Source organism: Artibeus jamaicensis, unplaced genomic scaffold (assembly GCF_021234435.1).
Source record: "Artibeus jamaicensis isolate MK-2021 breed Jamaican fruit bat unplaced genomic scaffold, CSHL_Jam_final scaffold_537, whole genome shotgun sequence".
Taxonomy (NCBI): Eukaryota; Metazoa; Chordata; class Mammalia; order Chiroptera; family Phyllostomidae; genus Artibeus; species Artibeus jamaicensis.
The window spans coordinates 16,741,166-16,855,185 of record NW_026522047.1 but is presented as its reverse complement, the minus strand read 5'-3'; the positions used below and the strand labels follow the sequence as shown (position 1 = coordinate 16,855,185).

Below are 114,020 nucleotides of genomic sequence, written 5' to 3'. Positions count from 1 at the left end.
GCAGAAGCTGGAGTCTGGAAGATAGATGATAGATAGATAGATAGATAGATAGATAGATAGATAGATAGATAGATAGATAGATAGATAGATAGATAGATAGATAGATAGAGATAGATGATAGATAGATGCCTGCCACCCATTGTAAAGATAGGTCACACCCATTGAGATTGGTATTTTTTTACTTTATTTTTCAAGGGCAGTTTGCATTCACTATTATTTTGTACTAGTTTCAGGCGTGCAGCGTACTGGCTGGACAGCCCTACCCTTTACAAAGTGTCCCCCTGACGTTCCCAGCACCCACCTGGCACCTCACCTAGTCATCACAGTGTTACTGACTGTATTCCGTGCTGTCCTGGGCACCCCCGTGACTTCTGTAACTGCCCATCTGCATTTCCTAATCCCTTCACCTCTTGCACCCGGACCCCCCAACCCCACCCCCTTCTGGCAAACATCAGCCTGTGCTGCGTGTCTGTGAGTCTGTTTCTATTTTGTTTGTTCATTTGTATTGTTCTTTAACTTGCATATATAAGTGAAATCACATGGTGTTTGTCCTTGTCTGACTGATTTTTTTCACTTAGTATAATAATACCCTCTGGGTCCTTCTTTTTTTATGGCTGAGTGGATATGGTTCAAATTTTAAAGTCTTTTACTGTAATATGGGGATTAGCTTCAGAGACATTTCTTAGTGGTGTTACATTTAATGCCTTACTTATGCTGAAGTAGAATTATATATCCTATAAAGGTTAAATTGGCTTTTCTTGTCTCCTTCCTCCCAAAAGGACCTATACTAATTGAAGTTTCTAAATATATTTAGGCAAGTGCAGGGGTGGTGTAGGAAAATTGGTAGGGACGTGAGTTAATGGCTTTTACTAGATACGATTGTGTTATTAATACATGGTGACTGGCGATGGTAGAAGCTGCTGTGTATTTAGGCAGACACCCAGGGCAGAGCGGCTGCCAGGACACCCAGTTAGATATCAGACACCTCCCGAAGCAGATAGGAGCTCTCCCTGTTCCAACAGGAGGGGAGATAATTACAGGACTGAAGGAAATCCTTGCCTGCAAAGGGCTGAGTGAGAATTCAGAATGTGGAATCACACAGAAAGACAACAGCTGAGACACTGTGGCGAAGACACACAGGGGCTGAGATTTTCTGGTGGGTGTCCTTTCCACGGAGTACGGCCAGTGTGTGTGTGAAAAAGTGAGAACTGGAGAAGAGTGTGAGTCCTGGGGGTTCAGCAGCACCCCAAGACAACTGCCAGGCGTCCGTCCGGGTCTGGGGTCAGGCATGGCAAACATCCAAGGTAGAGTAACCCAGGATAGAGCCAGGAACGCAGAGATTATTGTAATACTGGAGATCACAAGGCTAAGAGATGTCCTGATGAGCAGCTGGCCTGTAAACTAGAGGTGGCTTAGGGGAAGGATGTAAATTTTTAAAAAATCAACATTTATAAGCACCTGAAAAGCACAATCAGTTAGTAGGATGAAACTTGCAATGTAGTTAACGTCAAGATTCTTCAGTCCAGAAGCCACAGATAGGACTCTTGTTGGAAGCATCAGGGTAAATGGGTAAGATTTATGTTCTATTAACATTTGCTAGCCCTGGCTAGTGTAGCTCAGTGGATTGAGCGCGGGCCTGCGAATCAAAGGGTCGAGGTTTGATTCCCAGTCAGGGCACATGCCTGGGTTGCAGGCCAGTTCCCAGCAGGGGCCAGTTCCCAGCAGGGGGTGCACGAGAAGCAACCATACATTGATATTTCTCTCCTTCTCTCCTTTCCTTCCCTTCTAAAGATAAATAAATAAATTTTAAAAAACCATTTGCTATGCTGCACACTGGACACCGTTTGTTCATTTTGTTTTGTTTTGCCAGAACTCCTTGCATTTTTCTTTACTGTTGCATAATGCCTAGCACGGTTGTGGGATTCTTGCTGGGTTTCCAACCATCTCCCACACACCAAAGATCTCTCTACCACCTCCGTTTAGTGGAAGTTCACCAGGTCTGTGTTTGTGATGCTCTCTGTCACCACCATCGCAGCCCCCCCACTACTGATGCGTACCGTGTGCCTGGCTCTGTGCCGAGTGTTTAGTGAGCATCACACCGTCACACAGCGTGAGAGCGTGATTATATTCCCCCACTTTAGAGAATGAGACTAAAGCTCAGACCTAAACTCACGTGTGTCAGTGACCCAGCTAGTGAGTGGTGAAGCCAGCGTAAAAAGCAAGTCTGGATAACACGTACCCAGACTTGGAACTGTCACGGCTGCGTGGCATGAAAATATGGTGGCGAAGACGCGCATCGCTGGTCTCCATGGACCTAAGACCAAGAGAAAGAAGAACATTTTCTCTCTCATGTTCTCACAAGGTGAGTCTAGTCCCAAAGGGTCACAGCCACTCAATTTCAAGTTTTTCTTTTCTATAACTTTCCCATTTAAAACTTATTCTATGTTTAGGGACCAAGGGAGCCATGTTACTCTTATTTCTTTTTGGATCAAGGAGGGGGAATTTATAAATTGCTAGATTTTTTACAAAGTACTCCTTAAAGAAGCCACTGCCAAACTTTTAACTGTAACAGGCCCCTGGCTTTTAACTGTGACGCTACGGTGAGAACGAAACGAAACGGACTCCGGCCTCGCAGCTGCTGCCACCGAGCTCTCAGATCCGTTCAGGTTTGCAGTCCCAGCGCTTGGAAACTGCGAACCTGAGGGTTCCCTACAGCACCCTCTTCAGGGACAACTGCCTTAAAACCCACTGAAAATTATAAAACTGTACCTGTTACACAGTCAGCAGACTCAATTAAAAATGGACTTCTCAGTAATCTGCATATTATTTGTGCAATCCCCGATTCTCCCCGAACAAGAAATGTATTTGTAACAAAGGAACCAATTAACATTGTGGCCCACAGTCCACCTCCTGTGTTGGGGAAGCATCCTAGTAATAAAATGTAAATGTGGTGCAACAATCTGGAAAGCACTTGGCAAATTATTTCTTTTTAGTAGGTCCCTCTAGAGTAAGAAAACGCTGTAGACCCAATGCAGGCAGTAAATGAAACCATTCTGTTAAGAGCTGCCTACTGTCGCTCAATGACTCAGCTGGTATTGCACCAACCCAGAAAATACCCAAATGTCCCCAGAGCTGGCAGTGGGCAAGCAGCCTCTCAGCAATTTGCTCTTCTTCACCTGCTGCTAGAATCCCACGTGTCTGGGGAGAGGCATCTGCCCTCACATCTGAAAGCAGCTGGGATGGCCACATTCTTGTCCTGCTATCCTCTCTGGGACCGTCTCACTGCCTGCCATCCATTCCCCCTGCTGGGTGTGTACCTAGTATGGACATTATTTTTTTCAAATTTAATTTTCCAATTACAGTTAACACTCAACATTACTAGGTTCAGGTGTCCAGTGTAGTAATTAGGCATTTATATCATTTACAGATGGATCCACCAGGAACTCTGGTACCCACCTGGCACCACACACAGTTATGATGTTTCTGAGTGTATTGCCTATGCTGTACTTATTCCCGTGGCTGTTTTACAACGGTCAGCATGGACATTAGTACAGACACAGTGGGATCTGGGAAAGCTCCCAGTCCATAACCTGAAATGTGAGAGAGAAAACTCTCGGGAGCCTTGGCATTCGGTCCAGGTTGTTCACCAACCTCATTCCCTTTGCCCGCACCTGGTTCTCTTTCCTGAGTTCCTACATTATTTAACTAGATCACAAACGCTAAGTACTGAGCCAGAGAAGGCTTCAGAACCCCTCCCCAGGCCCAGGCATGGAGAACCTTGAAAAGACACAGATGGTGGACGATCAACGCCTGTGAAAAGCACAGAGCTCTGGCAGGACACCAGCCTCTGCCAAGTGCTGGGAGAACAAGTCCCTCCCCTTTCCAATGGCTCCTTTCCTGCTTGCAGGGTGGGTGGAGACTCACTCCTCTCTGGCTTCCTTTTCCATGTGTCTTCCTTTTCAGAGCATGTTCAGTTCATGGTTCTTGACGGTCTGTTTCTTCCCCACTGTGCCTCTGGTCAGCCCTTGCCCTAATTCCACTGCAACCTGTCAGTGCCTTCTGCATCACCCCAAGTGACTTCAGTGCCCATGCCACTAGACCATATCATTCGTTCATTCATTCATTCCTTACGGAGTGCCTGCTATGAGTTAAGCTCTATCTGGTGATGGAATGACGAGCAAAACCACAACTCCTCTCCACCTATGCCTTGGTTCCTTCACACTCTCTCCTCCAGTGAATGCCCGTCACACCTTTATACCATATCAGCACCCTTCGTGGAGGGCCTTGCTTCAGGACTTGTTTTCTTTGAGAATCCAGAATTTCTGTGAGCGAAGAAATAAGAGCAAGCTGGGTCCATTCACACCAATGTGCTCCTCACTCTCCTCTCAGCTTCCCTGCAGCTCCCGTTTGGCTTCTTGTCCCTAGTTTGCATCTTAGCCTGGACCACACAGACCTTCGTTCCAGTGACAGTCATTAGCCCCTATAATTCCCCCAGGACTGTGTTGTCAATCCCCAACTCCAGGAATTTCATATCCCTTTTCTCTGATCCTATCCCGAAATTCCAGAGCCTTCATCAAGCCACATAGACTGGATCTGCTGGAGGCCACATCACCCAACCGTAGTCAGGTGACTGATGCTCTCCAGAGCCAGAGCTCATTGCCAGGTGACTCCTGTCTTCACAGCAATGACTTTGGCCTTTTCATTGTCCGTCAGCCCAGCCTCAGTTCCCAGCCCCCATCAGTGGATGACGTCAGCACGCAGGCATGCATCCTCTTACGGGTGTGCTGCAGCCCTTGGTTCTGACCGCGCCTCCCTTCCATTCACTCCTCTCCAGCAACCAGAGGCCATGGCCCTGCTCTTCTCCTCCTCCCAATAAACTTTTCTAGATTCGAGCACTCATTGCCTGTACTTTGTCAGTCTGGACTCTCTAACCCTCACAATGTGGCACTATATACCACTCCCCCAATCTTCTGAGGCCACCAAAGACGTGCTAAGGACCAAGTGTAAACTTTTTTTAAGTTCTCCTCCTTCCCAATCCTCTGCTGGTCACCTGGTGCATCAAGCCCTCCTTGTCGAAACTCTCCCCTTGGTTCTACGACTCTCCTACTTTGTCAGCTCTTTGCCCCTTATCTGTGTGCTTCCCTGTCAGTTCTCTCCGGGACCCTGGAGTGTTCAATCCCTGGGTGATTGAAACCATTTCCTTGAGACATTTAGGACCCCAAATCCTCGGGGGGTCGGGGAGAATTCCATTCCTAATATACAAAAGATCTTCAATGACCTGGCCCCTTCCTACCTGTCCCCTTTCATATACCATCCCGGTTGCTCTACACTCCAGTACATGGTGTTACTGCCCCCAAATGTGCCAGGCTCGCCCCTGTTCTGCTGGGAGCACATCCCCCTTCCCATCCTTGCCTATAAAATTCCCAGTCAGCACAGAGCACTTAGTTCTCAGGCACCATCTCCTCTGAAAAGTCCTCTGACCCTTCTGGTCCAGTTCTGGGTCCCTGCCACGCCCTTGCCGACTCAGCGGCACACCACCGACTCTCCTCCTTGGGGTGCTGGCTCCTTAAGGGCAGGTCTGAGGATCTCGCAGCAGCTGGTACGGGATTGGTGCCAACAACTGCCTAACAAACGGAGCTAAGACAAGGAACCTTTAGACCTGAATTTCCTACAGCATGCTGCATGGGGATCTCTATGCTGAGAGACCTTAATTTCTTCTTTCTGTTTTTCTTGGACTTGAAACACCTTTAGTAATCATGTATTGTTTTGATTAAAAGAAAGTTATCTATAGAAAAGATCTATACATGGTAATCTCATGAGATAGAATTTATTGCCTCTGGTTTTACAGATGAAGAAACAGGTGCAGAAAAGTTAAGAAACGTGCTGTAGATTCGATACTACAAACTCAACGAGGTGAGTCTGCAGCAGCTTCGGAACCTTCCATTTCCAATCATCCTGTCATCTGAGGAGCTGATACTACATCTACTGTGAAATAAATAGTAGCTCACGTTGCTTTGTTTCACTGGAACTAGCTTGTTGTTGCTAGTAATCCAAACACATAGTTGCTTTGACTTTTTCATTCTGTTAGTTGAAAACTTCCAAGAGACTTAATACAGCCTCCTATGGCTGATGACAGTGGTCTTCAGGGAGATTTTACCGAATACAGATAACTGCCCCTGAGCATAGAGGGCTGATCTATGCACCATGCTGCCTGCTCCTAGGGCCCCAATCCAGTAGGTTCCAATCTACTGGATGCTCTTGGGGTTGAATCCAGTACATCTCCAAGCTACCAGCATTCACTCCTACACACAATTGGCATAACTGTTCCATCAGGCAAAAGGCAGCTAGCTGTTCACTAGGAAAAGGGTGAGGAATCCTGCCCTGAGCTCTTTATTTGTAGACAATTTCCAGTGACGCCTCATTGCTGAAGTCCAATTGTTTTAATTTACTGATCTTTTACTGTATCTCCCCAATGATGGTCATCAAACCAGATCGCCTGTCCCAGAAAGGACTTAGCAGGTAAGTGGGAAAACGGAGTACGGGGAAGGGTTCAGTAAGAGGAGCCCCTATACTTACATGGCAGTTAGGTCTCCACGGTACTGTCACACATACTTCTCTTCCAGTATGTCCTCACCTCGACCTTGTGGTGAGAACACAGCATCATCTGTTTCACAGAGGCAGAACCAGAGGTTCCCAGAAGCTGAGTGACCCACCAAAGACACGCACGAATCTGTGTTATGACGGAGGTCTTCTTCTGCACCTTTTTTCCATTTGCAGCAAGGTGTTTCCGGAGACAGCAAGCTGCAGCAAACATTCCTGCTGAGTCACAGTTTGGAGAATAAGAGGGGCTGGCAATAATTGTGGGAACGAGGCACAAAAAGGTAAAGGAGAAAGAGTGGCATCTAGTTGGCCAAAGAAAAATCTTAAGTCTCCTCAAATCTTCATCCTTTGTGAGCAAACTTTGTTTAGGGGAGCAGGACAGGGGATGGGAGAAGGTCCCAGGCTGGTAGATCGCAAAAGTATAGTAAGTCCTCACTTAATGCCAGTGAATCCTGTGACTTCAAGCAAAACAGTACGAAAACCAATTTTACCTGATTCATTGTACCAAGTTAACTGATGTAAACAGGGGTTAAGTTCCCATAGCATCACATCGATACTACAACAAAGTGAAGTTGAACAAAACGATGTTTGAGGACCTGCGGCAATCATCTCGTCTCAGTGCAGCTGTAGTTCCCATCCCTCCCCCCAATTCCAGACCCCTCACCGTCACCTTTGCATCTCAGTGAAGTGTGGGAACCGGGGGTGCTTTTGGTTGACTGAATGGCGCCCACTAATAATCGCTGCTGCTGCAATTCCTCACAGAAGAGGGTTCCTACATCTAGACCAGGAATTCCGGGTTATGTTAGTTTGCGTATCTTTAATTTTTAAAGTTCCACGTGTCCTTTCTTTTCTGATTCAAAGGGACGCTGCTTTCTTCGTGATTCAGTATCCCTGTCTGTGTTGGTAGCTTAGTTTTTTACATTTGGCAAATATTTAACAAAAGTCCTTCAAAAGAGGAGTGAGTCTTATAGGTCATAAAGTCTAGGGTGTAAAGAAAGGAAAGAACACATTTTTAATCAAAGTAAGCAATAATGAGAGGTTTATTTAAAATTTCCAGTAGAGAAAACCCACTAGTTTTGGAATAAAAGTACTCAATGTACGGGAGCGTAAGTGAATATAAAAGATTAGCAGAAGAAAAATAAAACCAAACATAGTACAAAAAATTTAAAAAGTCTGAAATGGACTTAAACAGGGATTGTTCTTTAAATCCTCCAAATATTTAACAGAGTTACTAAGTTTGGCAAACAATTCACTTAAAAATTAAAGCCTATTTCTGTACTGTAAACTCCATAAAAACTGCTTATTAAATTCAAGCGCTCCATACAATTGGTATTGAAACGTTTCTGCAGTCAATTTCAGAAAAGCAGGAATTATCCATTTGCTCTCACAGTTATATGAATTAACCAGCTGCATAACTGCTTTTGGGAGCGAATGAAACAGAAGATGCAAAAAAAAAAAAAAAAAGTAGGATAAAAATCTCTAAAAAAAAATTGAAACACAGCAAAATTCAGGCGTCAGTTTGTTTCTCTGAAGCAACAAACTGAATTTTTACAGTATATTCTACATCTGCAGCTGTCATTTCCCTGGCCCCCACCCTCTCCAATGCTCCTAAATCCGCTAGTCTAATCCATTCTTAACCTCCAAATATTCTGTACATATATATTCAGCAAAGAGCATATGCCTAACATTATTCTGACAGCAGTATGGTCAGCATATAATTTTAGAAAGATTACTATGTATATCATCAAGATTAACCTTTACTTAAAAAAACAAACAAAAACCATTGCTAAACAAATAGTTTAAAAATATTATGAAAACCCATTAAAGAAGACTTTAAACCTGATAAAAACACACTTCAGAAAGACTATTAATGCTAAACTTCTGCCAAACGATGACCTTAAAGTGCCAAACACAAAAGACTCTCTTAGGACCGGATTTCCAACAGATAATTTGTCCCTGGCTTGGCCATCTCTCCTTTAACTATACACAAAGTCCTGCTAAAAGTATTCATTTTAGGTGATTTTTACAACAGAATGTTACAATGTAAACTAAACAGATTCTTGATATCAACAGTATGTTACCAAGGTTTTTTTTTTTGTTTTTTGTTTTTAAATCTCTGAATCCAACAGTTGGTCACAGAAGTCAAGTATGATCAAGGCTCCTTTGTCAGTTCTCAATCGTGTCTGACTCATCCACCCTTCAAGTACATGCAAGGCTCAATAGTTTTCAAGAGGCAGAAGCCTCAGGCCGCTTAAGACACAGATGAAATAGGATTATGAGGCGAACCCATCTGAGTGAGAACTTTATCCAGCCACTGGAGGGGGCCGTGCAGATGGATCTCGATCCAGCAGGGGGTGCTAGTAACATCTTGGCGGTGGTACTCGGCTCCCCAACCCTAGAAACGACAGGTTGGAGGTCATTGAACTTGCTTAACTCAGTGGGTAAACTTATTAAGTAAGAACAGTTCACATAATCGAAGATGTGGATGCTTTCCACAAGACAAATGCTAGGGCACACAAACACACACTCAGTTTGCTGGGCGCTTTCAGGGAATGGGTGTGTCCATGGTTGGGGCCCAGCCATGGATGCTGGATTAGCAAACCTTGGACTTGGGGAATGAAAGGTTGAAAATACACTATAAGGATGTTTTAATAGGCAGTTTTTAACTTTCGTTTTCATTCCCATTATGTTACTTATAGTACTGTGATAGATACTATTAAATTCTCATTTTATCATCAAGAAAATGAGGGAAAAGGTACGTGAGACAAACGAACATTCCGTGTCTCCCCTACTCAGCCTCTGAGAGTCCTCTTATCCACACAGAGCTCTTGAGCTTTCAATCTCTAAACAAAACTGGCAGGGGCACGTGCACATCCAAAAGCCGCTATGGACACCTAATCGCTGCCTTGAATCAACAGATCCCATTTTTCTTTCGTACAAGAACAGAGCTTGCCAGACGGCTTCAGGGTTACTGAATCAGGACGCAAAGGTTGCGGAGAAGAAAGTCGCTATGCAAGGAGGTAATTTTGCTGCTGCCAAGACGAATGGCTCGCTGGCGTGGTGGGCACAGGAACGTGAAGTCCTGAGAAGACCTTGCTTCACGGGGCACAGCAGAGCCGACGGGGCTCCATTTCTTGGAAGGTGGGGCCAGGTCTTGCTGATCTTCAATCCCAAACATCCAACCCAGTGACTGGGACAAAACAGAAGCTCTGGAGGAACACCTGTTCACCTGAACTGACGTGGATTTTTCAGATATGGGGAGTTTACCATGCAAATAACTTACAAAAGATATATTTTATGTTGAAGTCTAAAAGTGATCATCTTAAAAATAGTACAAGACTGGCTATTAATATGAGTAAAATGTTCTGTTAGCATTTCCTCAAGATGCCAAGTGTGAGAGGCGAGGTCTGCAGTCCTTACGGAAACAAAGAACAAAGTTGCATAAGTGTTTGTTGCTAATGTACAGCAAGCAGCCGCCCTTGATCACGTCAGCAGCAGTTTTAATACCAGATTTGTTTCTCCTCACTCTCCAAATCCAGCTTCTCGGCTATGTCCATCACATCGTACACAACTCTCCATTCCCGCACCGGCCACAGCGTAATTCAAGGCCAGAAGCATCTTGAAGCTAGAAACTTTAGGTGCTTTTTCTTCTTCACACTGATTCTCTGGAATAGTGCTCAAAATATTTGCTGAATGAATCAAATCTAATATATTCTTAACGCATAGCCTCACATCATAAACACTTTTAGTGTAAAGGTTATTTTCATGTGCAGAGGAGTAAATAATTTTAAATGTGTAAAAGTAAAATAATTAAAATTGATTGGGTAATTGACAGGAAACAAGTTTGAGGAGAAAGCTGAGCGAGCAAGAGAGTCATCAATTCTTCTAGCATGGTCCTTCAGTAGTGACAGACTCATCAAGGGACCTTAGGAATGACTGCCATGACTCTCGACTCCATCTGTCTGCTCTCAAGATGAGGAACACGAGGATCAGGGGGAAAAAAACCAATCCCTGGGCCGTAACCACACGGCTGAGACAGCGGCCTGAACCCGACTGGGTCTCCTCCTCTCCAGAGGGATTCTTTCCTCCACGGCAATAAAACCAGCAAACACAGAACACTGCTGGCTAGTTGCTATCCTCATTTTAAAATTCATTTTAGCCAAAACACGAAATCAGAAATTAAACCTAAGTGTTAATAATGGATGACAGAAAGGTCTTTGTAGTTGTATCAGTACGAAACATATAGGTAAACTTCTTCGAGAGGCAAAAACTTCCTTTAATACTAAAAAAAGCACCAGACTCAGCAATAAAGAGCTGTAGAATTACGTTTCGGGAAAAACGACACTAAGAGAACGCGCTGAGAATCTGCTAGTAACATTCAAAGAAGAAGCGGGGGGAAAAGATGTTCCGGGAAGGGTATCTGTGATCTGGAGGATGACTCACAAAGTCGGGCTCCCGAACCGCCCTCTGTAATAAATACGTTACAAAACAGGTTTCCCAACAAGCTAGGTGAGCTTCTGAGGAGAGCACATGAAAGGTGGTTGCATGCCTCACCCAAATATGTAATTAATTCTGCTTCTCAAGGAAACAGAGGGTAAAAATGTATCTTTGAGAACACAGTGACAAGTCAGCCAAGTCACCAGAACAAGCTACTGGCCCATGAAATCCAATCGGATGTTTTAAACTTTTTAAACATTTCAATGGCATCATAAACATTTTTATTTCTCGTAAAAGAGGAGGCAGCAAAGAGATCAATTACTGTGAGTGATGCCTTTGACTTCCCCCCTCCTTAAACCCTGCAAGACGGTTTTAGAGCTAAGGCATCTATTTATCTTTGGGTAGAGGCCTTACTCGCTTTTGAATTATAAGGAAATCATAGGGTTTACTGGAATCACTAAAAAAACTGACCAATTGAAAATGAACCCGTGTGATAAACTTTTATTTTTACAAAAAGATTACTTGCTTATTGTTGAAACTAAAGCAAGAGCTGTTATCATCATGAAAGCGCTAAAAACACGGAATGGAAAGAAAAGAGAGGGAGAGGTGTCTGTTGAACTGATCTCATGAGAGAGCCGGGCCTCTGAACTGCGTATATTAAGTCTGTAATGCACTGTAATGATGTCAGAACAGCTGAGAGAGTGCTATCCAAACGAGAAGTGTTATGAAAGCCTGGTAGTACTGACACCTTGCACTCACATTTATACGTGCCAGTGACCCAGTAAGCCCTCACTCAGTGGTCTGTGACTTTAAGTGAAATGACACATAACGAGACCAATCTCATCACAGGGTAACTGATATAAACAAGAGTTAAGTTTCTGTGGTATTACGTCACTGTCATAACAAAATGACGTTGAATGAAATGACATGATTCAAGGACCTGCTGTATTCTCCTCATAAATGCCTAGATAAGAAGTACAAGTTTACTTCTGTGGACTCATACCAAGAGGATACAGATCTCTACACTGGGACAAGACACAGCACAGGTGTGTCAAACCCCAACCAGAGGAACAAGAACTCACTCACCTTCACAAAGCTCATGCGTATGGTACACATTTTTGTGAGCTCATAGACGGTCTCGAAGCCATGGTTCACAGACTGAGCCAGTAACTGGGCAAACTCCTGGTTGTTAAAAATTTTCAAACTACACCCACTGGGGATCTTGCAAACGGTAGTGGGGTGAAATCCGTGATGGTAGTTGCAGTTCCGACTCTGCACAAAGATGCTGCTGTCGCTGAGGCATTCAGCATACACCTCCCCTCCGACGTAATACAGATGCACTCCTGCGGGCAGACGCAGCACAGACTTAGTCATCCCGTGGCTTACAGCTGCTTCGCTATGTGAATTTGCATGGACTGAAACTCCGGCTAATTAGATCGGCAGACTGTCTCCAAGTCTTGCACAACTGACGGAATCTTAGTTAACTGTATTAGTTAAAATAGGGTCCACATGTCAACGGGCGTGTCTAGGTTTCTAGGAAATAATATGACAAAGTCTCCTAAAAATCAGTAATGAAGTGCAGCAATATCACTCTGGTGAGTGTTTAATGCCCTTTTGGCCATGGATTAAAAAGCATATTCCCATTTTATAGTACAGCGCAATAAACCTGGACCCTGTTATGGGATGGATCCTGTACCCACTTATCACATAGCTTGCTTGCATTTATTTTGCAGCTAAGCTGTTTGAAAACTTTTAGGGTGGGAGAAGGGAGGATCGAGAGATGTAGAAGGACTAGGAAGCCACAGGTGGAGGAAGTATTGCTGAGAGCTGCAAGATGTAAGGTCCAGGAGGAAAAAAAAACCCTAGAAAAATAACTCATACTGTGCGGAATCTGATCTCACTGAACTACCATCTGCTCCAAGCGTTTTCCTGTGAGGGCCAGACTGCTAGGAGTATAGGAAATTGATCTTACCCCAGCCTTTGAAAAAAGGAGGGGGGGGACCATTCTGACAAAGCCCCATACCATTTAGGGAGATTGCTTTATTACAGGCCACCCAGCAAAGAGTCCCATCCCATTTGGCTTTAAATGATCTGTCTACCTTGCAGGTAACTCTTGCGTGGTTTATTCAACACTGAGAACTACTGTCTCGCACAAAATACTGCATGTTGTGTTTTTGTGCACATACAATGGCTGAGACTCTCTGTAACAAGCTGCCACCGCAGCTAAAGCTCCTTTTTCTGTCTGATGTAGAGAAAAAAATTTAACAGTGCATACTGAGTTTTTTCTTTTTTTTCCTAATTATAAAAATGAGAAATTTCCATTTTAAAAAGAGAATGTAGAAAGTACAGCAAAATATAAAGCAGAAAGTATTTCCATTTCTTCAGTGACCTCCAGGCAATAACTGCTGACACGGTGACACGCTGCCCTAGGTTCTGAGTCTCATTAAACTTCCTTTGCAAACATTTCAAATATCGACCTGACTGCATGGATACAGCCGTTTCGTGAACGAGCCTCCCCCTACCAGACCACTGTGTTCACACTTGTTTTCAGCTACTCTAACAATGCCATGATAAATTGGATCATTTTTGATAATATCCTTAGGAGAGATTCCTGGAAGTTAAATCACTGGATCGAACACTTTGATTCGCTTTGCCAAATGACTTTCCAGAATGCTTGTATCAATTTACACGCCCCTCACGAGTAGTCTGGGTGCCCTTCTCGTATCACCCAGGCCAGTACTGAGACTGAGTTCAAAACAAAAACCAAAACTTCCCTAATTAAGAGCTGAAAAACAGTATTGTTTAAATTTGCACGTGCGGTTGGCATGATGATTTCATGTGTTTACTAGCCATCTGTGTTTCTCTTATGAATTCACTGTTCGTATCACTTACCTATTTGTGGCACCGGGGTTCTAATCGTTTTACTTTTTATGAATTGCACATATAATTTATTTGTTTCCCCACTAGTCCTTTGTCTTTTGCTTTTGTTTCTGTGTTTTTATAACCTCCTGAAGTTTGAAGTATTACTCTTGGGATCTTTCCTGTTGCTTTATATGCTTAGACAGTTTCTACCTCTCTGATCAAATGTTTTCGTCTAGCTTTTCGCTAGCTTGCCTTTAACTGAAAATGCAACTCATTCATCTAGTTGCATACGTGGAGTGAGGTCGGGGCTTTTCTCTGCAGCCTCACCCCAAAGCCGGCTTCATAGCTGCAGGACCATTAGAAGATACTCTACTGATCTGTTATGCTTCACTTAACACACATTAAATTTTAAAATACAGTATAGTCTGAGTTTAATTTATTCCACTGTTTTGTCTACATACTGATTTAACTGTAGCTGCACAATATTTTGGGAACCCTAACATCAAATACACTTTCTTTACTCTTGCGTTGAAAAAAATTAGCTATTCTCACTTGCTTATAATATTCAGAATGCATTTTTCAACTTTCAAAAAACATGTGATTCTGACATAGATTGTTTTAAGCTACAAATTAAATTAGGAAGGAGGAATACCCTCAAAATGTGCTTATGATATTAGGCCTTCTCGTTAAGGAACACAGACTGCCTTTTTATTCACTCAGATTTTCTTTCTCTTGCAGTAAAACTTGGTTTTCTTAACACAAATCTCATATACTGCTGATCCAAAAATTTTATGTCTTCTGTTGCTATTGGGAATGTAATTTTCCCTTCGAGTGTGTTTTCTAACTGGTAGATTGAAAGAAACTGACATATAATCTCTACAACTAGAACACAGGAGGCTTCTAGATAAACCGCCACATCGTCTGAGTCGACACAGCGCCCTTAAGTACCACGGCCACGGGTGGAGGAGGAAAGGGGCATGTGAACTTCTGGTGCACATGGGCATTAGTTAAAGCTTTCTGGAATGTAATCTAGCAAAATGGATCAAGAGTTTATGACCTACTGACTTCACTTCAAGAATCTATCTCCCTCCCCCCCAAAAAAATCTATCCCAAGAGTATTAGGAACCAATTAATGAACCCTATCATCTGCAAATAATGATCATTTTGGCTTATTTCCATTATCCGTAATTCTACAATACAATAGTCAAGGCATCTGGAACAATTTTAAATAACAGCATTCTCAGGATTCTTCTCTTCTGCCCAATTTTCAATAGAAATGTCCCAGAGTACAATGGCTTTTTATTACTTTGGGGTAACGGCCAACTTTAGAGCTTAATCAAAGATATGTCCCTCTGCTCCAAATGTAGGCAAAACTGTGTTTATAATTTCAGGGATTTACAGCCCAGAAAGAGATATTTGTATGTTATAAACCTAAGTTCTAGCATTTCATCATTAAATGTGTAGCTCGGATGTTTTTTTCCTTTTTTAAAAATTTTATTTATTTTTAGAGAGAGGGGAATGGAGGGAGAAAGAAAGTTAGAGAAACATCAATGTGTGGCTGCCTCTCACCTGGCCCCGACTGGGAACCTGGCCTGCAACCCAGGCATGTGCCCTGACCGGGAATCAAACTAGCGACCCTTTGGTTTGCAGCCCGCACTCAATCCACTGGGCTACACCAGCCAGGGCAGATGTTTCTTTCTTAATCACATTAAAGAACTATCTATCAATTCCTGCTTTAAGAGCTGTTTGTTTGTTTTTGAGGATTAAATGTTAAAATTTATCTCCAGTGTGTTTTAAGCATCTATTAAATAACCTTTTAATTTGGTCCACTCTTCCAAATGTCATAGGTCATTTTTATAAAGATTTTACTTATTTATTTTTAGAGAGAAGTCAAGGGAGGAAGAAAGAGAGAGAAACATCGATGTGATAAGTGCCCGGACGGGGGACCAAACACGCAACCCAGGCATATGCCCAGGCTGGGAATTGAACCGGCAACCTTTTGCATCTGGAGCTATGTGACATCCATCTGTCTGTCCCTGGTGATCTCCTAGTCAAGATGCTGTCCAATTCCTCCCCTGTATAATCACTGATCTTCATTCTCCCTTGAAACTAACAGGCTATTTGTGAAGAAACACTTCAAGACCATGCACAGATCCTGATTCTCATTTTAAAAATTCTGCAGGATGATGCCCAACCAACTGAGCCACACCAGTTGGGGCCATGGTTTGTTTTTAAAAAAACTTTTACCCTGTAGGCAATTTCAAACTTACAGAAATAGAAAAACAGATCAAGGAACAACCATATAACCATTGTCCAGATTCATCTATGGTGACAATTCACTCCACATGCTTGCTACTCACACCTCCCCCCCTCTATTCTTCTACACACACAACACACATGAGCTTGTATTCAAATACTCTAATGCAGGATTGTTTTACATATATAAATACACACACTCATATATACACACACACACAGAGCAGGGCACCAGTAGGTTTACAGTTGTGAGTTCGTGATACACAGCTTATTCTGCTATTCTTATTTCTTAATTAATGTACTATTGATGTGTGTGACAACTGTAAACCATGCCCCACTCTGTATGTATATATGCATACATATATGTAAAATTTCTTTCTGAAGAGTCGATTTCATCATGGCCCTTTATCCCTCAAAGCTTCCGTGTGCAGGTCCTAAGAACAGGGTATTCTCTCACATGGGCACAGCGCACAACAATGCCAGTTCAGCTCACATCAGTATAATCATTTAAAAACCTGCTGCTCATATTCCGGTTTTGTATGTTGGCCCCAATAATGGCTTTGTAATATTTTCCCCTGCCTGGTACAGGATCACATCTAGGGTCAGGTTATATGACACAGAGCTGTCATCTCTCTCTAAACTCTTCTAATTTGGAACATTCTCACACCTTTGGTTTTTGACACTGACAATTTTGGGAGAAGACAGTCTCTCCTCACCCTTTTAAATAAAACACTCCTTCTTTTGGATTTGTCTGAAGTTTCCTGATTATGAGATGCAGCTCTGTGCTCACAGCTGGAATCTTCCACAGGTGATGTTATTTCCTTGGTGGGGCATCGCATGTGGAGCCATGTGACATCCATCTGTCTGTCCCTGGTGATGACAATTCCAATCTCCTAGTCAAGATGCTGTCCAATTCCTCCCCTGTATAATCACTGATCTTCATTCTCCCTTGAAACTAACAGGCTGTTTGTGAAGAAACACTTTAAGACCAGGCACAGATCCCGATTCTCATTTTAAAAATTCTCTCTATATTTAACATCCATGGATGATTGGCCATCCCTGATGGCCACGAAATGATGAGTTCCCCACTCCAGCACTCACTCTGCGTTTGCCCACCAGCCTTCCCCACTCATGCATCTATCTATTCATTATTAGCGTGGACTTCTGAATTATTACTGGTTTTCAGTGGTTTAAAATCATTATGGTACTTATTTTGGCACTCAGATTACCCTAGAGGTGGCCAGTGAAAGTCCCTCCCTCCACTCTGGCTCCTGTGACACGCGCCCATCATGTGCATGAGCATTTTGTTACTCTCTGACAAAGTGTTCCAGGCTCCTCTTGTGCCCACCTGACCCAGCCTGGGGGTCAGCCCCTTCTCCAAGGAGCCCTGGTCCTCTTAGGAGGAAATGGTGTTCCAGATGATGGCCCGGGCACCAGATGTGTTATTGCTTCTGGGTGTCTCTGCCTCTTGGCCCTCTCGGCAGACAGATCACAAACTATCTGCATGTCTATCTAGGCACACATGCATTTACATAACATACACATACACACATTTAAATCAATTTCACACTGACACTTCCACAAGGTGTATTTCTTTGCCCTCTTTCACACTTGCGTGTCTCTTATTTCACACTGAAAACCTAGGTTTCAAAAAAAGTCATAGATTGATTATTAATCTGATAATAGAATCTAGAAGTTTCAGAACTGTTTCATGCATACAGCTACTAATAATTAATTCTACTAAAAACAGTTCAGGGTTTATTTATAATCACTCTACCCAGACTAAGGATATATAGCTAAGTACTATATTTGCAAGTAGTTCTGGATTAGTTTATTCTTTTTCTTTTCCCTTCGGTGAGTTATGGTATTCACTCGAAATACATTAGGTTTACTTAATCTAATTTGCTTTTAGTTTTAGGTTGTAAGTAACTTTTAACAGCAATCCTATCCCGCAGCTAGACCGGTGCTCTGAAATAGCAAAGCACCATTTCTGTTAATTGCTACTAAACATTACGTGTTGGTAGCCCACAAAACACACTAACTGGGAGGTGACCTTCCTGATGATACAAATTGGAGAAGCATTTATAAACTGTAGTGCGTGCGTATGATCTGGCGATACTACACTGGTTCGCCACAGGAAAGACAGACAGTTCTGGGGGAATAGGGACGCGACGCACAGACAGAAGAGGTTCAAGCGAGAACTCACCTTTCCCAATATGCCGCCTAGTGTTTTCAATAGTGGAATTCCGATTCACATTGGAGAGCAGCCCAAGGCAGAAACGGTTCTTATTGTTGGAGGGGTCGGTGAAACCGTCCACCAGCACGCTCGTGGAGGAGGCGTGGAACGCTTCGCCCACGCGGTTATTGAGCTCATAGTAGACAATAGAGCACCAGTGTTTTGGCTCCTCGTAAGCAACCGCCTGCACATCTGTAGGAGAGAACAGCTTAGAGTCAACCGTGGTTATGCCCCGGGCACTCAGAAACCAAACTGTCAGGTTGGCTCTCGGTCGGGAACGGAGCTGTGGCCAGGTGGCGGCTGTTTTAATGCACAGAGTCACTCTGGGATGTCTAAAGCAGGTACTACTCCCTCCGTGTGGCATCCTTTCGCTGGAAAGCCATTTTCTTTAATGGCTGTCAGGTACCCGAGATGCCAGCCAGGTGAGCATACCCACGGCGTTTGCGGAACACTCACAAGGTGCCCTTAACGGGCCAAGATGGAAAGGACTCCCATTACAGAGCCTGGCTCACCATCTAAAGAAGTGCACAGGCGGTCAGCGAAAGAAACAACCAGGGGAAAAGAACAACAGCGGGCAGGAAATGTGCCAAAGGCGCTGGCATGGCAAGCAATGCCTCTCAACAAAGCCTTGGTTTGCCTGAGCTCTTTCAAAGCAACAAAAATCAGTTTCTAATTATTGATAAGAAGTGACTTCGCTTCACGTGAGGTTGCCAATAACCATCAGAGCTCCAGCTCGGCCCCGGCCCTCCAACTGAGGAAGAAGTCCTGCCAGCTGGCCGGCGCTTGCGGAATGAATCATATCTCTCCCGTCCAGATCCCGGGCTGACTTCCTCACAGTTGCTCCCAGTCATGCACAGCAGGTGTGCTCCATCTCCCCATTCCCAGAACGGGCCTGCCGTGGAAATTACCCAGCGTCACTGACAGGATGCAGCTTGTTAGGTCAAATCTCTTAAGACTAACAAATCTCCAAACAGAACGTGGTTCTAAATATTTGGAGCTAAAAGGTTCTAAAGATAAGTTCCTTCTGTAGTGAAACCTCTCATACCGTTAGAGAGTCCAGGAGTACAAACCGTATATAGCCAGTATGCCAACACATTAATGATCTCAGGTTTACGAAGTCTTGAGTGTACAGTCATTTAAAAAGGAAAAAAAAAAGAAAATCCGCATTGGAGGCATGAATCACAACTTTTAAGGGAAAAGTACTTCTATAGCGTTAACACCAACCTCCATAACTATTAACCTGCACTTTTACTTTACAATTCGGTACAGAAAATAAGGATAACGATCACTCATATGTGGGATATAAAACTGACAGCAACAAATGAATGAACGAGACAAACAGATAAAGACTCACAGACACAGACGACACAGTGTGGTGGTGACCAGAGGGAAGGGGGGGTGGGAGGTAGTGAAGGGCAGAAGGGGTCAAAGAGGGGGTGGCGGAGGAGGACTGGACTTCCGGCACACGGTACAACATGCAGACCACGTACCCACAGAAAGATACACTTGAACATACATAATCTAACTCACCAAGGTCACCCCAATAAATGTAATAAAAAATATGAAAAAAAAGAAAACCACACAAATATAAAGCTGCTTTATATACCTAAGCAGAAGAGCCAAAATGCATGCCATCTTCCCTGTTGCTAAGTGACCACCCCTCATCAATTTGCTGTATAAAGAAGAACAAAATTTTAGTGATTTATAAGTGCCAAATCTTAAAGAAGACTGCAACATTAACAGAAGGCTTTTTATCAGCTATCAGGTTGTTCAAAATATTAATCATCCAGGTCTGAGGCTGACGCTCTTTATTTCTACAAGGTTTTGTAAGCCATGTAATCTCTACTCCAAGTAGTCAACTGTACTCTAGTACTGCAACAGCAGCCACAGGCAATTGCAGTGAATGAACACAGGGTGTTCCAATAAAGCTTTATTTATAATGAACAGCCTGAACAGACCTGTAGGCTATAGTCTGCTGACCCCTGCTCTAGGAAAACCACCAAAAACAAAACAGCAACAACAAAAAAGCCAGCATTCCTTCCTCAGGAAAACATTAACTGTAAACTTATTCTAACGCGAAAAAATTTTAAAGCTATTTAAAGAAAAAGTTTTAAAACCATTTCAAGGTCGATTTCCTGAAATCATACATTTTAGGCTGAAGAATAGCAGCATGAGGTCCATGTGCTCCTAGGTGTCTATATGCCTTGCCCATTTCTTTCCCGCTCTCTTGTTCCCCAAACAAAAGTCCCAAAGATGCGTGAGACAGGAGTTATATTCTCCAACCAGACTCTGTTGGCTCATAATTATACGTTTGAGAGGATGTTCTAGAGATCATCAGAGCCAACAGAAAAGACAGGAAAAATTTTAACAGATTAAAAAGGTGTACACTACAGTTCACTACACTGAACAGCTAAGAAAGGTTCTTTGAGTTCATCATCCAGTTTTAACAACTTCAAAAGCACAAGCAAGTCTGACAAAGTCCGAGGCATCCCCAATTTTAATTAAGAAACTGACGAGAATGCAGTAGGCCGTACCTAGTGATCAAACTGTATCTTAACTTCAAATCACATAAAATTTACACAAATTCAAAGATCCCGGCCATGTACTGAGGGCGCACGGTGAAGCACTGTCCCTCCAGGAGAGGTTGGCTGGGAGTTTTAGTCACGACTTCTCGCCGGTGCACAGTGACTTTCCCAGCACCTAGTTACCTGAGCGCCCTGTGTGCTCAAGCGCCCTGAACTTGGCCCTGCAGTACTACCAAGGAGTGTGTAGAGCTGCACACAGACCCACTCTTGACTACAGAGAGGAAAGAGACATTCGCTTCTGCTTCAAGTTCTCCCGGGTTAAAAACAGGAAAGACGAAAGCCTCCCTTCCATTGGTAGCAAGGTCAGAAACAAATGAAAACAGCAAGAAAGAAACTAATGCTATTAGTTTGTAGCTAAACAGAGAGAGGGCTAGAAAACAGATGGGGTTCAGGAATCCTTGCCCTAACTACAAAAACCTTCTGGGAAAGGTTCTTTTTACACATAACAAAAGCGTCGTTGTACGAACTTTTAATTTTGGAAATCACCAGTGGAAACTCCTCTTCAGGACGGTCACACACTCACTGTTTCTCAATCCCCTCTACCCTTCGCGGAAAAATATCCTTTTGTCACCAATCAAAACGACCGAGTGCTGAAGCACCATGACATCAGGCCTTCATGAGTGAAATCAGTGAGTGTGTGTTTTGTATCAAAAAACTGTTTCTACGGAGCTTCTCTTAATGCGCCGTCTTTTCAAAGGCTAATGAGATTTTGTGAGAGAAAGATTTTGTGAACAGATACACCTGAGACTCAGAAAAGGCAGTGGGCGGCGGCCCCTCTCACCTCCCCTGCTGATCTCCGAGGGCAGCGCAGGTGCCATCATGCTCGTGTCCATTGGCTGCGAGCCGTCCTGGGTCAGGGCGTCTTCAGGAGGCAGGTAGGCAGGCGGGGGCGTATCAGCTACAAAGGAAAAAAAACAATTATTGTATCCTTAATGAACACACACGCTTTGAACATACATATTCTCTACTGTGCTGAAATTCTTGGGAGATTAAAAGTTGCCATTTCAACCTCCGCGTCTGAAGATTGGATGCTCCAGGCGCTGGACTCGCTGTGCGCTTTCTGAAAATTACTCCTCTCTCGTGAATTTCGGTAACAATTCAGGGAGAGGAAAGGCGCTCCGGGCCAGCTCCAGAAGCTGTCTGCCTCCCCAGGTCACACTGCTGTCGGACAACCAGACAAGCACTCAAACCACCTCTGACCCGGCCCCGTGGGCAGGCCCTCGGCATCTCCCCAGGTCCTATGAAAACTGCACAGGCCTCTTAACCAAAGGGGCTGCAGGGTGCCTTACACGGACCCTCTGGGCTCTTAGGGACCACCAGTGAGTCTCCTTCCGGTCGCCTTACTGCCTTGAACTGTCCATTTCCTGAGACTTCGGGCAATCTGTTAAGGCCACCTTCTCTACCTTCTCCCTACCCACTTGACGTATCACTAGTTTTAAAATCCCTGGTAGCAGAATAGTAAGACACAAATCAGTTTAACACAGTTGCATCTTCTAAATTTCAGAATTTACATATATTTTTCTCCTGGAAGGTCATAGCCAGAGGACAAATAAGAGGCAAACAGCATTGATTTCTGAAACAAAGAACATAACGCAGGTCTTCTGTTTTCTTACATAAAATAAAGGGCGTGGGCTTGCCAAAAACGAGCTCTTCACTGGCCAGTGTGAGCCCAGGCAGCGCTTAGAACGGAGCAGGGAGCCAAGCTTGACCTTGGGGAGGAAGCTCGATTAACTCACGTAAGTGCTCCAACCTCCAAGGCAGCTACCGGTGCAAAGAGCTAGTACAGCTCCACGCACAGCGACTTCTGAGGCTGACGCTTCATCTGAATCACACAACCCACTGACCTCCCACCCAGCTGTTCCCCAGCAAGGGCTCGGAGCACAAAGACAGGACTGTGGGGACCTTCTCTGGATGCCTTTTTCACCCCTTCCCCAGCTTCCTTTAATTCAGCTTCTTCCCTGCAGCTGGAACAATGACGTGGCTTTCCTTCTAGCCGGGAATGAAGACACAGAGCCGCCTCCTCTGGCCAAATTCAATACATTTTGGCAAACACGCTGGTGAAGATGTCACAGGCATCCTGTGGCATCAGCACCCCTGAGAGGGACCAGGGAATGATGGGTGGCAACCCCTATCCCCCAAGGACCCCCTGCCACCGGCAACTCTCTCCTCTCCTAATCCCCCTGCTTGGCCCAGGCCGTAATCCCGCCGAGGAGGAAGCGTAAAATCAAGCAATAACCTTCCATATTTTCCCTCCTGGACCTGCCCTGGGTTTGCCACTGCTCAGAAGACCTCTGAAACCATGTCCTCCCCACTAGCCTGCACATCAAACCCACAAGTTTGGGAGGGTGTGGACAGGGGTGGGTAGGACATCAGCAGATGATATTCACTTAATCTTTAATCAGTCTCCCACCCTCATCCTAAAAAACAAACAAAATGATACAAAGTAACCAGGCTTAAAAGAAAAGGAAACGATAGATATAAAAATATAAGGTAGCAGTATCAAATGGGGGCCACTTTCCAGTTTTTGAGGCCCTATGAGCACTGCTGCAGAATTCGAATTGACTTAAAAAGCACTTCAGCGGCCAATAAGCTGCTTGGCTGCTCATTTACAAAGGTGAAGTATATAGATGTCAAGTACACCTTTATTCAGAGTGTGTTTCTGGAGGTCTACTGGCAAGAAATTTGGTACTAATCAATTCTGTTCTCTGAGGCGCTTGCTTATTGACCTATTAACTTAAAAAACAAAATGTCCTAATTAATCATTTATTCTGATAAATATTACACCATCCGTTAAGTCTAAAAAAGGAGTATAATTGTTTTCTGTCTTTGCTAAGTTAAACAAGCAGATGGTTTCCAGTACTCCTGTTGCAATCCCTTTGTTGTTAAAGTATATGTTTCTTGGGATTACGTCACCGTTTACACGAATTTAATTAAGTAGGGGACTGGGATCCCTCAGGAAATATCTTTTCTGAGGTTGCACTTATAGCAGGTTTTTTTCCCTGTGTATGAAATGATGTTGATGCAGCCTGTGTTTCTCCTAAAACAAATGTGTGCAACATACTCTTTTTCTCTTTCTCTCTTTTATCAAGAGCAAAGGCTGTAAGAACGATGCCACTCCCAGAAGGATGCAGCTGTTTCCAAACCCTTCAAAATGAAACATAAAAACTCATTCAAGCATCTGTGCCTGACAAGTAAAACGTGATACATACTTATTACTTGGCTACAAGGTCTCCTTTCCCCCCACAGCCGAGTCCTGAGACCTGGCCCACAGCGCCCTGTACCAAAGCGGAAAGGCGCTCCCCATCCAGGCCCGGTGACACTGGCCCGCAGAACATCATCCTGCATTTCAACAGACCTGGCATTTGAAAAGGGCTTCCCGGGTCTGAGCTGGTCGGAGAGTGCGGGTAGGTGCCGCTGCTGCTGCCGGGGGAGTTCGGGTAGCTGCTGCTGGGGGAGTGAGGGAACGGGTGGCTGTTGGGCTGCTGGAAGGAGTCCGGGAAGGTGGCGTTGAGCGGCATGTGGGGCTCATTTTGCCCCAGGTTGCGGAACTGAGCTAGGAGGCTGTGCTGCGGGTTATATTCACTGTGTCTTGGAACAAGCACTGGAGGAAGAACTGGAAAAGAGAAAAAGACAAAAGTGAGAATGATGAAAATCTATAATCAACGCCACAGTAAAGCTGAAACATATTCTGTAAGTAACAAGTTCTCCGATCCCTGCTCTACAGCCAACTCGAAAGCACCATTCAAATGAAAAGCTGCTTTTCCCTCAGGAACGGATGCCGTGGGAAACACGGTCTCTTTAGAACCTCAGGTGACCTGGGCCCGAGAGGAACAGCACCAACACAGCCCGGGGAGAGTCTGCAAAGCACATCTGTTAGGCTGAGATGTTATGGCTCCTCTAGTCTTAATTTCTTCATTTACTAGAAACCAAAGCACAATTAAGGACATACATCGTCACTGACAAGTCCACTGTACATCCCTGGCTAAGATTTTACATTTCAGAGTTAATAATACTTATTGAATGATAATGAATTTTCCACCATAAACGTTTTAAATAGACACAACCCACTTTAAACCAAAAGGAAGCACAGTGAATAAAGTTGAGAGGGTAGATACAGCGAACAGTATAAAATCCAATGCCAGTGCAGGCGGCGAATCAGACAAAACAGGATGTGTCATGGGACAGACTTTATGCCGTGTGCTAGCAGTCACACAGTCACGGGAGCTTCACAGCAGGGACAATTCTAAGACACGCACGGTTAGGCCACTCGCTGCTATGGGGACAGCGGAGCGCACCTGCACAGACCCTCAGGGGACAGCCACCTCTACAACCGCACGGGCTGTGCTTCCCCCGGCTGGTGGCACGGTGAGCCCGCCCGCCCCAGAGTCAGCACCAACACGTGAGCCACATGTCCCTGCGATGCTAAGGCTGCTGGCACATGACTAGGTGACAGGAACCTGTTATCTCCATTACAATGTCACGGGACCCTGACCAAAAAGCTGTTCGGTGGTGTGTGACTATACCTTATGAACATCCTTCCTCGAAGGACCTTAATGTATTTACCCACTTTCCAGGATCTCTACCGCTATCTGAATAGGTTTAAAAAAAAAAGGAATAGGTCGTACAATCCACATTTTGCCAAGTGAATACTTAAGGCCAAACATGTTTATTCACAGCAGTGAAGAAGGAGGGAAAACAACTCAAGCCATTCCTAAAAGCTCTACATGTTAGGAACCTAAGGAGTTAATGATTAGCACGGTCAGGAACCTCCAGAGGCAAAGCCACTGCCAATGCAATGAGAATCGAGGGGAGGGCTGGCTCTGGGAGCCCTCGCTGGGGTTAGGTCCCGCCCCTCCTGCCAGGGTCCCCAGGTGGCCTCCCCAAGACCAAGGGCCCTTAGGATCCCTCCTGCTCTTACGGCCTTGGCCAGAAAGACTCAAACAACCCATATGGTCAACTGCACGGGAAGAGGGAGGAAGAGATTTAAAATCTGTTATTGCTGCTGGGAGTTAGGATTCAGAATTTATTTTCCCCATGAAACGATATTCAGTGGCATTAGGAATTAAGGAGATTTTTTTAGCACTTTCCAGGGAATTCATCCACAGCTTCTAACATTTCTACAGGAAAAGGTGCTCTTACCACTTGGATCATCACTTATTCTTGAGCTGAAAAATGTTGAAGTAAAAAATAGGTTTTTGAAGATACTAAACTTTCTCATATGCTATAACTGAAATTTTACATAATCCTGTAGCAGTATGACTTCCCTACTATCTGACTCTGTAGAAATAAATCTTTTTAGTATGATAAATAAATGCATTTTCTTGTTAGCACAGTGATGGAATCTGCCCAAACCAAGTCATCAAAAGAACAACTGCTCCTTCTACTTTTCAAGAGCCACCTGAAACGTAAACTGCTTCGTTTGCTGAACCAAAAAAATCCCGAAAGGCATAAAGCCGCCCCTGAGGCCACCAGAAACCTATACTCCAAACAAACTCATGCTATGAAACAGTTCAATGCCTTTAAATTACTTCTGCAATCAAACATTCTCCTTTTCTTTTGGCTGCGGTGGTTACCACTTTCCAATTTGCCTTTTTTGGTCATCTAGCTACACAGCCTGAAGGCTGATTGGTATCTTCAAAAGGGGGCAAATATCGGCCTCTGTACCCCTGCCCCCAAAGACAGCACCACACAGCAATTTAAATCAATCCCCCATCTTAACCCTTTAGAAGAACCCTGACTGTCCAACACACACACACACACACACACACACACACACACACACCCTCTCTCCCCTCACCATATCCCATTTTTAGCAGCTCCACGGCAGCAGGCGGCTGGCACCTGAGCTGGTGACTCTGCCGTGCCCCTACAGTGACTCTGCCATGTGGCGTATAGGGTCTGGTTCTCGGGCACCTTGGTGGACACTTCAGGCGAGGTCAACCACTTTAGCCAATGACCTGGGAGAAGGGAGCCCACCAGCCACAACTACTCAGCTCTGATTATCGAGATGAGTTTGCCACTGCTGACACAGGTACAGGTGCCTTTGAATAAACTTTGGAATGTATTGAGGTATCACACATGTGCACTAAGGTGCACGCATCTCTGTTTAAATGGGGTCATCTAGACGCGTGCCTGGCTTCTCCGTTCCACAGCATGTCTGTGAGGCTCACCAGGGTTGAGGAGCATCTTCCTACACGTGCACGTTACAACGCACTCGGGCTCTCACTAACCTCCTCGGAGGAGAAGCGATTCATTCTTTCCAGCTTATCCTTCCTGCTGCTTCTTGAAAAAACACACGCTTCCTTATTTCATTTTCATTATTTAAACACACACACACACACACACACACACAGAGTCTCTCTTTTCCTTTGGCTTTTCTCACTCTACCCTAGAATTAACGGCACTTTAGTTTATACAGATCTTCTTCATGTGTTTTTACAGCTAATGGCACCATAGTTTATTCAACCAATCTTTCATGTCTGGGCATTCAGGCAGTTCACAATATTTTACCATCACCCATAACACTGCAATGAGTAACCCAGTCATATAAACTGTTCTGTTAAAGGCGTATTTCCAGGATAAATTCCTAGAAGTGGAAGAAGGACTGGGTGATAAAGGGGAAACCCAGGTATGGTCATCTTGTCACTGCCGAGCATCCCTCACTCAGGCTGTACCACTTTGTGTTGCCACCAGCAACCTCTGAGAGTGACTCGCCTGCAGCTTCCAGAACAGACTATTTTGTCAAGCTGTTGATACTTGGGGGCACTCTGATAGGCAAGTAATGGTATTTTGGTGCAATTTTAATTTACATTTATCTTAATATGGTGAAAGTGAGTTGTCTTTTCATGTATTTTGGAGGACATTTTAATGTCTTTGTTGCGCGTGTGTGTGAGCTGTCTGCTTGTGTCTTCTGCCCGTTTTTGGTCTTTCCATTTTTCACTTAAAAATGTACATTAGAGATATTAATCTATGCTATATTAGTATGTTACAAATATTTTATCACAATCTGTCTTGAGTCTGCTTATTGCAATAGTTTATGTTTTGGTTGTCAAATTTATCAGTATTTTCTTTTATTGTGAAGGGATTTTGATTCGTAGAAAGCTTTCTCCTACACCCAGATCATAAGCAGGAATTCAACCCAGCTATTATTCTTGGGGGTGCATATAAAGTTTCTCATTTTCTTTAGATGTCGGATCCATTTGGACTTCACTTTTATTTATAGCAGGAGGCCTGGATCTAATTTCATCTTTTTTCAAATGCTTCGACAGTTGCCCCAACACCATTAAAAAAGCCCAGCTTTGTCCCAGTGATCGGGGACACCACCTTTCTCATAAAGTTCCATACGTGTTAGGTTCTATTTTTAGACATTCCATTCCATTCTATTCTAGCCTGTGCCCCAGAAGCACTCTGCTTTAATTATAGAAGCCTTATAGAATGTTTTAATCTCATAGGCCTTCCTCTTCAATGCTGCATGGCTTGTTTCTCCATATGAACTTCACCTATCACCCTGTCTACATCCAGGAAAAAAGGTATTACTAGCACTCTAACAGGGACATTACATTTATACACAGACTTAGTGAGAATTTAATACCTTGATTATGTTGAGGTGTCCTACTCAAGAACTAGGGAGGGCTGCTGAAGTTGGCTTTTGCGTATTTCAGGAGCAGCCTTGGTTATGGGCTGTATGAGTTTGCTGGGGCTGCCATAACAAAATACCACCTCTGGGGGCGTCGACCACAGATGTGCATTTACTCTTAAGGTCTGGAGGCTGAAATTCCAAGGTCAAGGTTTCTCCAGAGGCCTCTTCTCTTGGCTTCCAGATGACCACTTTCTTGCTGTGTCCTCACATACCTTTCCCCCAGTGTCTCTCTGCATGTCTTAGTCCCCTAGTCGTGTGAGGACACCAGTCAGACTGAGTTAGGGCACACAATGGCCTGCTGTCATCTTTTAAAGTCCTTGTCTCCAAACACAGTCACATTCTGAGGTTCTTATGACTGGGGCTTCAATATATCAAATTTTGAGGGGGGAGTCACACACTATTCGATCTATGATACTGCATAAAGGTTTAAAGTTTCTTGTTAAATTTATCCTTAAATATTTTATCTTTTCTGTTGCTATTTTAAATGGGATTTTCTCTTCCATTATCTAACTGGTAGTAATAGATTTTACATATATATCTATATATATAATGATTATTGATATTCCTCCGCTATTTTTATATTCTACTACCTGGGTGACTTCTTCCGTCATCTGAGTTAGAGTTATCATTGATTCATTATAGAGTTCTCCAGGTAAGTGATCACATAGCCAACAAACAGATATAGTTTTAACTTCCCCTTTCAATTATTTCCTCCTGTTTGACTGCACTGGTTAACAGTGCCAATATAACGCTGAAAAGCAGTGAGAGTTGACTGCCTTGACTTACTCTTAACCGTGGCGAGAATGCTGCCACTGCTGCCCCGTGACCAAGCTAATCTGAGGACTGAGGGTGTGTGTGTGTGTGTGTGTGTGTGTGTGTGTGTATCCAGTTGTATGAGTGTCACTACTCAGCAACTAGCAGGGATGAAATATTGATTCACACAATGTGAATGAAGCTGAAAGTAATACGCTGAGAGAAGGCTGGAGAAGAGTGCAAGTGTACGGTTTCCTGCACACACAGACCCACGCAGACCCACGCACGGTAAAAGGAAGCAGGTCAGCAGTTGCCGGGGGATGGGGCTGCGGCCAGAGGGGAGACTGTGGCGGTGTGCGAGCGAGCTTTGGTCGGGGATGAGTGGGTTCACTGTCTTGGTTACGGTGATGTTTTCAGAGGGGTACATCAAAACTAGCCACATGGGACATTTGAAATAGGTACAGTTCACTCTATGCCAATTGTTCCTCAATAAAATGATCAAAAACAAATGTAAAGGGGCCATTTTAAATGGCCCCTTTACCAACTTTTTAAAACAGCTAAAAGTTTCTATTATCTATTCCTTTTCCAATCCCATCTCCAAGGTTTGGAAACCACTACTCTGAGCTCTCAACGGCACATTCATTCCCATGTAAAAGGGTCTTGTCCTACTGCCTCCACTCTGGGGGCTCTAAAATGCTCCCCCGCTCAGACCCCCCTCCCAGGAAAGGGGTTCCAGCCCAGCACCACCACAGGCGCGTCCGCACTTGCGGTGAACTCCGCTGGCAGTGAAGAGCTGCGGACAGCCTCAGGCTGAAGCAGCGATGACATTAAGAAACACAATGTTTGGTAGGAACCGTCAGAAGTTAATAGGCAACAGCAAGATGCACAATCTTTCTGAGAGATGTTTCCCCAGTGTTTCTCAACATCTTCCACCAAAGCAAGTGCAAACTAACTTAAAATTATTGTAAACAACTTATAATCGAGGAAGAGTGACATGCCAGGAAGACGCTCCGTGTTACCTTGGCTTTGGGCGCATGGTGCGGCCCAGTGCATTGGGGTGGTTCTCTATTTCCTCGGTGTCGCCATTCTAACAAGTTATTTAGAATAACTTGTTAGAAAACTCCAGTAAAAAAAGGTGGCTGGTTACAGCAAGGAGGGAGGGAGGTATCAAACTAAACTCTAGAACTAGGATTTATGTGGAAGCAAGGGAACGCATACCAAGTTGTGATTTTAGCTGATCACTGTATTCCACAAACTCCCATCAACGCGACGACCAGCAGGAATATTCACTATAAGCCTGGAACCATGCTTAACACACTACACCACTTTGCAAGTAAGAGTGTGGAGGGGTCACCTGCCTCAAGACACAGAGAAAGTATCCGGAGTTGGGAAGGCAAGGCACACGACTGGACTGCACACTCCACTACCTCGAAGACCCCGAGTCTCTAGGAATGTTAGATGACGCTCCGTGTCGCTTGCTGCAGAGATGGGTGAGCAGAACAAATCCCAGAATGTCTCTGGACAAATAGCAGGAAAGGCCCCTCAAGTGACAGAAGAAAACTCTAGTTAAGTTCAGTTATAAGAAGTATCTAACTCCCTGATCATGCATAATGAATGAATCACGATCCAAACTGATTTGTGTCGTTTGACTTGTAACTTGTGAGCAGGCTGTCAACGCGCCCCGGCTTGCCCGGGACAGTCCCAAGGTGTACCTGTTGTCTGACGGAATTATGAATAGGTGGCCCCTGTCACGCTCAACAATGTCCTGGTTTGAACAATTAGTTATGTGGTGGTCCCAACAATGAATAGTAACCAACGAATCTCAGAGGAGGAAAGAGATGGGTCTGAGGCAGCTGCTGGCTGCAGAAGGAGGCGTCCGCGGGGCAGAGACACACGGAAGCCAGCAGGGCTCAGCCCACCCGTGCAAGCTGCTCTAAGATACTCACAAGAGCGGGGCTCCCTCACCTGCACGGGGCCCTACGGGGCCGAGCTGCTGCTCTCTTCTAGGGCACTTCTCTCCACCCCCAGTTCTTGTCCCTTTCACATCAGCAATATTTCAGGTAAGAGATAAATAAGATACCTGTTTTCTATTGGTGGACAAGGAGAGAACAAACGTCCAGACCAGGTATCCATTTTTAAACACACCTAGGTCCAATTCTTATTTCTTAGGGTGAGGGCTGGGCGGGGGGGGCATCATCACTCAGCTCAGAGAACGAGGATTTGGGTACCACAGGGTGGCAGCCAGCTGTTTTCCAATACATCTGTGTCGACAAACACAGGCAAAGGGCCTGCCCGGTACAGCATAGGGGATACAGTTAATGATATTGTAAAAACTATTAAAAAGAAAAGAACAAGGATGTGCAAACTCTAGGCCTGACTCAGGTCAGAAATAGGGAGGGAGAGAGGGTGAGGAACATCCTCCTCTTCACCCTTTATTTCCACGTTTCAGGCTTGTTTCTCTTTTACAGAAGCAGAACCACGGGAGAGGCCCTCCTGGGGCCCGTGTGCTTCAGTGAGCTGGAGGGGATCCTCCCACTTGGCCGCGTGGGAGATCAACTACGGCTTTCAGGGCCGCTCCTGCCGGCTCATCTGAGCGAAAAGAATCTGCTTTGAGAGAGGAGGCCAAACTGGAAACCCTTCCTTTACACCCAGACATTTCTTTTTGATTCGAATCACTTAAACCTCAGACTGCGCACGCGCCCCTGTGTTCTAGGACTTCTATCTCTGGTAAAAACCCTAGACTAGCTCCCCACCGCCTCCTCAGATGTTATTCTGCCAAAAAGAAAAGTCTTCCCCGGGGATTTCACCGCACCTCCCTCCCGTCACTTGGAAAACCTCGCACTGCTGTACATCTTTAAAAGGAGGAAAAGTGTTCTTCCCTTCCTTTTCTGACCTCTCAGGAGGAGAAAAAAAGGCAGATTTCTGCCTTTTCTCAGTGAGGCACCCCAGCTTTTCAAAGTATTTATGCATCTCTTTTGGTTAAAAGAAATAAAATCCCTCTCTGGTTAGGAAAAAAACGAAGTAAGTTTCGGGAGATACTTTCGATTCCAGAAGCAAGTGTCAGGACACATTTGTGATTCTGCAGCAGGACTCGGCTTCTCTGCGTTGCCAGGGCTCGACGGGGGGAATGAAAGAGCGACGATGGGCACTGGACAGCGGGGCTGGGCCCCTCCAGGTCGGGAGCTTTTGCAAGATTTGGAAAAACTGCTTGAAATTCAATGGCCGCGTTGCTAGTGGTAAAGTCATCTCATAGCCAGACTGAGGCTCACAAGTCCCCCCAACCTGGGTTGTGACCCACCAGTGTTTGTGGAAAAGCTTTTTTTTTTTTTTTTAAACACAGAAGAGAGTTCCATAGCCAAGTTGACAGGCCCCTGCCTGTGTTTGTTGACACAGACATCATGGGAAAAAGCTAGTGGTTCATGAATGCTTTTTCATTCTGAAGACTCGGAAAAGGCATTCAGGTAAGGGAGAAGTCAAGACCCACCCCGAGTCCCGGCCCTGGCTGTAATAAAAACTACTTTTGTGACTTTGAGCAAATCACAACTTCTCAAGAGTCTCAATTTCCTCACACAAGAAACCAAGGGACTCCAGGGGGCCCTCCTGCTCCCAAGTGTACAGGTCTCCTGACTGACAATGAGACTGCCTTGTCGCCACGCACATGCATGTGCAGCTTCACTGCGCACCAAGTTCAGTGCCAGGTTTCTCTCCACTGCGTCTCAGGGCTCATCGCCGAGGTCACCCAAGAGTGGGAAGGTGGCCCAGGGCTAATCGAGAATGGCCGAGAGCCAGTCCAGCTGCAGCCGTCCTCCTGCGCAGACAGGCTGAGGGGGGAGGGGCGGCCCGGTTGCCACAGCAGCTGTGCCCAGTGCGGTACCTGTACTAGCCAGATGGTCCTGGATCGTGTGTGTCCAGGGACCTGAAGAGAAACGTTCCAAGTAGAAAGTGGTGGAGAAGACAAGACCACTGAAGAATGAATAGTACAGGCATTTATGAAATAAAATTCCTATCTCAGGACATGTCAGAAAAACTTTATACTACAAAGGAGTCTCAGAACCTTCAGTGGAGGTTAAATTAAAAACTGTACAGATACATGACCCCAAAATTCACCAGTGATGTCACTTCATCTTTTTGTCAGCTTACTGGTGGGGAGGCGATGGTGGGGAGGGTCTGAAAGGCTATCGGCTAACGTTCCCTGAGCAGTCCGCGTCCACCCACGGACACTGACCACGGGGCAAGCTCCGCAAGGGCACCCTGGTGCAGAGGCCGGCGGGACAGCCACCATCCGGACCCCTGTGGAGTTCACCACAGACGCCTGGATGCTCTTGACGATGAGGACGCAGACTCGGCCCAGCTCAGTAACACGTCCCAGGTTACACAGCGGCTACACTGTGGGCCAGGGTCTGAATCAAGGTCATAACCACCAGACTACACTGCTCAGTATTACAAAGCTGGAAAAGGCTGTGGAAACTGTTTTTAAAGTTCTTTTCCATTTTTTTGTTGTTTTATTTTGGGGGGGTGGGTATATTGTTTAGAGTTAAGATAGTTTTACCTAAAGGTAGCAACTCTGCAGTATTTTTTCCTAGGGACATATCACTCTTCGGCACAAAGACATTAACAGAAGGCAAGTATGAGACCACAATTTGAATATAAGCAGAGACATGGATTGAATTCAGTAACAGTATCCTGAAGCTTTAAAAAAGCCGTTACATTTCCTTAAAGAGAGCCTAAGTCGAACTCGACTTCCGAGAACCCAACTTCCTAGATCATTCCAGGCCAGAGACTCCCTTCGGGACAGCACAGATGATGTCCTGGAAACAGCTCCTGCCCACAAGCTCAAGGGCACCCTCGGTGCTCCAGCTGCGACCCCACCATCTCGTCCAATTCCTGCACCAGCCGCTCACCCACTGCACCCCCCGCCCTCCCAGGCTTCCTGGAGATTCCATCTGCCAGTTTCATTCATACTCTGCACCCTTTGCTCACGTGGCCACGTTCCCAACGAATTCTTCGACCCCTCACTTCTAACTAGTAAAACTGAAATAATAGTACTTTTCTCAGATTTTTAAACTTAACCCTTATACAGTGCTCACATGTGCCTGGTGCTGTAGCAAATTTTAACTGATTTAATCATCCTAAAGTCTAACCTACGCACTGTAGTTACCTGTGCTTCATGCTTCGTGTCCTCTCCTTTCCTGAGCCTTCCCCGTCTTCCGACCCACCTCCAGGAGAGACGGGCTCCTCGTTTCCGTGCGCTCGACAGGGCACTGGGCAGACTCCCCGCAGAGCATCTGCAACGTTTTACTGCCGATCTGACTTCGCCCCAGCCAAACCTTAGCCCCCCAACAGTAGGACTGAGCTTTCGTTCCTCTGTTATCACCCAGTATCAGGCATATCATAGGTCCTCAATAAATGTTTTTTCCATTAGTATCTATTTGTGAATATATGACTATTCTCGGACTATTGTTCTACAAGCTGATCAATATAGTCTTTTTCAAAACACAGTGCGCAGACTCGCTGCACCTGAATTAGCAAGATACCTGTGTAAAAAGGGAAACTGCTGTACCTCAGCCCGGACACGGCAGCTCAGAACTCTCCGGCGTCGGAGTGAGAAGGATGTAGGGTTCCCACGTTCGCTGGTAACTCAGTGATGGGCTTCTTGACCTATGTATCTCTAACTAGCCATGGAACTTGAACTTCAATTTTCTCACCTTAAGTCAAATTTCTAGTGATCTTCCCTGTCACTGAAGCACTGTCATGACCCCACTTGGTAACCGTGGGTGTCGAGGTATAGAGAGGAAGTGCCCTCCTGCTATTATGGAACCAGTGGAGGCAGGACTCGAACCCAGGCAGTCTGCTGCACTGACCTAGGTGCTTAACTGACCACTGGGCTATGGCGTCTCTCTCAGTGGTGCCCAGTTTCCTGGGCTACGGTGAGCACAGGGAGAGAGTTCCTAACGCTGGCGGGCAGGCCCGGGGTGCCTCACCACCCGTCGGACACCACTGAGACGGGAAATGGCCACCCCCAGGGGTGGCACCAGGCGGCACGGCCTTACTTCCAACTGCAGCTGCATGGAAGCAGTTCCCATTCTGAGTCCAAAAATATATGCCATGTATTAAATAGACACGAGTTATCGATCATGAAATAAAGCCAACACAAAAACTGGAAGCACAGGTGTGGACCTCTCAATTTGCCAGTATCGGCCCAAAATTCCTGTGTTTCGGGGCACCTGCTCTGCTACTGGAATCTGTGGAGACCCTCCCCCTTGGTCAAAGAGGAAAAACTGACCAAGGGTGGGAGGGGCTGCTTATTCGGGAAGCGGCACAGTGCATGGTTAGGCTCCTGGCTTTTGAAATTGGACTTGAGTTTGAACTCTGGCTCTCCAGTTACAAATTGCGCAACAGCTTAGCTGCATCTCGGTGGTCTTGCAAGTGCTCCTCCCTGCCCCAGCTGCACTCAGGACTAAATAGGACACATGGAAGGCGGTAAGCACAGTGCCCCGCACACGGTAAGCATACAAAGTTGCTGTTTTATTTTGTATCATTACTCTTGTTTTTGTTGTAGCTATCCTTAGTTTTCTCATGATTTCTATAGTGAAGACTTACTAAGCACTACAAATTTTGTTTTTATCTAAAGATGTGCATGGAAGTGACATTTCTCGTTTTACTGTTTGGGCCACATTATGCTTCAAGAATGCATAAAGTCTTTTCACGTGCATTGCTTAATTTAATCCCTCCCACCACTCTGGACAGGAGATGCGTTTACCCCCATGTCACAGGTTGGCAAACACAAACCCAAGGAGGACCAGAAATTGGCCGAAGGTCAAAGATATCAAAAGCCAAAGTTTTAACCCTGGCCCTCTGCTCTGAGATTCTCTCTGGCCCTGTTTTAACCTTACAACTAGAGAGAAATAGATATCTCTTTTAAATGATTTTATTTGTCCTGAATTTCCTAAAAACTCCCCATTTACCAGCTGGCAGCCAGCATTCCACTGTGAGCAAGATCGCCGCCCCCACCAATTATTCATCATCAGCATGGACTCTTGTTGTGACCCCACAATGGTTTGTAATTCATTTCTGTTCTTATTTTGATTGGATCATCTGAGTGAGCCAGGGGCAGCCCCTTCAAGCTGATGCCTGTGTCCTTAACAACAAACATGCTTCTGCCAGTTTTCATTTAAAAAAAAAACCAACTCATTTTAAAATTAGTTTTTCTTTTTCCTGTTTAAAAGTTACAGGTTATCCATTTCAAAAGCATGTACCCACAACTGCTTCCTAACTTGGTCTTCCTTTAAATACCTGTCCGTTGTACTAGTATACTCTGGATAAACTTACTTAGATGCTCAAAGAAAGATACAGTCACAGAAAAAAAAAACACAACACTGCTAAACCTGCTGCCCAGCCAGTTAGATACAATTTGGGGAAATTACAGGGAAACATACACGAGAAAACCAGACCAGGAAATCCCACTTGGTTGTCACATACTTGTTTACTTTTTATTTACAAGCAGCTGCCCAAATACCATTTATAAAAATCATAGACTCTCCTCCTGCCTGAGCGTGACTGAAGATTCCAGACAGAAGCAGGCAGGTGGCCAGGTGACGGTGGTGTGACCGCATACGCCAGACCACTGGTTAGACAAGAAGTGGGTTTTTCGTGTGAAAGAGTGAAGAACTAAGACCAGCAGCACCTCCCGGAGAGCTGTCTCAGAGCTGAGGCGGTAATGTGGGAGCATGCACACCTGAGCGTCCATTGGAAGGTCTGCGAGGATTCCAGAGCAAAAAATGACAAATCAGAGAACTGCAGGGAAAAACTGCCTGATGGTCCTCTGTTGACCTAGATCTTTTGATTTAAACATAGTCCAGGTTTCTTTCCGGACTCTGGCTCTTTTATCAGGGAAGTCACTTCTGGTTGCATAACCCACATCAGCTGCAGCAGTTTATGGGAAGCAGGTCTGCACTCGAGCGGCACGGGCAGGCTCCAGTGCTGAAGGTCACGGGCATGGAGAAAGCCTGCCCAGGGCACTGATCGAAGTGCAGTGGGTGAGACGCAGGCAAGGGCTCGTCTCCCCATCTCACACCTGGGGCGGGGGGCGGGGCAGACTACTGCTGACCCAGGGGACGCCCCGGCAGACCAAACGCAGGGAACACAGGCATCTGCAACTTTTCAAACTACCCCTCAAACCAGTTTCTAGGAACTACACTATCTCCCAGCCAAGCTGGCAAATTAATAAAATGTGGGCTTTTTAGTTCTCCCAGGCTTCAGGCCCTTTGAGACGGTTAGCACACCCACCTCTTTAAAATAAATATCCTTTCTTCTCTATCTCCTTCCCAAACTAATCTAGTTTTCCCAAGTATCAGGGTAGAGAGCTGATGATTCGGCTAATTCATGATCGTTAGACACGATGCTGAGTCTTTCAAGAGATCGTATGCATCCTGAAGTGGAAAAAGACACGAGGCTGACATACATTTCAAGGCAAAAAAAAATCTCATTTTCTGTGTGAGCCGTTCTAGTACCAGGGAGGCTGGAAGTGAAACCGAGGTAAAGCAGGCCTGCGATCATCACGTACATCCACGCTTCCTTCCATGTCTCTCCCTTTTGCAAGTGTCCGCCAAGAACAGAGGGCGTTGTGGACACGGGGCCAGTCCCCCGTGACTCCACTCCCAGCCCACGGAAACACTCCCAGACATTCAAGAAGTCACTCTCTGAGGGTGATCTGCCTGTGGGCAAGAAGAGTCCAAAAAGCACAACTCACAGGTCTCAGGATTATGGCACCCAAAGCCAGTCCTGGAGTTATCAGCCAGGTTTTCTCTTTACTTTCTTTCACACAAGTGCAAGCAGTGTGTATATGTTACTTCTTTCATTTATTATGACATATATTTTTCTATGGTTTTGAACACTGTTCTTTCTTACCAGCCATGCTTTTTCATGTTCTGTCTGTAACATGAGCTGGGTAGGGTTCCTTCGGCCCTACAAACTAGCCGTGCTAGATGGCAGAGTGCTCAACCTGAAATAAACCAGGGAGATCTGAAAACAGCGACTCTCACCCACCTAATGTTGTAGAGACAGGCGGGAAAAGAAGGAAGTAGTGGACGATGGTCAGGAAAGCAATACTTTGTATAATCTAGAGCGCAGTCTTCAGATTTCAAATTGGAGATTTAGCAACCAAAAAATTTGACCCTGATTGTTGAATTTATAAAATGGACAATTACAAATCATGTAATTGTCTAGATGTCTGCTTTCATGTATGTAGTTTACGTTAAAGTAACATGGAGTAAATGCTAAAACCTTCCACGTGTTCATCAATTAAGCAGTGCCCTATTTAATGCGCTATAAAATCAGAATCGACTTCACATTCCACCTCCAATTTAAAAATATGAATCCACTAAAAAAAGCTGGATATAAATCCTACTTGTGATTGTATCACTTCACCTGCTCTAGCCTTACTGTAAGTGACAATGATAAAATGATCACACCCAAGCCAAACACCAGTCACAGCGTCTAGGAGGGAAGTTCATCGTCTGAACTCCATGTCCACTTGGCTGCGTGTCGAGCTTGGGCAGAAGCACAAGCAGTTACTAACTGCTTTTTCAAGACAGAACTTCCACAGGGACAGAGACTGGAGCCGGAGGGATAGTGCAGGCTGACCGCACAGGCTGGGACGTCTCCCTGCCCCGAGGCATCTGTCCAGAGGAGGCCTCCGCTACGTGGCTTCCCCCTCGGCTCTTCCCCACCACCCGCCTGGAAGGGACCCAGGCCTAGACTTATACCTCTTGGAGCTTTTAAAATATTCTTCCTTTATTCAATGTTCTATGTCGGTACACACCCCACACCAAAAGTATCAGCAAACCCTCCGGACTAGCACTAGAAACCGTGCTGCCTCTGTCCATGGCAGTGTGTCTGCACCACAGTAAATTCGTGTGGCGTTTACATGTGCGCCCGTGTCTCTCAGTCTGGACCTTCCACTTTAATCTGCTTGCCCTCATCTACTCTATTAGTAACAGTTCCTACTGTATCATGTGTCTTCTTATAAACCGAGTTACATCCTCGTACAGTGAAACAGACACGTATTCTCTGCACCGCCACGTGGAATGGACCACAACGCGAGATGTGTGGGCGCCGAGTGAGCTTTCCTGTGGCCACTCTCATGCAGGCGTCTAAGTAAGACCGAGCCACGTGCCCGTCCACACTTCTGTGCATCGATGTGACTAAGCTGAAGGACGCCCCGACAGCTGGTAAGTGTCACTCCTGGGTGTGTTTGTGAGGGCTCTGGATCGGTAGGCTGAGTCTGGAGGTTGCCCTCACTAACGCAGGAGGCATGACGCGACCTGCCGGGAGCCTCACAGAACAAAAAGTCAGAAGTGGGGCAGGTTCGCTTTTTGCTTTGAGCTGAGACGTCTATCTTCTCCTACCCTTGGCCATGGATGCCTGGGACTTACGCCACCAGCTTTCCTGATTCTCCAGCCTGCAGACAGCAGGCAGTGAGGCGCCTCCTCTGATATCTTTGTCTGTCTGTCTGCCTGCCTGCCTGTCTGCCTGACTATCTGGATCTGTACCTGCATGTCTGTCTATATCCTGTTGATTCTGTTCCTCTGGGGAACCCTGACCAAATACGCATGTCGTAATACCGTATTTTAACTTTTATGGTTAAAATTGTTGCTAACTGAGCCCGAATCTTCAAAACACTCGCAGTGATCGTATTGTGGCCTATGCTTTACAACGGGAGGTATCAGACTCCTCAACACTGCTCCTGTGATGAACTTACAATAGAAGTCAGCACCTCCCCCACCTCTACCCTCCAAAGAGATACACTAACACAACTTACGAAAGCGGGAATGAGGCCTCCGTGTCTGTCACCACTCTAGTAAAAATGTTCACAATATAAAGAAATCCATCTTTTAAAGATACTGCCCCGGCTGGTAGAGCTTTGTGGATTGAATGCAAGCCTGTGAACCAAAGGGTCGCAGGTTCAATTCCCAGTCAGGGCACATGCCTGGGTTGCAGGCCAGGTCCCCAGTGGGGTGCAAGAGAGGCAGCCACACATTGATGTTTCTCTCCCTCTTTCTCCTTCCCTTCCCCTTTCTCTAAAAAAAAAAGTAAAATAAAAATAGATTTAAAAGATACTGATCTTTGCTTCTGAAAGATACTAATTTATTTTTGAAAAACATTGTTATGATCCTTGATTAAGTTGTGATCCTTGAGCATACATCTTGTTGCTCGTCTGTGTGACAAAGTGAGACGTGCACAGAGAGAGGCCTTCTGCTGCGCATCGGGGCACCACGGCTGCTGGAAGAACCTCTCGGGCGTGACTGCTGGAGTCCTGGGCCAAACCAGCTTTTTCCCAAATCAGCATTTTTTACATTGAGGTCATTGCAGATCCACGCACAGCTGTAAGAAATCACACAGAGGGGTGCTGCCTACTACCCCTTCCCCAGTTTCTTCCAACGGTAACATCTTGCAAAACTACAGAATGACATCAAGAGCAGAATCTCGACATTGATTACAATGTCAAGACCGGAAATTTCCATCAGCCCGAGGATCTCTTCTGTTGCCTTAGAGCCACACCCACTCTCCGCCTCGGCTCCTGGCAGCCCCCAATTCCCTCTCCAGTTCTATAATTGGAAGACTTTCTTTTTAAGGTAGTCTCGTCAATTCATCAAGTGATGTGCGTTACACGGTGACTGAGGCAGCCAGAGTCAGAAACTCAAACTCAGTCAACAGGTGACAGGATTTTAGGTGCATTTTGTTCTTAAGCAGCTGGGAGCCATTATGCCGAAAATGAAAGCACCTGGAAGCTAACTGCAGGGTGTTACTTTAAAGATCAAAACCGAAATCTCAGAATTTCAAGCTCAGGTTCAATGTGGCCTTTCAAGTTGATTAAGTTCAAAGTCCAGAAGATAATTCTCAAGTCCCATGTGAAAAATAAAAAAAATTTTTTTAAAGCCCAGCCAAATGACAGGAAGTCTCCGCGAAGGCATTTTAATAGCACCAGACAGCAACTGAACGGCCGTCTCCAGACCACGGTCAGATGACCAACTCTACCACCGTCAGCATTTCCTTCGGTGAAGAAAACTGACTTTTAACCCAACCACTAATAAGTAGCCTGATTCTAAAGGCTACTGCTAAAAGTCCGAGCAAACGGTCACCTGTTACAGGATCAGTGGGGTCACAGTTATCAGAAGCTGTACAGACTTTCTCTTTCCTGTCAACTGTCCACACATTTGCCAAAAGAGAAATTCTTCCCATCACGAACCTAAGTAATTTGAGGCCTCCCTTAACGGGGATCCGCTCTGAGAAATGTATCAGGAGGCAGTTTCGTCGCCGTGTGAACAGAGGGAACCTACACAGACCCAGATCCATGACAGCCCACGACACTCCCAGGCCGCGTGGTGTAGCCTGTCGCTGGAAGTCTATTACTGTTACTGCAAAGAACCGGATAGATCAGGCGTGTAGAAACTAGAAATGTCTAAGTAACATATCAAATGACTCCACAGCAGATCATAATTCGTTCACATCCTCTACAGAGTCTGTCACAGCAAAATTTCAGTGACGATGACAGAAGGTGCAGCTCTCGGGGACAGAGGGATACAAGTCACGGCAGCTGCCCTCAAGCTGCATGTCCCTCAAGCGGGTGGACAGCAACCCCGAGCTGCTTTCCTGTGCTAATTTTCTTCCCTTGCAAAAAAAAAAAAAAATCACAGCTGAATTTGCCTCAAGAGATGCACAGAACCAATGGGAAACATAAAAAGTAAATTTAGAAAGAGAACAACTTATTAAAATTCCAGGTATTAGTGCCACTGGGATAACTTCATCCCCCTCTTCCTACAGAACTCAAGTTAAGGAGAGAGGATTAAGTTGTCAGAGTTCGTGAAACAGTCAAGGCCGACAAACATATGTTTTCCCCCTTATATTTAAAAGTCACAACTGAGCCCAGGCTGCTGTGGCTCACTGGATTGAGCGCAGCAAGGAAAGGGTCGCAGGTTCAATTCCCAATCAGGGCACAGGCCTGGGTTGTGCCGGCCAGGTCCCCAGTTGGGAGGGCATGGAAGGCAACCACCTACTGATGTTTCTCTCCTCTCCCGCTCTCCCTCCCTTCCCCTCTCTCTAAAAATTAAATAAACAGCATCTTCAAAATAAAATAAAATAAAAGTCACAACTGAAAACACAGAACAGGAATTACTTGGGTATTTCCAACATCGTGAACCTGCTACATTCACAGCTGCGCAAGAAGACTCACTCACCGGGGCTTTCGACCCTCTTGTAGTGGTAGGGGTTGATGCACACCTCTTTCTGCTTGGAGCCGAAGGGGAACTCGCAGCACTCCAGCGGCTTCAGTTCGTGGTGGCTCTGGAGGTCGGGCCAGCGCCACACGCGGCAGTAAATGACGTGAGGCAGTCCCTTCCGGTGGGACACCTGCAGCCTGCCGTCCAGGGAGCGGGGGATGGTCACACAGTTACTGGGCTGCCCCGGGCAGCTCAAGGCCTTTTCCAGTTCCTCCATGGCCCCTTTCTTCTTCTTCAGCTTCTTCACCAGGGCGTCGACCGCCTTCTCTGCCCACTTTTCTTCTTCGTCGCCCTGTTTCCACCCAAGGAGTCTCTTCACGGCTGGACTGGTGAAGGAGAACAGACTTGTCACATTCATGGTGGCAGCGCTGCTGACACACACACTCCTTCCTGGCTTATGGTAAAAGGAAGGCAGCTCCAAATGCAAAAGGACCAGCGAAGGGCTTTTCCTTTATTCACAGAAGATTCTCTTTAGCTTTTAGTCTCAAGATGCTGCAAAGTACAAATGACCATTCCCAGTATTTCAGAAGGTGACCCAAAGTCAGCACCTAGAAGAGAAAAAAGGGGCAAAAATGTTTAAAATCATCTCTACCACAAAACCGCAACTTATTCAAGAATTACTATGGGCCAGGTTCAATCTTAAATGCTTTTATGTGTTATGGTGTGATAGAGGCTGAACTATGTACCCCGTAAAACTCCTGCTGAAATCCTAAAAACCCCCAATGTCAACAAACTTGGAGATGGAACCTCTCAGGAAGTACTTAAGGTTGAAAGAGGTCGTGAGGGTGGGGCCCTAATCTGATTGGATTGGTGGCTTTATAAGAAGAAGGGAGGGATCTCTCTCTTCTCTTCTCCCCCCTCACTGAGGAAAGGACACAGGGAGAAGGCAGCCATCTGCGAGCCCAGAAGAGAAAACCAGACACCAGACTGTCTGGAACCTTGATCTTGGACTTTGTAGCTCCCAGAAGCATGACAAATCTCTGTTGTTTAAACCACATGATCGATGGTACAGTAAGGCCTCACTTAACAATTTCGATAGGTTCTGCAACTTTAAGCAAAGCGACGTATAAGGAATGCAAGTTTACCACAGGCTAACTGATATAAATGGGAGTTCTATGGCGTCTCATTAGTGTTATAAGCAAACACTGAACAAAACGGCGTTATTCAAGGACCTGCTGCATTAAGGCTGTGGCAGCCCAGGCAGACTAATACAAGATGTAGCTCTTTCCTTTCAGCGAGGCGGTGAAAGTGCTGTCGTCTTACAGGTGAGTACACTGAGACACAGTTTAAAGAGCATGCTACCTTTTGCCTGAGTTCTGAGATAGAAGCAACAGACAACTCAGTACAAAAAAAGTTCAAGTTCTCACCAGATACTATGTTTTCTCTTTAGATTCAGCTATACTACTAACGATGTATTTTAAAACACACTCCAATCAACAAAAACTGAAAGCAACAGGAAAAAAATTCAGTGTTTTTACTTTGTTCCTCAACTATTTCTTATGCTAGACGTGGAGACGGTTATATTTCTAACACAAAAATGTAGCTGCATTTTAGGGTGTTTACTCAGTGAACAAGCCTGCAGGTAAGGGAAGAAATTCACTTTGCACTTTTTCACATCTCCTTTTCACAGACATGGATGAAGGGATGCCCGTGAACACACACTTCATTAAATTTTCCAGCCGTGCTGTCTTCTTTCAACCTTCTAGTGGCCCTTCATCTGATGCAAACACGGAAGGCAAGAAAGATTAAAAGAGGATAATGTTACACAAACTCCACTAAGATGCAGTAGCATATATCAAACCAACCTCCTAAAAATAACTACGAAGGCTGAATAAAATGCAAGCCGACCGGGGCTGGGGATGGAGGTGGGGAAACCTCGCTTTTTAAAGGTACCAAAGAGCAACCAAGGTACTCCAGTCCAGAGGGGCTGAGACAATGGACAGAAGGAAAAAGCAATGAAGTGAGCTGAACATTCTTCATTGCTTTTCTTCTTAAGGCATTTGCAAAGCCCAGGCTATGAGTAGCAAGCTAAACGAGGCTAACGAACCAAGCAGGCATTTCAGCAGATTCACAAAAAAATGGAGTTGAGGGCCTGCTGGGGAGGAGGCCCTGGTAAATACCCTACAGACTTTCAGTTCAGATCCGTAAAGACAAACATGACATGGGCCAGTTTTATACTGAATCACAGCCTAGAATCATCTCAGTAACAAACTGGATCAAGGTGACTGGAGACGAGGAGGAGAAACTGACAAAGAGGCAACACTTGCAGATTCCAGCCAAGGTTTTCCCAAAACTGACAACAGACATCTAGCCACAGACTCATGAAGCCCTATACATGCCAAGAAGGAAGGATAAATATAAAGAAATCTACAAGTTCTTCAAAGACATTATTCTAAAGTAAGTACAATAAGGCTGACAGCCAACATTTCGACAGAAACAATGGAAACAAGAAGACAATGAAATAATACGTTAGCAAGCCAAATGTAAATAAATGGCTGGTAACTTAGAAGTCTCTACTTGGTGGAAAAATCATGCAAAGAAATTACTGCGAAGTAAAGATGCTTTCCAACAAACAAAACCCGAGAAAACGGGCTTCCAGCAGGAATTCATCAGGCACAAGGGAAAAGACCCGCGAAAGGAGCAAGGAACTGCAGAAAAGAATGAAGAGTGAAGAATTCCAAAAGCATAAATAAGGGTAAATCTAAATCAATAGCAACTTTACAAAACAATAATCGGAGCCACTTTGGTGTTTGAAAATATAATTAAAATGCATGACCAAAAAAAAAAAAAAGGCAGAAAGGGCTAAATGCAGTTGGTGTTCTAAGGTCCTGGTATTACCCAGGCTATGGTAAGAATTAAATTAATATTATTGATATAAGTTTTGAAGCCATGTCATAATAAATTAACCATTGAAAGAATAATTTAAAAGCTATTAAAAGATAATAGGAATTTAAAAATATGGAATTATTTTTTAAAACAGTGCTAATACAAAGAATCTAAGAAGGGGGGAGGAACAAATAATGGATGGGAAAAATTAAAAATACGATTTTTAATTTTTAATTTTTAATTTTTAATTTATTAATTTTTTAAAATTAATTTTTAATTTTAATTTTTAATTAATCGTATTAAAAATACGATTTAGTCCTAATCCCCAAAGTATCGGCAATTACTTAAATATAAACAGATTAAATTAAGTAAGAGACAGGGGGAGGATGGGAGCACCACCTAACTGCAGTGCACTTACCAGAGACGTTAACTGCACGGAGAGAGGAAGGCAGACAGAAAAAGGATGGAGAAGGACACCTATCACATTCTAACCAAAAGTTGGCAGAGCTATCCAATCCGACGAAATAGACTTTAAAAGAAGAAACATTACCAGAGGTAAAAAGAAACCTTCTATAATGTGAAAAGAGCTGATCCTTGATGAATATATCACTATCCCCACCACGAATATCAAATTTTTATGCATACAGTTACGATCTCAAAGAAAGAGGGAAATTACTGATGCCCAGAAGTCCAAAAAAGGTAATGATAATGAACAGGGGTCGCAAAGTCGCGCATGTCTGTCTATTCCTGCTTTGTGGTCACTGGCCTGTCTCTCACGAGAAGAAAAGGAGGAATTCAATCTTCTCTTCCTGTCTCTGAGTCCAACCCTGTGCCCGGCACGCAGCGCATTCTCAGTAAGTGTTTAATGAATAATTTAGCTCCCGGAAGAAATCAGAAGGCCAAGTGTGGAGCTTCAACTTTGTTCAATATTAAGTGTGAATATTATTAAATACAAATATTATTCAACAGACTGTGTAAGGAGTCAGTTGTTTCCTTTCATTTTTTAGAGTAAAGAGTTTTACCCAAATTTACTGGTTCTTTTCAAGCTGGTGTTATTTTCATTTAACAGAAAAGGAAACAGGAAAGAAAATTATGCTAATATCAAAAGTCGCGCTTGGTCAGCATGTACCCACTGAAATGCTCATTTACTAAAGGTTAGTTTTGTAACAGAACGAGAAAGACAACTTCTATCTAGTCCTCTCTAGTCACAATTTATGAAGGGAATAGATTTCCTCTTATTCTGTATGTCATTTCCTTCTACTTCAAAAACTGCTTTTTTACATACTATAACCAATGATTTTCAAACAGAGGGGAGGAGAGTATTCCAATATCACCAGGGGCTACTGCAAACTCTCTCCCTGACAGATTTGTTACCCAAATAAGTAAGTGTGCAGAGGGGCAGGGAGAGATTAAGAACCAGCATTTCAGAGCCGTGTTTCACCTGTTCACACGGACACTCACTGAACAACTGTCCCGAGCTTCCGCCCAGCACCTGGCACTGGGCAGCACGGAGGTCCACGTGCTGAAGGCACTCAGTTCTCACGCAAGAGCCAGCGTGTAACTGCAATATTGTGTGCCACATGCTCTAAAACGGGTATAACTAATAAACAGATGAAAAAGAGACAACAATTAATTGCAGGGATTTCAGGAAGTTCTCCCAACAGGGACCCACCAGACAGGCCTGCAAGGATGTGTGCGTAGAATTTTGTGAAACAACAGCGCTAACATTTCCAGGGACCACCACCTGACACCTGCTCCACGCACTTCCCAGCTATGGGGGGTTTAGTCTTTGCAAGAAACCCTGCAAAGCGAACGCCGCCATAGCCTCTTTATTTTACAGGTATGGAAAGTGAGATGTACAGAAGTTGAATCACTCGCCCTCAGTTTACACACTGGGCTGAATGGTGGAGCCAGGGTTTGAGCCCATGCTGTCTGGCTGTATGGCCTCAAGTTTTCAAAACACTTTTCTAAATGGCTTGTTTCGACAGATAGGTTCAAGGTGGTGGCTGATGTAAAGGGCCAGTGATCCATCTTGTCCTGCAGACAAGTGGCTGGTTTTAAATCAGAACATCAGCATGATTAGATCTGTTTGAGGAAGACAGCTAAGGTGATGTCCCCAATACAGGAAGTCTTCTCTACACCGAGAACAAAAAATAAAAACAAAAGCTACCACCTCCAAACACTGCAGGGGCCAGTTAGGGTGTGAAGGTCTCGATGCCACTCGCAAAAATTAAAGCGATGAGATGGCAAAACTTTGTCTGCAGATGGGCACAGATGAAACACAAAGGTAGGACGATCACTTGTTTTTTGCCTTACTGAGTCAAGCATTTTTTTAAATACACAGTCAAAGAAGTCATCTGCCTCCCATTAGGAATTCAAATGAGCCCACGATACCATGGCCTTGGCAAGACAGCTCATTTTCTTCCTGCCCCTTTTTGTACTTCCTGCTTTAGTTTATGTCAAAAGTTAAGTGCCCTTATCAGTTTAAAGTGCAAAATAAAAACATGAGTCAGCAAACAGAGATTTCCTTCCCTCTTCTCCAAACACAAACATTTCGCACTGACAAAACATAGCATTCATCTAGGCAAGAAGCCTTAAAAATATTGAGATCTTTGTTCCAGAAACTTCACTTTTAGAAACTTACTCTAGGAAAATATCCCAAACTAGAAAAGGTAGATGTTTTTGTACAAAGATTTTCATCAGAGCATTATTTATTATAGGGGAAAAAAATACCTAATAATTGGAAAATAGTTACGTAAGCTATATATGTACAATTCACTCAAAAGACTTATATAACTGTTAAAAATTATGTTCATAAAAAAGCTACACAGTAACTTGGAAAAAATCTTAAGCAGAACACAGAACAAACAAATATGTAAATGTAACAAAATATTAACTGTGGCTGTGTTTTGGAAAGTTAGAGATATCTCTTTCTCCTGCTTTTACAAACTTTCCAAACATTCTTTAATGCAAATGTATAACTTAAAATTTTCAAAAGCCTCTATATGTAATTCACTAATTACAAAACAATACAACTCAACTTCATGAGCTCCAGCCACACACCAATTCTACTTCGACATCAGTCTGGCCTTCTCTGTGGCTGGGAGGGATTCCTACAAGCACCGCCAGAAGCCCAGTGAGCAGAATGTGCCTTTGCACTCAGACATTTCATTTTGAAACTTAGGTGGTATTCCTTAATGTTAAAAGGAAGAAAGCAAAAAAAAGAAAATCTAAAATACCTTCAACTGCTGTGTAACTTGATTTGTATTTAAAGGAAGCCCAATTAGTCAACTGCACAACAATGGGCATTTTCTTCCTCTTGGCTTCATCTAGTAAAGCAGCATGTCATTATCCAACTGTGTGAACATCAACAAAGTATACTGTCTGCCATCCACTTCATATTCCAGTGTTCCACATAAAGTTTTAAAAGGAAGTTATTCTGATTTGTATCTGAACATACATGTTTTAAGAAGGCAGGAGGGGAGGGCAGCCACCGAGTGTTACTCTCCAAGTCCCCTTAATAAAGGGTTGAGAAGGAGAGGAGACAGCCATAATGACCAAATGCTCTCTGCAGCTTCAGATGAGGGCCATTCCACCATCTTGCACTGGCATGGAATTCAGTGAGCTAGACAAAATAAACGATCCCATTAAACATTGAGAATAATTAAATTATTCAATAAACATAAAGTATAGGCTCCAAAAAGTGCCTGGGGGGGAACCAGACTCCTAGTACCTTTAAAAAAGTAAGTGACAGAAGATAAATGATCTATTTTCAACGAAGCAAGCAACTCACTTTTTAAAATTCACCTCTTGTTCTTTGGTTCATTACTCTACCTCCATTCAAATGGCAAAACATCAAAGCATAAAGATCGAAAGAATCCAGAAACTAAAATTACAGGTTTCACTTTGAAAATGGTTAACAGTTGGATGAGTTATTTAAGGGGAAAAAAAGACAACTTTATAAAAAATTATCTTTCTGCCCTGGCTGGCGTAGCTCAGTGGATTGAGCGCGGGCCTGCGAACCAGAGTATAGCGGTTCGATTCCCAGTCAGGGCACATGCCTGGGTTGCAGGCCAGTTCCCAGCAGGGGACGCATGAGAGGCAACCATACATTGATATCTCTCTCCCACTCTTTCTCCTTCCCTTCCCCTCTCTCGAAAAATAAATAAATAAAATATTTTTATAAAAAATTATCTTTCTATAAAAATGTTTGATTCTGCCCTGGCTGGTGTGGCTCAGTTGGTTGAAGGGTCCTCCCATAAATGGAAAGGTCCTGGGTTCAATTCCCAGTCAAGGCACATACATGCGTAGGTCACAGGTTCAGTTTCCAGTCCAGGCACATAGGAGATGCAACCAATCAATGTTCCTCTCCCTCCGTCTCCCTTCCTTCCCCTCTTTTTAAAATCAATGAGTATCCGCCAGTGAGAATTAAAAAGAAAAACAACACATTTGATCCTTTTGGGGCAGACAAGTATTTCCAAGTAAGTAAATAAACTACGTGCATATTTCCTGACTTACATCACTAGCTTTCTTCTTAAATAGATGATCTTAGAAATAAAAAAAAAAAAACTTGAGCTTCCAAAGAGAGCCACAGCAGGGTTTCAGAGAAATCACAGGAAAACTGTATGATTTTTGCGGTTCCGAACTTTTGTATCTAAAACACATCGCCGTCACGCCCCAGAGATGTAGAAGCCCCCACTTCATGTTGTAAAACGTTACTGGGGGCCATATCAATTAGCATTGTGAAAAGGTATATGTCATCTACCCTAACATCCAATTTTAGACATGCGTTAAGCCTGGGTGAGATCTCTGGCCTCCTCTGAGACACACATCTAAATTAAAATATCAAAAAGGGCCCCAAAATGAACATGCCAGGGGATTTGTCAGGTAATTTTTCATGATTCCAAAATGAACTACTATTTTGAATTTACTCGATTTAATTTAGGTACCATGCAGAGTACAGGCACTCCTACTGTGACAGATGAATAAAGGAAATGTTCACAGAAATGGGGGGGGGGCCTCTCTCACACACACCACTTATTCTCACTCATTTTACATATCCCAGCAGGAGAAAGCTTATTTTTAATACCCCAGAAAGAAGGAGGAAGATTTTCTCCTTGCCCAGCAATAACTCAGCCAATGAGAAGCCACCACAACCCCAAACTCTAGCTCTCCTCCAATGAACTTCTGCTCAAAACCGCCCCTGCCAACTTCCTCCCTCCCTATATGAAAGCACCCTCCTCTCCTTTGTTCTCCAGATTTGCCTGCGGTTCACCATAGTTTGCTTGTCCCACACTGTAACTCCTGGGCTATTCCTGGGTAAACTCACTTGTCCCTTGATAACCTCTGCTGTTTACTTTTTAAGGTTGACACTAGCGATGGCAGAATTGTCGAAACAGATCATGATTTGCATGGAGGATAAAACGAAGATTCCCTAAAAATTCCTGGCACGTGAAAATACAAAGAATCACACTACAGATCAGGATTAAAAAAATGCTTAAAAAGATGAAGGCCTCAAAGAAAAACATTCCAGACAGTCAATGCCAGTCAATGATTTAAAACATAAAGAACAATCTGTTATTAAACCGAGAACTGCAATGGGCTTTACTGTAAGAGCAAAATGGAGAATTCACAAAAGAGAGTGGGGATCGTAACCATATCCGTTAGGCCTAACTAGAATCAGACTACAGGGTTAATCCCAAATCCTGAAGGACTGAGAACTTGCAAACTTTGGTAAATCTACAGCACCTATTACCTGGAAGTGAACAGTAGGCAGTCCACAAACCAGCTCAGCAGGACGCACAAAGCAGAAGCCATACACGCAGTCACCTTTCCCGACGGAGAAACAATGCTCTGAGCAGTGCCCCAGACACCAGGACAGGAGACCCCACCCCCATCGGCTCTCACAGTTACCACCCGTGGTGAGCCGTGGCCCGAAAGTACTAAGCGGAACATTCCAGACCTAAACGATTCATGTTTTAAGTTGTGCACTGTTCTGGGCAGCCTGATGAAACTTTGTGTCTTCCTGCTCCATCCTACCTGGGACGTCAATCACCCCTTTGCCTCCATGTGTACACACTCCCTGCCCACTGGTCACTGAGCAGCCGTCTTGGTTACCAGATCCACCACAGAGGCGTCAAAGTGCTTGCTCCAGTCGCCCTTATTTTACTTCCTACTGGCTCCAAAGCACAAGCGCAGTGATGCTAGCAATCTGGATGTGCCAAAGAGAGGCGGGGAGATGCTTCTTTTAAGTAAAAAGGTGAGTACAGAACAACAGGATTTGTTGAGAGACACAGGCCACATTCACGTAACTGGTTAATGGTATATCGTTATACCTGTTCTGTTGTTACTCTCTTCCTGTACCTAATTTCTACATTAAACTTTATCATAGGCACGTATGTACAGGGAAAAACAGAGTAAATGCAGAGTTTGGTACTACCTGACATTCCAGGCATCCACGGGGGCAAGGAGGGAGGTCTTAGCATGTAGCCCCCACAGACAAGAGGGGACTACTATTGCATAATGAAGACAGACGGAAACAATACTCGGGACCCAGTAGAACACAACTCTATGTGGTGCCAACTCTAAACAGTTCCCATTAAACGCATGGAAGACTTTATATTGTGCAGATCCTTGAGGAAAATGATACCTATTTACCTACTTTTGAGGAAAATGGGGGGGAGAGGGGTACAGCTTGCTACACAAGTATAATGCCATTACGACGACTGAAAACAGAGATGGGTTTTCTCTAACTACAAGGTATTTGAGTCTCAGAAAACACCCCGAAGTAACAATGCTCTGTGATTTGGTTTCAATGAATAATCTGTTCAAATGTTTTTTCCCCATCATTCCAACTAGGAACTAAGTCGGTTCTGAAGTATTTGTATTGTGGAAGAAAACAGGTGAAGGTCTCTGTACTCCTTTTTCCTCTTTTAAAGGAGCAGTTAGCCCGGCTTTCAACATGGCTCCATTTCAAACAGGTGAGAGGGAGTCCAGAATCTAACCAAATGTAACCCACCACCAACCAAAATAAGGGGTGGGGGGAACCTTAGAACAAGAAGAAAGGGGTGCTGGGTAAAATCTCCATTTCCTTCACTACAGACTCGAAAGCACTTTTGAAACAACCTACTTCACTGCTTGGGCTAAAAGGAACTCTACTCCGACGGAGTCCTCAGAAAAAGGAAATGTGAACAGCCCGCGTTCCCATGCAAGAAAGCAACATGAAGATCCACTGGAGGTCACAGAAGAATTCTGCCAACAACAAAAAAAAAAGAGAGAGAGAGAGAGAGAGATTTCTGCTGTGAAGTCCTGCTATGACCAGTGCCGGATGTCAAATTTCACCTTACGGAACCTCTTCCCAACTTTCTAAACATGTGATTGATAACACAACAGTCTGCCACTTTCTCATTCAATTTTTTTCAGAGATTAATCTCCCAAGTCTGGAGAAGCCAGTGGTTGGAGGGGAAGAGGCCAAGCTCTCGAAAGCCTCTGTTCAGTAATGCAAATAGGCAGGCACTGCTGCCTCTAAAACATGTCCTCCTGGCTGTTCCTCAGGTGTGACTTACATGACAAGCTGCCAAGAGTTGTGACGTGGTCTCCCAACAGTGTTAAGTGAACAGGAATCTCAGGAATCCGGGTGAAAAAGGACTACCACACTGACTTTGAATTCTGGCATACTACTCGTAAGTCCATGGCGAGTGGTGATATTTCGGCCTAATGATTTCAAAAATAGAATCCCCTTGATGGAAGTGAAGCGAGGGATGTACGGATGTCACAATTACATGTGTCTCCAAGGACAGAATTGCATGCAGCTCACAGATGTAGTTGTGCCAAGTGTGCTATTGAACACAGCTTCACTACGTTAGAAAATTCTTTCAAGCGCATTCTTCTGGGTCCTGTCCGCACACACAAGTCTGTCCTTCTGCCCCGACAAACCCGGGCTGCTTGGAGGGTGACCGGGGCACTCTTCTCAGGTACAGAGATTCCACGTAGAACAGCAAGTGTCAGTTCGGTTCTGTTCTGTTTCACCAGGTAGCTATTTGTTGAGTTAAGCAGACTGAAGGCACTCCAAGGCTTTCTTACTGTTCTGAACGACTTCAACAAACCAACTGGGCTCCCTTGTGCATCTCCTTGCCACTTCTTCTAAAAGTTGTACTACAACAATCCCTCAATCCCACTTGATTCCCCGTTCTTAAAATTCATGCTTGTTATGGAGACCTGTCCTACAGCACCTGGCAGCCTTTCGAGACAGCCTGGTCCTAATTACCTCACCCCGATAAACTTCTGAGTCACTCCAACTCAAAAATTGTACTGAGTCATCGAACTGTGAGTGCATTCTTCAAACACAGAATACCAAAGACCAGAGGCATTTTAAGTTTTAATTTTACTGACTACAAGAGGGAAAACGTCTAAGGAGTTGTCTCTTCGAAAAAACAACTCTCTCTCTGCGTCACTGCTACATAGAATAGCAATTTTACAGATTGCTAAGTGTGGCACATTTCCGTAAGTGGCCAGTTATGAATGATTCATCATTAACAAATGAACGAAATTAGTGTGAGCTATTACCTACGCAAGCATTCTATTGTTTGTCTTTACAAACATCTTACTGGCTCCTTACAGGACAGTTCCTTCAAGGTATGCATCATTATCTCAATTTTACTAACAAACCTGAGGATCACAGGTTAAAACAACTTTCTCGAGACCACATGCTAACTAGCATGTAATGGACCTTACATTTTAAACCAGAACAGATACTAGAGTCTATTAATCAGGTTAAAAAAAATTCAAATGTCAAATTCACAGACGAAAATGGAAGAGGCCAGAGGAGGAGAAACCTAGCCCTTTTATTTTTAAAAAAAAATCCTGCTCTATTTCATTTGTGGAACATTTTTCTCTTGCTCCACTGATCTCACAGGTGCTGTTTATGACAACAAGAAAGCACATCTGTAGGGCTGAGCCGACTAGCACAAGGCAGGACAGCCTGAACCCTCTCCCTATATTTAGATCCTTCAGCTCCGAGCTTAATTGAATCATTTAATCTGGATCCTCTAGAAGGGAAACACATCCATATCCATCACAGGCATCAAAGGAAACATCTTTACAAGTTATATCCTTTTACAAACCAACATATGGTCTCACACCATTCTCCCAATTGTTGAACTCCTCCTCTGGGAAGAGCATGGAATTTTATTTCTTTTTATCACTTGAAAAAATCACTTCCCTCCTAATTCAGTGAAACTGGGTGGAGGCCACTTCCTCCACAGGTGAGAGAAATAAAACTTGTTGATCTGTCATTGTCAGGAACTTTCAAGTTAACCCGTGTACTTTCAAAATGGAAACAAAAGACAGACTAAATCTGGAGTCAGAAATCGGGGCCGTTCTCCAGACTTTCAAAATAAAACCCCTACCGGTCCTCTGTCGTGCGAAGATGTTTCTAACTGAGAAAACAAGAGTCCCTCTCTTGGAATGGGAGGCGGGTTTGAATGGCGACTTTCCACTCAGTCGCCGAGCCGCGAAACAGCACTCCTCTAAGCCTCAACCTGCTTTTCCACAAAGTTTTGATTCCACTACCTACCGCCACGGGGCTGTTACGAAGATTAAAGGTAAATACGTGAAACTGACTTGAAGATGATAACATGCTCAAAGACATACCGTATTAGAGGAGTAATTTCACAGCTAAGAAAGCTAATTTTACTGTTACATATATACGGAAAAACGCACACACTTTCTGTCCTAGTTTTTATCTGTTCGGTAAATTTCTCACTTTATTTTTTTTAAATGACTTAAAAATAAAGCCGATAAGCACCACGGTCACTCAATTCATTGGACAGACACCTGTGCTGTGTCAGACACCGTTCCTAGCACTGGGGACACAGCACTGAACAAGAGAGACAAAACCAGGCGTTTTTAGCTCTGACCGGTGTGGCTCAGTGGGTTGGGCATTGTCCAGCAAAGCGAAAGGTTGCTGGTTTGATTCCCATTGTGTGTTGTAGGTTCAGTCCGGCATGCGAGAGGCAATGGGTGGACGCTTCTCTCCTCTTCCTCCCTCCCTTATCTCTTAAAACACACACAGTAATTTTTGGAAAGTCCATGCTTTCATGAGACCTACACTCCAGTGGTTATGGAAGGGCACTCAAATGCAAGCCCAGAAAAGAGGGGAGCCAAGCCACATGGAGCAGCACTGCCAACAGCCGGGGCCCGGCCCCGAGGCAACAGTGGGGCTGAAGTGCTCAGACCGCAGGGAGTCCAGTGGGGCAGGAAGGGAGAGGAGAGGGTAGTGGGAGGTGAGGTCGGGGAGGTGCGGGCAGCAGGCAGAGGGGCCTGCAGGGACTTGCCAGCTTTCGCTCTAGACCGAGACAGGAACCACTGGGAGATGTGAGAGGTAACATACGTGTTCCTATGACTGACAGTTTAAACAGGACCACTAGGGCTGGCTGGGTTGAGGACAGACAAAAAGGATGGGAGTAGGAAGTAGCAGGGAGACCAGTTAGGAAGCTACACACAACAACTGATACACTCTGAGATGATGAAGGTTTGGATTGGTGTGGCAGAAGGGGCCAGAGTCTGGATGCTACATCCCGAAGAGAGAGCCACGAACAAATACACTTTCCTGCACGTGTAAGGAAAGAAAATGATTAACCATCATCTTGGGGAAATCTGTTTAATTTTTAGAAATGAAAAACCCAACAATATAGGACTATGAGACTGAGTCTATTAGCTGGAGTCAAAGGTTAAGGACGATCACAGGAGCAGCTTGGAGGGAATAAGGGCCAGAAGCTACAATCTTAGAGGAGTGAGGGTGAATGAAGGCAGCAAGTAAAGGGAAGTGACTGGTACAAGCCGACTGATAGTCAGAGCTGAGTGTTTTTATGGAGGCTGGTGGGAGGAAGGTTTGGGGTGACGATGAAGAGGATCCCCACACCTCCAGCCCTGTGGTGTGAGGTTAATAGCCAGGACCCGAGCAAGCCCCAGGGAAGCAGCGTCCTCAGATCAGCCTCATCTAGTCTCGCCGTTATTCACGTTCCAGATAACCCAGATGTCTACCAATAAGGGAATGATTAAATAAATTATGGTACATCCGACAATGAGGTAACCGTTACAAAAGTAAAAAAAGACAGACTTTCATGTCTGACACGGAAAGAAAAGCATACCACAATTGTCTTTTTACAATTGCAGAACCAGTATATAGAGCGCAATCTGATTTTTAAAAAAGAAGCAGAAACGAAACCTATACACGTGCAGTATACACGCATCTTTAAAGGCCTGGAAGGAGCGGACAAAGCTGAGCAAGTGGTCGTTGTGAAGAGTGAGCTAGGAGGGGGGAGTGCAAGACAGCAAACCAGTGTTTTAATAATCGATGACCGTTTTTGATTTTAAAACCCCAGTATCAACAAAATAAAAACTGAATGTAGGTAAGAGGTTTAGCCCACACGGCTTCAAAAAACAGCATTATGACTGAGGTAGCAAGATTTATCTTTTTATAAAGAAAAAAATAATTGAAAGTGTTTTTGTACAGAACGGAATACCACTGAACTGGGATTTTCAGAGAATTGTATTTCTGTGTATAGGGTTGGAATATATGATCTGATTCTGGGTGAATATGGTATGGGTGGGAATATACTTTTTTATTAAACAATAAAACTCAACTTTACAAAGTGCGATAACCTAACAGAAAGTTAACAATTCAAATATCCTTCAAGTTTTTTAGCGCATCTTATGCAAAACGTGTTTTGTACTACTCAAATAGCTCAAGAGCCGTTTGGCCCTGTCCGCTTCCCAGTACACAAATCTGTTATTTAGAAAAATAAAATAGCTTCTAAAAACCAAAGTTTACATAATCACTCTCCCAATTATAAGAGAAATACTTTCTAGCTGAGATGACTTAACACCAATAACAATTATCTGTCATTTCACGGCCTTTCCCTTATCAGGAAGACTGCCACGTACATTTCTCTGTTCTTCCCAAAACAGAGCCCAAGGCTGGACTCACAGTTGGGAGGCATGAAACACCTGCTGAACTGATTAAAATCAGCTTAATAAAAAGCAGAACCCCCCACAGTGGGGATGCACCTTTTTAAAAGGATGCTTTTGGCAACATAAAGCAACATCTCCACCTGTGCAATTTAACAAGACAAGGCTCTTCATGTTTAAATGCAAATACATGCTGACCCAGGCCAGGTGGCTCACTTGGCTGGAGAGTTAGTTGTCACCCCATATTCCAAAAGGTTGCAGGTTCAATCCCCGGTCAGGACACACACCCAAGTGGCGGCTGATCTCCAGTGGAGGCACATACAGGATGTTTCTCTCACATCGATGTTTCCATTTCTCTCTCTCTCTCCCTTCCTCTGTCTGTCTGTCCTCCCTCTCTAAAAATCAAATAAACATATCCTTGGGTGAGGATTTTAAAATAAATAAATAAATAAATGTGAACACATGCTGTAAATAGAGCTTGGATGCCAATCATTTGAATAAGTTCATTTTGTTCACAGTTAACATAAAAACACTGAAAACCACTCACATTCCCTCAAGCTCGAGCAAGCTACACAGAAGCCCACATCCAGGTACCAGGGAAGAAGAGGTTGTTACTAATTACACCAGACTACAAATGGACAGCAATGGACAAGAAGCGGAACAGGAAGCGGTGCTGGCTGAGAGGCAAGCCATATACAATCGACTGTCCTGGGCCTGAATGGGGCTGGAGGTATCGTTTCTAAAGCAGCCCTCACTGCACCATCATGATTCCTTTCATCTTCCTGGAGCTCATCTTCTCTCCCCAACTCAGCTTAAAGAGTCTGGGGGATGGGTCTGCGCAGAGCACCCCAGTTTAGGGTCCCGACTCCAGTCGGCCTAGGGAGGACTTCAGAGTGGGGGGTGGTAGGAACAGGCCACCGTGCTGAGCCCTCCCCGTACCACTCGGGAATATTTACAGACCATATGAAAGAAGTTAGACGGTGAGGCAGAAGACACTGGCAAGTTTGAGTCTGCCTACCGGCTCGGTAGGAGCTCACTTACTGTGGGGGAAGACAGTGCACTGTACGTAAGGACCCCACCGGTCACCAGCAGACTGTTTAATGGCAGCATGTGGAGAGCCTTTCGTATGTTTTTTAAAATTTTTTAATTTATTTTTTTAACCTCACCTGAGGATACACTTATTGATTTTACAGAGAGGACAAGGGGGGGATACTTAGGAGAGAAAGAGAGAGACATCAGTTGGTCGCCCCTTAGATGCGTCCTTACAGGGACTGAACCCACAACCTACGCGTGGCGTGTGCCCTGGCCAGAAATTAAACCCACGACCTTCCAGTTTACAAGGACAATGCTATAACCAACTCACCCACTGAGCCACACCAGTCAGAGCTGTGAAGCCTTTTTACACACACAACCCTGACTGCTATTCGTAAGAAAAAATCTAGCACGTTAAATGCGGATGCCTAACTCTGTAAATGGTTCTCGCTTTTTGTAAGAGGTTTTACTGCACGGGGGAACTTTTCTCACTGGAACACCCCATGAACTGGTTCGTCCAGATCCACACTCCAAGGCCATCACTGTGTCTCAGACGAGTACGAAACTGTCGTGATAAACTGCAGTACTGCCACTCAGGGAGGGGGGAAGGAGGCTCACTTCCACGTGCTGTACGAACCACCGGTGTCTTCGAGGTTCCTCGTTCGTGCCAGCCCACTGAGAAACTGCACATAACTGGTGGCCCCTGAAGTGTACCTCCTTGGAACGCCCGCTTCTGTTAAGAGGCAGGGAAATTTTGGCTTCCCTTCTTCCGATGAGATAGGGCCAGCTTTCCCAGACTGATACCTTCCGGTTCCCAAACAGTAATACCAGAAGGTGAAAATAGAAGACAACTTCATCCCCATTCCACTGAAGAGTCGGATCCAGGACACAGCAAAACATTTTGTGGTTGTTAGTAGTTTGCATTTTGTTGCTTTGTGAATTGCTTGTTCCCGCCCTCAACCAATTTTTCTACAGCAATGGTCTTCCTAATTCACTCCACAAATTTCTTACAAAGAACAGTAACTTGCTATAAATTTGCCACCTGAAAGACTGTGTTCGTGAGTGTGTACTTGGTCATTTGTGGTCACACAAATGCTGTCAAGTCTGTACGTGTTTCCTTTCTGGCTTCCTCCGCCGTGGGAGCCCCCTTCAGAAGGGTTCCACAGCTGGCTATTAACAGCTCCCGACCTCTTGAAATGGCACGGATCAACCCCTCACTTTCCTTGTGACACTGTGACAAGAATCCGTGCCAGGATCTTTCTGCACTGAGCGTACGTTACTCTAATGAAGAAGAAAAAAATTTTTAAACAGTAATGAATGCCGTAAGAACAGCCATTGATAAATTCAGAATACTTGCTTTTTTAAAGCTCTAGGCCAGAAATTTTCAACCAGTGTGCTGCTAGAATGTTGAAAACATGAAATACCTGACTATTTAGTCAGGGGCATGGACCTCCTTTCCCTTAGATTGTCACATTAAAAAAGTGACAACAACCAGAGCAACAATCAATAGCCATCCATTGTGAATCAAAATTGTAACTATTTTTTTTGTCAGATCGGCAAAAAGTATGTGTTTTTTTTTTAGTGTGCCCCCAAATTTTAGTAATGAGTTTACAGGTGCCATGAGATGAAAAAGGTTGAAAATCGCTTCTCTGGGAATTTAAATAACTTTTTAGAAGCTTTTTCAGGCATTCTTCTCTCAGTTCAATTTCTACACTTTTCTTAAAAACCTCCATCGTCAGGGAAATGCTCCATCTACAAATTCCCAAACTTGGTATTTCACAATTTCATTACCGGCATTCCCACTGCCTAACTCTTCTTTTCAATTCATTCAGTCCATTAGACTCCTTGTAACCTGTGACCCCCTTATCTAGACTGGATCCAATACTCTCTCATTAACATTCTAGACTCTGAAATCACATTGATTTTTATAAATAGCTAGCATTTTCCGTGTGCTTACTTTAGGCCACCCCCAGGCTCTGTCCTTTGTGGAGTCCGTGCTCCAGTGACTGGAAGGTGTGCCTTCAGTCTTCACCTCCGAAACCGGACGCATATCATCGATGGCACAGCGTGTCTAATGGACAAGTTTCCCATCAGGAAGACATGAAATAATGTCTCACAGTTGGCAGCATCTTAAATTCGACGAAATATGAAAGTGTAACTCATTTCATTTGCAATCCATCATGAGGCACTGTTACCCCTCTGGCACTGTCACCCCTGCTGGCACCGCTACCCCTCTTTTTCAGATGAGGAACAGGAAGGTGCAAATGTTAATAGCAGGCAACTTGCCCAAGGTCATGAAAAGCAAGTTATGTTTGGGGGGCTTGGTAGCTTAAACTCAAACATCCAGGTTCCAGCGCCTCATTTCTTAACTGATTTCCTGTCCCTCGGCCACCATCAACTCTACCAGCATTTTCCCCCAATCTTACTTCCACGTCACCTGGTCACACTGGAAGCTACGATTCCCTAGTCTTGTTTATGGCCACATCGAACTTCCCCCCAGACTTCCACCCACTGTTTAGACTTTGAAGTCTCCAATGGTTTTTCCAAAACTCCATTATTCCAATCCTCCAATACCATCTGCTGACCCCCCATCTCCCCGTCCCAATGGAGGGACCTGCCTCCTACCCGACTGGGAAATGGGCACACACTGGCAGGGGCTCTGCCGTCTGCCTCTTTCTCAGGCCGCTCTCCAGCTCTACCACGGCTAGTACTTCCTCACCTGGGGACTGACTCCACCAATCTCTGTTTTCTGTCCATTAACTTCTTTCCCTCAACCTTCAAATATCAAGAACACTCATCTTCTACTTTGAAACATAAGTCACTGGAGGGAATCAGAAGAGTCTCGTCCTCATGTCTTAGCACACTGTCTCTCTTGCCTCCACTGCATTTACTTGATTACCCTGGCCTTTCCTCCTTCACCGTGAACTTTACATTTCCCTTCTGAACGAGTCTTGGAATTTCTCTTCCCTTGGCTTCCTGGTTTAACTGCTTCTCTGACGCCACACCTTTCTTCCAGCTTCTTCTTCTGTCTACCTCCAGCACGCCACCCCCCTCTCCTAATTCCTGAGTGTGGATTTCAAGGGAAGAGTCCATCGTCAGTTTTTTCTGTTTCTCTGTTCAAGACTCTCGCAAAATACCCGCTATTCTTAGAAATTCAAGCATCATTTTCAAAGTCAGTCCTGGCTGGGAATCTATACTTTAAGCTCCAAGCCCTTTCTCTAAGCTTCTGCTTAATTTGTATCTCCAACCTGCCTGTAGAATACCTAAATACCCCCTACCCCACCTTAAATTCAACCCGTCAATTCTAACATCATTCACACAAAACTTTATTCCTTCTACAGGTAGTTCTTCCCTATTTTTAAGTAAAAGCCACTCAGGTAGGAAGCTTAAGAATAATCTCTGCCTTCTCTCTCTCCCATTACTTCTATAGCCAGATAACCAGCAAGTGTATTTTTACTCACAAAACCCACTACGTAAGATACGTAAATCAAACAGCTTTCTCATAATCTCCTGGCATATGGACTCTACCCCATCCAATCCAAACTGCATGTGCAGACACCTTCAGTGACTCCCAATGCATCCTTATTCTGGCACTCTAAGGCCCCCCGAAACTGTCACCCCATCTTCATGTTGCTGAATCTCTCCCCACCTCACCACACAGGGCCCCTCAGGAACAGCTACTGTGGTCAGGGAGGGCTGCTCCCCAGTCTCTTGATCTATGCTGTCCAACAGGATGGCCACAGGGGGCTACTCCAACATAAACTAATGAAAATTTTAAATGCAGTTCTCGGTGGCACTAGCCACATTTTAAGTGCTCAATACCCACATGTGGCTCCTGGCAGCAGCGTCAGACAGTGCCAGGACAGAACGCGGCCATCGCTGCAGAAAGTTCTACTGCACAGAGCTTCCCTCCCTCCGGAGTCCTTACCTCGGGAGTCCGCCAGGCCGACTACGCGCAGAATGTGTCCCCGTCTCTGTTCACACCTGTGCACACCGACAGGCCCTCCCCTGCCACAGTGGTCCTCACGGGAGCTGTCTGTACAACTCGCTCCTAGATTACAACAGCTGTTACAATGTCGTTGCATTTAATTTTTTTGGATTCATCTTAAAAAAAAAATCCTCACCTGATAATGTTTACCTGATTCTAAAGAAGAAGACAGAGGGAAGGGTGGGAAGAGGGGAGAGGGAGAGACGTCGCTATGAGAGAGGAACTCGGGTGGCTGTCTCTCAAAGGTGCCAGACGGGGACCGAATCACAGCCTCTGGGGGCACAGAATGAAGCTCCAATCAATGGAGCCGCCTGGCCAGGGTGCATTCAATTTTTCACTTTCATGTCTTCTCACCCACGATTCAGTCGCTCAGAACTAATAAATATTCATTGAATAATGAAGCACATACTTTTTAAATACTGCATCCAAAGGATCAAATAAGAACATGTTTAAAATCCCTTTTCCATTAAAATGACACATTTTCTTGTCTCTAATCGAAACAAAAGGTCTAATCTAAACAAAAAAATCATGCATTTACCTAACTAAAAAATTTAATTCAATGCCTAATTATAATACGTAAGATAATTAGTTCCCTTCTTCTTATGATGTTCGAAACTGAAAGAAAAAGATGACAAAGGTCTGAAATGCTTCCACTTAGCATAACAACACTGCAAAGAAACCTAAGAGACCCGACAGGAGAGAGGCGAGTAAATGAAAAGCGTGAGTAGCTACACCCTATCTCAGACTGCAGGGGAAAATGTGTGGTACGGAGGCCCTAAAATTAAGGAGGAACTACAAATAAAGCATTAAAATAATGTCCGTAAATATACCTTTAACTCGAAAGCTAGACTACTCCATCCTGCTCTTCCCAAACATGACACAGTATCATCTTGCTTTTTGAGCTCAAACGCATACAGACGTGTAACTAACTACTGCGTGTGTGTGTGTTCCCTTAAATGGGGGCTTGTAGTCAAGAAAACTACTTAGGAACCAACCCTGCACACCACAGACTCACTTCTCACGAGGGAATCAGGCTCCGTGTGCCAACCAGAGGAACCGAGCAGAAAAGAGATCAGGTTGAATCGCCAGGTACCGATTCCCGTGAACCGGAGACGGTGTGTTGCTTTATTTCCAAGAAGGACTCTTCCCTAAAGTTCTGATTTTAGCTTGTAACAAACATTATGAAGATGCTAACCTGCTCACATACTGCAGTTTCCGGTACCTCCCTAAAAATCTGATATAGCTGCGGGAGTTGAACAGTTTGTGAAGTTACTGGCTCTTCCGATCTCACTTCCCTATGCAAATGACTCTTCTGCGAGCTTGCTTATTTTTGCAACTCAGCCAGCAGTATCTGTAATCATTAGGTTTTTGCCCACAGAACTAGTTGTACACTATCCTAAATAAAATACACCAAAATGAAGACTTTCATTTAGCTGCTCAGTAAGTACATTCACGTTATTTTTGAATAGGTGTTCCTTTCTGAAGGAAGCTGCCCCAGAAAGCAGGTTAAAAAATTTTCAGGTGTTTTTGTGGCAAATTAGAAGACAGAGCACCAGACTGGACCGAACAGTTGCCCTACCAGGTAAGAGCAAAAAAGGAATATAAAGAGACAAGAGATTTCAGCTTGGGGCCCAAGAGAGATGCCGCCATGTGCTACCAGAGCGTGCCCTGCTAATGCCGGTAGCAGAAAGTAAAACCGGGGCTGCCGGGCTGGTGAAGACACGCAGGTGTGGTGGCAGCTGTGGTGGCAGCGGCAGGCCTGGAGAGGGCAGGGAAGCTCTGCCCCTGCTCCAGACCTTGCCCCAGGCATCTCTTCCATCTGGTTGTTCCTGAGGCGCATCCTTTATAATAAACCAGTAATACTAATTGTTTTAAAAATGGAAAAAGAAAAACCACATAATCCAAGCACAATTACAGAGAACACTTCAGCAGCCTCAATGGCATTCCGTACTTTAATATCACACTTCTCTACCTTGTTAGAAAGAGAGGTCTTTCCAGTTCTCTCCCTAGTACCCCACAGCTCTTTCTCTAACCACCCTAAACTTCAGCTTTCTGTTAAGGATGCAACTCACTTTCAAAAGTCAAGGTAGGAGATTCGTATAGAACTGCCTGACTTAACGTGAACTTCAGACAATCCTGAACCACCCATTTTCTGGTAACATCCCACTGATTAAATCATGCACAGAACTTTTCTTTTCCATCTCTAAAATGAAAAAAAAAAAGCGCAAACCTATCTCTGAAGTTGTCATACTTGATTCCTACTCAGCATTAACAACGTTAGGTACAAAAAGTCAGCAGCATACCAAAAAATTCCTCATTTCCCCCCTCCCCAAATGACAGTATGCTGGGTGCGCCCGGAACCGGCTTCAGCAGTGTGGCAGGAAAACACAACAAAAAAAGGGAACTGAACTACAAGGACCCAGATCCTGGCTTTCCCTCCTGGTGATCGCAGGACGAGTGACTTTTAGACACCCATCTTCTCTGGGCCTCTGACTGCTCAACTTGATAGGAACCAACCGAATTAGAAAGTCCTCAAAGCAGCTTTTAACATTAAATAGCTCTATTCTCTGTAAAGGAAATTACAAATCTGAGTGTTTATGAACTAACTTGGCAAGGCAAGCCCATGATGTTCTTCACCTGAAGTGCCGTGCAATTTGTGGACTTAAGCGAACACACTGGTTTACCAGGGCCACTGACAAGCATTTCTGAATTGAGGACGGTAGTGAGAACATACAGGATCCCTGGTTCCATTAGATTCTTAAATAGCCCTAACAAAAAAAAAGTTAAGAGCAACTAAACTGTAAGACTATACAAAAGTAGACATTAAATGTAAAAAAAAAAAAAAAAAAACTTTTGAAGGAATTTGCAATGAATTTCTCTTATCTCAAGGTACAGTATTCACCAGCTAAGAGAAGACAAATTTTGATGAGACAAACTGAACTACTAGAACTTTCTTCTTCACTACCGTCAGCTTGTGGTTATACAGGAAAAACAGGAGGGGAACGTGCCAGGAATTAGGCAGAGGAGCAGAGATCAAAGTAATTTGGCTTTGAAATCCATGACTTTTATATCAGATTTATTCTTCCAGTTATGTTCTGCTTCCATACAAATTAACCCTATGTTTCCTTTCTTCCAAACACTTAAAAGGAGACAGACAAGGAGAACACAGCACAAATTTTGTCTAAAGGCCTAAAAAATAAAAGCAAAATCAAGCCTATATTCAATTAATAAAGTCCAGCAGAACAATGATCCTTTGGGATTCTAGACAAATGTGTGTGTGTGTATACATATAAATATATAAATAAATATATAGTTACAAGCTAAGACTCTTATAATCACTAGCTATGTAGCCTGAGGCAAGATAGTGAGTCATTCTGAACTCAGTTTCTTTACTTCTAAAATGTGACTTACAGAAGTACTCAGAAAAGTTCTGAGGCTTAAATGAGACGGGAGTGTTAAAAACAAGGTAACAGCACTGGCTGGGATGGTTCCGCCGGCTGGAGTCAGGTTCGAGGCTGGGGGCTGCCTCCCACAGGGCTGTTTCTCTCCTCCCTCCCTTCCCCTCTCTCTAAATCAATAAGCATGTCCTTCAGTGGGGATAAAAAATACAAATAAAAAATAAAATAAACATGAGGAAAACAGTAAAAACTCAGGGAAAAAACTAGCTATAATTATTTCTCTAAATCAGATGAGAATCCATGACACCATAAGAAATGTAATGCATGGGAAAGTCAACCTCATTTCTATCTCTTCCTCTTTTTGACCCCACAAACTCATCAGCAGAGGTATCAAGCAGAGAAGTAGCTGCACGATGAGCAGAAAAAGAGGAAGAGGGAAAAAAAATCCCAGAGCAGCACTGTCCAACGGAGCCCCTACCATGTTCTCTACACTATTATCCAACATGGCAGCCACAGGCCACAGGTGGCTGCTGAGCACCTGAAAGGTGACTAGTGTTCCTGAAAAGTATTTCATTGTAAGTAATTTGAGTTTAAATACCCACATGTGGCTAAGGCTAACTTACTGGGCAGTGCAGCCCTAGATGACCCACAGACTGAACTGGGACTGCCAGAAATCTAACCAAAAAACCCGGGTATTTCCCTGAATTGTTCATGTGTTCGGTTCAATTATCTTTGTTTTCAGTAGAGACCTGGGAACTATGACTAGTTAAAAAAAAATAACATGTCAGCTGATACATCAATACAGGGCAGCTCAGTGCTAATAAAAGGATCAGAGATAAGAAGTATGTGGTCCTCTGATATTTTAGAAGGTCCCAAAGGCCAAGTTAAATTCAAGCACACACGAAGCATGATTCAGGACATGGACCAGAGCTGCAAAGGTCCTAATCAGCAGCTCCCAAGCATCTGTTTCTTCAAAGCCACATGGAAAGAAGCTGCTTCTACCTGCAGACTGAACACCCGTGCATTTATTGTCAATTTTTTCAGAAATTCAGAGTGCTATAAGCCTTCAAAAACACCAGCATTCCTGGCCGGTTCAGCCTTTCCACCATAAACAAAACCTGTGCACCACCCGTATCTGAGGTATAATGCCAGACTCCTGCTTAGCTGCCCCTGTAATATGGTTTAATTATGATGACTGAACTAATAGGCTGACATCATAGACTTTTACAGGCTGACCCCATGTCATCCTGATGTATCATTTTGCGCCAGTTCAGTGCTGTAAATCAATTTAAGATCTCAAGGAGGTTGAAAAGGCTGGTAATGATGCTTTCTCTGCTGCCTCTGGAGACTCTACATTATACACAACTTACATTATTTATAAAGCCTCAATGATGCCTCCATTAGCCTTGTAAGACTACACAAATGAGATCTTTTATACACACACAGCTTGGCCCCAATCGTGTAGGCGACTGCAGCTTAAATACACTCGTCTAATTACACTCAAGTTCATTCTTTTTCCAATCTAACCAAGTTATTAAGTTTTATCTTTAACCCAGAATTGCTAGAAATCAAAATCATAATCGGAAATTCAGTTTTTAACTAGTAAATATATTTGGGAAGATGAGACTTCCTCTTAATGCTTTAACTTAGTAGGAAAAAAATTAAATTTCAAGAGGTGTAAAAAGTTCCCATTTTCAATTGCCTCAACTGTCATTTTTCTAATGCAAAGGTCATCCGCTCTTCAAGGGTATAAAACCAAAGGATGATGCAAAAAGGAAAAATGGATTTGGTTACATACCTATGGCTGGAGGGGACAAAACCAAAGCAAGGACATATCCCGACCCGCAGAAGAAACCCGATCCGGCCTGGACCCCTGGGAGGCTCCGGCATCACCCACCTCTAGAAAATCATCTCTTGAGACCCTGGTTACAGTTTCCTAAGAACTGCAGTACTACACAAACGTACACCACCTGCACAGCAATACCAAATAACTGCAAATGGGAAAGAGGGAGGGGGCGGGGAGGACAGACACTTAAATCAGCACAGCATATTTAAGCCTGGCACCTACATCAGCTAACACTGATGCAAAATATTTATACTAATTGAAAATGCTGCGGCAGGAAAGATCGCTTCCGCCTCAGTGCGTTTTCCATGGTAGTCCCAATACAGCTCCTCTACCTCCAATAAAACGTAAAGTGGTCATCATCGACAAAGCGAACAATCCCCACAGGCAGAGAACAGTTTTCTCATTGTGTCGCTGAATTGTAATAGGCATGTTATCCACGACAGGCCGGCCGGCAGAGCGAGATATGTTCCGAAATAAAGGCACTTGTCAGCAACAGGAAAGACATACAGAAATCGTGCAACTTCTGAATCATTCCACCTACTTTGAAACTTCCAATACAATGGAAAGCAGAGACCACCAAGAGGAAGAAAAGGGCCGGTTGTCACAATATTCTAGAAAACGAAGCTTTCTCGGGAGCTGATTCTCAGACGCGCCTCATTTTCGGAAAGGAAGCGTCTTCCCGGTTATCTCGCACAGTGTATACAAAAATCGTGTGCGCCTCCGAATAAACAAAAGCCGCAGCTACTGCAGTTGTGAGATCCGGCAGGCATCTCTTCCTCCTCCTTTCCGAAGGACATCAAGGAAGCGCTCTGCCTTTAAGCCTTCATATTTATTAAGCAACTAGAAAAACAAGCCCACATCTCTCTGTCTCACACCCACCACCCCCACCTTCTACAGAAACAACCCCGGAAACCCTTCCAAGGCCAGGGAGCAGAGTAAATGAGCAGTTGTTCGACAGGGAACTCACAAATACGCTTGCAGTGAGGCAATCGAATCCGGTCAAGGGAAAGGAATGAGACGACACTTGGAGGCGCAGGGGGGTGTAGGCGGAAGAGAAAAAAAAAATTACGCGCAGCCGCCGCCGCCAAATCTTTGAATAAATTAGAAGGAATTTCAGGACGAACTTTCCTTGACCTCCGCCCAAGAGGTTCGTTGGGGCAGAGAAGGGAACATGACTGGGAGGCGGAGGGGGCCCAGGACACTGGGTGTCCCCCACAGTGAGAGATCGGCTCCAAGCACCTAAAGGGCAGTGCCACCGACGGCCGCCCTCCAGCTCCCGAAAGGGTGGCCGGGGCCAGCGCGGGACACAATGGGCCCAGGGCCGCGCGGACCGGCCTGGGCCAGGCTGTAAAAAGGGAAAGAGAAACGGGGGGCAGGCAGAGCGGGAGGGGGCCGGGGAGATTCCGCCGCTGGTGGGGGGGGGGGGGGGGGGCGCGAGGCTGGGGCGAGGCTCGGGCAGAGGAACGCGGCTTCCCCACCGCAGACCCAACAAAGACGCGAGAGGGATCCCGGTCTAGCCTTGCTCAGCTGGTTGGGGTGAGCGGAGAAGGTGGCAGGTTCGTTTCTCCAAGCGGCCGGGAGGCGCCATCATGGGGGGGGGGGTTCCCGATCCGCCCCACGCGAGGAAGAGCCCCCTCCCCACCGCGGATCGCGCCGACCCCTGGGACCGCGGCAGTCCTGCAGCCCGCGCCCGCCCCCACTGAGGCTGCGGCGGCGCACTGGAAAGTCCAGAGCGCCAAGGGGAGACAGCGGGAACACAGCAGAAGAGAAAGTTGGGTTCGGGTCTGTTTCGTTTTACCGGTTTGGCGGCAGCCCGTCCGTGCAGGCGCACGAGTGGCCGGGAGAGTGGGGTCCCGTGGCCCCGGTCCGGGCGGCCGGGCAATGAGCCGCGCTGCACTGGCAGGGTCCTTCCCCGCGCCTCGGCCCGAGCTCAGTCGCTCGGCCTCTGCTTCCTCCTCCCGCCTGCCCGCTCGCTCCGGAGCCTGGATTGATCTGGTCGCGCTGGCGTCAGGGAGTCGGAGCCGCCCAGCCTCCACTCCTCCGCTGCCAATACCCGGCGCACTCGCCCGCCCGCTCGCTCGCTGGCCTGCTCACACGCGCACCCGCGCGCCGCCGCGCGACCAGGGATCCTCTCCAAATTCCAGGCCCCGCCGGCCCCAGCGCCTCCGGCAAGGGGAGCGGCCCTTGCCCCCGCCCCCCCCCCACCCCATTGATTCTAAGGGGAAAAAAAATACGTGGAGCGTTCGGACTTCCCTCCCTCTGCCTCCTTTAGTCCTGGTGAGCGGACTTGTCGCATTATCTGCACGTGAAGTTCTGTGTCTGTTTATTTTGTAAAATGCTCATCCTCGCGCCTACCGAAACGTACCATAAACTTAGAGTGGATGTAAGTCAATTATCTTTCCAGAGTCTCCTATTTATATCTAGCTTTCATTGTCCCTCACCTACTCCCCAACGATTTGCAAGTCCCAGAAGTTTCACGTACCCAGAATTGGATAGCCTAGTTAACTATCGCATGTGCTTATACCAAACCCTGAATCAATACATGTATTTTGTGCCAATTCGGGATCCAAAGATTCCAGTAGGTAACCTCTTTGCCCCGAAGCCGGGTGCCACAATATCACTCTAAATTTTTGATCCAATTTCCCCATCTTGTAGACGTCACCCCTCCCAATAAAACAAACTAGCTCTCATCTACCTGGTCTGCATAGACACTGAAAACACTTTTTTGTTAAGAATTAATTTTTCCCTTGGCCAGCTCTCTGGGAGCTGGAATGAAATCTTGCATAATTATCAAAATGTCGAGTTGTGTTTAGAAACGAAGAATTATTCTGAGGAATAAATTTTATATGAACCACCAGAATTGTTCCCACCCAAATAAAATATGAAAGACCTCTGTAAAATAATGGTACTCTTCAGTTGTTCACATCCATTTCCATGTCCTCATTCCATTTGAAATACTGATTTATTAACCACTTCATTCTTACTGCATTCTGTGTTTAATTATCCAAAGAAAATGCAACAAGTCCCATAAAACACCAAATACCATTTATAAATTACAGATAAGAATACTGCTAACTCCTTAGTTAAACTATTCGAGCACTTACTGGTCGATTCTTGGGCCTCATCTTATTTTTCCTGAAAGCAGCGTTTGACACAGTTCATCATTCTCTGCTCCTTGGAATAAGCTGGAGTGAACCTCGTTCAATGCCACTCAGATCGGGTCACTGGCCCTGCTCACCACCCTCCCTTGTTAAACAGAAGGTGCTATCTCCACACACACAGTGGAACATTATTCAGTCATAAAAAGGAATTAAGTGCTGACACATGCTACATGTCCAAACCTTAAAAACATTATGCTAAGTGCAAGTCTCCAGAAATTGTACGCTTCCACTCGCTGTATATGCAATACCCAGAAGAGGCAAATCTGTAGAGATTGAAAGAATGGGGGTTGCCCGTGTTTAGGCAAATGGGGGAAGTTAGTGGTGGTGGTAGCTAAAGGTTATTGGGTTTCTTTCCGAGGGTAATGAAAATGTTCCAAATTTAGTGTGTGATAATGGCTGCATAATCCTGTGGATATGCTAAAGAACCATTGAACTGTACACATTAAATGGGTGACTTATATGGTATGAGAATTTTAGTTCAATAAAGCTACTTTTTTAAAGCATGATATCTAAATGCAGTGTATGATCCTTGATTGGATCGTGGATTGGGAGGCTATAAAAATGGCATTATAAAACCATTAATCTTTTAAAGGGACAGATGACCTTTCTTAGTGCAATCCTAGTGGCCCCAAATGATAATTATTAATAGTACACATCTTATGAAATTTTATTTTTCCCATTGTGCAAGTTTTTTTAAGTAGTAATAAAAATTGGACTTTTTTTTAAAAAAAAGAACATTGTTGGAACAATTATGAGCACTTGAAAGTGAGTTGTATGTTAATATCATTGTATCAAAACAACAAAATTGTCCCTCCCTGTTTCACTCCATATGTTAAGTTCCCACAATGTGTACAAGACCCTACATGATCTTTCTTCCCCACCCTCTTTTGTCCCTCTGCCCTGGTCTCCAACTCTCCCCCTTGCTCACTTCCTCAGGTCACCCTGGCCTCCTCACAAGTCCCCAAACAACCTGGGAACACTGCTACCTCAGGACTTTCGCACTCGCTGTTCCCTCCCCAGAAACCCCTTCTAACAGATGTCCACATGGCCCTCTCCGCCTCACCTCTCAGGTCTTCACTCCGATGTTTCTCCCTCAGGGAGTCCTAACCTGGGCACACTGTCTAAAATATATCACACGCTCCCCGCACAGTTCTCCCAGACACGTACATGTCATATCCTCTTTCCCGGCTTGGCATGGATAGTTCACTTCTCACTATGTAACTACTTACGTAGCCAGAAGAGCAAGGTTGGGGGGCTGTTCTGTTCGTTGCTATACTTCTCAGTGCCTAGAGCAGTCTGGCACCTAATCAGGGCTCGTCAAACAGCTGCTGAATCAATGAATCAAGCACCGTTTAAGGCACAGGGGATATGGTAGCAAACAAAACAGATAAAAATCCCTGCTTTCATCAGAGAAGACAATGAATAAATACATCGTGAACCAGAGAAGGGCACTGCAGTCACTGAAGCACTGCGCGTACAACAGGTGGTCTCATAAGATTATAATGGAACCGAAAAATTCCCTTTGCCTAGTGATGTCATAGCACAAGGCGTTACTCATGCGTTTGTGGTGACTGCCGTGAGCAAACCTGCGACACTGCTGGTCACTCACAATCATGCACGGTCCGTAATTCCTCATAACGATAGTAAACAACTATGCCAATGCTTTGGGCATTTACTATGATATCCTTTCTATCATTGTTTTAGAGTGTACTCTTTCTACTTTTGAAGAAATAAAAGGTTTGCTGCAAAACAGCAGCGATGTGACTCTAGCAGCAGCCTCATACATCTCATGTTTACTGAGTCTCTTGATTGCATCCTTTTCTCTTGTGCTTGATTTAATCTCCTGTTGTTTTGTACAGTGGTGGGCTGTACCGGCTTGTAGCCTAGGGGGGACAGGCTAGACCATATACCTAGGTGTGTAGTAGGCTGTAACATCCGGATCTGTGTGCCTGTACTCTGTGATATCTGCACAATGATCAAACTGCCTCAGAATGCATTTCTCAGAAAGTATCCCCATTGTTAAGAGGTGCATGCCTGTACATCAGTGTGCTAGGTAGTGGTACACAGGATGGAAGCGGCAAGATTTGAGGGATTGGGAATGGGGGGGGGGGTATTTCTACAGGGGCAGGAGAAACCTCACTGACAGGAGATCCTGAAGGAAGAGAGGGAGAATCCCACATGACCAGGGAGGAGGTTTGCCAGTCTCCCAAACAGAGGGAAGAGCACCACTAAAGAGCCCATAGCCGACTCTCCACCCATTCACCACAGAGCCGGGAGGGGCCAGCCACAGGATGGAAGGCAGAGTGTGTGGGCCCAGGTGCTCGGGGGCTGCAGAGCTGGAAACACAGGGCTGTTCTCTCCTCTCTGCTTCTCTTACCTCAGCGACATGGCCACAGACCAGACTCCCTGAGACTGGGGAGGCGGAAGAGATGTCGGAGGTTGGAAGAGAGAGGAGCAGATAGGAAACAGTTATCTTCTGGGAGAATTTGAGAGCACGTGAACTTGAGAACGCGGTCAGATTGCCTGGCAGCACTTTCAAATGCCTATTTGAGGTTAGTGGTCATGAATTCAGAGCAAGATCAGTCAGCACGGCTGAGGGTTTTTCTCCAACCCTCTTAACCATCAGGGCCGCAGCTGGATTTGACCAGGGCCGGAGGTGTGCAGAAGGGTGTGATGGAGCAAAGGGGTGTCAGAGGGCAGAGAGTAGGGGGACTGTGGTAAGGAGGGAGCTGAAGACATTAAGGAGTGAGGACAGTGCAAAGGTGATGGGATCAAGGTTTGAAGGTCCCCATGTGGTCCAAGAATAGCTGGAGCTGGGGACAACTCCCCAAAACTGGGGCACAGACTGAGAATGGATGCTTGAGATTGAAATTATGCAACTGGGACAGTTGTGGGTAATTCCAAACTCTAGCAGTGTGACCAGAGAAAACTGGATGCCTGAGGTAGGTAGAGGACAAGATCCTGGCACCCAGTGTCCCTCAGAGTATGAATGACCCTGACCCACATTTCCACCAGGTCCCCTTCACACTCCCACACAAAACCCAGCGAATTTGCAAAGATGTTCCCCCAAAGCATTTAAATATGATATCCTTTGTTCTTCCTTTGTTCATCCTTGGTATAAGATCCTGGCCTCTCCAGTTTTCAAAATTTGGCCTATTCTTTAAGGCCCAGAATCATCACCTAGATATTAAACAAGCAAAACTACTTGTTAAAGACGGTATGGGTAGGCTTGTTGAGCTCAAAATTCTCATTTTAACACGTGAGGGAAATGAGGTCTAGAAAAGTTAAGTAGTTTGCCCAAGGTCAAAAAACTGGCAAGTGGCAGAACCAGGTCCAATCCCCAGTCTCCGATCCAGCATTAGCTCTTCTCTGTCCTGAAGCCTCGTCCCTGAGGCCTCCTCTGCTCCCTCCCTCCTGCCGTGCCCCATACACTATTTGTACTTATTGCATGTCCCATGTCACCCATCACTTAACCCATTAATTACACATTATGAAACACTGTGAGCGCATTACTAAGATGGATGAGTAATGACTATCCTTCCCTCCCACAAAAAAGCTAGTTTTTTCCCTTCACTGACACAATATTTTGGCACACATCTCGCTGAAACAGCCTCATCGGAGCACTGTCACATACCAAGCTCATAATAATACCTATCAAACACTTAATAGCTAGAGTTTACTGAGCATTTACCTGGCACCATGCTAAACACTTGAGAGTCACCTTCCCTTTCTGGGCTCTGAATCCACTTATGAGATGGATGCTATTGTCCTCATCTGCTGGTAATACCAGTGCCTGATGAGTACGGTTTGTGGGGAATAATAATAATGACAATAATAGTAATAACAGGAATAGTAGCTAACGCTTATTTAGTGTTTACTATTTTCCAGGCATTGTTTTGAGCACTACTTTGTCCTTCAAAACACCCCTATGTTCGACTCATGTCCTCGGCATTTTATAGACAAGGAAACCGAAGCACTAAGATGCTCAGTAACCTTCCCGAGGTCACGCAGCAAGTGTGCAGATGCCTCTAAAGTGTGTAACATGATATCTGGTAGATTGCATGGGTTCAATAAAGTAGCCAAAACCCTTTTCACTGAATGCTCATAGTGCTTTGCCGAGGATACAATTTCTGCCTCCAAAGTCGAGTATTTGAGGTACGTTCTCACTGACAAAATATTTAGTGGACTATTCAAAAGTTTTTTAAGTTTAATGACTGTAGAACTCCGAGGGGGAAAATTCCTCAACAATTTTGCTTGTGATAGCAATCGCTCTTCACTAGACCTGCCTCTGTTGGCAAGCCTGCCCAAGTTGAAAGACCAGCTTCAGCTACCTTTAATACAGAACCTGAACAAGGGTGGCTTAAGCAAAATAGGAATTTATTTTATCTTTTGAAAAAAGGAGATCAAAGAAAGGAATTTCAGGAATGGTGAGGCAGGTCAAAGATGTCAAGTCCCAGGTCTCAGTGAGTGCCGTGGCCTCTCTCTCACTGTCGATGATAAAATGGCTGCTATAGTTCCAGTCATCATATCTGCATCCCAGGCAGGGGAAAGAAAAGGATAAGGACAAAGGCGTGAACTGAGACTAAAACCCCTTTAAGGAACACACTGCTACCAGCACCATCTACCATGACATCTGCCTACTTCTCATCATTAAACACTGTCTTATGCCCTCTCCTATTTGCAAGGATGACTGGAACATGACATGTTTTTTTTTGTTTGTTTGTTTTTGAGCTTAGGAAATTGCCAGTGCAACAAAATGGAATTCCTGCTACTGAAGAAGGGGAGGATGAAGGCAGCGATGTGCTCCAAATAGTTCACTCTGGCTTGTGAGAGCCGATAGTTCAATTTTTAGGTTTTTTGCAAGGTGGTTGTTAAACATATTGGTATTCTGAAATTGGTCACAGTGGGAGTATTTACACCACAAAAAATTGGCAAACACCACAAATTAAGGCCTCCCCCCCACCCTTTAAAAGCCAGTTGTTAAACATTTACCAGCACACCACTGAATTTGGGGTAGGGGACTGGGAGTCCCTGCCACAGAAGGCTTTCCACCGTCCATGTGCTATTCCACACATCCTTGTCTCTGCCCAGATGTTAGAGACCTGGGGGCACCGAGCCAGGGAATCCTTTGAAGCACTTGGCACATTAATAATCCCCCCTCTCTTTACTCCCATGAAGGTGCTAGGTACTTTCATTTATACTAGGTTTTAGTATTTCCCCAGAGAATGCAAAAGTGGTTTTTTGATATTCAGTTAGGCATATCACAAACTGTGGTAAATTTTTGTTCAGGAACCTGAACTAGTTTTATGTAAAAATGTCCTGTTTCCGCGAGACCCAGATCCGTGCAGAAGCAGCCCCTGCGTCTGTGTTTGAGGCACCCGAGGCCTGACGCTGCTGCTCACGCAGACCACCTTTCCTAAGTGAAGGCACAACTCTCCTCTGGGAGGAAGAATCCTTTAAAATAATTTCTCCTTCCAAAGTGTATTCCTGGAAAATGAGGAAAGTGGAACGTTTTTACCTCTGGTTAAAAGGAGGAATCGATTGTTTTTCACCATAAGGAGGCGACGCCCCGGGAAGTCTTTTCAGCTTTTCTTTCTGATGTGAAAGGCACTTGAAAACAGCAGCACTGATGGGGATGAAGAAAGCCTCCCCCTGGCTCTGCAGGGAGGCAGTGAGAAGAAATTTCGGGAGCTGGGCCAGAAACGGAGAAGTAAATCTCATGGGCTTGTGAGCATGAGCCCACTTAAGAAGTTTTGCCTCCAACATAGAACTTAGCGCACCTAGAAATGAGCACCAAACCCTGGCCGGGTGGCTCAGTGGTTAGAACATCGTCCCGATACACCCAGGTTGTGGGTTCGATTGCCAGTCAGGGCACCTACAAGAATCCACCAATGAACGCATAAATAAGTGGAGCAGCAAATCACTGTTTCTCTCTCTGTCTTTCTCTGTCTCCACCCTTCTTCCCTCTCTCTCTCAAATCAATAAAAAAAATTGTTTTTAAAGAACTGAGCACCAAAAACAAAGTCTCACATAGATTACAGTTGGATACCGTACTTTACATTTTTCTTTGAGATAAGACTGACCAAAAAAGGTTTTGGAATTTTGCATTAAACTTTCCTTTAACTTTTTTATTCCTTTGCATGGCAGGATTTTTTTTTTGTCACCTTTAAAGTCTACTGTATAAATATAGTAAGTCCTTCTTTTTGTCTGAAAGGGTTTCCTTTTAAAAATATCGTTTTGTGTGATGTACATGAGCTACACTATCCCACCATAGCAGCTCCAATGAACAGCCTTACCTGGAAATGCAACAACGATCAAACAACAATAGTCTGTGAGGCGTGGCTATCCCGCTGACGCAACCACGTCGGAGCACTGTCTCTGTCGGGGCATAAATAATGACACCTGCTTCCTCTCCTGTGTGGGGGGACAAGGAACCAAACCCAGACATTGTACAGATAGAACTCAAAATATAGTCTTTATGGTCTATAAAGTAGGTTGGAATAGTTAGCTTTTGGATATGCGGCCAAATTGGCCTGCCCATACTTTACCTCCAAATTAGAAATTCTCAGGCACCAGCACAGTGGGACAGCCACAGGCTGCAGTTTCCTTGAACTTGAGTGACAGAGGTCACTCCCTCTCAGAGAATGTCCTCCCCCTGCTTTTCCTGCACAGTTCTTCCACTCCACGTCAGCATGGACCCTGGGTTGGCTCATCTTTCAGAAGAAAGGCTAAGGTTGCACTTTTCCACCCGAGACGAGGTGATTGGGTGCTTTCCCAGTTAACCAAGGGATACTCCGCTTTGCCTAAATAAAGCCCCCTAAAGTTTGCATTTTGTTCTTAAGGAGTTCACACTCAAATTTGGCCCATTTCCAAGTTTCCACAGTTGTATGAACCCCCAACACCGTAAATTGAAATGCTTTCTGTTAACACCAAAGGAGAGAAAATAATAGGTAAAGAGATGGGAAGATTACTATAGAAGATCCTGGAAAAAGTCAAAGAACAAAATTAATTTTGTCACCAAGCGTACCTTGAGGGTCTGCGGTGTGCTGGGCACAGTTCCCCACATTGTCTGTTTCAGTAAGTCCTCACTTAACGCCTTCGCTGGGTCCTGCAAACTGTGACTTTAAGTGAAAGGACATAAAACAAAACCAATTTTACCATTGACTGATAGACAGAAAGAAGAATTAAGTACCCACAGCATACTTCTGTTCACAAAAACATCCCCAAACTTCTCAAAAGTCCTCAAACACTTCTAATATTAAACATTGAAATAAATGTGAGCTATACTACATTGAAGAAAGATGAATCAAAACAAGTAAGAATTATTTTGCAAGCTCCTTCTTCCCGTTCAGGGTCCAGGTGGCTGGAGCCCCTCCCAAAAGCCCAGGGTGCAAGGTGGCCGTCAACATGGACAGGACCCCCTTCCATCCCAACACGCACCCACACCTGCGCCCACCTGGACTGGGGTGAAGGGGACACATCCATTCACCTCACCCGAGCATCTCTGGGGTGCGGGAAGAAACCAGAGAAAACCCACACACATGGGGGGAAATCTGCAAATTCCACACAGACCATGGCCCCAGCCAGGAATCAAAAAAATTTTTTTCTCATCAACATTATAATGAAATGGTATTATTTGAGGACCTGCTGTTCTTCCCGCACCCACATTACACAATGCCAACTAACCCACCAGGGAGGCAAATAGACAATTTGAAGTAGGTCTTAAGATTTATTGTCTCCTTTGCCTGTCACTTTTAATGCGCTAGGGTATCCAAGCATCAGGCCCAGAAAACTGAGATTTACTTCCCCTTCTTTGAAGCTCTTCGTTTCTTCGTTTCTTCTTGGTAGGGACCCCCCATCAGTAAGCAACTGTTCTTCGGCTCAATGTAGCTTAAAGGGTCCCCACGTGAAGCCCTTCAACACACAAGCTTTCTCCCCACTGCATTTGTATTAATGTGTTCCTCCCTCCCTCCAAGCCTCTCCCAGGAAACTTCTCCCTCCCTAATTGTGTTTTCGATGGACAGAAATGACCCCTCATCTAGCTCCACGCCTCCACTGCAGTGTTTGGATACCTCCCTGTCTTTCCGCACACAAGATTCATTTGTTTGTTGCATAACTATTTACTGAGCATCTCCACCAGGCCCTCTTACGCATCCAGAAGCAATGCTGAGCTCTTGCTTTCATGGAATGGCCAACCTAGTCGCTCCTCCCAGTGTCCTAAGAGACGGCTTGCGACAGGCAGCACGCAGCACGCTAGTGCGTAAGGAACGGGAAGAGTAAAGTACCAGACCAGCGCACACAGAGTTCCTGTCCTCAGAGCTCTCGTTATGTTACATGTGAAGTCCGTTTTCCTCATAAGCGGGCTGCGTGCTTTGCTACTTAATGTTCCCAGAAACACTGGGTGAACTGCAGGTGTTGTGGAAATACATTTAAGAAATTTTAAGAAATGCCATTAGGGAAATGACTCACTTTGCAGAAATCCATGTCAATAGTGTATCTGGAACAGTCCTCTTTGCTAGCCCAGAGTACAAACACAATCTCCTCACTTTTACAGCTCCCTGCACCCACCTGCCCTCAGTGTCAGAAGTCCACTTACTTCCCAAGGCCTCCCCTGAACCCTCTAATGGGCAGGAATGCGAGGGACTTCAAAAGACATTGGTCCTGCTGCAAAGCCAGGAAGAGAGAGAAAGCCAGGAAGTGTGACCAGTTCACGAATGCTGTGGCTTGGATCCCTGCCACAGGAGGTTACAGGTGGGTCCTACACGTCCTGACATCAGGAAATTTGCTGGTGGTTGCTATGATACTCCTGTTGATTAAGCTCTTTTCTTTCCATCAGCCCAGCAGCATCCCCCCTGAGCTCTGAGGCCACATCTCTTTTAGGTCACACTCCCAAGCTCAGCCATTGGTCCTAACGCCTAGAACAGTGCCAAGTGGCCCATAGCTACAGAAGAACTCACGAGGATGTCTTCCCCCTGAAGCCTGGTTCGATCCACATGGTGCCTGCCCTGCCATTGGGCTGGCTCATGACATCCCAGCAGGGCATCTCCCTGCTGCACAACAAAGGGAAAGGCGATGTTGCTAAGCAACACACACACGCCCGCCTGTTTTGCACACCTGCACCTACACCTACATCTACACACAGGCTAGGTTTGCCTTTTTGATTTAAATTTTCACATCTTGGAAGGTATTTTAAGTGATTCTCTCCAGGGAAGCAGCATCTTCCGAGGGGCTGTTCCCGCCTGTGCAATGGAAGTGGCACCCAGTCCAACACCAGCTTCTCGTACGTAATGAACGTCGGCTTCTAGGGCTGTGGCTTTTGACTGCGGCCAATAAAAATCATTATTCAGCACCTGAATGCTCACGGTCTGGGGAGGGAGGCAGTTAATTAGATCATCTCCAACCCCGTCCCTTAACATCTAGTAGTTTTACTGAGCATTAATATTTTATTAACTGAAGAAAATGTTAAGGAGAAACGTTACTGTGTTATTTGTGTTGCTTTTTAGAGAAGGTGGTATTGAGCAACACGGACCAATGATGAAGATAATATTCAAGATTCTCTGGGTACAGAACACCCACTGGGAGGTTCAGCTCCGCTCCTTCCTCCTTCAGACACCTCATCATCCTCCTACTGGCAAGGTCACCACATGGACTGCAGAGTCAAGTTCAAAATCTGCAGGCACTCCAAGTCTGTACACCCTGGGCCTTCCCCACCTGTTCATCTTAATTTACCACTATTTTCTTAACCCAGTTCTGAGTTTTGGTTGTATTTGTTTACTCACTACTTCATGAATTCTCCATGCGTATTTTTAAAGGTAAACTTGAATTTAGGATCATTTTAGATTTATAGAAAACCTGCAAAGACGGTACAGAGCTCCTCTACACCCCTCACGTAGTTTCTCCCAACGTGAACCTCTTTTGTTATTGTGGTGCATTTGTCAAAATTGAGAAAAACAATATCCATGCGTGACTGTTAACTAAACATCAGTTTTCCTATCGATGTCATTTGGCTGGTCCAGGAGACAAGCCAGGACACCACATGGCATTTAAAGAAGGTACTTTTTTGTTGTTTTTTGTTTGTTTGTTTGTTTGTTTCTAGCTTCTGCTCATCCTATTTTCCCTGCCTAGGATGTCATTTCTTCTCTGGCTTCTTTAAGTCTTACTTGTCCTTCGAGTCCATTCAAATCTCATCTCTGCCACGTCTTTCCTAATTGTTCCTGTCCTCACTGATTCCCTAACCTTCAAATTCCAGAAACACCTTGGTCTGGACCACATACTTGGAATGCGGCATATGCTGACCTGCCTTGTTATATATCGTTTTATATTTTGTTTGTCAATTAGCATTTAAGAAAAGGATAATATCTCATTCATTTTCTGGCACATGTGCAAGCATGTGTTCTCCATAAATGTTTATTGGTAATGAATTTATGTTATTTTATCATTAGCATACACAATACAGAGTAGGCTGCAAATATTAATTGAATTCTTGGAGGTCCGTGGTTACTGCATTCATATTTTAGAACATGATAGATATAAATGTAATTCGATGACTAATAATACAAATGTTTATTGAGTGCCGACCATATGCCAGGCATCCTGCTAAATGTTCATAATTCTCATGCAGCTGTGCAGGGCAGATACCACGGTTACCCCCAACTGAGGCTGAGTAATTTGTCCACGAGTCCACGCCACAGAGATGGAGCCAGGACTCACACCCAACACTGTGGCTCCAGAGCACACACTCTTCCCTGCTTTTTTATAAAATGCCTTTTGTCCCACCGATGGTTCCAGATGAGGGCTTTGCACCTAATGCTGCCTTTCCATCAGCGCCCAGTCTTTTCTGAACTTCTGAATCCCATCCCCCAGTAGTCCATGGACACTGTTGTTGAAGGTTTCAAGTTGCTTTTGTCTTATCAGTTCCAATGGCCTTACAGCCTGTCCACTGACATTTCTACTCTGTCCACTGGGTTGGAATTTAGAAGCTATTTCTCATCTCTATTCCCCGAGGGCAGGAGCTGTGTGTCCCCCGGCCGGCTCTGGCCTTTGAACACTGCAGAATACAACTGTTTTTCCTCTTTGTGACCATATTCTGAAGTTCTTGAATGTTTGAAGTCATAAAAGTTTATGCACATGAAAAAATTATAAAGTATTTATATATATACATATGGAGTAGTAAGTGAGAGATACCTTCTTTACTTCCTTGTTCTGTGGGATAGATTGTTTAAAAATGTGGCTTGGACACAGAGGTTAAAAATGCTGTAAATAATGCATAAATATTTTAATCATAAAAATTATAGGCTCATGATTAAAAATGAAAGCCTTTCTTACTTTTCAGAGGAAATTGCTCTTAAACATTCACTGCTGTAAAACCTCCAGAAGTTTTTTACACATGTAAGTTTTGTGTTCCATTTTCTAGACACTAACCAGTTCTCTTCTTGTCCAGCCTTCCTCCTTCCACCCCCAGTGAGTTCATCTGGGATGTCTGTCCTTTCTCTGAACATCTTTATCCTTGGAGAATGTATCCATTCTCTAGGCTGGCTACCACCTTCTCACTCTGTTCTCTGGCTGCCAAACTCCTCTTCAGACTTTCTTAACCGACACTCATTCCTCAGCCCCACGTGATCTGCCTTGCATTTGACACTCCAGTAAATTACACTGGACGGTTCCGGAGACATCTCTCGGAATCACTGACATTCTCTCAGCCTCCCACCACATGGGCTTCTGGGTCCTGTCTACTCGCCTTTGGTTGAGAAGCACTTCCTTCTGGCTTCTGAGCTATTGCAACATCTGAGCCCTCCCTCCATCTTCGGGATTTGAGGCTCCACTCCTGTCTGCCTCCCCCAGCCCCAGGTCTTCCGGGTGATCTCTAGCTCTCCTGGTATCTCCCTGAGGAATGTCCTCCCCTGCCACGATCTCGAACATCACTCACCTCCACTTACTCAACAAGAACTAACCTCTCTCGAACTCCAAGCCCGCATTTCCAACTATCCCCTGATCGGATTCACTATTTCTCCTCAAGGTTAACATGGCAAAGCTTAACGTCAGGCCACCTAAACACAGGTCGTCTTCCTGACTCCCTTATTTCTGTCAATGGTACAGCCACTCTCTTGGTAAACAAGGGGACAATATGCTGGTCATTTTTGTCTCCAGTGTGCTGGAAGTCCCATCAGTTGTCTGTGTCATGAATTCTATTCCCACAGCCTTTGCCTGCTTCTCACATCTGGCCCCACCACCTCACTGCTTCTGGCTGCACTCCCACAGGCTTCCGACTCTTTTATCTTTGCACCCCCATCATTGTCTATCGACCCCCAAATTGCCAGATAAGTCTTCCCAGAAGCCTGACTCTAATCTTGCACCTCCCCGCTCAAAGCTCTTCAGTGACAAGGCGCTGCCTGTGAGTGACACATTCTTCAGCGTAGTTTTAGAAATCCTCTCTAGCAGCGATTCCCAAAGATTTCTGTGTTCCTTTTCACTCTTCAAAGTTATTCACCCCAAAGCTTTCATTTATATGAGCCATTTCTATCACTGCTTACTGCGTTAAAACTTGTGACAGAATAAAATTTTACTAATATATTTTAAAACAATAAACCCATTGCATATTAACATAAATACCATATTTTATTTTAAAAATAAACTATTTTCTAGCACACAAAAAATTAGTGCAAGGAATGGCATTGTTTCATTGTTATAAATCTCTAGAATGTCAGGCTTAAATGGAAAATAGCTAAATTCCCCAATCTGCTTCTGTATTCAATCTGTTGAGATGTCACAGGCAATGTAGCCTCTGGAAAATTCCATCGTGTACTTAGAAGGAGTGTGAAAAGGCAAATGATGGCTCAGTGTGAATGGGAAAACAGACCCATTTGGGCTCACAGACCCTGGGTCCCCAGACCGGGTCCCCAGACCCCACATCGGGAACCTCTGCTGTGCCCTCTCTCTCACCGCTGCTCCGCCAAACCGCACACACCAGTTACACCAACTAGTCTTCATCCCCCAAATATACTTACATTTTTTCGTGGAAATAAGTATTCTCTGAAATAAGTACTTGGGTAGATAATTTACTGGGAGTGCCCTGTGGGTTGTCAGGATACAGGGATGTAGTGGAAAACAAACAAATGAGATGCTTTGCCCCCTCTGATTTGCTGGAAAGCACTCTAGACTAGGATCTAGGAACTTAAATGCTAGCGACAGTTTTGTAACTAAAATGTTATGTCACCCTGAACAAGTCAGTTACCTTGATTAACTCTTTGGTCCTTAGTTCTTCCCTTTCTAAACAGAAGAAATAGAAGAGTGGTCCCAGTTCTAAAACCATCAGTGACTTGGAATTAAATCACCTGAAGTCTCTTCTGAATAAGTAGGAAACACGTACCACTTCTAATCTTTTGTTTCTCTCTCTCTCTCTCAAGTACAAATGGCCATCTTTTTATGAGTGCATTCATAATTACTAGTAACTATAGGTACCGTGGTGCACATCACACCCCCACGAGTCAATGACCTGGTAACTGAACGTTTGTGCCTTTTGACCACCTTCACCCACTTCATGACCTCTCACACCTGTGCCTCTGGCAACCTCCGATCTCTTCTCTGTATCTGTGAGTTTGGGATTTTGCTTTTTTTTTTTTTTAGATTCCAGATGTAATTGAGATCATATGGCATATGTATTCCCTACCTGATTTATCTCACTTAGCATAATGTCCTCCAGTTCATCTGTGCTGTCACAAATGACAAAATTTCCTTTTCTTTGTGGCTGAATAATATTTTACTGTGTGGGTGTATACATACCACATTCTCCTTATCCATTCATCCATCGATGGATGCTTAGTGAGTTTCTTGAACTGCAGGCAGTTTTAATTAAATTGGGAATAAATTTTCACTATATTTCATGAAATCTAGAACATTGCTTCCCTCCTTGCTCCTCGTTGCTGAAACTGCCATTGCCCTGCACATATGATGCTCTGTTCTTTTCCCTTCTTCCTCTCTGCATGTCCATTTGGATCCTTTCTATTGCGGTCTTCAAAATTACTAATCTTTTCTTAAAACAGTGTCTACTCTCTGTTCATTCCATCCAGTGTATTGTTTATCTTAAATATTATATTTTTTATCTCTAGCAGTTTTACCTAGGTCTTCTTTTCTTTACCTCTTTCAAGTCTCTTAACATGTTTGTATTTTCCTCTACTTTCTAAAACATATGAAGTATATTTATGACAGCTGGTTTAACATCCTTATCCACTAAGTCTATAATGTATTTCCTTGGGTCTGCTTTTATTGATTGATTTTTCTCCTCATTAAAGATCATATTTTCCTTCTTCTTTGGCATATTTTTCTTCTCCTTTGTGTGCCTGGAAATTCTGATTGGATGCCAGGCATTGTAAATTTCAGGTTGTGCACAATGGATATATTTTTATTCCTTTAACTGTTTTTGAACTTTGTTCCGGGATGCCGTTAAGCTACTTGGAAACAGTTTGATTGTCTAGGAGTTTGCTTGTAAGTTTGTTTAGGTGGGACCAGAGCGGCCTTTAGTCTAGGGTTAGTTTGGCCCTGTTCTGAAGCAATACCCTTCTGAGTGAGTTCTCTGTTGCCCTGGGTAGTACGAGGTTTTCCCATTCTGGCTGCATTAGCCCCGTGTGATCTCTGGAGATAGTTCCAGCTGCTCTCTTCTGATGATTCTTTCCCTGGCTCTCGGCACATGAATGAACTGATCAATCTGCAGCATCAGCTGAAGATTCAAGGGCACATCTCTAGAGCTCTATTCATGTAGATCTCTCCTCTCTTTGCAGCAATCTTTCTGGTCCCCTGACCAGGAACTCCAGCTGCCTCTGCCTCCCGGACTTCTCAACTCCATCTCCCTAACTGTGGGAGCCTCCAGGTCCTGTTTGGGTTCCTCCTCCCTGCACTGCAGCCTGGAAACTTTCTTTAAGCACCAAATTGGGTTAATTCCAGGGCTTGCTTCATGAGTTTCCATTCTCTCAGGGATTGCTGACCTGCGCTGCCTGATGTCCAATGTCTGAAAACTGTTGCTTTGTGTCTATGTTCACTTTTAATAAGTTGCAAGGTTTTGTCTTTCACATCTAAGTCCTCAGTCAAAATGGAATAAATTTTTTTAAAAAAAGATCTAACACTGTATCACGTTCCCTCCAGATTCATATGTTGAAGGGCTAACCTTCAGTGTGACTGTTTTGGGAGATGGGGCCTTGAAAGAGGAATTAAGATTAAAGGAGGTCACGAGGGTGGGGCCCTAACCCAACAGGACTGGTGTTCTTAGAAGAAGATGAAGAGATACCAGTGTAGCACGCACACACTAAGGAAAGGCCGGGTGAGGACACAGGGAGAAGGTACCATCTGCAAGCCGAGAAGGAGGAGGTCTCATCAGAAACCAACCCCCCTGACACATTGATCTGAAGCTTCAGTCTGCAGAGCTGTGGGGAAAACTCATTTCTGTTGTCTAAGCCACCCAGACCATGGTACTTTTCACAGCAGCCTTAGCAGACGAATACAGTAGGGGTCTAACTTCATTTACAGATAACCAGTTATCCTAACACGTTTATTGACGGTCTCCTCTTTTCCCACAGAGCTGCGGTACAACCTCTGCCTTATATCAAGTGTCCTATTTCTGAGCTCTCTATTCTGTTCCACTGGTCAATTTATCTCTGCTTGCACCAAAAGAAGACTGTCTAAATTATTAGAGTTTCATAATGTTTTAATACCAGGTGGGCAAGTACATTTATCTTATTCCTCTTCGTTAGGAGTATTGGTGATTCCTGGCACGTTGCTCTTTGGCATGCATTTTAAAAGCCATTTGTCAAGTTACGCCAAAAAGCGACATAGGAATTTTAATTGTGCCACATTGAAACTGTTGACCAGCCTGGGGAGTGAGGATATATTTAGAATATTGAGTCTTCCTGTTCATGAAGTTGGGATCTTCCTTACTTATTTAGTTCTCCTTTCATGTCTTTTGAGAACATTTCATAGTTTATCTGTAACGATCTCGCACATTTCTTGTGCGATTTGCTCTCAAGTACCTCTTTGTTGTTGCTGCCGTTGTAAATGGGTGTTCAGAGTGCGTTAGCTCCTTGGGCTGGCCTGTCTAAATACAGTTGGTTTTTGTATACGGGCCTTTTGGTCGGTCTCCTTGCCAAACATACAGTTCCAATAATTCATCTATAGATTCTTTTGGGCTTTCTATGTATGTGTGCCATCTATGAAAAATGACTGATTTTTTTCCTTCTTTTTCTTTCTTTGTATCTCTTATTTCTTTTTTTAAATTTTATTTATTTATCTTTAGAGGGGAAGAGATGGACAGAGGGAGAGAATATCAATGTGTGGTTGCCTCTCGTGGGTCCCCCGCTGGGAACTGGCCTGCAACCCAGGCATGTGCCCTGACTGGGAATCAAACTTCGATCCTCTGGTTCGAAGGCCTGTGCTCAATCCACTGAGCCACACCAGCCAGGGCTTATCTCTTTTTCTTGACTTACTGCATTGCCTTAGGATACTTAGCACAATGTTGAATAGCAGATGAAACTTTTTGTGTTGTTTCTGACTTTGAAGGGATGTTTTCAATGTTAAGTAAAATGATAGTTTATATAAGGTTTTGGTAGTTTTCCCTTATCAGGGAGAGAAAATTCTCTTCTGTTTCTAATTTAATAGGGATTTTTTAATCTAAAATGAGTGATACATTTATAGCATTTTTATTCTGCATTTGTTGAAATGATCACATGTTTTTTCCTTTAATATATTTATGTTGCAACTGTCATATACAGATTTTCTAATATTAAACTACTTCTTGCACACTTGGGATAAACACACAACTTATAGTATATTTTGGTTTTTTGTACATGCTGGATTCAGCTTGATGATATTTTATTTACAAATTTTGCATTATGTTCTAAATTAGATAGACTTATAATTTCCTTTTTTTTTGTGCTATTCTTTTCTAATTTTAGTATCAGTTCAAATGCCTCCAAGAATGCATTCCTAAGTGTTTCCTCATTTTACACTTCTCTGTAAATTTACATGAGACTAGAATTATTCATTTCATATGGTTTGGTGAAATTTGCCCAGGACACACATATAATAAACACAAATGTACTTTGAGTCAGTTTGGGAATATAATTCTCTCAGTGTTTGTGCATCGTGTCTTTATTTTCAAGTTCATATTCACATGAACTTGATCAGAGTACTCTGACATCCTAACCGTGGCTCCCACAGATGTCACACCTCCCCCTTCTGTCCTGTGTTGATCGCTTGGTCTGCGTCTGTCCCTCTGCTCCTCTATCAATTTTACAAGAGATTGATCTTCTAACAAATAGTTTGAAAGAACCAACTTCGGTTTTGTTGATTTTCTTTTCTGTAACTATTTTCTAATTTGTTGATTTCTGCACTTACCTTTATTACCTCCTTTATGTGGATTTTCCCTGCTCTTCTTTTCTACCTTATTCATTGGACATTTAGCACATTAATTTCAATGTCTATTCTTTTATAGAACAGTCCCTTAAAGTACCATTTTCACTTCATTCTGTAAGTTTTGATATGTTCAAGCTTTATTTATTTGTAGATGTTTTAAAACTTAATTTTTATTTTTTTGAACCATGAATTAGTAGTTTATTTTTAATTTCTAAGTTTGCAGATTATATTCATCTTTTCACTATTGATACTGTCCTATAAATTGGGGGAATTGTTATTTAATCTGGGGAAACATCAATCCAGTTTCTTTTGTGTGTGGGCTATAGGAGTTCAAGACACTTCAAGTTTTCTAGTTTAGGGCAGATTTTAGACAGTCTTTCAATTGTAAGTAGTTTGTGACGGAAGACTGATGTACTTGTTTAGCAGGGCATTACAAATTTGGAAGGTTTTTTGGATTATATCAGAAGTTTGTGAAATTAGCAAAGAATTTCTCTTTTTCCATGTTTTTTTAACACATAAGTTTCTTCATTAGTTACATTACCAGACAATCAAATTACCTATTCATTATTTCTGTTTGAAATGGATATATTTTTCTTAATGAGTTATGATTTTTGTATAACCTGAAAACATTTCTGTTACAATTTGCTTTATGTCAAAATAAGTCCTATTGATTTCATTAATCATCTTTATCACTTTCCCACGATAGTAATAAAGTAGTGGTTTATCACTATGGTGGGAAAGATAAAGTTTCACTAGTAGTTTTAATTGAGTATTCCTTCTGTTGTTGAATACCATATATAAATCTGTAGATGACAAAAGAAAATACCCTTCATATATGTTCAAATCAGGTATTTTTAGTATTCTAAATGTCTATACAAATTGAGATGTTACAATGAGATAATTAGCTGTATCAATTTTTTTGAATAAACATTTTTCAAAAAGAAAACCATGAAACATCCATTGCCTGAAGCACATCACATTACATTGTGACTTCAGGAAGGTAAGCTTTTTTGACTTAAAATGAAATAACTGAAACTAATCTTTTCACTTTAAAATAAAACTGGATATTCTACCTGGTCTACTCATCTATCTAGTGCATCTTTATTTGATTTACGTACAATCTAGGTGAACTTCTTCCTCCTACTTAAGATTTCAGCAACATCAAAATAGTTGACCCACCTTCCTGCAGTTCCCTCATCTGGGTTTTCCTCTGATCTCTAGCTACACTTCTTCGAACTCCCTCCTTGGATTTTCTTCCTCTGCATGACCTCTAAATGTTGTTTTTCGGGGCCTACTCTAAACCTCCCCCTACACGTGGGTTTTAAAATCCTTCATAACCTTTCCTCGGCCTTTCTGTTCACCCGCACTTGTCATGCCAAGCCGAAACACGCCCTTCACGTTGCATGTTGAATGCCTCGTGACATGCTGCCCCCATGGTGCTAGTTCCCGCTGCTGAAACTTGGCTCCGCAATTTTCTCCCTGAATGCCCAAATTTCCCCCTTCTAACCATTCATGCTGCTCATCCTACAGGTTACATTAGATGTCCCAGGACCTGGCTGAGCTTTCCCCAAATGTTCTAGTGCACTCCCAACATCTCCCATCTCCAAATTGCCCTATAGTCAGAATAAGCTTCTTTGATGCACTCACTCTACATTTTATTACTGGTGTGTTGCTCTAAGCTCAACGAGAGCAGCAACTGGGGATTACTTCATTTATATCCCTGTCTCCTGTAGCATTTTCACCTTTTATAAGAGGCTCTCATCAAATGCTCCAGTAATTGAGCTAGATTTTAAAGCAATATTTCTCAAAACTTTCTGATCAGAAGCCTCACTGACAATGCTTGTTAAATACAATTTCCTGAAACCCCAACATATCCAGAGGAGAACAGTGGAAATCCTGTGCTGTTGTTATTGTTGCTGCTGAACCTTAGGAACAGAAGGTCCATCTACTCTCTGGTCTGTGCAAGTCCCACTCTTATGCTGTGTATCCTCTCTCATGTTCCTACCCCACTTCCTGTGCTCTCCTGCCCTCACAGGCAACCACTTTAAAGTTTGTGGTATGTTACCTTTCTGTTTGTATGTATTTTTTCATTATAAGCATCATTGTCTTGTGTGCACATATTTTTAAGTTTATATCAACGTTTTTGTTATATATATATATATCTATATATATCACTATATTCCTTGGTATGCATTCACTAGCCAGCAACAGACCCTCAGGTTACCTCCAACTTCCCACTACTACAAACACTGCAGACAACCTAATTCTCCTGGAAGAGCCTAAATTACCCTTCTCCCTTGATGAGATTATCATTTATTTAATGAAGGGTGAGTTGAGTAAACAAGTATAATCCTGCGCTGCATGGCAGCATTTCAGTCAACGACGGGCCGTATTGATGACTGTGGTCCCATGAGGTGAGAACACAGCTGAACAATTCCTATTGCCTCGTGGCATCATAACCATCCTAACATCAGAACACAATGCATGACTCGTGTTTGTGGTGATGCTGGTGTAGAGACACCCGCCATGCTGCTGGCCATACAATCAATAAGACTTGGCGATGGTGAGAGAAGACTATGCTCCAGACTTCCGTATTTATTACACCATACCATTATTGTTATTTTAGAGCATACACTTTCTTCTTAGAAAAAGTTTACTATAAAACAGACTGTGTTGCACCAGCAGCAGCCTCATACATCTCGCATTAATTGTGGCTTGTTCGCATCACATTATCTTGTGCTTGATTTCATCTTGTGTTGTTTAATAGATGTTGTGTAGCCTAAGTAGACAGTGTGTCTGAAGTCTACAGCCGTGGACAGCACATCCCAGGCTTTCACATTTACTCACCACTTGGTCACTGACTCACCCAGAGCAACTCCCTGTCCTACCAGCTCCATTCATGGTAAATGTCCTATAGAGATGTACCATTTTTTAATCTCTTAGACCGTATTTTTACTCTACCTTTCCTATGTTTAGATATATAGACACTGAGCATTGTGTAGGCAGAACAACTGCCTACAGTATTTGGTAGAGTAGCATGTGGCATGGCTTGTGGTCTAGAAGCAATAGACTAGGCCACATCCAGGTCTGTGTGACTAGGTAAGCACACTCTGCGATGGTCACACAACACCAAAACTGCCAAGTGATGCATTTCTTTGAACATAGCCCATCATTCAGCCGCACCTGACTGCCCACACGGATAAGAGGCAAAGCTCGTGCTTTCTGAATGGCTATTGGATACCGATTTTGAAAGAGGGCTAGAAATCCAATGATTTCCTAAACAATGGTGATAACCCTACAAAACGAAATTTATTTTCAAGATACGAACTTACTAAAATTGGTAGTCCCAACAAATCCCAAGTAATTCATAAGAAGACTTGTAAAAGGGCTGAAGGTTCTTAGCATTAAGCTTCCCTTTATTTGAAGTCAATTAGGAAAACACTCTGGTTACACCCTCAAGACAACCCTGACTCCAAAGAAAGTTTTGCAAACAACAGTGATCTCCCCAAAGCTCTCCTGGGGGCGCAGCCCAGGCTGAATATCAACAGGCCCAGCTCGGAGTCACCCAGGAAACTTAAGAAGGAGCTGGTTGTCACAAGCCGTAGGGCCGAGCACAACAGAGGCTCCCCCAGCAGTTCTGGCTGGCCTCAATTTGTTGCCTGGAGCTACACCGTTGAACCTCTGATGTGTTGCCAGAAGGGTCACTGGAGAATTGTGTATTCGCTCAAAGGTACTCTAACCCTCTTGTCTTTGCCCATAAGTCATAGCGCTGAAATGCATGAATTGGCAAAAACTACTCCAGCTGCCCAGGGCTTCTTATGACAAGTCCTTCAGATCTTCTGCCATCATATCTAACAACATGTGGAAAACACAGATACCTTTTTTTTTTTTTGAAATAATAAGCAGAGCACCAAGGCTGGGGAACCTGAAGGAATCCGAAAGGTGAACAAGAAGTCATTGCAACAACCAGAGGCGGCAGAGTCCCTTGTCTGTAGGCACATCCCTGTTTACCTGGCTGCAACAACTGAAACTGCTTATTGTCAGAAGATACAAGGGCTGAAAAACAAAGATAGATGGCAGGTTCCTTGTGTACATTGTGTTGCTGGGAAGCAAATGCTACCCAAATTGCAGCCTCCCCTCTGCTCAGCTCAGGGCTAGAGAAGAGGCACGTTTTTCTAATTGGCCAAAGGGGGACATATTTTTGTCAATCTCACCCAAAGGAGTTTGGATGGGATTTCCATCTCCTCTGCTGTATCATTCATGTTTTAACATTCAAGGATAAGTGCAGTGAATGACACATTGACAAACACTAAAACACAAATTTGTTGAACTGGGATCTGTGACTTTAATATCCTGGTGTTCACCTCCAAGAGTGTGCTAGGAATAAAACTGGTAAATCCAACTTACCTGCCTCCCCAGTCAGATGGGTGGTTGGTTTTCTGAGAGCGGGACTCAGTGTCTACTTCCTTTATGATCCCCAAAGCCAAGTGTATGGTGTCATGCCCAAAGCAGGTACTCAGTAAACATTGGTGAGTGGTTTGTCCAGGTGAAATAGGAGGGTTGTTTTACGGCCTCTGCCATTTGAGAACGACTAGAGCTGATCTATGGAGACTCTGCTTCCATACAACTTTGACACAGAACTTTGGAATCCCTGAAGGCGAGTTTTACTTTAAACAAGTGTTCTGAAGGGACTACCCTGAAGGTATACAGGTGTTTCTTAACACAGGTGAGTCAAGCCTGGCAATAGAAATGAGGTAGTTTCTGAGTTTCTTAAAGAGACAGTATTTATAGGCAAAGAGGTAGAATCCTTCTTTTCTCTTCCTATTTCCTAGGGCTTAGCTAAAACACAGACTTACCCGTTTATAGGCCAATTAAACAATCCAGTTGAATTCGAATTTCATCTAACCTTCCCCAGAAAGAACGAAACCGAGCATTCACCAATAGAAACTGAAATAACATGTTAAATAACCTGTTGACTCTGCTGCTCTTCCCCCATTTTCCAAGATAATTTATTTATATAAAAAAGAAAACATTCCAAAAGGTTAATGCTGGCTTTCTATGAATGGTGAAATACTTATATTCTCTTTTTTTCCTACTTGCCTAAAGTTTTGACAATTTTTGTAAGTGACAAATTTTTATGCAGAAAAAATATTTTGTGAAAAAAAATAACACAGTATCCTGCTTCCCTTGGGCAAACATATCAGCACGTGTTCTAATCCGGGCCCATGAGAGTCCTTGGTTTTTGGTATTCCTCACCCAGCCCAGCTGTCTGCAGATATCAGGGAAGATATTTCCAAGGAGCTACACTTTCTCATCTCCCAGCTACGGGGCTCTAGAGATAAGACCCCTTCTTCTCCACCTCCGAATGAAAAAAAATCCTAGGGAAGGACTTCTAAGTATTTACCCAAGAGAAATGAAAGCATCTGTCCACTTGCGCAGAAATGTTCATAACAGCTTTATTTGTACTAGTCCAAAACTGAAAAGGCCATAATGTCTACCAGAAGGGGAACAGAGAAACGAATTACAGCATAGTCATGCGATATAACATGAGCCCACAACACAGAGGAATGAATGTCGTGATACACGCCACAGCAGGAATAAACCCCCCCAACACATATGGTACACATAATCTGTATGTACAGAATTGCAAAAGATGCAAACTAATCCATAGCGACAGAGAGTGGATCAGTGGTTGCTTGGGGAAAGGAGTGTGGGGAGCGGCAGGAGGGGGCGCTAGAAAAGGGGCAGGAAAAGATACCCAGTGGGGGGTGGATGTGTTCATTAGTCTTGACTGTGCTAAGGGTTGCCACGGGTGTTTAGGTATGTAAAAACATATCAAAGTCTGCACTCTAGATAGATGCAGTGTACTGCAGCTCAATTATACTTCAATAAAGTTGTTTTTTTTTTAATACAGGGCAATAACAATGAGGTCTATTCGTACGCTGTTTCAGAGGCTATTGTCAGTCACCAATAGAACAGGAGAAACCTGACTCTATCTCAGCCTCACTAGCCTCTTCGTCCGCAGGGCTTCCAGAGGAACTTCTGGGGCACAGAGTTACATCTAGCCACCTATTCTAATGTGATCATGGTGACAGTCTCCTTTTGCTTAACCAGCAGAGTACACGCCACTGTAGGCAACCTTCCTTTTCTTGCCCCAGATTTTTGTACAAGAAATGAACCTGAATTTCACCTCTGTGATAGCATGCTAAAGAACATTAAATGCAAAAGAAAAATAGTTCCATTACAAAGAGAAAATCAAGGAGTAACTGGATAATATCACTTTGGATAATTTGGAGCTTGTCCCCCTAATGGTTGCTGCAAACCCTGTCCCCATGTTCTCAGGAATGGGGTGAGGATTCCAAGCATCAAAAGGGAAACCAGTGTCTTTCACTTTCCTATGATGCCCTCAGCATGCATGAGGCGGGGTACAGTGCGGTGATTGGACACAGTGGGTTGTGTGATTGACAGCTGTGGAAATTGAACAAGCTACTCACTCTTTCTGACACCCAACTTCACTGTCTGCAAAATGGAGAGAGTAGTTCTCACCTGGCAAAGTTTGTTTTGAGGCCTACATGAGAGGTCTTCTTCAAGCAGCTATCGTATAAATACCTTTTGAGTTCTAGATGTTTGAGGGTAATTCATCCTTATTAGTCTTCATGACAGCCTTGCACAGCAGGCATTGTCATCCCCAGTTTACAAATTAAGAAACTGAAACTCAAAAGTTAAAATAATTTATCAAAATAATAAAAATTGATAGCCAAGTAGGTTAATCCAAAGCCCAACTGTTCTTCAGTATGCTGTATTATTTTTCTAATTAATACATATTTGTTAATGGATTTCTATGCAAGACATGCCTTTAAAAGATACCATAACATAAACATCCAATGTGTGTGTGTGTGTGTGTGTGTGTGTGTGTGTGTGTGTGTGAGGGTTCTCAACAGGAGACAGTTATGCTGTCTGTGCTCAACTTTCTTGACTAGAAATTTCTTCAGAATCCATAGTACATTTTTTAAACATGCTTGATGATGGCAAAATCTTAAGATGGATAAATGCAAACACATTAAATACATGGGTATGAGTGACTAATCAAGGTCATTATATTTGGGGTAGAAATGAGATGGTAATACTGATTCTGTTTTTTGGGGTTTTTTTAAATATTTATTTATTTATTTATCTTTAGAGGGGAAGGAGAGGAGGAAGAGAAACATCAATGTATGGTTGCCTCTAGTGTGTCCCCTGCTGGGAACTGGCCTGTAGGGAACTGGCTTGCAACCCAGGCATGTGCCCTGACTGGGAATTGAACCGAGATCCTCTGGTTCGCAGACCTGCGCTCAATCCACAGAGCTACACCAGCCAGGGCTTTGATTCTGTTTTTTAAAATATAATTTTCAAAGACAATTTCAATAGACAAGAACCAAAAATTCATCAAGCAATGATGGTATCAATTGAAATAAGTGTGTAGTCTTTTTTGGTGCCCACTGTAAAGAGTTAAACACTAATTTTAGTAAGATCTGACGCTTACGTGAAAAATATCAAACTGATGAGAGCACAGTCATAGCCCATTTAGCCTCGACCCTGCTGTTTCAAGCTGTGATTCAAGGGCAGCAAAACAATCAACCTTCTTCTCAGGTACATTTGTCTACATAAATAATTCAGTTTAGTGTATTGTTGATTATTGCCTGGTTAGTTGTCTTTGAACACTGATTTGAAATAATTTAAAACTCTTGTTACGTTGCTACAATCCATGATAGCTCAGATATAGATTTTTCACTGATGCAACTTTAACATTGAAAAAGAAGAAATAACTCTTATATGGTTATTCTAACTAATTTCCTTTACCTGGGTTTATGAATAAAGTTAACTAGAAGAGCAATTCATAGAGTTACTGCCACGAGACAAAAAGAGGCCAAGTGTGAAGACGCCTGGTTGTAGTTCCAGCTGGGGCTGCTACGTGACTACAGGCAGACCAAGACTTTCTCTGATCTGTGCTCCTCCACTTTAAAAAGTTAAGTGATATGTCACACTTCTTGTCGATGGCAGCACCTCGGTGTTTTTGGAAAGATTACTAGTTTAAAGAGCTTTTTTCACTTTAAACTGAATTTTCAATAAGCTATGGCACAGCAATTAAATGTTTCGATGGCAAAGGCTTTTCCTTAACTAATATTTGAAATGAGTAGGAGTTGAAGGGGGTGGGGCATGATGTTATCTAGCATTAATCAAGTGAGTGTCGTCAAGAAGGATGCAATCAGAAGATTTTGCGCAAGTAATGCCAACAGTACCAAAGACATGTATCCCACCAGGAGAAAGAAGCTATATAACTTAAGTAAAATATACAACTTGATCAAAAATAAAGTGTCCTATATAGAACTGAGTCGTACACATAACAATTTGTCACAAATGAAACACACAAACCATTCTGTTCCTTTACACCTATGGCCTAGAATAAGTAGTGGAACCGAGCTTTTGAAATGGAAAGACCAGTCAGCCAACTTCTCAAGTCATCCAGCACCTTAATGTTAATCATTTAAGAGTCACATAGCTACCTAGCTCCATTGCTTATTCCCAAAACACACAAAACAAAGTGTAGTCTAGGTTCTGATCAATATCGTTATTTGAAACCTTTGTTGTGAACTATTTTCCAAACATCGCACCTGTCAATAGGATTTATGTCGTTCTTGCCAGTTGTCGAGTCCGGAGCCGAACAAGAGGGCCATCGATAAGCAATGCCTATGTCTGATGTTTTTGGACAGCAGCCAGACCACACGCACAAGCACACGCAAACGTATGCATGGAAAAATAATTAATGGAACATCTGTTATTTTCTTTCAGATTTGGGCTTGGTGAAAAGGACACGAAGTTCACAGCAACACCAGCTGCTGGCAAGCAAAGTTCGGCAAATATTTTAAGTCTGTGCCAAGCTGGATACTTCCTCTTCCTCTGCAAAATTTAATGGTGAAATATATACCTCACTCCATGTGTAAGAAAGACTCCTAATTGTGGAATGTAATTTTAATTAAGATATGCTAAATTTGTATGCTACTAGGAAAAACATGTGGTAGTAGCGTCAAGTTTTATAGTTAAAGAAAACTATTCACCTCTGGGAATTCAGTCTGATGCTAGCAACCAAGACTTCTTAGATTTTTGCATCTAGACTTTTACAGGCCACTACAGAGGGCCCCTAACCAACCCATTTTAGCTACATAACCTTTAACACCTGAGGTTGTAATTTATCATTTTTATTGCCTTTTAACTTCGAGGCTGCTCAGCTGCAAATGTAGGAATGAACAAGTGTGTATAACTCTGAGAGATACTGGCAAAGTGAACCAAGGTACTTCTTGCCATCTTTGAGCATAAACAGCAGTTGTTCACTTATTTATGCAAATATTCACAGCACTTGCTATGTACCCAGCATGTTCTCTGTGGATACAGCTATGCACAAGATACCCCTTTCCCCAAAGAAGTTACCATACAGCAAACAATAAGGCAGTACTTTCATCTTAAATAACCAAGTAATAGAGCTTTGTGCAAAAGGGGAAGGTTTTCACAGTTCCCTTTTCATTTGCTGATTTGAGGGCATACCTAGAGATGTAAAGCATTTGCTAGATAATACCCACAGTCAGGAAACTATCTGTGGGCTTGCAGTAGGGAAACTATACTAGGCATTTGCACCTAGCACCTAACACTAAAACTTCTTTCAGTGGTACAGGCATATTTCTGGGGCACACGGGAATTCAGGAACAGGGAACACCATCAACTCGATGAGAACTGAGTGATTGTCATGGTATATAAAATGAGAAAAAGGGTGACATACAAATGTTTTACAGATTTGAAGACAAGAATTTAGAACCTTCAGGACATAGTCAATTTCTATTTTCTAACCATGTCATCAAAGCTTTTGCCCAGTTACATTCAACATCAGTTTCACCAAATTAGACTAAACTCAATGAGAAGTTTTGATATTTTTCTAGTTAGTGATTTTTGCCCACACCCAAGGACAGAGGGCAAATAACCCTCTTCAGCAGTTGTCCCAACAACATTAAAGACCTCAGCTTCTAAATGCAATTGAGTAACAAGGATCAGATTTACTTTTCGACCTTAAGAAATATGAAACTAGACAAAAGTACGATTGGACAGAGGACAGTTTGTAGAAAAGGACCTTAAATCATCTATAACAATACTAGATACATTCAAAAAAGTAAAGAAAAGCACAAATGTGAAATGGCAGACATTAAGAAACTCAAATATAACTTTTAGATATGAAATATATATTAAGGCTAAAAAACCCCACACTGTATGAAATTAACAGCAGATTAGATACTGCAGAAGAAGAAAATAGTGAACTTAAAGACCTCGCAACAGAAACTACTGAAATGAAACACAGAGAAACAAAAAAGACTGAAAAAAGTGCCCGTCGGTAAGAGGCATCAGTAAGCTGTAGAACAGGGTCACGCAGCTTACTGTATTTGTAACTGGAGCCCCAAAAGATGTAGGTTAGGGAGGGGAACAGGAAAGTTATTGGGAAAAAGGGCCACAATATTTAAAATTTGATGAAAACTATACCTGTGCAGATCCAAGAAGCTAACCTGTTTTACAAGTTTAAATGTATAGTGAAAATAACACAAAAGTTGAGGTGTGGAATGCACATGCTCTGCTATAAGGTTCTTACACTATAGATAAAAAGAATACATCATTTGAAGATAAACTGTAATAAGTCAAAGATATACACTGTAAGCTCAAGAACCACAAAACATTTGAAAAAAAGCCAATGATAGAGACAAAATGAAATCAAAAAAACACAGCCCAAAACATGGCAGGGACAGAAAGAAAAGGTAACAAAGGACAGATGGAAAAACAAAACGGACGGGAAGATGGCTACTATAGACTGACGGATCGCGTCCTCCCAAAATTTGGGTGTTGAAATTTAATCCTCCAGGGGATGGTCACTGGAGGTGGGGCCTTGGCAGCTAATTAATTAGATTATGAGGATGGAACCTGATTGGTTAACCTGATTGGTGCCTTACAAAGGAGGGCCCAGCTGCGCCCTCGCCCTCTGCCACCAGGAGAAGGCACAGTGAGGGGACAGCAGTGTCTGGACCAGAAAGCCAGTCCTCACTAGACACAGGGATGTGGGACTTCCCAGCCCCCAGAAGTGTGAGAAATAAACTCCTGTGGTTTATAAGTCACCTGGTATTTTGTTAGAGTGGTCTGAACAAGAAGGATGGTAGACTTAAAACCAACCATATTGATAATTAACTGTAACTGGGCTACACACTCAATAGAAATGGCAGGGATCATCCGATGGGATGAAAAGCGAGGCCCAACTACATGCTGTCTTCAGGAGACCCACTTTAAATATAACGACACGGAAGTCTCAGCACAAGCGTAGGAAGACACATACCACGCTAACATGGGTTTATAAAAGCTGAGCGGTTCTGAGTGATATCAGACAAAGTAGATTACAGAACAAAAAACATCAGGAGTCGTTTCATAAAGGTAATCAATTCATGGAGACTTAAAAATTCTACATAATAACAGAGTTTTAAAGCACATGAAACAAAACCTGGACCCGAAAGGAGAAATAACAACCGTGCAATTAGAGGTGCAGATTTCAAGTCCTCTTGTCAACACCACTCACCCTCTTTGCTTGACAAAGTTCAGTACCCTTCGTTCTGGGACAGCCTACCTTCAATTCTGCTCAAGTCCTCGTACGAGTAACAAACAACGTTTCCTCTCGGAAATAGTATGTTAGAGATGCTAAGGAGAATAAAAAACAGAGAGAAAGGAAGAAAGAAAGAAACATGGTTCATTGGAGAGAGAAAATCAAGGGACAATTGGATAACAGAGCTTTGGGCAGTGAGCAGATTGTCAGTCTATTTTTGAGCTATTACACCCAATTTCTGTATTTTTAGAAATGACATTTTGAGGATTCTAGGAGTCACAAGCAAGGAGACCAGAGTCTTTTTCTGTGATGCCCATAATACAAAGCATGTATCAGGTGAGCTGTAGAGCAATGATTAATCACAACAGCTTCAGATTTTTTTTTTAAATGGAGTTTGATGGAGGGCCATGGAACCTTCAAAGTGACTTAATCTCTCTGGCAACCAGTTTCACTATCTGCAAAATAAGGGTCATAGTGCTATCTATACTCATTCCTTACAGCTGCACACAAATTACCACTAACCAGGTGCCTTTAAAAAATAGAAGTTTAGCCTCTCGCAGTTCTGGAGGCCAGACATCCCAAACCCAGGTGTCAGCAGGGCTGTGCCCCCTCCGAAGTCTCTAGGGAAGAATCCGCCCTCCCCTCCTCCAGCTTCTGGCGGGTGTTCCTTGGCTTTTGCACTGCTAGTGAAGTGCTCCTACAGACACACTAATTCAGTCTTTTGGGGACAACATGAATACATTTAGGGTGATGGCTCTCTCTATGGCAATAAATGGCACCCAGGGACCCAAGAATCTGCAGTGTAGCCATGTGAGGTTTAAGCAAAAGAACTTTTTATTATAGAGCAAAGCTATATAAGCTAAGTGTCTATGATCTGTCTCATTATTAGGTGAAAAGTCCTAGTGTATCATGCATAAGGGAACTTCAGGACCTCGTGGAAGGTCGATATGTGAGGGGCGTCATAGACCATTTGCTCTGTCACAGTCTGTGATAAGGGGCCTGACTGCATTTTCAGGTGCTTTCTGTCTAGCAGCGTTGGAGCCTCAGCCCTGCTTCCACGCCCCCCGTTTGAGCAAGGCGGGAGTGGGGGGGTGGAGTCAGGTGCAAACTAGTGCTCACTCTTTTGAGGGCAGTGGAAGATTCAGACCACAAGAGGTCCTGCTCTCAGCCTGCCCCACCTGTCTTCTGTTCTCTTGAGACATTTTTGGACCAGCTTGGGAGGACTGCCATGCTCTTCCCAAAAAGCCTCGTTAGAGTAAGCCTTTCCAACCCTCCTGGTTGGCGTGGAGCATCGTCAGTCCCAACGTTGGTATTCAGTTTTGCATGGGCGTCCATACCATTGCTATGGGGTGGCCACCACACAGACACTCACCCAAGCATTTCCCACTTCCCAGGGGGCACTGAGAAACAAGGCAAGTGGCTCAGGTCACACCATGATCATGCTGTCAACAAAGACAGCACTCTGCTGACCAAACCACGATGAACAAGGTGATGGCGGCATTGTAATGATGACGCAGGTCTTTGCTATTCAAAGTCTATCACAAAGGCGCGGGAGGGACACTTACAGGCGTTTCAAAATATCGCAATTATCTGGCAAGTCAAGCTGCTGTTCAGTTAGACTAATCCATTAAACAATGAGGGTTATGATTCAGCTCTAGAAAGCTAAGGCTGGTCAGTTTGGCGCTAGAAAGAACTGTTTCAGGAATGTCTCCTTTCGACCGTCTCCTGGTATTAGGTGGCCCCAGCAATAGGCACAGTTTATCTAGATAAAGATACAGAGGACTCTATTTCACATGTCTTTCCAAACGAGGCAGATGACCCACAAATTAAAGAATGTGTCACATAGTTACAAGGTCGATTCACTGTTAGGGAAGTATCAAATGGGTAAAGGATCGTGGTGAAGCCTTCCTGGAATTTTGGCAGTAGAAGGAGCTAGGAGATGTGGGATTCTCTGCACTAGAACCAAAACAGTTAAAAATGCATAAAAAGCAGAGAACATGCTTAAATTACCTGGGGAGTAACCTCTACTTTTTCTTGATCTCTTACACTAATAACACTTAAAACCAAGGCATACAGTAGTAGTTAAGGTGTCTGTAAAGATGTGATAAGGATCAGTTAAAGGGACTTAAGAAAAAGCATTGAACAAAGACCCAAGCAAGAAGGAGATGAGAATATCAAAATAACCATGTCTGACATTTTTGAGATCTTCCTATTTTTCAGGTAGGCGAAGTACTTCACATGCACCGTCTCCTGTCACCCGATAATCACCCTGAGAGAGAGAGACAACTTTCATGTTACAGAGGAGCAAACTGAGATACGGATGTGCAGAGGCGTCTCCACTCACAGTCTGGAAGTCCCAGTGGGACCGCAGCTCCAAAGACCAGGTCCCGCTCCGCTGTCCCTGAAGGGCCGTCTACTGGTTACTTCCAAAACCTGGGTGGAGACCAGGACGCTCTCATTTGAAGATCCAACTTCACCTCCCCCCATCATTTACATTTAAGATAAATGGCTCCCTTGATTGGCTCACCACTAAATCCTACTTCTTAAGTACATCAGTAGTTCCTTTATTTCTAAGTATTTCTTAAACAGTGTTTTACACACTGCCTTTATGTGCTCGCGTGATTTTTCTTGTCTGCTAATGTCTTCCTTTAAATTAACTGTTTTTTTTAATTGTAGCTTCTTCCTAAGTTGTCGTATTCATCAAGTCTTAGGTTTGCTACGCTACTGACATTTTTCTAATAGTAACCATATACAATTATTAAAATAAAAATATCCATCCAGTTCCAGAGTGATTCACACGCTACCATCTGGGAAACGTTGTTCTTGAACTTGCAAGCGGAGAGAATTCATTGAAACGCAACTGCCACCCACCACCACCCCCGGCCCCCCGGGGTGGGGGGGAGGGCTGAGCAGATCTCAGAAGGAACTCTGCCCCTGCTCCCGAAGGTGAATTGTTGTTTCAACCTCCCCCAACCTAACGGTGAGATGCCTTCCTGGTTTCCATATTCTAAACCTGTCCGCCCTCACTTGGTCAAACTCCCCAGCAGATGACGGAGAGTACAGTGCCAGGGTCCCGACACGTCACCCTTCTCGTTCTCTAACTTCTGCCCACCTGGTTCAGGTCTTCACACTCGTCCCTTGACTTGCCAGTCCCCTGCCTCTCCTGCAGCTCAAGCAGGGTCCCCTACTCATCTTCAAAATCTCCTTTAACATGGAGCCATTTCTCAGGGCACATACAGGGCAGTTTGCTCATCTCATTCACGCCAAGTATGGGATTAATCAGCCAGTGCCGCTCCTCTCCCAGGTGAGATACCGGTGCGGGAATCGGGCTTTTGGGCGGTCAGAGCGTGGCTCTGCAGGTAGAGCTCCAGTTTCATTTTGTGACAGCCCGAGGTGAGGCCGTCCTGCAGCGGGTTTCAGATCATCGCATCAGGTATGTGGCCATGCAGTCCCCTCCCGTGTGGTCTGACCCTACCTCCGCCAGGCGTCCCGAGGCTGTTGGCAACACGGCTAAGCCTGGGCTTTTCCCTGTGATGTCCCTGGGAATCGGGCTGGACCTCCTTCTCTTACAAAAGCTCCCGTTTCTTAGTACAAGGTTTTCTCCTCTGCACATTTCCAGAAGAAACCCTGCTATTTGTGAAAATTCATCCTTCTGTTCACTACTTTAAAATATACTTTATCAGCCCTGGCTGGTGTAGCTCAGTGGATTGAGCACAGGCCTGTGAACCAAAGGATGAGGTTCGATTTCCAATCAGGGCACATGCCTCGGTTGCAGGCCAGTTCCCAGCAGGGGACCCATGAGAGGCAAACATACATTGATATTTCGCTCCCTCTCTCCTTCCCTTCCCCTCTAAAAATAAATAAATAAAATCTTAAAATAAAATACACTTTATCATCATTGTCAACATGTAAAAATACTTGTAAATAATACTTGTGTATCACCCAAAAAAGTAAAGTTTGTTTAACTTTGTTTTGATGATCAAAGCATAAAACTGTCACTCCTGGGCATCGTGGAGACCCAGGTTTTATGCTTGATGATTGGAAGAAGAACAAAGCGTCTCCTCCATTGATCTGAAAGACAGCAGCTGAGACCTGCGCTGGAATACTCACGTGAAGGTCAAGAACATTTTATACTTATTGTGAGAAAAAGCAGCAGAATGCTGGCGAATAAGATATGAGACATTGAATGCAGTTGGGGAAACACGATACATTGCTATCTACGTCCTTGATCTTCAAATTTGCCTTTATTTACGTATTTGAGGCTCAACAGCTGCCTCCACACCTAACGCAGGAACTGTCGGTATGTTCACTCCCTCTTCTTCTTGGAGGGTGCACCTCCTGGTCCACATGTTTCTTGTTTTGTTCTGCATGGCTGCTAAAAAAACATCCACAGGGGGTGCGGGAGGGCTGACCCAAGAGAGCTGGAATCGGCCCAAAGCATTTGACGATTTCTTGGCACCTGAGAAAGGAAGCCATTTTTTATCACTAAGAATGATGTCCTCGCTGTCCATTAAACGTGTGCTCTCCCGAGCAGCTGTGTGTTCTGGGAGCCCCTTCTGTTACCAGGGAAACACTCGCCATGTGGCCTGTCCCCTTCTCATCAAAGAACTCAGATATTCCATCCGGTTTTCTTCCTTGCCGGCTGAAAACGGGCACGTGGCGAATTGTAGACCTTGCTTAGGCAAGTCTTTCACTGAGTAGCAAAGTGCCCCGTTCCTCACAACTGTAGCGTTGCTTCTCTTCCTTCCATACCAGCATGGGGAAACCCTGGCCAAACAGGTTGTTATTCCTCGAGCCCTCTGTGTGAAAACCCCACATTTGTGGCTTAAATAGGATCCACTGGCATCATGAAAAGCAAAAGGGAATTTAAAAGTCTGTGGTCTCGTTCTTCATGAACATAATTGAAAATAATCCCTAGATATTTTTTTCCAAGGCAATTCTCCTCACAGTTTAATGTTTGAGTAACTACAGCTGTCCAACACATTGGGATTAATCAGAAATAATTAAACCCAAATTCTTGTATCTCTAAGAAGAGCAAAAAGGCGGCCAATTTCTCTCTACTGATTTATCCCACCAAGCGTGATGTAATGACAACTTTCCATCAACATGTGCTCTTGGCCTCGGAGGTCTTTGCAGATGTTGCCTTGGCAGATGGCAAATGCTCCTTTGTTATCTTCCTCTTGTGAATATGGAGACATTGGTAATTTTTAGCTCATCTGCTATGCCTGGCACTGTGTTGAGCTCTGAGGATAAAAGAGAAAAGGAGGTACAGCTCACGTTCTTAAAAAGATTTCTGGACCCTCCCAAACATAGAAGTAACCGTCGAACGAGTCAGTTCGTCGAATGAACAAGCATCATAAGGTAAGTTGCAGAGATGGCTGGAATGAGCGGTAGCACAGGAACAGGGTGGAGAAATGAGATACATGCATCCCCATTTCCTGTTCCGGAGGCCTAATGACCTCTGCTACATTTTAGCAGGCCCGGGTAGGGACAGCCCTGGAAGGTAAACCATACATAAGCCGTAGTTGTCCTTCAGTTTGTTTCTGCCACCAGCATTGCCTAAAGGTAAATGAAGGAAAAGGCACCCATAACTTAGGCTATCACCTCTGCCTACAGAAAGTGAACATTGCCATTGTAAGAGATATTAGACCATCTAGTTTTTACCTATTGTCCCTCAACTTCAAGTCTCCCCTTCTCATATGTTTCCCAGAGTCCAGGACATACATGGAGGGGGCGTAATTGATAGCTGTTCCCTTGACCCCCCCCCCAAGTTCTTTGGGGAGGCTCACAGGAGAGCTGGGACAGCACATAGCTTTCTTCCAGTTGTGTCTTTAGGGAGTATCTGTATCTCACCCTAAATGGTGTTTCTCAAAGGATGAGTCAGCTAGGGTGGATTTTTGTTAAAAATAGAGATTCTTGGACACACCCAAGTTTGCTGACCCTGAATCTCTAGGAATGAGGCCTGAAATCAATAATTTTATCCTTTTTTAAGGGCATCCTTTGGCATACTGAAGTCTGGGTGGAAATCCACGAAGAAGTACTCTGAAGAAACTGACTTGGGTTCAAGAAACTCAGTGAATGTATTCAATTTTTATAAGAGAATTAAGACGCTTTGAAGAATCTCAAAGTCCCATGATATAGGCACATCTTGTGGGTGACACAGATGAAATCCTTCAGTTAGTCACACCACTAATTTGATAGAAGTTCTTCTATCAAATTCTGCATTTGATTAAATAATCTTAACTCTTTCCATTTGCAGTTTTCTCTGGCAGATAGATTCCAGGAGGAGGCATTAGTCAATTATATTTTGGTGTGAACGGATCTTATTAAATGTCTTTTCTTTAAATAATATAATGGGATCTAAAAAGAAAAAGTACAACCCACTTAGTACATCTCTCATAGCTCAATTAAAAATGCAATTAAGACAGTATCCATGATGGCCAGTTTTATGTGGCAAGTTGGCAAGGCCACTGCGCCCAGTTATTCAAGAAGATGAATCTAGGTGCTATTGTCAGGGTGTCCTGTGGCTGTGGCTAAATCAGCAGGCTTTGGGTAAAGGGGATTATCTTGGGTACTCAGGCTGGGCCATATGCCATTAGTTGAAAAACCTAAAGAGTAAGACTGAGGGTTCCTTGAGAAAGTAGATCTTCTGCCCTAAGGCTGCACGCACCGGCTCACGGTCCCAGACTTCCTGCTGGCCCACCCTACAGATTTCAGACTGGCCAGCTCCTCCACAGTCATGCAAGCCAGTTCCTTGAAATAAATCTTTCTCTATAGGTGGATATTTTATGTATGTATATTGCATACATATCGATATCCATATCCCACTGTCTCTGTTTCTCTGGAGAAGCCTGACTGTTAAACCCTCTCACTTCTCTCCTTCAGTTTTACCAGCAGGGAGGCAGCAGGAGTGAGAGGCGGGGAGAGCGTGATGCTCGTGAGGGAGAAGAAGGCCACATCCAGGGACATATGTGCCTGCCTTAGAGGAAGAAAGTGGGAGGCAAGACAGAGTGAGCTCCCTGATCTAGGAGAGCAACAAGGGTTCTTAGGTTGAAGGCAAATAGACTCCTTTCACTTCCAACAGGCCTCCCGAGATACCACCTGACCCTGACGGCAGTGCCCTTCCCACGCCCCACGCAGGCCTCAAAGCCACCTTCCCCATGTCCTCCTGCCCACACCCCCCCCCCCGCCCCGTGCAGAGCCCTACAGGGAGGACAGAACCACACAGGGAGGGCGGGGCAGGCAGGCCGCCAGTGGACCTCCAGGCTGGACTTCACCGTTTGAAACACTTGGGCATCCAGTCTTCTGCTTTGTTCCCCATTCTAACTCCACTCCCCTCATTGTTCCCAAGATTAATTTAAAAACAAAAGCAAAAACACAGAAGTTTTCCTGGTTGAAGGCCAAAAAAAAGGTTTATAAAATGTCTTCCCTTTGAAAGTCTTCCTCACAGCAGGTGAACAAACGCTCAGAGCTCCATTTCACCGGCCCATTAATAACAACCTGAGAACCCAGAACTAACTTATTATTTGTGGCTTTCTGTGCTGCTCCCAGCAACATACCCCATTAAAGACTCGCCGCATTGAAACAGAGTTGGATCAAAGCCGTTGCCTTTGTTTGCTACACCTGTTAGGTGCCTGAAAGTGCTGACACTACAGAAATATTAGAAAGAAAGAAACGCCACAGGTCAGCGGTTATTTGCCCAGTCGAGCTAATTCATCTTATCAAAAACCAAGTATGGCGTCCATTCCCCAGCCTTCCCTCGCTGCCTTCCTCAGTAGATGAGGTCATTAAGTGATTTGGCATTTACAGTTTCAGCAGTTGCAAGAGTTGGCAACAATGAGAGGAAATAAAAGCTGATTCTCAGAAATCATCCTAACAAGCAGTGGTTTCCTGCCGTAAAGACTCTCTCCCTCCATCCCTCCGCAGCCTTTAGATTTCATGTTGAGATATGTTTGGGGCATTGCTCTTTCTACTTAAGAATTTAATGTAGGGTTTCACGTAAGAAAACTACAAAAGGGCTTGGCACTGACTTCTGAACTGTGTCCAGAACGTAGCTTTTATTGTGTTCCACAGCAATTTCTCTGGTTAACAAGAGCAACAGGCTCGTGAGTGGCAGAAACAGGATTTGGGCCCGTCTCTGCTCAGGTTCAAAGTCTATCTCTACACATTCTCTCATTCACCTATTTATACAGAACCTTAGTAATCACTCACTGAGTACCCAAATGGCGTCGTAGGTCACATACTCTGAAAAGAAAACAGTAATACATTATGGAGGCACAGAGGCGGTGACTGACCAGACCTGCCTCCCATCAACAGAAAGGGACCGATAACCTGCTGAGGCTATGACAGAGGAAGAGAAATCGGTGATTACACCCGCTTACAAACAAGAACCATCCTTTATCTATTGCTCTATTTTTACAATTTCACAGCCCCAGTCTACTTTGATATTCTAAAATGAAATCATTTGGAAAAATGCCACCTTCAGGTGAAACAGTTATTCTCATTGTACCCTGTCTAACCTTTCAAGTACAATACACTGAATGAGACATTTAATTTCTAGTAATCTGTCTTTTAAAAATAATCCAAATTAGGGTGACTCTCCCATGCATGAATATATTTACCACTATGTAATTTATAATTAAAAATTGGGAAAGGTTGGGTAAATTGTGGTATGGTTGGTGAAATAATGGTATTCTGCAGTCATTAAAAAATAATAATTGTATGAGTACTAATCACATGAAATTTGTTAGGAAACAATATTAAGGGCAAAAGGCAACCTAAACTATTGTATTGTATAGGAATAGTATGATTAAAACCAATTTTTCTTTTGGAATATACTCCAAAAAGACCAAAATGTACCAAGATGCTAAAAGTGGTTGTTTTGAAATGGTAGGACATGTATTGCAATGGTAGCTTTCCTTGTTTTTTAGACATTTTTTGTAGACAAAAGAAAAGGAAAAGGAAAACATTGACCACCCCAGGAACAGACAGGACACTCCAAGCTAAGTGAGCTGATGGCCATCGCTGTTGCTGTTTATGGCGGGAAGATGCGGGAAAATGAACACCGGTGACGAGCAGGGCGAAGTCTTGTGTAGATGTGGTTGCTCTTCTCAGAACTCTTCCTCCACAGACACACCACTTTCATTTTATTGCAATTTGTTTCTCTTGTCGTGTTTTCTGTTTTATCTTAACACAGTGATGAGAGAGACACTATTCCTTGCCAAAAGCAATCTAGATCTAAAACTCTTCTGCTAATGAAATATCTTATCTGCCCGAAACCAGAGAACTGGGCCAAATGGTTTCTTGGATTCTCTTCCAGGTGTAGAGTCTGAGCTTTGGTGATTTCACTTCTTACCACTCTGCTGGCCCTGATAGACCTGCTTTGACTTTGTACCATTTCAAGGAACTGGCTGACTAATCAAAATGAAGCTGGGAATACTGGAAGAGCCCTGGGGACATCAGTGAGAAGCTGGGTGCTATTTATGTTGGGGCTGCTCCTGTCGGAGAGCTGGAAAAATGACAGAACTTTTCCCTAATGAAGCCCTAGCTTTCCACCTGGCCAGGCAATGTGCCAGTCCTAAGAAATCACATTTTCAAGAAGGCCAAACAATTGGCTATGACAGTTGGAGAAACATTGGCCAGAAATGTAGATGTCGCTTTTTTTATATCTCCACTTAAGAGTTGTTTCATTTTTTATATCTTGGACTCAATTAGACACTGTTAATAAGCAAAACCTTAAAAACATTATGGCCCCTTGAGGTAAGAATTCATCTAAAGGCGACTATCAGATAAGGTGGGGAGAAATATATGTGGTAGACAATCTGTTTGTCTAAAACAGCAATATTAACAGCAAGAGCGACAATGAACTCTAATAGGCAGGCTTTCTCCAGAAAAACAGAACAAGCAGGGCTATAGAATACTGAGCAGGACAATATGCTGAGACATCCCTGGTCCTTGGGACACCTTGATTTTAGCCGAGCGAGACCCATGTCGGACTTCTGGCCTCCAGAACTGTACTATAATAAATCTGTTGTGTTCAGCCACTAAATGTGTGGCAACTTGTTATAGCAGACACAAGAAACTAATATGAGAGCTAAGGAAATGTTATGGTAAATCCATATGATGGAATACAATGCAGCCTTTATAGGAGAATGAAAAAACTCTGGAATAGATAAGCAAGAAATGGAACAGGACATACAAGGGACTGGGAAGACTAGTTACTTTCAGGCAGAGAGACTAGGAGGAGGGGACAGAGGTGGCAGGCCGAAAAACATTTCCCACTACGTATCCTTTTGTAACTTTTAAATATTTACTATTTGAGAGGTTGTTGGGAAAAGGGGACCTTAGTTCACTGTTGGTGGGATTGCAGACTGGTACAACCATTATGGAAAACAGTATGGAATTTTCTCAGAAAAATAAAAATCCACCTGCCTTTTGATTCAGCAATTCCACTGCTAGGATTATATCCTAAGAACCCCAAAACATGAATTTCAAAGAACCTATGCATCACAATGTTCATAGCAGCACAATTTACAATAGCCAAGAGCTGGAAGCAACCTAAGTGCCTGTCAGTAAATGAATGGATCAAAAAATTGTGGTACATATACACAATGGAATTCTATGCAGCAGGAAAGAAGGAGCTACTACCCTTTGCAACAACATGGACGGAACTGAAAAGCATTATGCTGAGTGAAATAAGCCAGAGTTGAAAGACAAATACCATATGATCTCACCTTTAACAGGAAGCTAAACAACAAAACAGACAAGCAAGCAAAATAAAGACAAAGACACTGAAATAGAGAATAAAGGAACAGCGACCAGAGGGGAGAGGGGAGGGAATTTAAGGGGAAAAAAGTGGGAGGGATTTAGAGGAACAAGTATAAAGGACACAGGGACAAGAACTAAGGGGGGTGGCAATGGGAGGGAGGTGGGGTGCATGGGGCAGGGTGGGCTGGGATGGGAGAAATAAACAGAAAACTGTACTTTAAAAATAACTAAATAAAAATTTAAAAAATTAAAAAAAAAAAAGAAACGTGGTGTTAACAAGGAGGCTGTCCTTGACCCCTCCGAAAGGGTCAGCTTTTTGCACGATGCACCTGGAAACTTTCTGCGTTATCCTTCATAATCATACTATTATAACCTTAACCTCATACTTTGTAATGATATGATATACTAAAAGCAAATAATTTTTGGTCCCAGAGTTCTTATTTAATGTTTGTCTTATCCAGTAGATTGTAAGCTCCATGAGGGAGGGGCCAGTAATTGTTTTTTAATAGTACCTAAGACAATGTCTGGCACTTAATAGGACTTTAATACACATTTAGTAAATGAATGGATGGATTCATTAGTGAATGTAGCCAAGTAAAAGAAGAAGAAAGTTTATACTTTAGTCAATTAAAGTTTCAATCAAAAATAAACATAATTCATCCTAAAATTAAAAAACAAATGCATACAAAAAGAGTATATTATTCAGAGATACATAAATGTCTAGCTATATATGACCATCTTTTTCACACTGAACTCCATTAAATCACAGCTAAATCTGGTTCTCTAGCTTTCTTTACCAAGAGAAAAAAAGTTTCAACTGTTCTTCAACTCATGGTGCTAAGACCCGTGGACCGTGTTCACAGATTGAAGCCATTCAGCGCAGGGTTTGCCTCGTTCCAGCTGTCTGCAGTTTCAGCTGGCAGTCGAGAGGCCTTTAACTCACAGGCTCTCCCTGTTTGCTCTCTGCCTCACTGTGTCTGCTTCTTACAGCTTCTGCTTCTCGCTACAACTCGCAGCTTCTTTTCTTTCATGACCAGAACATAGAAGCTGAGAGAGCGGGAGAGAGAGACATTGTTTTCCTCTCGGCCTGGGGAACCCAGGAGTCCTATGACCAGGAAAAGTGTATCACATTATGACCATCCTTCAGAGAGATTACTATTTGCTTACCCGCATCTTTTTTTTTTTTTTTTGGCCTCCTGAGCATCCAGCTGTGCTGTATTTCCCAGGCTCCTTTGCTGTTGCCTGGAGCCCTATAACTGAGTTCTGGCCCATCAGACATGGGTCAGCCACAGGTTTCTCCACTGTAACATCGACTCTGCCACAGCCCTTTTCCACTTTTAAGGACCCTTGTATTCATTGGGCCCCCTGGATAAACCAGGATACTCTCTCTCCATCTCAAGGTCAGCTAATTAACAACCTTAATTCCATCTATAACCTGAATTGCCTTTGCCACATAACATATACCAAGATTCTGCATCCCTAGCTCTGTGGACAACATGGCAGGGGTCAGGGGCATTATTCTGCCTATTATAGGCCCTATTGGTTGACATGTATGTTATTTTTAATTTTTTAAAAAACTGTTTTTAAAACAATGGCAGAGCAAGTATATCCTTGTAAATATGTTATATTCACATATAGAAGCTCTGGGTCAAAGTGGGTATTGTCAGGCATCATTTCATATGTTAACTGCCGTTCGTGTTGCTTTTCCTGTGACCATCTGTTCATATCTTTCGTGTGATGGTCCATCTTTTAAAATGTATTTCGTTTTCTTTATGGCTGGTAGAAGTGCTTTACATACTAAAGAAATGGTCCTTTTATAATAAGTATTGAAATATTTCCCCCAACAAACTGTTTATCTTTTTCACAAGTTTTATGGACTTGTGCTATGTGGAAATTTGAAAACTATATTTTCTGAAGATGAAATTATCAATTTTCTTTAAGGGCTCCTGGGTTTTGTCCTGCTTCCCCACTTTGAGATTATTTTTTAAATGTTCTCCTTTTTCTTCTAGAACATAGTAATTTTTGATTCATCTGGAACTTACTTCGGTTTCAAACACTTTTCTTCCCCCTTGCTCTGGAAAAGCTGAAACGGCTTTGGAATTGTCTGTCTTTAAAAGTTAATAGGATTCCTCACTGAAACCATCCTGACCTGCTTGTTCCCAGCCCTGCTGGTTCCTGCCAATTTCTCCTTATACTTCCTGTTCCTGAATATCAATGTTGCACTTCTTAGCACTCAACTGTGCTCTCTCATTTGTCTCTACTCCAGTCTTTTCTGGCGCTAAATTCCAAACCACTGCTTCCTGTGTGTGGTCATGCTCTGCCCATCCTTTTATCTCGGACCTTTTTAAATCGCTTGGTTTCAGGCGTGTCTCACGCTGTACTAGTGAGGCCAACCCTTACTGAGCTTTTATGCTGTGACAGGCACTGTTCTGAGTGTCCTTCACATGTATTAACTTGCTAAACCTTCCCCCAGATTCACTGAGTTAACTTTAGTTAACACCCCCATTTTATCAAGGAGGAAACTGAGACACTGTGAACTGATGTAAGTTGCCCCAAATGACATAGATTTAAACCGAAGCAACTTGGCTCCACAACTGTTAATAAGCCTTTATATTGCCTTGTATCCAGGGTGTAATTGAGGTTTTTTTTAAAAAAAACCCAATTAGATTTTTTCCAAAATGGGTGATATTAGCTCATCTGTACTTCATGCTATCATAGATGATATTTAGGTTTAATTTTGCTCTTTTTTGTGCTTCCTGTTTTATTGCTTACAATTTTTTTCATTATTTCCTTTTCTTGTGTGTGTATGTGTGTGTAATACTTCTGATTACATGGGAGATTTATGTGTTTGTCTCAGTAGTTATCTTTAAGATAATATAGTTTTGTATAAAATTTATACATTTATTTACACAGAGAGAGAGAATTAAATTATGTACACAGAGTATTTAATTCTGTATTTTCTTTAGGTGTATTTAGTGGCTCCCTCCTCATCAAAAGCAGGCCAATTCACTAAAAGTAAATTTGTCCAAAGCTAATTCACTGCACCAAGTCACCAAAAGTCAATTTGCTCTAAGACCAATTTGTTGAAGGACTTTTAGAAAATTGGCTTGAAAACACTATGAGTAAGGGCAAAATTAGCATATTTCTTATCTCTCCTTCCTCACCACCTACTGTTAATGAAAAAATGACTTACAACACTTGTTAAATTCGGGGAGGCTGACTTTATCCAGAGGGACTATCACAACAGGTTTTGCAGTAGGGGAGAGAGATGGGGCTCAACTCTGAATGCAGTAAGAAAAAGTGGGAACTGATAGCCAAGGAGAAGCACAAA

General features: G+C 43.9%; 1 protein-coding gene across 3 annotated transcripts; it reads right to left on the bottom strand.

Moving 5' to 3' along the window:
- Nucleotides 1-4,126: 4,126 nt before the first annotated feature.
- On the bottom strand, nucleotides 4,127-69,793 carry SMAD1 (SMAD family member 1). Of its 3 annotated transcripts, none has more exons than XM_037162357.2 (7): nucleotides 69,504-69,793; nucleotides 42,604-43,193; nucleotides 24,332-24,589; nucleotides 21,758-21,874; nucleotides 18,362-18,583; nucleotides 12,124-12,380; nucleotides 4,127-8,995 (listed from the first exon to the last, which is right to left on the bottom strand). In XM_037162357.2, the coding sequence occupies exons 2-7, from the start codon at nucleotides 43,001-43,003 to the stop codon at nucleotides 8,852-8,854; spliced, it is 1,398 nt and encodes a 465-aa protein (XP_037018252.2). In that variant the 5' UTR covers nucleotides 43,004-43,193; nucleotides 69,504-69,793; the 3' UTR covers nucleotides 4,127-8,851. The 3 variants fall into 3 exon arrangements, with proteins under 3 accessions (XP_037018252.2, XP_037018254.2, XP_037018253.2); XM_037162359.2 differs by lacking the exon at nucleotides 69,504-69,793 and adding an exon at nucleotides 68,673-68,743; XM_037162358.2 differs by lacking the exon at nucleotides 69,504-69,793 and adding an exon at nucleotides 68,247-68,625.
- Nucleotides 69,794-114,020: the final 44,227 nt, after the last annotated feature.

Coding starts and splice junctions, on each gene's coding strand:
- SMAD1 (XM_037162357.2), bottom strand. CDS start 43,003: ATGAATGTGACAAGTCTGTTCTCCTTCACCAGTCCAGCCGTGAAGAGA. Junction 24,590..42,603: donor CAAGAGGGTCGAAAGCCCCG/GTGAGTGAGTCT, acceptor TCTCTTTTCCAG/TTCTTCCTCCAGTGCTTGTT. Junction 8,996..12,123: donor TACGCATGAGCTTTGTGAAG/GTGAGTGAGTTC, acceptor TGTCGTTTCTAG/GGTTGGGGAGCCGAGTACCA.